This window comes from Cinclus cinclus, chromosome 3, assembly GCF_963662255.1.
Source record: "Cinclus cinclus chromosome 3, bCinCin1.1, whole genome shotgun sequence".
NCBI classification, from domain to species: Eukaryota; Metazoa; Chordata; class Aves; order Passeriformes; family Cinclidae; genus Cinclus; species Cinclus cinclus.
Window position 1 is genome coordinate 48654739 of NC_085048.1, and position 105725 is coordinate 48760463.

Genomic DNA, 105725 nt, shown 5'->3' on the forward strand with positions numbered 1-105725 from the left:
TACAACAGGTCAAATTTTAAGAAATCAAAGCAAAGTACTTTATCGCTGTAAATAATCAATTGGTAGTCTGCATCTTTGGCTCACACATCCATCATTTATCTCCCTACTTTAATTTGACTGAGGCAGATAAACTCAGGGGGTTTTAAAATCAAGTGCTTTCAAGTCTACATAAATATTACAGGTTCTGTAACAAAAAACATTAAACCACAAGACTACAGCACTGCAAACAAAAGTATTATGAATAAAATGGGATCTCCTCCCAGAGAGACTTTCAACTAATTCTTGAAGAGCATAAATGGTCTGAAGTGCTTGGCAAATATAAACTACTGATCTCAACTTTGCAGTACAGTATCACCATTTAACAGGAGGGACGGTGGAGAAATACCAGCCAAGTGACAAGCTTAATAGTTCAAAGGGACTAAAAATATCTCCTGCTTCCCTCTATTTGCTCCATTAAACTCCTTGTTATTTCTATCAAATGTACATAAATGTAGGTTTTGGTGATTTTTTTATAAGTACAACATTGCCATCTAAGGAAGCAACAATGTGCAAGTCGTGTGTTTCCTCTCTCCCTAATATTTCTAATTTATTATCTGAAATGCTGTAGTTGAATTCTGAAAGGAGACAGATGCCCTAAACTAAAGACCACTGCAGGGGCGAACCCAACCAACCACACCAGAGGAAAGAGCTGAAGCTTTAGTCACAAAAGCCAGCACTGTCAGAGGCACAGCAAACTGTGCAAGCCCATTGGTACAAAGATCCTTGTTTTCAGTTTTGCACTAGTATAAAGTATACCTTTGATGTAGCAAGTGTGTATTAATGTGGAATTAATATGGTTAATGAGCTACCAGAATAAATCATTCCTTTAGATAACAACCATGGATCCATTTGCAGTCTAAGAATGCAGATTAGTTCAGAACATCTTTCCCCCACTCATAGCAGAACTTGTCATATCAATGAGAAGAGCACAGTTATACTTCCAGCTCCACCTGCATCACACCACTGAGAAGGGCAAGGAAGACTGGAGCAAATTATTCCCTGATGGAGAGACTGAAGTGTGCCTACAGAAAGAGCACAGAAATTTAAAATAAAACAGCCTCTTTTTTTTACTTGAAGTAGACACTAGTTAACTTCACTTGAGATTATATCTAGACACTGTTTTAGTGCTCACAGGAGCCAAACCAGTCAGATTAATCTATCTGATAACACGACGTAGCAGTAATATAAATAGCAACAGTACTATTTTTTCACAAATTAGTCCAAGTCTAGTTTCAGGATAGAGAAAACTGTCAAATAAATAAATTCATACAGCTAAAAACAATTAAACCACTAAATTATAGAAACAACATTAACTGTTAAACAATTAACAGACAGCAAAACATCACCAAATCAGAAAAGTGAAGATATTCACTTTTGCCATAAAAATGTTACCTTAGAATTAACTTGGTTCAAATTGCTAAGCTTTCCAAGAGATTTCTGCTGTTATCCCCACTCCAGATCAGTTGAGTGACTTGCACCTTCAGGCATCTGAAGCCTTCTTGCAATACCATACAAGTAAGTGATGCACATATTTTTCTTTATAGTCTGATTTAAAAGTGGTTTTGCTCTTTGCAAGTTTTTGTTTCCTTCAGTTAAATACTATTTTCCATCATGTATAACTGTGCAGCTAACTTGCAGTGATGTTCCTGGAAATGTCATCTGTCCCACAGGAGATAAACAGCACTGCCAAGAGACACTCATTGAATCAGCTATGGAACATGAGCTTACTATTTTATGTAACTGCTTCCTACAGCTACATAAAATGGAGAAATCAAGATTTCACAAAAAATGTGGAAAGTTTTTCAGTCCTCAGATAACCAAGTACTTTATACTGCTAACTGGAAACATTCTGTTTCAAGCCTTAATTTTGCCAAGGGTCAAACACCCTTTTTGTAGCTGTAGTAAAAATGGCTGAGGTGGTGCACCACCTTACCAGAGGCCTTCAGGAACAAAATACAGCAACATTTTGAAATGGAAAGGACAAAAGGGAAAGAATAAGTAAAATACAGTTGTTGATTCTTTGGGGGGCTTTTTCTTATAGCCATGGAGTATGCTGCAGTTTTATGTCTTACAGCTTCTCTGGTTGTCACAGACTTTGTACTATTGAAACATCTTACAGCAACGTGAGAGTGCTTTACACAATCTGATACAGCTATATTTTATGGACTTGTTTGCATAAAGGAGTTAAACCTGGGGTTTTTCTGCTACTGGACAAACAAGGTAGACATCCATTACTAAAAACATCTTTCTTATATCCTAATTTTTGACAGCTTGGAGAGCAATTACTTTTTGACTGCTCCAAGATTGTTCTAGTTGCAATTCTTAGAGTGAAGTGCAGTGGCAGAAGCCTCTGGCTTCACCATGTACAGCCAGACATACACATGCATAGGTTCTTTGACCCTCTCCCCTAAGATCTGAACTCAGACAATGCCACACAAACCCTTGATGAAGGAAAGGACTGAGAGTTGTAGCAGCATGGCTGTTCTGAAGCTCTGGTTCCAAAAAATAGGCAAAGTAATAAAAATGAGCCCAAATGAAGGAAACAGAGCGTCCAACTGAATCATTCTTCACAGCTTGTTCCTACATTCAGTAGTTTGGAGAAAAAATTTCTTGCAGTTTGTACCACTGTTCACACGACGACTGTCCCCCGCACACCAGACTCCCGAGATCAATTACAGGCAGCCCTCAGAGATGCGTGTCCAGTGCTATTTGCAGCCGTCCCATATGGCTCCTTAATGGAAATGCAAAGACCTGTGACACAGCAGGACCCACTAAGTAATTTGCTACAGGATGGAGTGTTGTCACTGAGTGATGCAGTTGTCCCCCATGTCCTGAGCGTAACGGTCCGACATCATAGTCCTTAACTCATCAATATCCTTCCGCAGCTGACAAACGTCCAAGAGCTTCTTTGAAAGGGTCTCTGTGCTGTGGTAATTTTCACTCTCTTCAGATGAACAGCTCAGTGCTGTGAAAAACAACACCCAAGGTTAAAGCTTCAGCAACTGTACCCTGTGAATACTGCAACAACTCATCTCCTTGGAAATAAGAGATGGGTCGCTTTAATTGCATCAAGACAAATCACGCTTCAGTGTGATGAAAAGTCTACAAAATGTGGCACCATGTGAACCTAAACTCAATTCAGAGCCCATTGGTGCTTCTCTGAAAGACATGCCTTTCTGTTTGCACCAACATCTAGACTTCCTGAATTCTGATGAATCAGAACAGCAGTGGAAAAAAATGGAGCAGCCATTTTCTAGAGACTTTGGGGGTTTTCTATAGCCACTCAGAAAAGAGAGCTAGCAGGTGTGTAGCAGCTCTTACTTTACCTTTCTACCTTGCTGATGGTTCAGTTCAGCAACCTGTCTACTTGATGAATTCTAATTAACATTCAGAAAACATCAGAACATGATACCTTCAGGTCAACAAAATCAGCTTCTTATAAGGAAAGACCTAACATAAACTTTGTCTGACTGATTTTAGGGTATGCTTCTCATTTCCTGGTTAAATTTAACAGCTTAGTAAATGCTGAAGACTAGATGAACAGCACAGGAGATGAAGTTACCAGGCACAAGGCTTATCCAAAACACCTGGACACCCTCACGCCCAAACCAGACCTATACACATTGAAAGAGTAGATGGATATTCCTATCACTTGACCCCAAGGGCTTTAAAACAAAAGCACAAGATGTGTTTAGCATCTGTTAACCCTCATAGTGACTACAGTGTGTCTCAGGAGAGACAGACACTTGGCTACACACCTTTCTTTTCTAGAGGAGTGATCATATCCATGACTGGGTCCACAGAAGAGCCAGCTACCTGCTCTCCTGACTTGGCAAGGACCTGTGTAGTCACATGCACTTAGTGGCCCAGAGGCATTAAGAGCCCAGCTTCTCTAGAGAGCTCCATGAGTTCATGCACCACTGCTCCATCTGCATAGCAAGGAGACATAAACTTGTCCAGCTGGCAAGTTCAAGCACCACATTAGCTAAACTGTTATTCCTTTGTGTCAAAACATTTATTAAACATTGGAAAGTCAACAGCACTTACATCTGATTCCCAGCAGTAAGGAAAGGTTAGGCTCCTTGCCCTGAGCTCTCTGGGTGAGAATACTGCACAGTGCTTTCAAGTCAAATAAGCAGTGGGACATTTCCTTGAACAACTGGTCTGCTACAGGCATCTTCTCAGATACTGGCTGCCTGGACTGCTCCACCAGCCGCATCTGCTCCTTCAGGCAGGCATTCTCTTCCACCAGTCTTTGGTTCTTTGTGAAAAGCAAATGGAAAAAGGGGGAAAGTTAGTCTGCAGCATTCACCGTAGCAGAAAATTTCAAGCCACAAAAAGTGCAATTCAAAACAATTAATTTCCAAACATATAATCAATATTTCTGTACCACTCCAAAGAATAACATACAGACAGCTTTTACATGGCTATTTCACATTATCATTACTTAGCCATCTTCAGCCTCTAAGTTCTCACTTCTTGAGGTAGGGTTGGTATGCATTACATACCTGCGTGGGAGCCAGGACATTTAAGTATGTAATTAAGTTCATATAGCCCTAGCAAGGGATGTTATAATCATTCCATAAGGTTCTTCCTGGCTCTGGTGTGGTCAAAGGGTTGGGTTACTGGTGCTATTTTACTTACTTCAGAAAGAGTCTTATTCAACTGCTCTATATGTCTTTCTTTTTCCTCAAGCTCATTTGTCATCTTCTGAATTATCAGCTTTTCTTGTGAAAGTTTCTCTTGCATAGACTGAAATGAATGAAAATACAGGTTATTGATCTTAAACAACAATAAATAAAAAACCCGCTGCATTATGTAATCACCTGCTGTCAATTCCCCAGTTTTCAACCACAAAGCTCAAACTGAGAAAACAGGAGATACTGCCAAAATGGAATTTTCAGGGTGAATTCAGCATAAGCACAGGTGCCTTTACTCTTGAAAGTACTCATATTTATTCCACTACTTGGCTTTTAAATCTGTAGGTATGTCTTTCCAGGTCATCTGGCAAAGTTCAGAAAGAGGAATATTCAAGCTGTCTTATCTGAATACTAACAATGGATTGAGACTATATAAACTCCTGGTGCTTTCAAACAGAGAGATCTCTTCAGATGTGACTTGCCACCCATAAGATTTAGCAGACTGATGAGAAGGCAGGAAGTAATGAGATGCAAGGCAGGCCCAACACTAAATGAAGTTTTTAAAGGCCTGGCTGGTCACAGAAGGTGTTGCAGCATTGATAAAATTTCCCTGCACATTCAGCTTGACACCACACAAGCAGTGGGGAGTCAGTACTCTGTCATACTCTTTTCAAAACTGGAAAAGGATGTTGCTAACATTTACAGACTTAATGTGGATTAAAAACCCCCCAACACTTTATTTTCATGTCAGCAGTAAGAACGAGCAGGCAGAACCCAGATATGATTACTTGTTTTTAAAACCATTTTCATATACTTGATCTGCTGCTCTTTTTACCCACAGCATGCCCCTCAAAAGGAAGTGCTGAAGTAACGTGTATCCTAAAGATAAGCTCTTTGAGAAAGCACAGTTACACACTCCAGTGGGAGGAAGGAGGCAAAGGAAACACCCTGGGCCAGGAGAGGGCAGGAAATAACAGCTTCAGGCATTTCCTTTGCGTGCTTACAGATGAGCAGAACCTGAAGTGACGTTGAATCATTGGCTTTAGTTCTTTAGAAACATTATCTACTGAGAAAAATAGCCATTACTAGGTTGGACTGAAGGTTCTTCTACCTCCATTTGTGGCATACAGATGCCATACTTTAGAAACATGAAATGAAGAGGGCAATGCAGTGCCAAAAACACCCTCCCAGCTTCCAAATATCTTCCAATTTTAACAGTTGGAAGATATTTGGAATTATCTTCCACTTTGATGAAGATCAAGTTCAGGGACACCCAGTGCCCCAACCATGATAGATGCATTAGGACTACCACTTACATGGTTCATGTCAAAAACAGACAAAAAAGGTTTGACTGTGCAGCCTTCTGGAAGGGCTGAGGTGGAAGGGAAGACAGCATAACCTTCCCCAGTGTATTTTCAGAATGACATCTGCCACTAAATTTTACATGACACTGCAAACTAAGCAAAAAAACCCCTTTTAGAATATTCCAAGCAATGCACATGTTCAGCTCAAGAATTGCTCCATGTAATGGGAACTACTAGAAGTAGAAATCAGTGTTTATTTTTAAAAAATGCAGCTAAGAGCTATCATTCTCTGTTACCCTCATCTTAAAACACAGAAAAAGCACATGCGCTTAACTGCTTGGCTGACATATAGTGCTAAGATTTCCATGTTTCTCATGGTACTATGAATTCTCCATACTTCACCCCTAAATTCTTCCATATGCTTCCTGAAGTTATAATTTGGTGGCAATATTCCCAGCCTGGCACAGTTGGGGTTTATTGTGACTGACAAGATTGTTGACAGATGTACAGATGTACTTTGGGTAACATAGGCACTGTACAATCTGACTTGCTTCTACTCTCTTTTTGTACCAAAACTGTAAGTTTTGTGATATTTAAATTAATCATACAAATATTAACTTATTTTTTAAAACACCACTGCCATCTACAATCTTTCTCTTTCTAAAGATGCACAATATATGCAGCACAGCATCTTGCCAAGACCAACCAAAATTTTAATCCCTCTCATTCCAAACAACAAATCAACGAAGTAAAACCTTACAAGAAAGATCAAAATAATTTCACCATGATTATGAGCAAATAGAAACTAACACTGCTTTATACAGCTGCTGTTCGAAACAGAATTTGTTTTCAGCTTGCAAGGTAAAAACAATGAACTGAAATACATTTTCAAGCATAAGTATACAATGTGGCAGAAGACAGGGAATAAAATTATATAATCTTAGCAGAAGATAAATTGCATCTCTGTGCTGATAAGGGATTTCAATTTCTAATGAACTAATTTTCAGTGCTTCGCAGGTCACAAGTATGAAGGCCAAGGAGATAAAGGATACAAAGAAGCTGCTATAGTCTACTAGTAATTTGAGGGCTGACACCATTTTCAAATCTTATTTTCTGTCCTTACATAAAATACCTCAGGAAGAAAAGTAAGAGAAATCCTGGAGAACAGAACAGTATCCTGTTCACAGACAGTTACAACTATTCAGCATTTCCCAGTCTAGCTCCCTATAGTCACGTCAGGCTAAGCACACAGAACACTGAAGATCACTGGTCTCAAGATAAAGGTGATGGTGAGAAAAAGACCAGAAAGTTCAGGAAACATGGAATGATTTAGGCTGATGACAATACACTTAGTGAGTTGTGCATGTCTCTGATAAGCACAACATATATATGGTGTATATATTTAAATAATCTTAACTACAAGAAGGGACAGAGAACTTAAAAAAGGTTATGAAGTTCAAGCTGAACTTCTTTTTAATTATATAACACCTGAAACAATGTTTGCCTGTATCAAGTTTTGCACATATCAGTCTGCTCCATGCAAACATCTCAGTTTGATAAAATAAATTTTCTTCAAACCTTGAGAAGCTAAGTAAGTCAATTTCCTTTTCAGTTAACATATGTACCTCATGTTGCAATTTAAATTCTCCTGCTGCTGCTCTACAGATACATTTCATACACTGCATCTAATCAAATACATGGTTGTTGACAGGAATCAGGCCTCCTATTTACCATGGCAGAAAAAGGAAGCAATGTAATGGTGGGAGACAATTTAATAGACAAATGACTTTCTAGGAGATGAATGTGGAAACTAGAGTTTGGCTTCAATATTTGCTGAAAACAGACGTTTGGGGGTTTTAAAATGCTTTTTCTATGGCAAGTAATATCTTCCTCTCTAAAAGCTGCATAACATTTATTTTTCTCCACAACAAACAGGTGTACACTGAGTAACTTTCAACACTCTGTTAATCAGATTTATAGAGCCACAGCTGACAACCTCTGCTGTCTAGAAAAATCTTTGGCTGCAAGCTGGGTGCCCAAGATCCACCAAGACAGCTAAGGTATCTAAGTGTCAGAAACCAGTTGAACAGGGTGAAGTCGAATGATTTAGAAAGGCACCTGTCTCTTCTAGCAGAACAATGAAGCCCCTAAACAACATTGCTTTTGTACTTTGGATGATGCACTAGACCAGCAGAATAAGGATGCGACATAGAAACAGTTTCTCACTTTTTGATGAACCAATGAAGTGCTAAACCACAGAGACATAGTGACTACACTATGAGCCTGCAAGAGAACATGGGTTGACTACAGTCCATCTGTAAGATTAAGATTTTCTCTTTTGAAAAACCTTAGTAAGGTTTTTCCCCCTTTGATTGCTATTCAGAAAGATAAAACATTAAAATTCAACTTCAGCAATGTTACTCTTAGGAACTAAAAATATACTCAGTAAACAACAGAATATACACTCTTCCTTACCTGCATGTCCAGAAACAGTCCAGTTATCTGATTTTGTTGATTGTCTATGACCTAAAATATAAAATTGAACAATTTAGAAGGCTTGAATCTCTTCAGATCGTTGTCTAAAAACCAGCCTACAGGTGTGCAGACATAGATTCTAAAGAGCAGCTTCAGAAACACAAATGACAAGACAGCTCAACTCTCACAGAACACAAAATTCATGCAAAATCAATGTTGTGAACAGAGACAGGCAGGTCTTGAAAAGTCATCTGAATTAGCAACAAATATGTAATTCTTTAGTGAGATATTAATTTCTAAATTTAAAAAAAAAAAGCAGGATTTAAAGTTAAAGATGCCACCACCAGATTATTTGCAGACTAACCTTACTGGCTTTCTCATTCTTCTCTTTGAGACATTCATTCTCACTCTGAAGCTGTTTTGTGTCCAACATAGGAAGCCGGATACCATCCTCCAGGCATTTTTCTACCTTCTGTTGTAAACTGCCATTCAGCATGAAAGAAAAGATTAAGTGGGCTAATAGAAACAAGAAGTTTGTGTGTTCTAGGAAGAAATTAGAAACTTGCAGCATCTGGCCAACCAGAACTGTAAAACTGTACCTAATAGAATCCAGCCTTATGAAAGAGCATACAATTCATGCAACAACAGTGCATGAATGATGCAAAAACTCTGAACTACTCAAGTTGCCATAGCATTGATGAGGCCAGATTCATGCAGATGAATGCAGGTTTTATCTGCCATACTCTGTGCTGAGTGGCCCAACAGGCACAGCTCCAGCAGTACCATGTAGGAAGAGAGGGCAGGGAGGAGCAAAGCAAAGCTTTGCAGTGCTCATAGTTGCTCTGTGCTACTGGGTGAGGCAAAACATAGATCAGAGGCATCTGTGAGTCTTCACAGCTTTGGGAGCTTTTAAATTAGATTGTCTAACTGGGGCACATACAACTTGAAGTAGAGTCCAGAATCAGACGCTGTGCCCTGTGCTGGTGGCCCATCTGTCACACCCTCTGTGACTTGTAATGGGGAGCCCAAGGCCATTTCAGCCAGGAATGCTCCTACACAAGGACATGGCCTTCAGACCCTCCATTGCTCAACTCAACCCATACGTGTAGCTACAGCCTCTGTCTGCTCACCTTCTCTCAGAAAGGAAATACACTGTGTTAATCTTGCTGTCTAATTTAGAAACCACAGGTCACTCCAACTATTTGCAGGCTTTCAGAAAAGGCAGAATGATCCTCCTCTAGATTATGAGAGCACCAAGGCCTTCCATTGGTAAGATGGAAACAATGTGTCAACAATTTGGCTGGCAAGGTGTCCCAGTCAGCTCTCCTTTCATCATGGAAAGCTTTCAGACTCCTGTGGCATGCACCTTCACCCAATGCAGGGACAACAAACGGCAGGAACATCCACAAATATTTAAAAGTGATTCTCCCCTTTTTCCCTCTTCCCTTTAACTAAAAGAAAAATTGCTTAAGTAAGTCCCCTGATCTAAAATGGAACATAGTAACAAATTCTCCATGTCTTACCTGGATATTCTTGGATACCTATCCCATATGTTTTCTCATACTTAGGCGAGTTCAATGACAACATATTAGCTAGAGCTAAATTTCCTTGTAAATATCTGCACCTTTGATGAAAAGGTAAGAAATAGCTGGAATTTCTTGAAATCTTTGACCCTTCCCTGATATACCCATCAGCCAATATCCAATTTTTCCACAGCTCATGACAAGATCAGTTATTAAATAGCCCTACTGACTGCTTCTATACAATGTTCCTTTCTCACACAAGTTTGTTCCCTCCTCTATCTGCCAACAGATTATGCTATTGCTGGAGTATCCCATATCCTTAAAGATAGATAGCAAAGAACACCCTATGCTCACTCTTCTCTGTGGTCTTAATTACAACTTGCAACAAAGCAATTTTTAAAACCCTTACCATAAAAAATTATTAGCATTTTAATAGATTAAGGCATTAAATAGCATTGGATCTTGACATCAGGTGGGGAAGCACACCCATTGCAAGGCACAGCCTGAGTAGCTGTTCATACCTCTGCACTGTTGTGACCAGCTCTTTTTCTTTTTTCTTCTGAGATGCCAGCTGTAATTCTCTCTCTCTGCACTGCGACCGGGCCTCTCCAAGCTTCTTTTCCAACTCAGCCACATTTTCTTGAAGTTGCTTGTTCTTCTCTTCTAGAATTTGCAGCTAACACAAGATTACATTAGTTAGACAGTGTCACACCAGCAGAAAGCCTTGTGTCAGACCACAGCAGTGACCTGCTGTATAGTTTCACACCTGTCTGACTGTGAGAAATCCTAATACCTACAGTGCCTTCTAAAAGACTAAAATACATCTCTTTCTAAACGTAAGGGCAAAAAAAAAAAAAAAGAGATTTTGAAACAGCAAAATATTTGAGAACATATATTAGGGAGCTTACTTATATTTTAAAATGTAAAACAAACCCCCTTTACCTTACCTGTTTAGTCTGCCCTTCTATATCATCGAGCGTTGGAAGGTCAGCCAGGTATTTTTCTAAGGTTTCAATTCGTCTTTGTTTTTCTTTGTTTTGCTCAGACTCTTTCTGGCATTTCTTTTTCAGGCTAGTAATATATCGGTCTCTAGTTTTAAGCTATAAGGAAGAAAGAGTACATGTTTTATGATAATAGTAAAAAATAAGCCTTCTTTGGAAGCAGAGGCTGTTAACTCTCCAAGAATTGTACTATCAGCTGCATGAAAGACTTGGCTAAGAGCAGGAAATAAAAATTAATAATCCCAACAGCTTCAAGTTATAGGCCCACCTGTGTCCTCAAGCCACATTTGCTTCACCTCTGCCCAGAGCAATCCATGTGCCTTATGAAGTGAAAACACAAACGGTTCAACACTTAAAATACTGTTAACTGTTTCACCCACTGCGATGTTCATATGCAACAAATAATCAGAATATATTTTAGCTCGTCTGGACTAGGAAAACAATTTAAAACGTGAAGACCAAGAACTTAATCTACCAACAATGGAAGCCAAAACCCTGACTTGATGCAGTCTGACAATCACATCAGAGGACATCATATCAGAATAGTTGCTTTCTTAAACACCTTTTCTACAGGCACCTTAATTTTCCATAAGCCTGGATAAGACTTTTTGTATTATGTTAAATTTGTTCGTATTTCTGGTACTTCTTTAGCTTTATTACCTAGATCAAAAAAGTGGAAAGAAAGGCAGGAAAAAACAGTATTTTCCACTGCCTCCCCCTGCCCTCTGTCTCCTTGAGAGCTTTTTGTTCAGTGCATAGAATGGACGGGTGTTAAGGGGCAAATCGGGACTGTGCAGTGAACCAGCGTCCAACCTATAGACCATGCTGCTAACACAAGCACTGCTGCACAGGTCCCCACCACTGCCACTGCCTGCCATCTCCTACACAGTGAGGAATCCAGACAGGAAAAGCTTACAAAGGAGGAAGCAGCAGGATCCAATTCCTGCCCTTCCTGCCTCAGTAAAAAGCGTACTGAGGGTTCACAGGAAATGGTAAGGCAGAATTTTGAGATGAATTATGCATTCTTCTTTGTCTTCCCACCCGATACTTCACTGTACCACATTGCTTGTATCTCTTGAACCTGATATAATATAAATTAAGCCCAGTAATTACAGAAGATGAGGTAACAGTGACAATGTATCCCTAAAACATTAATTAGGGACCCTTTGGTCAATGGCACATTCCTGCTTGCAGTAAAGAAAGGCTGTGAGTACATTCAAAACTACTCCCAGGAATTCCTTAAGCCAGCAAAGAAATCCTTTGTCAAAACTGTTCCGAGAGCACAGCTGTCTTTGTCTCAGACTCAAGACCACTCTGCATATCCTAAGAAAACTACAAGGGAATCACTCCTGCTAAATAGGCATAAACAGGCTGGCAAGTGCATCTCAAAACTTGAGGACCACATTTACAATCCATGCTAAAAATAAGGATTTAATTTTCACAATCTATGTTTTTAAATAATACTTTATTTAAACACTACAAGCTACAAGAATGAGCAGGTTTCCCCCCCCCCCAAAGCTTAACAGATACCTAATTAAAACTGCTACCATGACTACCATTTTACCTAGTATCACTTTCTAGGATGTATACCCTGCAAGTCCAGATTTATCCATTACCAACACCTGAAATCATTAATTTCCTTTTTCTATCATGGATGGTTTAGTAACCTTTTGAAAATAACTCAGACATCCATATACCGAGTTGCTTTCTAGCAAACATATGCTGCTGCAATAGTGACAAAAAGAAATGTGGAACAGGAAAGACACTTACTTTCTCCTCCATCTTCTTTTTCTCCTCACTAGATTTGTTTGAAAGTTGTTTCACAATTTCACTGAGTTGCAATTCCTTGTTCTCAGCTGCTGCAATCTTTCGCTCAAGCTCCTGGAGGTGGGATGCTGATATTTCTGAAATGTGGGGTTGCAGTGGTGTGCTCTCATACTGTGGTTGCTTATGAAAAGAAATAAAATAATCATGCAAATGAACACACACACCACTGTGTACTTGAACTGCAGAGCAGAAAACAGTCCTGCATTTTTTTAGCTGTCAGGAAGGGTGGGGTTTAATTTTTCAAATGTTGAAATACATGGCAACAACATGTGTTTCAGGAATCTGAAACAAAAAGACAAAGAAGCTGGACACCTTTACACTCATTAGAAATGCACAAGAACATTTGTTCTTGAACATTTGTGGCTACTTTCCTCCTCAGATTTATGGAAGATGTGCAATCCCAAAATAAATCCCTATAAATGCAGATAAAAAGCGTTTCCAAACAAATCACTGCCACTGCCTTATCATACCATCTCCTGGGAAGAAAAACACTTTAAAATTGCTATGAATATACTGAAGTAAGGGACACTTCAGTCTCAAGACCCTCCTAAAGCAGAACATCAGTACTAGTCAAAGCTTAGAGCTATCTCTCCTGGGTACAGGAACAAGCCTGAGACTAGACCAACAGACAGAAGGCAGGTCTCCTATCTTTTGTTCTGTTTACCAAAACTTCCATCTCCACTGCCCAGAGACAGACAAACACAAAATGGAAGTTGGCTGAATGTGGCATGAAAAAGGAGATACATCCCATTAGGCTTTCAATTTCAAGATCCTTTCAATAACATTAATTGGTTATCTTTAAAAATACAGTATGTATAATTTCTTTAAGTAGTGACATTCCTTCAGCAAAGTATTAAGAGATTAAAACCTTCATTAAACTACATTTGTTTTTATAAATTTGTCTTATAGAAGGCAAGCAGAAATCCATATACATTATAAACTTCCAAGTTTCATTAAATTATGAAAGAGGAATGCACCTGCTGCTTTATTTGAAGCATAACACACTAAGATATATGCACTAAAATTTCAGTTTCTGTGATATTGTTTTCTTTGTTTGCCAGAGTTTTTTGTTTGAATCTTCTCTCCTACCCGCCCCCCCTCAAAATTCTTAACCTAGACAGATTTTAAAATATTTTGTAAAATAACATCAGTAAGCAACAAAAGCTTAGACATTCCTAGATGTCTCAAAAAGTCTCTGTATACCTAAATTTGCACTGAGGCTCCACTTGAATTTCTCTGCTGTCACACAAACCACAGTCTCACCTGATGTACAGCTGTGTTATTCCAAGAACACAAATAATGCCATGCTGAAGTATCCTAGCTGAGAGCCTAGTGCAGTGTTTGTGAAAGAAAAAGATAAACATAATAAAAGAGGGACAGAAAAGCTATTTCTCTGCATATCTGCCTTTAACAATCCCTTGCTGCATTTCCTTTTAGATATGCCAAGGCCTGGAGATGGAATTTGCGTGCTATAAACAGTCACAGTCCTCACACTGATCTGCCTTTCTCAGTGAACCTTTGCAACCTCATCCTTATGCTACTTGACACCTGTGCAAGGTAGATGAAAACTACGACAAGTATATTCAAAATAGCACCAGACATTCCCTTTCAGACTAAATGCTCCTCCCTAGGAGTACTAGCCCATGTCCTTTTCAAGTGTCTTGTCAAAAGGTATTCCACCAGTCTGTTTGCCTTCTCATATCTCCTCCATCTACTCTATCCATAAAGTCTAACCATATAGCCAGAAGGGCAGTAGCTCCTCCTCTTCAGAAAATCTCTTGTTAGTTATTTTCTGATACTCTCCTATTGAACCATTTTTTTTCTCCGACTATCTCCCTGTAGGACTACCATACATATATGCTGTTAAACTCTTATAGTGTCACAACCCCTCACTGCTATCTCATTTTTTATCAGACTTCAACAAGTATATACAAGATTTTAAAAAAACTTAGATTTCTGCAAATATAAGGTGAACGACAACACTTAGAAGGTCTTCTCTACACAATTCGCAGCTACGCAATTACACAGCCATCAATAATCACAAAAGCTCTACACTCTGGCCTGCAGAAAATTGTGAAAATGCTTTTAGGTGCCAGTTACTGGGCTATAGAAAGGTTTGCTGAAAGAAAAGTATTCATCCTACCTGTAAGTTAGTCAGGTATGGATCTTCACAGTTCACAAGATGGCTCAGTCTTGCATGTTGAGCTCGTATTTCATTCTCCCTTATCTTCTGATGTAAATTGTTAATTTGCTGATTTTGCCTGTAATACACAAATTTAATTTGGAAAAAAAAAAAGGAATGGAACCGAGATTAAAAAACAGAGATCTTAGGACTTATATTGATGAACAATTAACATTAACAATTAACACTGAATATCATTTACAATCGTATTCAACTATCCAGTATCTACGCTAGCTGTGGGCTTTTTCCCACTGCAGCCAGACTGAAACTGTAGAAATATGATTTGAAAACTCTATTCACTGTGTGTGGGTTTAGGGAGGCTTCTGTTGCCTCTGCTGCTAGGGTTGGAAGTATAAGCAGGGAAAAGCATACAGAAAGCAAAACAAAACCAAACAAAAATGGCACCTTCATTTCATTTGGACTTTTCCTGCTTGGCCCCTCTCTTTACCAGAGCTGACTTCGGACAAAAGTTGAAGAGATTTACAAATCAAGGCAAACAGAAAAAACTTAAAAAAGAAAAGGCCATTATATAAGATAGTCAGCACAGTTTCCCTGCAAGGTCTTGTTTTTTGCTTTGCTTAAGACTTTCTCAATCAACTGCTTTACATAAGATGTACCTTCCTCTAGGGTAAAATACTGCTCTAAAATAAGTATCAGGCACCAACTGCTTGGCCAGTGTACAGCAGAAACAGTATCAGCATTGTGTCATTATTTAATTATAACACAAATTGTATCACTGTGTAAATCATGACTGCATTTGAACTAGGCAGGACTGCAGGGCTAACACCTGCCAGGTCTCTGCCCCAGCCCAAGTCACAGCCCCACGAGGTGTGCAGTAACTCTCCATGGAGCAACAGGCACCTCAAAACCTGACCCCAGAGTGGAGCTGTCAGCACCCACCAGAAACACCCAGAGACCTTCTCAATAAACTTAAAACCAATTTTGTACACTCTGGTAAATCTCACTTTTCCTTCTTTTTTTATCCTAGGATATATTTGCATGCAAGCATGATTTTTTTTTCTTTTTTTTTTTTTCCTCAGAGTTTCACCTGTAAGCATGGAGCATGACAGTATTTTCTGGAAACAATGATGCTGAACCCAGGTGACTAAACCCAATCTTAAGAGGAGTTAAACAGCAAATACTTGTTAACTTCAAGGGAAAAGACCTGCCTGTGCAAACACTGGAAAAGCAAATCCTGCAAAGTGTACAGAAAAACATTAAAATCTGTTGCTTTTTTTAAATTTGGAGGGTTATGTTTAGGAAGAGCATCTTGGAAACATTAGCACATGTACACAAAATATGCATTGTATAATCTATAAACTAACATGAAATATGTATTAGCTGAAAAGATGCCAACTGCAAATTTTAATAGCATGCCAAAATCCAGTGAGCTACTCACATTCTTCCAGCTAGTCATCAGCCAACTGTACCCCTATCATTTGGTTTACAAGAGGAATACCACATTTTAGCAATGTTGAATATGGTAAAGTTACACATTTCTCAGCTAGATGTGTTAAAGAAGACATGACAAGAACATGTTTTTTTTCCTGTTTCCCTATTTTTTATCTATAAAGAACAGCAATATTCTAAAACCAGTATATAAGTTGCCATTTGTTGGTACCTTAGAACAATTTATTAAACATGAATGAATAAGGAGCAAGCAAGTGAATGTATTTATGTGACTCCATAGCAAGTCTTAAAATATTTTGTATCAGCACAGGTGATTTTGATGCTTTGCTGCTCCCTCTAGAGACTGAACAAGTTTGTATGGTCAGTGGAATAAGGAGTATGTGACACCAGAAGACTGTGTACAACCATCTTTAAGATGGCACTACAAACAAAAATCTTACAACTTATTTTGGAAGATTAGGTAAAGGAATATGCTCTTAACTTGTAGGAGACCTTATAAAAGTCCAAGATTTATATAATCATATGAGAAAATATGAAGTCTTGATGACTTCATCAGGAAGTGTGTGCATGCCTGGTCACCAAGAATAAAATTATTTAGTATGAGTTATCCAAACTTATAGCTTGAACTGACGCAAATTTTCATTTTTTATCACCTTATTACTTTCTAGACAGAATTACTGAAATGTCACAGTTTTAAAATTATTTATGTGTTCTAAAATTTTTGTATCTACACACCCCTTGAATGCACTGCATGATTTTCTGCTTATGGCTGATTGTAATTTAGCAGTGTCTTCCTTCCCAGGCAGGATTTCAAGAGTCTGAACACTACAGCCTGGAGAATATGTTTTAAAATATTTTTGAACTACCAGTGTAGTTTGAACTACATTACCATATTTCCTTTCATAATCCTTTCCCTACCCAACCAAATCCCTATTGGAAAAAAGGTGAGGCAAGTTAATCCGAGGTGAGACAGAACACACGAGTTTAGCTAGCTTTCCTCTTTTCACTCTGCATGGAACTCAATCATTATATAACCTTGCCAACAAAACACACTAGAAATATTTTAAGGCTGTGTAGACCTCACAACTTCTTCACATAACTGCCTCTATGAAAACAACATTAACCTCATGGCACCCAGAAACAAGCATTTTGCTGCATAATCAGAGACTCCGAGCTTTATTTAAAGGGAATTTAGAAAGTTCAGTTGCTCTCAAAAACACAGGTTGCCTATTACAGTGGGAGCACTGTCCCCAGAAGCCTCCCTATTACTAACCTATCAACCCAGCACTTAAGGAAAGAAAAAACCAAATACAGTCAGCCTTTAGCATTTAGGTGGCTCCAAGTTTCTGTCAAGCTCCTCAACCTTTAGTGCTTTCAGAAGCCATCTGAGTACAAGTGGGCACAGGCTGTGTGGCCTGAGCTCAGGGCATTGGGGAACTTGACAGGAATCCAGCCTTCGGACTTCAGGGCACAGAAACCAGATCCCAGCTCACACATCTGGGTTTAGTGAAACTACTGTACCCAGGTACCATGGAAACTGCTTTCCTTCAGGACTTCCTTATTTTTACCCCATAAGTGAGTGCTAGAATTTTATGTTGACAGCAAAGGAAGAGTTGCTGGTGTACTGTGTGAGTCATGGCACTTTTCACATGGTTTCCTTCAGCCCCCCTGTCCAATTGCAAAAACCAGTATGTTACTTAAAGTGTCTGTCTTGACACATTGTTTCGCTTTACACTAAAGTAGCAGAGAATAGGAGGCAATACCCTAATCCAAAGTCATCAACCCACCAAAGGGACTCAGAGCTGACAATTTTGCTTAAAAAGAAAATAAATAAAAGTTAAAAAATTAAAAGAAATCAGAAAAGGCAGGAATAAAATCCATCCTTTTGGAAGGGACATTTTAGTGTTCCTTATTTAAATTGATCTTCCAGAACTGAATGGCATTCAAAGATGCATAAACTGTAAATATTCTATCCAATCAATTAATACAAACAAGAGACTAGTAACACTGTTTTCACAAAGACTTTTGACACATATCTTTCCAGTTGTCCCTCAAGGTGTAATATTATTTCCAGAAACTGGGGGCGGCAGAGCAGAAACAAACAGACAAAAATAGAATGCAAACTCCTCTCAAGGAAGGCAAAGACCATGTGGGTACACAGAAGACTGTTGCAGTTACCCACAGAAGAGTGCTGCACTGAAGACATCTTATCTTTTTCTTCAGGTGTAATGATTTTTTTTTTCTTCCTTTACAAGCTACTTGCTTGCTATATTTTAATTTTTTTTTTTTTAATTTCACTGATACACTGGACTATGCCTTTTCACCCCCTTTTTTGAACCTCCAGCCATAATTTATAAATAACCTGAGATCAAAACCTCCCTGTGCTTCTCAGAAGTACATTCTTTCTGAGGGGGCTCAGCAGAAGTAACAGGTTACCCAACACACAAGACTGAAGTGGTGACTACATGCTTGCTCTATGGCCTCCCCAACCAGCTTATACATCCCAGCTCCCACATGTTAGCTATTTACATTCTAGTTAGATTATTTATGGAAAGCCCTATTATTTTCACAAAGTAATGACTTTGGCTTACTTCCAGGTCTTATAAACATGCATTTTACTCCCTTTTCTTCCATTACCTTGAACAGTCTTTATTTTTGTAAATAAAATTTCAAGGCTTCAGCCATGTTTCACTTCTTCAGATCAATGATATTTTGTTAGGCACGAAAAGTTAAAATTCTGTCATGGCAGATTGTACCATTCCATTCTGCCTTTCCCAGAACTACCAACTATGACCCCTACATGAAATCCCAACACTAGAGAGTAGGCTACCAAAGATACTGATTCTGTGTAAGTATTTCCTTGGCATTTAAAGACAGTAGTATTCTTTATCTGTCTTTCTGCCTGCCACAGGTACTTCCATTCGTAATCCCCTCATCCTGTGACTCTACTTTCAAAGCTGTCTAGAATTCATAGGAACACTTCTGATACCACTTGACCCTAACTAAATCTATTGAAATGAGCAAAAAGAAGGCTAGAGCCATAACAATGAAGTATCAATGGGAAGAGGGGGAAGGTCTCTATTTTGATTCAATTGCAGTTCTGACCTTTAGCTCAAACAATCCCCTTTGAAAACTCAAGTCAGCACAGAGGATGTGGGACAGCACAGAACGGCAATTAACTCAATGTCGACAAGCCTGGACTGTCTTCAGAGACCAGCACTAACAAACTGCTTAATACACAAACTGCTTCTCCTTAAGTCTCAAAAATATTTGCATGACATAACTGACATTCACATAATTTTCTCACATTCACGCAGGACAAGTGTGGACACATGCTTACACAGACACTCACGTGTCCATTTGTCTGGAAATAAACCGTATTTCTTGGATCTTGGACCAGCTCACCCATTCTCCACAAGCCCATCTTACTCCTTACTTACTCTAACATGAAAGAGCCTTTAGAAACCCACATCTGCCAGAGAAGCACTTTGCTCCCTTCCCAACTTCTAAGTTATTCTTCTTAACTTTAATTTTTAAATTAGCACAAGCTGAAGTCCTATACTCCAAGTCAAGAAGTATCAGTATCTTCAAACAACACTACCTTTTTAAGAAAACAAATTACAATTGATGCTTACCTTCAAAAGTCACAAGTTAGCAAGAATTTGCTGCTTTAGGTGAAAATGTCTGAGCAGATTTCTTCAGAATCAGGACATAAAGTAAAATACAACATGGATCCCTCTGTATGACAGATATAATTAATTCCATACTGCAGCTGGAAGTACCCTGCTTTATTTTGTAGCTTAAGAAGTTGGACACAACTGTTTATATCCCTTTGTTTTAGAGGTACAATCCCTTGGGACCAGAAGTCCAAATGTGCAGAGTACTGATAGGGAAAGAGATCCTTAGTACACACAGTCCTAAAAACAATGTGAATACGTTTTCCGGAATTCAGAAGATAATGCCAAAGAACACTAACATCAGCAAAACTCATGAGAAAAGATTTCAAATTTCCTATGCAATAAAGTCTCCTTTTTTTGCGAAAATGTTCTAACATCAGCAAAACTCATGAGAAAAGATTTCAAATTTCCTATGCAATAAAGTCTCCTTTTTTTGCGAAAATGTTCTAAGTGAACCTTTCTTCCAGTCAGAGCAGAGTTTACCATGAAGGGAAGATGGAAACTCTCTTTGGGAGTCAAGACATGATTTCTGATCTGGATGGATTGCTTTTTCATGGTATTTTTGAATGACTTTTCTGAATCACATAAAGTTTGAAATGCTTGCCTGACCCACAGGACTTGAGCTAGTGCTGAAGCAAGGCAGGCAAGAGCACCGGCATCACTTTTGAGTGCTTTCTCAACAGCCTTGGGCTACTTAATCAAGAGAGCGAGGAATGAGGGGGACACAGACACAAACGTCACTTCGGAGAGAAGACTGCACTCTCCTTCCCACGTTGGAAGCTCTTCAACTTCTTCAGTCTCCTGACAGGACAAATACAGAACAACTCTTGCACCTCCTCCTGCAGCTCTCTGCCAAATACTAGAATTTCCTAAAAATATTTAAATCTATGGAATACAAAATGGTTTAGCACCAGTTCCGTAGAGAAGTGCCTGGGATTGCAGCTGACTAAACTCCCCAATGCTGTACCACAAAAAGCAAACACTATACAACCATGGCCAGTGAAAGAAGTGTTCAGCCTGAGGGAGGCCTCAAGGGCCAGTTTGGACACTCCAGGGAAGATCTGCTCACCAGCTGGAGAGATCTCAAAGAATAACGAAAACTACTTGATTACTAGAAAACATTACCTAGGAGGGAAGACTAAGTCATATTAAGAAAAATTTTCTAATGTATGAGGTAATCAATCACCAAACTGCCCAATCCAGAAAGGCTGTAGAATACCTGGCATTGCAGATACCAATAGTGTAAGCATCTAGTGACAGCACCACTTCTTGCTTTCCCTAGGGCCTGGCAGTCAGGTTAAATAGGTCCCTTCTAGCCCTACATCCTTTCATCATTGCCAAGATTTAAGTTATTAGATGAAAACTAATTTCATCAATGTTACTAGCATTCACGACTGACAAAGTGACCTTTTAAAACAGCTAAAATAATTACTCTTTAACAAAACCTTCTGCAGCAGCTCAAGAAATACAAAGTCACATCCACAAGTTACCTGGGTGGCTGTTGATATTGGAAAAAGATAAATGCATCTTTTTCACACTTTTATTGGAAGCAAAGCACACTTTTATTACACAGGAAAGCATTCTGAGGAGGTTCCTTGCAGCCCCACTCCCTGCACAGGACTCCCTGTTATACACACATGCACTCACCACATGGGCGGTATAAAGTTTCAGGTTCCTCAAAAATGGCATCAAATCATCACTCAAGTGGATATGCTGATGCTGCAGATTTTAACAAGCCAATCAAAATTAAAATAACTACGGTTTTATACTAGCATTAAAATGAGCACTATCAGAGCACATAGATTTTGATGTCATCTGCTGAAGTCAAGACAATTTGATACAAGGCAAAGTCTTGTCTCAGTGAAAACATCTAATCCTAATTCAGATATGGATTTAAAGATTAATGATTTAGCAACTGTTTTAAGAATGTACATGTTGTTATGTGCTGAGGGATAACAGCTCTTCACTAAAAATGTACATCCAAATCTACCCTTCCTTAAAAAGCTGTTCAAATGCTCTTATGCTGTCTGCAATAGAACACTGCATGCACAGTGTTATTCTCAGCAGCTTGTGTCATATGTCCAGATATTTGGCATTTATTCACATACCTGCTAGATGCAGCCCCTGCCACACAAACTCTGCCAGGACCACACTAGAGACATCTACAGTGGCAGGTCAGCTTCAGGAGACACTCAGCATTGCACCAATCAATAATTTCAGTGGTGTTACAGTACTGAACAGAGGAGCAACATGAAGAATTAAAATGTGATGCTGTAATTTTCTAAACCAATATGAACACTGTTGGCTCCCTCTGGTGCTAAATATAATGCAGTGTTACATACTAAGCTGCCAAGGCAATGATATAATCCAATTACTTCGTATAGCAGGTGACAGTAATAAGTGCTACAGCAGCAGATTTCCTCTTACAGACTAAATCCTTAAGTCCTCATTCACGGCCTGTACTAACAGTTTTTATGAGGAGAAAACATGAGATGCCTTTAAGAAGTGCCACACACAGAGCAGGCTTGCTTCCTTACATCACGTTTTCACTTTCTGAAAGCACAGTCTTCCCCTCATTTTCTTAACAGTAGACTTAAAAAACATTTCAGGTTTCTATTTATTAAATTAGCAGTAACTCCTAGAATAGTTTTAAAAAGTAAACCAAAACCTCTTTTAAATCCACTCATTTATGCTGTGTACTACTTAAGCAAATGCTGAACAGACGACACAAAATACATCAATTTAATTTATCTATTATTAAATCTCCTGTTCAACTCAGCATACAGATCAAAATCAAGGTACTTGTTCTATTCTCAGGCTCAAGTGGCTGTTTGGGATTTTAAAAACTTAAAAATGTTTGCATTTCTAGTGACAAACCAAAGTATCCAAACATCATGAGTCACACTGTTAAGCCTTACTCCTTGAATTGTTTTTGCAACTGTTGGAAACTTACTTGCAACTATTCCTATCTGGTAGATTTCCAATGCAAAACAAGGATATTTAATAATCAAATCTGGAAGGCCTGAATTTTTTTTTCCTTTTTATCTTTGTGTGGAAAGAAGGGAAGCAGGCAGCATGTTTCACTTTTCTTCTTCTGCCCTTCCTCCCTTTTTTAACAAGATAAAGTTACAACAGCCTAAAGATACTACCTGTACAGAGCATCCATTTCCTACTTATCAACAGATTTAATCACCACTATGCAGAACGAGGCGTGTGATGTTAATCACCTCCACCTCCTTGATAAGTGGGACACCAGTACAATTCCCAACAAAAGACTGTTTAACCTTAAAAAAACAAGGTTGACTCTGTGGGTGAAAGGGAGGCTCGAAAAAGGCAAGAGGGAGGTGTTCCTGGTGTGCCTCTTTTCATCCAGCTGTTCCTTGTACTTGCCAGCAGCAAACAGCTGGGTCTGGAGCACTGTGCCAGCTGTTGTCCTGCTCCTCTGGCTACCAGGCAGCAGGAGGTTAACCCATCTCTCCTGAGCTTCTGTACCCTCAACCACTGGTCTGTAAATTCAGCATGCAACTTAAGGAGACTACATCTTGTAAAACTCCATGAAAACCACATGAACAAAGAGCCCTCTCAGCAAATACCTACTACCTAACCTCTGTCAACAAATTACTTTCTTCTCCATTTCCCCAAAGCATAAATTCTGTAATTTAACTATCACCATGTTGAATTAACTACACATTAGCAAACTTACATGTTTTTAAAATTTTAGGTCATTATTCCCAAAGAAATTAAAACTCTGAAAAGAAGTTTAAATTAAGCTCAGGAAGAACAAGAGCTGGAATACTTAGGTTTACTCTCAAACACCATTCTGAAGCTCAGTGCAAGAAGGCCTTGTGTTCCCATGTGGTAAATATAGGTAATACCACATTTTCACTTAATGCTGCTTTGTGCCTTGAAGAAAGGTAGTTTTCACATTTAAGCCTTAGTTCTATTTCAAGGTTTTTGCACAGCAGATATGTACCATTTTCTTCATGAGTGAAACCAAAAGTATTTTTATTTATCACAGAAAGCACTACCTCTTCTTAAAAAAATACAAATTAAACAATCTATTGTAAAAACTTTGTAAATATGCAACATCAATTTGCACTAATCTTACAAATACAAATCCATTGATGTTTCTATTTCATTTTAAAATACCTTTTCAGGCAAATATTTTGCTCAAATGGAAATTCAATATTCCAAGAAGAGTGTGTTCTGTGATTTACTGTTACACTGCATTATTACAAATTACAACACCAAGTATCTACTTGTATATATAACATCACTAAGTGGTCTGTTCCATTTCAATAGCTTCCAAAATGTATTTTTTCCTTTTCAGCTGAATGAAATTAGCTAAACTGACTTGTGGTGAGAAATCCTGAAAGAACTGTATACATTATCATTAAGTCACAAAAAAGAAATTACTTGTGCAAAAAAAGAAGCAGCATACCATCACTGGGTATGAAGAAATAGCTTTTCTTCCTCCACATGGACACTATCAGGTAACATTAGCAGGCAGCCAGGTTACAAACAGTCATTTCAGAAACTTCTCCCTTGACTGTAAACACACTTTGAGCATCAGAAGAGCAACACCAACTACATTTTTAGCTGCCAGTGTTTAACAAGCCTTCATGCAGAGTGCACAGGATGGTAAACCCAGCAGAGGCACTGAAGACCACCCCAGCCATCATGAGCAATGTACTCACAAAAACCCTTGACAGCTTGGGCCCCAGGAGGTGGGCTGCAGGTTTGCTACTGCAGCATTACTACTGATATAGCAAGCCTGGAAAAAACACTAATTTAGATGGCCTTTGAGCAGCTGATCAAAAGGCTCTGACAGAGGAGATGTAAACAACAGCTAAAGATGTTTCCCTTTTAACTTCTGACCCCCTTGGGAGATCACCACCTCCGCAGGAGAGCTAGCAGAGTGGGATGGTGAGCCCATGCCTCAGATCCCAACTGAGTGCCATCTTTGCTGCAGCAGCACATTAACATCCTACATCAAATTGGGGAACCTGATGCCAACTTCCATGGCTGAAATGCCACCACAGGTACTGGACAGAGTGCTAAGGGACAGAAACACCTTCAACCACTGCAATAGCATAATTGCCCAAGCATAATCCTCCTGGTACAAGAAACTTAACAGCAGTGAGCTGCTATTTAAGGCCCATTCAGATTAATAGCAATTTTAATAAGAACTTATGTATTTATTGACATAAAGATTCTGGATTTAGTATTTTTTTATCTGAACAGTCTGTATGAGGATTTCAATAGGATTTTATTGCTGAATAATACTACAAAGGCCAATTTCTCAAAGCTTTATCAACTGGCTTCAAATATATTGCATTTCTGTACATGTGATGGAAAAGAAAAGCAGCACAATGCAGCTGACCAATTTTCATCTTTCAAGTCACTTCAAAGAACTTACAGGCAGAAAAACATCCTATACAAACCTGTAGCCTGGTAAGAAGCTAAGAGAGGAACCTGACAGTAGAAGCGGCTGTTAGGCTTACTGGTCCTTTTCCACTCCAGAGGTATTAAACCTCCTAAATACACTTCCAACTTTGTGTAAGACTTCAGGAAATCTGCCAGTTTTCTCTCCTAGCAGGATTAGCTCCAATGTATTTGTGCATATATGCTGGCTGGACTGAAACCTAAGAACTTTACTGAGTAAATAGCTTTTCTGAAAGCCAGCTTTTACACTGTAGCTTTTACTTAGTGGAATCTCATTAATGCAGCTGAGTACTTACCTATCAATCACAAACTCCTTCTGTCTTAGCAGCCCTTCTTTGATTTTCATTAGAGATTCCCAGTTGCTGGAGTCCTGATAGCTGGTAGCTGGATAATTTGAACGAGATGTTCCAGGTGAAACCTGCAAAAAATAATTATAGGATTAGCCCCTAACAGTGAAAGTAAATAATGTCCTACATATTATGGCATTCACAAAGTGGTTTGCTCTTACAGGAATCTAAGCACAGTTCTGCAGTTTTAATTCAGATTTGCTTTTTATAAAACAACTGCACTTATAAACAAGTTTTTGGAAACAAACTTCAGCCCAGTGTCACTGATTCTATCTTTTCTCTACTAAACAATTCACAGCTCTGAAAGCAGTTTGGAATGAAAAGCTCATTTAGAATTAACTACATCATCAAGAGGAAGACCACAAAATGTTCATATCCTGCTGCAATCCTTGTGGTGCTTCAAACAACAGGGCTTGGTAACTTCAGACCCTCTGGTAACAGCAGGTAACAGTTGCCACCACACCGTTCAACTCCCTCCTGTAATGTAGGTGTACAGAGAGAAACTTCCCTTGACTTGATGTGTGCACTTTAAAACATGGAACATAGGAATATAATTCTGGCTAAATTGTAAGAGAATAAAACTTTCACAAGCTACAGGTTTCAGGCTTTCTAATAATTCTCACAAAAGCCAAGCTTCATGTCTTGCAACAAACTGAGGGCAACAACTGAATTGAATATGAGCTAAAAACATCATGGTTTGGAAGAAAAGTAAAAAACTAACTGGGTGTTTAATCAAGAAAGCATTTATTACAAATTTATTACAAATATCTGCATCAGGAATTCACATAAGGGAAGGTTTAAACTAGAGCTTCTGAGATGAAACAGAGGGACCCCAGCATCAGCTGCCACGAAGTATCATTTAATCTTTCACTAGTTTTTTTAATCACTAAATCAAGTAGTCTTTTTATTATCTGAGAGGCATCTTGGACAATGCTGTCTTTCCATGTTTTCAAAAAAGAGCAGAAGGAAAAAAAGTGGAAACATGGTTATTTAAAAAAAAGAATAAAAAGGACTTCAGGCTATTTTTTCTTTATAGCTCCCACAGTGTTTTAAATTTCATCTGAAATTACAACAAACTGCATTAAGACCAAGATATATGATCAACAATTAAAGTAGGTTAAACAATTGCCAAGCACTCAAGAAACAACACATGTTTCTTGTCAAAGTTTTACTGTGAATTATAACACTAAATGAAAGAACTCATTGCTTAAACCCCAATACCATGAGGTAGTAGAATTTGGAGCCAATTCCTCACAACTATAAACTCCTCTGTAACTTAAAAAAATATTTATTCCCATTCAGTCTAGTTCAGATCAATCCCTAGCTTGCCCACTGATGTTTCTGCACATTTATTCTCCTTTAATTTATAACCTAAAACCAGATAAGATGACAAGACTTACCATTTCTAAAAATCTTTCAAGACTGCTACACACCCACCTCACCCCCCATTCCCCCAGGTCCAATTTATCTCCTTCAGTGAATTTTTCCTTTACTCAACAAACTGGATAGCTTCAATAGTAAGAAGAGTTATGGATGATTAAAAAAACAAACTAACAAAAACCAACCACAAAAACCATCAACAGTTCTACACATTAAATACTGCAGCCAATTAATGCAAATTAAAAACAAAATCTAAACTGGTAATACAATATTTTTGGTTTTTGTTTGGGCAGTGATCTAATAAAACTCAGGAAAGATACCTAGTCATGATTCTTCCTGTGAGTAACACATATGTAGAGTCTTTATGGCTTAAGGAATCTAAAGTTTATTTTGCCTAGGTTGCTCCATCCAGACTACACCACGTCAAAGTCATCTTTGGTGCTCACACATAGGATACCTTGGGATTGTCACATACTGTTCTGTATTAGTTATACATATGACTGGCTGAATTGAGAGGCACCAGCACAAATGTATTCCAGTGAAAGCCTCTCAGTCACCCATGCCATGTCATGCAGTATAAAGTGACAACATCAGGAACTATCACTGGACTCTGTGTTATGAGTTTTTTTTCCTTTGCTTTTCCCACTACAGTGCTGATGAATGCTTTCCTACATCCACCTGAACACCATTATACTACAGTCAAAAAAAAAAGAGAGAAACAGTCCTTATTGAAGCTGGGATTAGAGCTTGACTCTTCAGAGCCAGAATTTCTTTCTTTACTCAAAAGAAAACTCACAAGCATTTGACATGATGAATAGGAAATATATTATAAAGCCAAATAAATTTATTGAACGTGATGAATTTTCACTTTAAGAACGAACTATAAAAACGAAGAGATTAAACACAACACTTTAAATACAAACCTATCTTAAGTGAAGACATTCTGGAAACCACTGGTGGTTTCTCTAGGAGAATTCTTCAATGCAAACCCCTTATTTCAATCTAGCAACTCTGCAAACAATAATTCGCACTGAAGTCGGAAAAAAACCCTTCAAATTTGGTACAGTAAGTAATTACACAAGTAAATTAAATATTATAGATGCTGAAAAGCAATGCAATGAGTTTTGCAAAGTTAGGAACAGAGTAATATTTTGTGAATTATATGTAAACAATAGTGTGTTAGTTTGGGGTTTTTATTAAATCTAAAACATAAAGGACTCTGTAGATGATTAACTGAGATGCTTTAACTTTGGAATATACCAAATCCCATGGAGTATATATGTGCTGTATAAACATATGTAGCAACAACAAAAAATATATACTATTTTGTATTATAATTGTTTGCTTCAATTTTTCACTCTGAACAAATGAAAACAGAAACAAAAATGTTTGATTCTGATACCATGTTTCATCTTATTAAGAAAAAAAAAAGAATATACTAAAAATACTTCTTAGCACTTCCCCAAAATAACAAGACACTTCACTCATTTATGAGCACATGGTGTTGACTACTACAACAGCTTTCTAGCTGCTTTGAATTGTGTGGTAACACACAGGCACTCTGCTTACGTTTGAATATCTTGTCTCCTTAAGGATATCAAACCAAATAGTGAGACCAGATACACTTCCAGGAGTCATATTTAGAAAGCCATCCACAACTCCAAGCCCTTAACTTGAATCATCCACAACTACAAAACAAAATACCATCTGGAAAGACACAGCATTCTTTTCTATCTGTCCCACAAAATACGACTATTTTTGTCAGCTGGCACCTCTTCTGAGGGTATCAGCCTTGTCCTGAGAACATGTGTGCAGTTAGAATGGTATCCTTTGCACAGTGACATCCAAAGGTCCTCACTAGCTTGTTTTGTGACAAAGGCTTGGCAAACCCTCAAGGCACTGCTGAGGCAAAGTCAGCTGCTGGGGAAAAAAATAAAATAAGAAATCTTTGCTGTAGCTACTCTAGATGCAAATACTTAGTGCTGGAACAGACATTGCTGATTGATAGTTTCATGCTTATTATCTATGGAAAAATAATTTTTCTGAGGACAGAGTGTAACAATATTTAGGCAACTCAGATCAAATATGGCTGGGTTCTTAATTGTGCTAATTAAAATTATCTTCTCAAACATGCCCATAGTTTCTGCCTGAAGCAGATCAGTGTCTCAGCATGCAGAGTATCCCAGCATTCCATGTGTAACACAATGTACCATGTCAAATGGTGTCATTTACTACACCACAAAGTAAAGGTGAAGTCCAAAAATGTCAATATTTAATCTCAAAAAAAACCCCACAAAAACCCGCCAATGGATTTGAAAGAGTTTTTTCATGAAAGCTGCACCTTAAATAATTTAGTGCTGTTCATACTCAACTGTAAATTTTCACAGTCCATTACTAACAACTAGCAGAGAACCAGGAATTATGCCAGGTGAGTGATCCCTTCTGGACAGCTGCTTACACTGCCCTACACTATCATAAACTCCTGTCCATAGGGATCATTCTTCTCTTGCTGCATTTTACAGGTGTTGCTCAACAGAAAGAGAATTCCTTGCATCCACAGCTAATCCAAGGCAGAGAATCAATACAAACAATGTTAGCAGAAGCTAAGGATTCCTTTTTTGACTGACACTTGTGGAAACAAATACGGGTGACCCCTCAGGCTGTTCCTCAGGGACATAACAAGATAGATAACTTGGAGAAAGAGGTGGATGTGGCAGCAGCAAGCCCAAATGCACTCTCGTCACAGAGATGCCTCCTGCCTCTGGGTCACCTCTGATGGGGAAAGGTTTAAATCTGCACAGACAGAGCAGCAGCCACTGAGGAGTTCTGTAACTGCTCCCCATCCTGGGTAAAGAAAAAGGATTTACCCATCCCTTCTACCCCATACAGACTTCTTCCTAACATCAGGCTGAACCTTTCAGCTCAGAACAGCTCCCATAATTTAAACAATCCCAAAAGACCATTCATCCTTTAGCAGGTGAAACATGACAGGGATGGTGCCAGTTATGCAGGAAAAGCAATAGAAGGCTGCAACCATGGAATAAGGCCTGAATTTTAAGGAATGATTTATACAGAAAGGCTGTGCCCTGCAGAAATGCACTAGAAAAACAGCTACAAAGCTGAATCCTCCACAGGATTCTGTAACAGATTCTGAGCTGGGTAGAAAAAAGACTACAGACAAGAATTCCTAAACTGCAGTATCTGTATCTCACCACCACCTACCTACTGCTCTACTCTGTTCCATCTTTGCCTTTTAGGGAAGATAGTGATTCTGCTCAGCAGGATATAATCACTACAATTCTTGGCAAGCAACACCTAGACTGTATCACATTTTGCCTATGCTTTCACAAATTTCCAGTGGTCATGGGGGAAAGAACATCTAATCATGCCCTTGCACTTTTATTCCAGGCATGGTTCACGTAGTGATCTTTGGGGAATTTCTTTAATGTGGAAAACATCATTAAAATCAAAATTGAAACACCATCAAATGGTGAGGTACTCAGAAATACAGGTGTATTGTAGAGAGGTTAGCACTGCCAAAAGCAAAATAAAAATCAATAAGGCTTGGAAAAAAAAACCCAAACACATACTTTATACAGACACGCAGCCTGCAAAGTAGCTAATATAAAAGAGACCAAAACTAACAGGGAAAATACACTTGTCAGGAGTTGACGATTTAACCTGCCTGAAAATCAGCTTAATGCAAGTCAAGATTGCCTGTATATGGGATGCTGGGTTACAGAAAAAGGGGATGAGGGAAAGGATAAAGCAGTGACTGGAAACAGCTCTGGCGTAAACCCAGTTGCAAGAATATGCCTGGTAGAACAGTGCAAGGAACCAGAAAGTCACTGAAACAGTAAAACATGACCAAAGAAGAGAAACTTTCATGGCTAAAAAGCTTAAAAAGAGTGTTTTATGAAAAGAGACCTAAATATCACAAAGGCTGAAGAGACATGAAATTAGACAGCAAATACCTTGTTTCCTACATTGAGAGTAAACTAAGGTTGAGGGAATTAAAATTGAGACATGGAAATCTGGGATAAGAGTATCAGCAGAAAACAAATAAACAAAAACCAGCAAAGAATAACAAAAAACCCTTCAACCAGCTAAAGAGATGGAGAAAAGTAGCAGAAGTATATCACAAACAACTGAGAGAAGATACAAATTTTAAGATTTTAGAATCTGCACTGGATGAAGTTTAGCAATTAAAGGGCAAGCCAGTATTTACTTCATGACACATTAGGATTTCCTTTGAGTTAGGGTTAAATTATGCATTAATGTGACTAACAACACACTGACTACACTACACCAAGAGTAGAATAATCACAGTTAGGCACCAACCTCGTAGACAAAAATTCAAGAATAAAAATTAATTTTAAAAGGGATCACCTCAAAGATAGTCAGAGCTGAACTGCATGGATGCTACATCTGTTGTATGACTCTTTAAAGCTTTTCCAATAAAAAAATTTAAATTCTAATTCTATTTACAGACACCACCACTATCATCATAAACTTGGAGAAAGTAGAACGATTTCAAAATGGCAAAGAATAACCAGTAATAGCATTCACATGCCTCCTAAAGGCAGCACCCCCTCTAGTTATTACACTTTTACTAGCATATTTGTTCAAACTTCCTTCACAAATGAAATCCTCATTGCACACAGGGCAACATGTTTAATTCAGACCTCACAGGTTTGACTCTCATAAACCTGGGGGGAATCTGACAGTCCTGCAAGTTTCTGTTATTTGTATATTTACTGCTACCCCAACATTGTTTATACTGCAGCTGAGGCTTCAAAACTTCATCAAGGTCAGGTCTGATAATCACAACAAGGGAGGAAGACATGGTCCCTTTGCACAACAGTTTACAAATGAGTTAAGAGCAAAGCATAGCAAGTACATGGTTGCTGGGATACGACAAGAGATGGGAGAAAACAAAGGCTAAGGTCAGGTAGCTATTCACCATGGAAGAAAAAAAATTTAAATAAATAAAAAGCTGAGATTTTTTTTTTTTTACTAATGGCATAGTTACAGGGTTTTGATAGCAACCGCATGATCACTTAAATGTGGCATAAAGGTAGACTGCTATCAAAGGGAGGGGGGCCTGTTCTCCTGCCTCTTCTCACCACTTCAAACATTCATACCTTTCAGCTCCCCGCTGACAGCCCCAGTCCTACCCTCTTCCCTCCATCCCTCACACGTGAAGGTTATTTGCATCTCAGTCAGAGTCTTATCAGATTTATTGCACAAGGCCATGTGAGATCTAGCACTGACATACACTCTTAAGTGGGAAAGCAGTGTACAAGACAACACATTTTGCAGTGGCACAGCTTTGTGCTGGATTAGTATGAACATGGCCACAAGCTGAATTATCTCAACTCCAGGCACTGCCAAACCCTTCAAAAGTGTATAGACTGAGTATTTTCTAAGCTTCTGAAAAAAGCTCTATTATACAGTTGCTATGACATTGTTAAGTTACTGGCCAAGACCTGGTGTTTAGATAAGCAATCAGTTCAAGAAAAGGAACTTGCACAGGAAGATGGCATAACAGAATAAAACCAAAAGCCTCCTGAACTTTATTATTTTTCAAGATAGCCCTACCTGTGTTGGCTCTATGAATTACAATAGCACCCGCAGGACCAGCAGCACAGTCCTAGCCTACAGTCAGAGACTGCACGTGTAAGATCCTTATGCGTTCAGAATCTGCATTCAGCAGGGGATCCTGAATAAAGCAGAAATATAGCAGGGGATTTGTAAGGGTAGGGAACTGGAATTCTTGTCACTGCTTAACTGGCAAGATTTTATTCCCTCTAGCATCCCTGATAGTTCAGCGCAAAAGCCTCCAACAACAAAGGAGTTGTCCTCCTAGAAGGGGCTGCAGCCACTCAGCAGTCCTCCTCCCTGACTTTCGTGACCCTCTCATCTCTGTCCCTTAAGCTACTATGCTCCTGAAGGGTGAAAGCCGCACTCCCGGAGCTGCACACGGGATAATGATACACCCTCTTCTGCTTATCTTTCCCTGAACAACCACACTTCGCTTGCTTTTATGTCTTGTTATAATGTTCCTTCATACTCCATGCAACACCAATATTATTTTTGTCATAAATCCTTTCCATTTATATTCTGGCAAATGTTATGAACACAAAACACTTCTAGGTGCCACTTAATATGACGTTAAAAGCAACAGTGCCTGGAATTTTCCACTGATAACAACTGGGTCTTTCCTAAGTATAGAAGCACTTGTTTTATTAAGTGTTCATTTTATCTTCCCACTGCATTGAAATTCAAATGTTCTTTACTATAAAAAAATTTTAAACATCTGGAGATGAAGGGCAGCTTCCACAAGAACAGGGTTTTTTTTTTTGTTTGTTTTTTTTTTTAAAGCTTTTAGTTGACGTTACACTGTTGAAAAATTCATTATTTCTTTTTGTTTCTTATTCTGTCATGGAAAGCGAAGTAACTATAGTTATTAAAAAAGACCACTGTTTTATGTGCTGCATAAATACAGGACGTTATTCACTACAAAAAAAATATGAACTGCACAAGTGAGAAGTAGCTTAGAAAACAGGAATAGCTGGCAAAAATCAATCAGTGATTAGAAGGACGATATGTAAAATATCTCAGACATCCTCAACCAAGTTCTGATCATTTATAAAAACCTTGAAGTTAAATACACATTGCTAATACCTACAATTACCAGTTTAATGAATACCAGTCTTGATTGCTCATTGATTACTTACAATGCCTGCTCATGGCTGAAGTAGATGCAAGAAGTGACCTAGAAAGCAACCAAAAAAGGATCTATTTTTTGCCAGCCTGCACAAACTTTGCAAGGATGAGCAGAGCTGGCCATCAATCTTGCACAGAAACTAACAGGAGTCCTCTTGTTAGAAGAAGGTAACAAAAAGAGAGTGCAACTTGGGTGAATATTAGAAAAAAAACAAATAACCCATATTTATGCAGTAATTGGAGAAGAAAACTTAAAAAAACCTTATAAGCACAGAGCATCAAATTCTCTTAAGGAAACATGCAAACATATTGAAAGAGATGAAAGCCACTATGAATTTAATGTGAAGCAGGAGCATACATTTGGGGAAAAGTGATGCTCTGCAATTTCTTTATCAAGGGTCTCAATTTTTCAAATGGAAGTTGTCGGGATTCTGTGAAGGGTGTTGGCCCCTAAACTAGAAAACTGAGCCTCTTCTTTCCGGAGTTCCAATTGCTTTGGTTTTCCATGACTTCACAAGAAACATGAGCCATGCATGTAATACTCAGCACAATTAACTGAAATTTAAAAGAAACAAAAAAATCCCACAAAAATATAGCAGAAACACTCTCATAATATTTATATTAGAACAAATCAAAGTATTCCCACAAACTCAAGAAAGTACATTTTATTTAAAAACAAGAATCCAGAAGTGGTCTCTGTGAGCACTTGCAGAAAGAATGGAGTGAAATTATTGGAACACGTGCACTTCAAGTTTTGCAGAAGCAACTTCTGCACGTTGTAGCTGATGGGGAAGGAATGATTAAATAATACACTCTTTTCCACTTCCTTTTAGGCTGATAAACCAAAATTGTTAGCTGTAATAAAGACATGCCCTCACACACACCTTTGTTTTTCTCCAGCTCATATTACCACGAACACAGATTTAAAAAATAAGGAAAAAAAGACAAGAATACTCTGTAAACTATGGCAAGTGGGGTATTTAGTAAAGCTGCCTTAGTGAGGATTGGAAGACCAAACTGAGTTCTCTACTAAAACAATCTTGAGCAGAGTTAGTAAGATCTGTGGCTATCAGAGCACTGCACAACGTGAGTACAGTATTCGTTTACATATACTGGTGACTACTTTGAAAAATTGCCATTGATGGGAAAATTAGAGGCATACTCATGTCTCAGCTCCAGGAATTCTTCCCAGAAGGAACTGTTTCAGCCAGCAAACAAAGCAGAACAGCACATGGACCGACTGTGAAGATTAAACTGCTTCAAGCAGGGATTCTGTCACCATCCCTTTACAGCATCACATATATGATATATCATCATGTAGACATTTCAGTCACTTGCCCCAGAATTTGGAAAAATTTTAAAAAAGGATTTTTATTTTTTTTTTTAACTCATAAGGAGACACCATGTACTTGGCATGACTCCGAATTTCAGACGCATTTACAGAAGCTCTGCACATCTGCCAAATCAGATTCTGGAATCTCGAAAGTCATACATTTGAAAATCCTAGCCTGAAACTTCTTCATCACTGAGAAAGAGAAGAAATGTCATTAATTTAACAGTGGACTGTGTGTGAAAGCAGCAACCCATGGAAAGTAGTCACGTAATTTGTGTGTGGAATAAGTGATGGATATTTGAACTGTTTGGCTTCATTCCAGATTGAACCTTTTCCACTTGAGTTTATGAGGGGTACTTGAAACACACTTGTCTCTAGCAAAAGCAGCAGTATGATGTAAGGGTGCATCCAAACATCCGTGTCAGTGTGTGAAGGTGTTTTCCTTCCTTACAAGATAAACTCTGGGGGAGCCCTAGCACCTTCTTTATATAGGCAGAAAGGGTAGAAGTTCACACTAAAAAAATAAATATCTCTTTCATCACCAGCAATTAGTACTTGCCACTTGTAGGTCTCCAAGTTTCTTACAAAGAAATGAGACTTATTCTACAGTGAGGAAACTGAGACAAGAAAAAAGACAATTTGTCTCTTTAAAGAACACCAAAACACAGCAGATTCTCCAGTGTAGAAACAATTTCGTAAGCAAAATACTGGTTTTAACAGACACAAATGAGATTATCTCTGCCTAAAGAAAAATAAATATGTGTTCATTGAAGGAGGCTCATTTAGAAGGCGGGAAAATTCATGTTTCAGAAAGAACTAGCTTTGTTTCCATTTTCTAATTCACAGAGACATCAATAATATTGTTATACCAAGCACTCACATAACCAACTGATGCAGAGGACTGTATTTCAAAATCATAGAACTAATTCATTTTCAATAAAGGCCACAAAAAGAGGAAAGCAAATAGTTTCTTATGGAAGTGTCATAAAAGCAGGAATAAAGCTCTCCACGTCACCTCAGTGGCCAGAAAGCTACAGACAAAACAATCTTTGAGACTACACTTGACAAAGCTTCCATGCTCCAGTGACTAACAGAACTTCCATGAAAAAGCAGCTGCCTGAAACAGAACACATAGTCAGAAAGTATCTGCAAGACCAGGAAATCTCTTCTTGCTACTCAGAGCTGGTCTGAACCAAGGAGTAATGTTTTTGTTTGGCACATTCTGGAACAGAATGAAGAAAAACATGAGTTTTGTACCTCAATTTCTCAGGTAATAAAATTCAGGATCCTAATTTTCTGGGGTGCTTTTTTGCTGAATGCTTTTTTCTTGCCAAAGTAATTCTGAATCAGCACTCCACTTCCAAAGAGGGAAAAGACATTATGCTACTTAAAAGAAACGTCAGTGATTTCTGATGAAGTAAAAAAAAAATCCCTTAGTGTTTTAGCTATGAATTGCATGAAACAAAGATATGAAGCAATTAATAGCTGACACTCACCATTTTATTTATAGTCACTCGATAGAGGGGAGGAGGAAAAAAAAAAACAAACTTCAGAGAAGGGACAGAAGAAGTGAAGGAAAGACACACACCATTCTGCTGCACCAAGCAAGAGAGAGAAAGGTGTTTCTGGCTCCCACTTCTCAAAGTAGGGCCATGTGAAAATTAGCCTGAAAACTCTTTAAAAGCCTGATTTATGCCATCTCCATGTTGATCTGAATGAAGATCCCTGTGAGGCAAGATGTTGAGGCCACTGGTCTACTTGCTGCCATGCCACACTACCTGAGAATGATCACTGCAATAATCTACACAAAAGAATCTTTCAGCTTCTAAATGATGCCAAAACATTCATCATTTGGGTAATATTTATGAGTTTCTGTTAGGACAACTTTCAACAGAAGATAGGTAACAACAAAAGCTAAAGCCCAATCATTTCTCCTCAATTCTACAGTTACGCTTTCAAGTGGAGATAATCCAGTACCACCACTTGTCAACTAAAACATGGTCTTCCAACTTTATCTCTCCTTCATGTGCCTTTGTCCCTCTGTTCATCTATCACTCACAACATGTCAAATAACACAACTAATCTCTGTGCTTCCCAGAACAGTTTATCTGAAAGACACTCAACACAGTTTCTTAGGTATAAGGATCTCGGCACACCACCTAAAGCACATTGTTCAGCTTAACCAATTGAGGACACCAGTAAGCAGTAAAACACACTGTTCCCAGGCATTTCATAGAAATAAAGAACCTTCACTGTAATGAAGATCACTGAATTTCCTATCACGGTCTCATGTTGCTATTTTGAAGACACTTGGCATCACTGAGGAAAACTGCTACTAGTAAATTATTTGACCTTCATTAACCTACTAAAAAGGTAAACTTCATTGCTGTGAAAGCCCCCAGGTATTTACAAGAACACAGCTTTTTGTGTTGTCAATATTTTGCTGCAAAATAAACTACCTACACGGGTCAAGTCTGTGCTAATTGTATTGTCTCCGCATGAAATAAGTGCTTCCTAATGGGGTTTGGGAAGAGGAAGGACACAGTCGATTTTCAGAGCAAATGCCAGGCAAAGCTTCTTGTTTCCCTTCTCTTCTAACACTGGGTCAAAGCACCAAAGACAATAAACAGGCGTGACACACTTCTGCACCCTGAGATCAACATTAATGGTTTAAGGTTTGTGCCAGCAACAGCAACTGAAACAAAACATTCAAGATGACCTTTCAAAAAATGTCTTTGGTCAGTAACAAATCAGATGACTAGTACAACCAGAGCATTCACCACTCCCAGAAAGAGAAATATTTCAGACCAAGTTCTCTATTAATTTATTTTGTACTTTTTTTAAATCACTTTGCAATGGCATGCTTTACAAGCTGCTGCCTGAAAACGTAATTTCATCTTGTTTGTAAAGAAGAAAAAAATGTGAAATTCAAACTAATTTAATGTCTGTTCAATAATTAGGAAAAGTAAATACACCTTGTCTCAGAGGAGAATACCACGATGCAAAGCCTAGATTTCTCAGCAGAGTTGTTTCCTATAACACTAATGAGGACTGTAAGTGTCACTATAGAAAAGCAGGAACATCTGCAGCATCTGAAAGGCAATTTCCTCCACATAAATCCAGAAGGTATTGAGATTACAAATGTGAGCGAGATTCACTGAAGTCAGATAATGATTAAAGGAGGCATCAGGTAAAACATACAATAAAATTTGATAAATCTATCAAATTCAACTAAAAAACCTTAAATGCATTTAAAAAGTTATCTCTCAACTGATTAGGCTGTCACCTTATCTGGTGTGATTCTGGAATCCTGTTCACATCAACATTGAAAATACTGATTTTTCTGTACTTTTGTTGGAAGGAAAAGCTCACATTACCCTTCAGGGTGTATTAGGCTCACAGCACAAATGTAACTGAAGGATACATTAGCTGTGTCCTTTCTTTTAGAGAACATTAAGAAGGGTCCTGTAAACCACATCTGCTAATACCTGGAGGGCTACAAGCAATTACCTATTGTAGAATTAGGCCAGAAAAATACTGGTTACAAAAATGAAAGATCTCATTTTAGAGTTCAGCTTCAATACCAAACTCTGCTACTCTGTCCCACATACACAAAAATTAATGCACATTTGTGGGAGCATTGACTTCTACCTTCTGAGTGTTTTTCGTTACTGTTAAACCAAATGTGCCAACACAAGGACTTCTGCTGTGTGAGATCACAGAGGCACTTTTGCAGTGTGACAGAAAACTGCAGCAGCATCATGAAACAGCTCACTAACTGGAGTTTTCAGACTCACTGCTGGATTCTTTTACCTGTATATTACAACTTGGGTCGCAGTCCATTTCTATACAGACTCATGATTATCAGTGGACCAGATAGTGACACCTCAAACTCTTTACAGATTATACAGGTGGCCAGTGTCTACAGCTGGAATTTTGAAAACTAGCACAAGAAAGGCAAAAATAATCCAGGAAATTATTACCAATGTGAATAAAAGTCTTATGATTATTATTTAAGTAAAGGAGTCGGTATGCTGACGTACAAAATGTCTCTTTTTTAGACATTATCCCAAACATCAACCAGATCTCTAAATAATTTCTGAGAAGAAACATGTTCTAGTGGTAGATTCCTAATCCCCATGGAGAAAGACCAGATAATCTCCATTTAAGGTCAAGCAGGCAACAGCTGCACTTTTTTGCTCCCCAGAACAAAATGCAGCAGACCAAAACCTCCAACACAGATTCCTTTTTTTTCAGAAAGCTTTTCCTTTCTGATATGCACGGGTGTCTGGACCTGTTCACCCAGGAGTGAATGGAAACAGTGCAACGATGTGCTCATATATTATGTCTGTACTTGTCAGACTTGACATGTCCCATAAGCAGCACTTTGGCATCTGCCTCAGAACCCCAAAAAAACCTCCACGAGTTACACAAGCGAATGATAGCTAACCTGAAGTAGAAAAATGTTCACCAGAGAGTGTTCCTAAACAAGCTTGTTTTTAGTGAAACAACATCAATACAATATCCACAACACACATGGGGTCTGAACTTGTACATGTTATTGGAAAGTACATTTTCCATCTTAAAATTCTTATCAGAATTGACATTTAGAGAATGTATTATGTTTCTGATGAAATCCTAGTATTTTTTCAGTGCCTTAATTTGTACATTTAAGTATCACTCTTTAGAATGGAGATCAGGCTATGACTGTACTGGCAGCTCACAAACAAAACCAAATTCTCTTAAGGTATCTCATTTCTAAAAAGCTCCAATTCATTAACAAAAAGAGCCAAGAGTTTGGGGTAGTGTAACTAAATAATGACAATTTTACATTGGTTTGGTAAAAGAGAGGAATGGCACTGTAGCTGTTGCAGTGCTGGGTGTTGGAGTTCATAACAAAATATGGAGAGTGAATTTCAAAAGTACAAGTTTCATAAAAAGCCAAACAGTCCAAAGCGAGCACTTTTCTTGGATAACAGCATACAATAAAAACATGAAACTTCCCTCATAAAAAAGCCAAATACAGTTTGCTTGACTGTAAGAGATTTATAATGTTAATAATGCCATTATAAGTAAATTATGAAACATTCTGCACCAGTAAAAAACCATCACGTCTCACTGTGAAGATATTAAATTAACTTTCAACTGAAATATGAGACCCCAGACTTCCTGGGTTTGATACTAAAGGACAACTGAAAACAGGAAGATTTATTATACTAAAACCAAGTTGCTTACTTCAACTGTGATATAACCAATTTGCAGAAGAGCTAAACCATGTTTACAAATATAAAAACAGAGCTCAATTTACAACAGGATTATACATCGCCCCCAAAGTCATTCTGTCTCTGGTTTGAATGATATACCACAGCAGGGCTTCCAAGGAACAGAAAACCCAAACTAAACCAAAAAAACCCCACCCTGTATGGGTTTCTGCTTAAAGCCAAGCATTCATCTATGCTAAACAATTACTGTCAAAATTGAATCTGTAAGTGTTCAGAGTTAGGCTAAGCTTCTGCATTTTTGCATGCATTCCAGAATCAGGAAAATGCACATTCTGTCAGTTGCATCCACACAGAAAGCCTGATACTGGATGCTCTCATTTGACAGCTTAATCCTTTTGCATCCAGTAAATCCTTCACTTCCCCAATGCATAACGCCTACTCTGTATATGCACTAGGTTGTTACTTCTCAACACAGGAAAGTATACATAAGATAACCTGTAAAGTAGCATTAAGCTGTTACTCCTATCCAAACAAAGAGAAAGGATTCTCAAAAATTCACTTAAATAGTTTCCAGCCACAGAAAGTGGGAGGGGAAGAAAAAATGTGGAAGTGTGTTTTAAAAGGAAGATAAATACTTTAAAATACATCGTAATGATAAATTTCAAAGATGAACTTACATATGCCAGACATGGGGAAAAAAATCCTCTAACTCACCCACTAAAGGTTGTCAGAGACTTGAAATACAGAAAAGTTATTTCAGTTTAAGCACCATGAGAAGAAAGATGATATTGGAAAGCATTCATCATACAATACAAACAGAATACCAGCAATGTAACAGAATAATCAAAACTATATATATTGAAAGTGTAGTTTAAAAAATACACCTTGGACAAAAGAAAATCATTCCAAGTCAAACACCCACAAGAAATGCGTCAGCCCTCCCTATTTAGGTGTTTTTTCTGAAGAAGAAACATTGCTGTAGCAAAAGTAACACATCCAAAGCAGCTCCCTGAGTAAGCTCCTGTTTAAAAAAAGGCAGGCTGTCAGGGAGCAGCTCCCTTTGCTACCCCACTGAAGCATGCAGCTTCCCAGATTCCTTCATCCTGTGATTGAGCAGGTGGTCTCCCTGCCACACAATTCCTTTCACAAAAGGAAAGGCACTGCCCAAGTTTGATGCATTACTGCTGGGAAAAAGTTTGGAGGAGTCACTGCCTGTGTCAGAAGGCAAATGGGACCAATCAACTTGTGAGCTGCTGAGTGACACTGTGAGTCCTGCCTCTGAAACTTTTGTTATTTTTTCCCCTCAGCCTACTTCAATTGTTTCCACAACTTGGTCACAGACTCGGACAAGTTGCCAGAGATCTACAGGGACATCCCACAGCCCCGGGCAAGCTCCACTGTGCTTCACTAAGTCACACCAAGGGTAAGGAACCTCTCTTCTGTGTAATAATTTAATTCTTGCAGGAAGGCATGCTGTAGCTGCACTTTTTTTACAAAGAACTCCACTGCTCAAATTAACAGCTGGTTTTAACTGTTTATCAAAAATATGGAAATATAGGCATTATAGCTCTGAATCAAAGGTAGACTGCTGTGTGGGGAGTCTATCAGCAACAGCAAAGGCAACATAATTTCCTATATATTCATGGAACACTGGCTGTCCTTGGGTAGACGATTTATACAGGTGGTATTGCACAGGAAGGTGAGGAAGTTTCACGTTTCTCACACCTTTGTCTTTCCTTTTAAATTTAATACCTTTTGCTTGTTTTTTTTCTTTTGTCTGTTTAGTTTTGGTTTTTAATCCAAAATCTAAAAAGAGAATAATTCTCTTGAAGTTTTGTAGAGGCATTCTTTTTCCCAAAGCTGCCTATTCACAGACCAGCAAGGGTAAAGAAGCTCTTTCACCATTAACTCTACAACATTTTTCTGATCTAACACATTGAGAGAGCAAATCATTTTGTTGGCTGTATGATGAAAAGTTACCCTTAATTTAAAAGTTTAAGTGATTTATAGCAGTACTAGAACTGAAATTATACCATGTTACTCTGAGTGCAGTTCAAACTACAGAATCCATGTAGTGTTTTCACTGTGACATCCATTAAAAGTTTATTTTCTCCTGTTGTTCAATGTAACTAACACACTTGTCCTAGATTGCTTCTAATAACAGAGAAATAATTCAGCAAGGTTTTATAACATCATGAACTGAATTTCAAATGCAGAAAATAATCCATTTGTTTCTAAGGAAAGCACAGACATGTTGCACAATGAAATACAATCCCAGCTTTAAAATCACCGAAAAAAGGTGCATCTCAGAGAAACATGTCACCATAGAGAACATTCAATATTTACATATACAAATATTTTAAGAAGAAATGTGATTCATGAATATGTATGTCTCTAGGGTACCTATGCTCCTCACAATCATGTTCTCCCCCTTCATCAATTCACACCTTACTACTTATGTCTACATATGGACCAGGTTATGGAAGAGACAAACCTAATATAGACTTTTAATTCTGAGAGGTGTGTTTTCCCTGTGAGTGAACAGATACACCTAAATCCTTTTGCTATTAGTGACTGATAGGCAAAGACAAATTCATGTGCTTGGTTTTGTGCTCAGCAGCCTTGCATCGGTTTTGAATATTCAAGTGAGAGAAATGTCTGGACATGCTGTTACTCCTAAGGCAAACAATCTGTTAGAGAGTTCTCTAGCAGCTGTTTTCAGTAGGCAGAAGCAGCACTTCAGACCTCCCAGTGACTACCAAGAGCAAGAAAATTCCAAGACAGATTTTTGTTTTCAAGGCTGAAGTTATACATAGGATGTTTTTTCAAATGAAGAGAGGAGTTAAGGTTTATTCTACCACTCAGAGAATCTTTATCTTCTACCACAAATATTGCATATGCAGACCTTTAAAAATACAGACTTTATTCATACACACATAGATTGAACATACACACAGACACTGCTGTAGTCAGCTCTTCCCTGGAAGCTGGAATGCATTCTGTAGCTACAGCAGGTTAGCTGACCCATTATCTCAATTTTATCCTGTTAGAGTTGAGTCATTTAATGTAGATGAGACAGTAGTTCAGCTGTTAAATTAAATTTTAAAAATTTCACACTTATAACATCCCATATCACAGACATCCAAACCCCGAGAAACAACCTACAGTCATGACAGAAGCATGTGCTAAAGGGCAGGTGATAAGTGTTACAAATCAATGTGAAATTAGGTATTTCATTTACAGAATGCAATCTTCTGTCTTTTTTTTTTTTTGCTACTCATTTGTCAAGATGATGATGTGATTGTTATTTAAGAGAGATTCACACTGATGTATTACCACATCTTTATTTTTAAAAGCTGCATTTATTTGTCATCCTCTGAGGAAGCTAAGAATATAGCGCCTCCATTGTACAACAGGAAACTCAACTCAAATCAGTTTGTAACTGGTAGCGTGAAGGTGATTTTCACTGCTTATTCAGACCCTCAGTAAATAAAAATGTATGGATACATGTACAGAACTACAACAGCAACTTTTTGCTTGCTTCAAGAATAATTTGACTTAGAAAAGTGCCCCACCTGGCAAAATAAAAAAATCCTATTGGGAAGTAAAGTTCTGTTCCCTAAAACAAGACACTTTAGAACTGGAGATTGCTTTTCATGAGAAGGGAGACTAAAGAACCTGCAGAAGGTCCCACTGCATGATCCTGCAGCAGCTACAGGGAATTTAACCAACTTAAAAATTAGCCCAAAGCATTGCCTCCCAGGCTACTCTAATGGACCAGCACACACGTAAGTCCCAGTTATCCACAACATACGTGGATGAATTTCAAAAGCCAAAATGACTAGTGTGTTCAATTATTCATCAGTGCAATTTCTTGTCACGAACACCATTTGCATTCTCATGGACTTGAAATGCAAGTAGAGGCTCTTAGTGTTGATCTTGTGTCTTAGAACACTAAGAACATCAAAGCTACTCAGAAGGAAGATTGTAGAAACAACAAATTTGTAAGGGGGGGGAAAAGAAGAATCTGAAGTGTGAGTCTTCCCCTATGCTGTCTAAAACACCCATGACACTTCAGTACAAAACAGACAAAAAGTAAAGAGAAAGATAAAATGAGTTGTTTTTCCTGTTGCCAACACTTCTCAAACTATGAGCTGAATTGTTGCTTCTTTCCCCATCCCAAGGAAATGTTTCCTCCATATGATTGAAAACTGACATTGTACGCCACAAGTCAGTACCTAAATCTTCAAACACATAACTTTATAGTACCTTTTCCATCACTATGTTTGTGGTTAGTAAGACTTTTAATCTTCAATGGATAGAAGTGAATTACTGGGGTTTTGGGACATCTCAATGTAAAAATCTGTGCAATAGACTTATGCAGCCCCTCAGGGCTCCACTTGGTCATGTGGAAGTGCAAGAATTCAAGTAAGTCAAACCTCTTCTATTCCACTGATATCACTGCTGCATTTAGTGAACATATGACAGGAAACAGGCTGTGGCATTTCCAAGGGAGCCAAATTTATCCTGCGTGACTTCAAAGGAGTCAATGCAGTTGCACCAGGAATGAGCATGGCCCACAGTTTTCACTGCGGTCACATACTCCCTCTCATTGTGAAGGGCACCCAGGAACAAAGATAAAAATAACCTAATACAAATCAGGGAAACAGTCACATGCCAGTGAAGTGGGAAGCAATAATTGTGATCAGTGACTCATTCTAAAGCATGGGGTACAGGGGATTCCCTACATAGTAAGGTGCAGGATCAGTCAACTGCTCTTCCTGCAGATTCATTCTGTGCCTAAGACAAGCCTTGCACATCCATTAACAGGACTGATAAACCAAAACTGCACAGCAATGCAGCCAACTGTTCTTCTTTTGTGATGCTCAATATTGTCACAGGAGTCATACTTCATGACTTCTAAAAATATCAAATATAATTTGCCCTTTTGCTGCACTTTTGTTTCAAGATGTAGTGCGTGCATGCACAATTCTTCTTTATATTGGCCTAAAACACCGGGGACTGAACAGCAGAGCAGCTACTATTTGTGACAATGATCAGTCTTTGTTTCTGTGTAATTATTTTCCAAGCTGTCCATTTTGACCTTGATAGCCACCCATATGCAGCTGTGTTACTGAATCTGTTTCTCCTTCTGCACACTTCAGGTGGGTGACAGCACCATGGAGGATTAACAAGCAAGGTATGTGTTTATTAGTTGAACTTGAGCACTTGTAAAGACAAACATGTTGAAATACAGACACAGAATTGGCTTCCTTTGCTCACACGAAAACTTATCCCACAGATAGACATGGGAGGTTAAACAACACACAGATGTTTCAAAAAACTTCCAAAACCACATAAACTATTAAATCAAGAAAAATCAATCAATTTTGTCCTCTCATCCCTTCTCTGCAATGTTTTCTAGCTGTATGAGGTATAGAGATTTTCACTTACGCTGCCTTCCATTTTTTAAGATCCTTTTGTATGCTCTTCCGGTCACATATGTCCGAATATCTATTTTGGCCATGCATCTGTGATGCCCAACCAGATAATATTGCTTTTTATGGATGAACTTCAGAGCCCTGAGGCCTTGGCCCTTGAGTCATGCAAGTGAAATAGATGAAGCAACACAGCAGTGCAGGTGCCAGCACAAGTGCAGTTACACCTAATGCAGTGCACATGAAATGGAATGTACATTTATTCTGCAGGTACACAGGTATACATTGATGCTGTTCCAATCCTTCTGTGGCCCCCAAGAAAAAAAACCAAAACCAAAGAACAGTGGGCCCCAAGGAAAAAAAACAAAAACAAAAAACAATCAGGAGAGATAAATGTTGCTGCAGCAGGTCACACACAGCCCAAAGACCAAGAGTTGCACACACCTGACGCTGAAAAAATGACAAAGTGCAAGTGCTATGATGAAGTCACCTGCAGGAAATGCTGTTCTCTGGGCAGTGTCTGTCGCAGAAGCTGGTTATACAAACTTTTCTCTGTCCATATAAATCCATTTGTGGTTCATCTACTGGGACTTGTCTGTAAGAAGATAAACAGTCTAATGCACTCCAGCCTGTACTGGTCTGGGAGAATGAATGTGCATTCAGCCAAGAGACTTTAGAATTCCTGTGTATGTCTTGCTTTTCCTGCACTTGGGACAGACTGTGACTAGCAAAGAGCTAAGCAGAATATACTTGGCAAGCATTTGAACTGCTTAAATAGATGAAAACAGGTACAGCAAAAAGTCAAACAAAGATGAAAAATTGTAGTCACTACAAGAGTATGTTCTGGTGTATTTTTTTTCACAATAAAGATCAACTATAGCTCAAAAAATCATAACAAAATCTGAAGTTCAGTTTGAGGAAGACATGTCATCACATGGAATCCTCTAAAGGTATTAAAATAACCATGTGCAATCTGATTGCTTATGAAAGTCTCTCAAATACCAACACTGCCACTGAATATGTACATTCTGTTCATACAGTACCATTTTACTCTCCAGCCCAACATGGAGGGATTAAAAAAAGAGGAGCCTGAAAGACACTTCCATTTCCTTTTAAGGTTTTTCCATTTCAGCTACATATAAAGACAAATTCACAGGCAACAAAATATCTCTGATTCAGTCAGGATCATCATGTAATTTGGGCAACAGACATCTAAGTAATTGTTTTCCTTTATGAGGCATATATAATGGCACTTATTTCCAAAAAAAAAAGAAAAAAATGAAGTGGTGACAAAGAGAGATCTTCTGTGAAATATATGAACACAATATAAATTCATAAAATGCTTAGGGGTAATTGCAGCTTTAGGAACAAAGTCCTACAGATGCATACATCATCGCCATTTTAAAAACCAAGTTTTCACATTGTGACAGCACCTACATTTGGAATCCAACTCACCACAAGCTAAACAAGTTTATATCAAAGCCAGCTGCTTGCCATGGAAGGTTTGTACAGGAGGATTTACCTTTTTAGTAGTTTTTTTGCATCTACTTAATTGGAGGTGATTCCCTGTCCTTCCATCTGCCACTGAAAAGGAGGAAAATGCACTTTAAATGTAACACTCACTTAAAAGACAAAGTTGTGTAAATGCTGTTTTGTTCCTCACAGCAGTCCTCTGCCTTTGCATCCACGTTTGTAACACATTGTCCTACATGCATAAAAAAAGATTTAGTCCTTACTCTGCTTGTCTGTTGAGAACTATGCTACAAAAATTCCCTACAGCAGCGATGCATTACATTTTGATTGTCCACCATAAAGAACTTTTTCTTGGAATGGAAATATTTCAACAACGTTTCTTTTCCTCCTTTCCAGAAAAAGGTACTGGTAAATCAGATTATCTGCCCTGTCAGTACCAACCAGCAGGACTATCCAGATCTCCTGGCTGAAAGGTCTGTGACCCTACTCTTATCATCAAGCCTTCACATGTGCTTGAACAAATAAAGCAGAAGGGTGTGTGTGGAAAGGCAATCAGCTACAGCCTTTTCAGAGACTCTGACACAGAGAGCTTAGAGTCTAAAGCAATAATCTGGGCAAAACCCATATATCCACAATTTCCATAGTACAGTTCCTGCTAAGAAGCAGGTGCTCAGTAGCCTTCAGGAGGAGAAGCATAATGCAGCACAAATCTACACTTAAAACCCCAAAATTTTAAAATCCTGTTGTAACCTAAAAACACTGTAAGAGCAATCTGCTATTTTATCTATTTCTTTTCTTTTTAGAACTTGAAAACAATCTACATTTGCACTCATAAAAACACTTCTGCACTTCTAATTCTCTGCTTTCCTGCTCTCCAGCTCTGCAAAGGCTGTCTAAACCAAAGAGAAGACACTAGGCACTTTGCATTGCTCCTGCTCCTCTCTCCTGCACTCCTAAAACCTCTGATTTGTGCCCTCCACTTTCCTGTTGCCATGGAGAAGGTCCAACACATGACCCGCTCTGCTCTGAGGAGAGCCTCAACTATTGAGGTCAACCCACAAGCTCGCCAAAGGCTCCAAGAGCTCTTTGTGAATTTCTGCCTGATTTTAATTTGCCTCTTGCTGATCTGTATCATTGTGATGCTTCTCTGAAGTTCCAGCACTTCTCTGTCCTGTCCTCCAGGAAAGTCACCCCAGGGGGAAGAGAGACCTACGCATGCAACTCCCAGTGCAAGGATCCTCGTGTGACAGGGGCTAGCACTTGGACTAGAGTGTGCCAACCAGTGCTCTGTTATCTTACTGCCCACTACATGTATTAAAAACACCTTTTCTGTGCAGAACAGTGTTTAGAGCCTATAGTTATGAAGTTGTGCATGACTTGATTTGTCAGTCTCAATAAAGAGATGTCTTTACTACATGGGGTAAAGTATCAGTAAATCAGATTATCTGCTCCAATCAGTAACAGCCAGCAGCTGGTAAATTCAGTGTTTTAGTCAGATAAACACCACCACCATCACTTTTTGGGGGCCTAAGTGTTTTTAGGTTTCTCTGAAAATCTTTAAGACCTTGGAAGGGTTCCAAATTTGGACCACACCTGCCCAAAGAAGAGCTTACAGGTACACAGCCTTCAAGACATCCTGGGAAGTTTTATTTTCTGCTTAGTTCAGGGTGCAGCATCTCTTCATTATCAAATGAAGGCATTCAAATTGCTTTAGTGTTTTTCAAAGAAATATGAGAATGAACCAAAAATCTCTTCTAACTCAGAACGGAAAAACTATTTAATATATTTTCTCCCTTTTGAAGGAATCTTATATATGTGACATCTGGAAAGATTTTTCATTATGTATTACAGAAAAAAATATTGACATTACCATAACTGATATAAAAAATTTTGTTTTCCATAGCCATTTGACTGACATGACAACTGGCACAACCTGGATTCTCTGATTTGCTTTTAGGCAACTTAATTAAGGCCTGTTCTAGTTTATGCAATAATTTCCTTAGTTTAAAAGTACAAAAAACTAGGAACTTGACAATGTCACATGAGGTGGCTTATACCTGATGTGGCAAAGAGAAAAGTCTAGGTCACCATTACTGTTGTGACTAAAGTACATCCATACAAATATATGTAACATCCCCATCTTCAGCTGCAAATTGCTGCTAGAGAACATGCAAGTACTTTCCTAAAATAAATGACAGATTAAAAAGTGCATTGTAAACAATTATGCACAGGAGGGGAAAACACTGCAGAAATATCTTTTCAACATGTAAACCATAGGCTATACACATAAAAGATTATACTTCTACTCCAGAAATTGTGAGAAACAAGACTGAGTAGAAGACTTCCAACCCTACTAACACTATTACATATTGCTGGTATTAAGCAGAATTCCTAGAAATTTGATACACTTTTCAAATTTAGAGAAAGCACAAGAATCAACAGACAGAGGTCAGACAGATACCCATTTTTTAAAGAGATATTCTTCTATTGCATTCTATGTAAACATTCTTACTGATTAATACAGAAAATCAAAACAAGTTCATTTTGTATTCTGCCTTTAAGACTTAATATTTCATGAGTAGAAGTTGACAATGAACAGCTGAGTGGGAAGGGAAGAAATCTTTGAAAAAAGCTCTGTATTCAATGGAATGCAAGAAAATCCAGCAGTGAATTTCCTGTCTGGTGAGTAGGTATGCTGAGACCAGACTCTGAAATAATTTCCTCTAGTGGGTAACCTTAAGATAGCTACTTGTATGAGCAAGGGCAAGCACTGGTGAGACTGGCAACACACCCCCACACTTGAAGTTAGTATATGAGCATTACTGATTTGACCTGTCAGTGTAAATCTCAACTTCCATTTCATTCTGACCACTCTCACAAACGCGTGAGACTTTAGCAGTCATATTCCCCCCTTTTAAACCTTCTTACTTCTTTTTTCAAATCTTTATTTTTGTGATGGATAGATTTTCTAGCTTTAGTTTGCTTTGGATGTGCTTCAAGAGACTTCAACTGGAAACAGACAACAGTTTTATAGTACTGAACACTTGCTTAAGAAAAAAGTGTTAGGAGTAAAGCATCAGCACTACATACTGAGGACATGTTTGGGTTATAGGTTTCATAAGCCAATAATATAAAGAAGTCAGAATAAAGCATTGCTAAAAAATGTAGCCCAATAAAAACAAATCCTCCAACTTCCTCTTATGTACCTGAAAACCTGTAACTTATTTTAAAACAATAACCAACCAAGAACAAAACCAAGTTATCAATAAACTGGAAGCCCTACTGCTATCTTACAGTAATGCAGATATATTGCATATGCTATATGGTTTATTTGTGCCTCAGGCTTCTGTTGATCAGAAAATCTGTTACTATCCTCTATATCACCAATTTGTCAATTAAACACAAACATTTTTAAAAACCTCTTCTGCACACAATACAGTCTTATTTTTAGACTTACATAAGCTTAAAAAAGAATATATACAGTATTTTTATTTAATAAAAGGACTGTTTGAAAAATATTAATGGATAAAATACATCCAATTCTGTTTAGAAAGAAGCATCAATTACTTACTTATTAAAGTTATGTGAAAAGAAGCTAGTCATCACACAGGTTTCTAATTCTCTAAATCTCTCTTTATTCTGTTATAGTTTTCAAGAATAATCTTGAGTATGGTGTGATGTCCACATCACTATATGTACCTGACACCCACTCAGTAGCTAGTGCTTGTAACTATTCCTAATGAATTTTCTGCAAGTATAAGCAAAAAGTTCATCGCTTTTATGAGCCATAATAAAAACTGCAAACATGTACAGCATGTAGCTTGGATTAAGTTTTCATTTCTCTGCTCCACTCCACCCAAGCCTAAATCTTTTTCATAAGGTCACATTACACGCTAATAGTGAACAAAGAGAGCTAAACAGGAAACAATCTGGTATTAACTTTCTCAAAAAAAAAAACAAAAAACAATTACCAACTTCCGTAACAATTTTGTACTGGGAAGGAGCTGAATCAGGAACCAAAATATGTTGGTTTTAAATATGTGTTTCCTCAGCCAGCTCCTCAGCAAAAACAATATAATAATTGATTAAATAATTGAAAAATTTATATTATTCTCTATGTGAAAACATGACCCATCTAAAAATTGAAATTTTGCTCTGATTAGGACTAGTCAGTAAGGTGTTTTATAAGGCAGCATATACTTGCACTTCTTGAATAACTGTTCTATATCAATTTAGCAACAACTTCCCTTCCTGGAAGAGCTGAACCGCTCAGTGGGCAGACAAGAACAAAACAGCCTTAAACAAAATTATTCACACAACATGCACAAAATGTTTGTCACCTCCACGCAGAAAGAATTTTTATGTAAGTTTTGCTTCAACTACGCCAGTGGCCAATGGTACAGTTAAGTCAGTGGTATCCTGGCATGCATTAGGATTCAAGCAGGTCAAGGGAGATGATCATGCCCCTCTACTCCATGTTAGAGAGGCTGTGATGCTGTGTCCAGTTCTGGACTCTTCAGCACAAGAGAGACATGGAGCTCCTGGGCTGGTCCAGCAGAGAATGACAAAAATCATTAAGGCACTGGAGTATTTCTGCTAAGAGGAAAGTCCAAGGGGACTCAAGAAGAAGTGACTGAGAGAGGAGACCTTATCAATGTCTGTCAGTGTCTGAAGGGGATGTCAAAGAAGATGGAGCCAGGTTCTGCTGGGTGGTGCCAAGCAACATGACAAGAGGCAATGGGCAGAAACTGATGCACAGGAAGTTCCACCTGAATATGAGGAAGAACTTCTTTACTCTGCAGGTGACTGTGCACTGGAACAGGTTGTCCAGAGAGGCCATGGAGTCTCCTGCATGGGAGATGTTCAGACACCACACCTGGATGCAATCCTGTGCTGTGTGCTCCAGGATGACCCTGCTTGAGCAGGAAGATGGCAGTCCCCTACAACCTTATCCATTCTGGGATACACACAGAACAATAATCATAAAAAATTATTTTAATGTATGCTGAAATGTATTGCTTGATCTATATTCTGCCTGCTAAAATTAGAGCAGAGTAATTGAAGACCTTCATTTAGAGAGTGTTCCCATTTATATTTGGAATTATATTAATACACTATAGATTACAGATCAGATACCTGTATTCGTCTGGCTATTAATGAATAGTGCCTAGCAGAATACATTTGGAAATCTTCTTGTGAAATGCTGCAAGATCCAGAGATGTCTTATTTAACAACAAATGTAATCCTTTTAGGTTCGACCTCCATGATAAAAAGTGGGGGAAAAAACAGAAACAAAGAAACAAAAATCCTGAACTTACTTATGTAAAGGATTCCTTTAAAAACTGATGCTCACCTCAATAAGAACCCTGGTAATTTCAATTAATTACCAAAGGTCCTATATTTACTGTAGTAATATCTTATTGATTGTTTTATAAGCTTTGTATTTTTTAAGGTAAAATAATGCCAGAAGTTACACCTTTGTATAAAATTTAAAGCTATAAAACACTGCCCTCTTGTGATCTTCCCTAAAGCTAAAAATGTGACTGATTATTAAAAGGAAGTTTTGGCAACTGTTAGCAGAGTAAGGGCTGAGTGGGTTTATATGTTCCTTTCATTTATATACATACATATATTTCTATAAATAAAACCCGATTGTTAAGTTATTAATGCTATCTTAAAATAACTAATTGCATATTTGCTGTTAAAAGCACAAAGAACACATCCTCTGCCAGCTCAACCTAGATTCTTTCTAAAGCACTTGCAAGGCTGCAATGGACCTTACACAGCACACTGCCAGCTAAATATGACTGCACTGCATGATGCCAAGCCCTAGAAGAGTAGGAAATACTTTTACTAACAGACAGATATTTTGCCCAGATAAATAAGCAGAGGGCGGAGGGGTGTTTCACCTATAGAGGTATTTTAGAAGTAAATTTTCAAGAGTCTGTTGCTGAAAGAGACCAAGTCTTGAAAACATTCATTCTTTTCAAAATTCAGTGGGGGCCTGGAAATTACCATACACATTAAAAACATCAATGAAGTGCCGAACTGTATGAGAAAATTCAAGTCCTTCCTCCAATTATTAGTTCTTCAGAAATTCTTCAGTACTGGAGTGAAAATTATCACTAACCTTAATTTTATTCCATTTTATTTTAAAGGTATTTGAGAAAGAAGGCTTGTAGGAGCATCCAGAATATTTTTCCAGGAAAAAAAACCCCAAACAACTAGCTATTGTAAACATACATTTTTTTTTCTTACTTAAGTGGCAGAAACTAAAAACCAGGGAAAGAGCTGTGGACACAACGAAGTTCATGTGAAACTACATGGCTTAGTACTGAAGGAGCAACCCCCTAAGCTACAATTAAGAGTCTGCTGCAGGCACAAGAGGGCAGACTGATGCACATTATGGATCTTGCCAACAACAGAGGTCTCAACCTGCTACTCAACTTTCTGCTCATTGTCTTGGTTCTAGTGCTTGCATTTATCCTTGTCAAACTGATGTGAACCTCTACGAGGCTCTGCTTCCTTCTCAGATTTCACCCTGTGGATTTTGCAATGATAATGTAGACACTGCAGGCTACTTGAATATAAGTATGCAAAGACTGCAGAGGCTAAAATATCTGACAGTTAGAGAATGTGTTCACACCCAAATGTATCAGTAAGCAATCCTAAGAGCTGTGCACAAGTATCTACCTGCCACTGAGTGAAGAAAGCACCTTCAGCCTCGCTGAGTACCTGAAGAAACCCAAGAATGCATCAACAGCAACTGTAGTTCTCACTGCTACAGCTGATTGTTATTCAAAGATCTACAAATTATTTGCAGCATTCAAGGAACATAATTTCTGCAAAAAGGGGACAGCAGAAATCCCATTTTTTAAATGGGATTTCTGTATAACATATGCTTCATGGGAAATGACAGCAGGAAGGCAAACCAAAATGCCAGTTTTGAGTTGACAGCACACAACAAATTACCTGTGGAGAGAAAAGCACAGATGCTGTAAATGGAAACAAAGAGATCCCTGAAAAGCAGCTTGCAGTAGCAGAGATGGGGATAAGTGAAGGTCGAATATAAAAACATAATTATTATTTAGACCTTTTTAGACCACCTGTGGCTCACTGCAACACCTTAAAAGCCAGAAGCCTTCTGCTATCCAGCATGTCAAAAGCAGCACCTGTCAAAACAACTGAAAAACAAAGGGCCTTTACCCAGGGTTACAATAACTCTGTCCAGAAAACCCTTAGCACCAGCACATACACCAGCAGTAGGCGCAGCTGCACAAACCCAAGATGCATTACAGCCTCAGTAAGAGGATTTACCACTTATGCACAGGATAAGTGAGCAGTGTGGGAACCCTCCAGCCGTATTTGCAAGACCACTTGTCCAACTTGCCAGTGCAATTGTCAGTCCATAGCCTGTCCTCACCTCCAGGCATACAGCAAAAACTTCCTACAGGACCTTCTTTTGTGGCTCTTTACAGGATGCTGTACTTTTCCCACAGAGTCCTGGGAAGGAGAGTGAGCAACAAGAGCACAATTCTGTTGGAATGATTTTCCAGAAGTCAGCGCTAAAAACATGAGACATGCTGGGAAGGGAGGGGACCAGGAGCAGATTTTCATACATCACACTGGAGCCAAACAACTTCCTCTTAGTATCTCACTTTCCCAAGTGAAACACGGGAACACCATGCACCGACAAATATATATTGTACAGTGAATTCAGACACGCATATTAACACACGTACAAAAGAGGCATTTGTTATTTCATGGGTGAGGGAAGCTCCAGATCCAGCTTCCTGTTGCATACAGCACATCCCCAATTCAGCACATATACTGCTGAGTATATTATAGAGCTGATCTATTCATGTTCACACCCAGAACTTCCATACGATCACAACTGTTATTCAGTTATCTGCAGGAGACTCATTTAAACTGGATCTATGAATAGACTTTTCACAGGAAAAGGCAGTATGCCCAGCAAACATGAAAGCTTAAGGAAGTCCTACCATTAAATAGGTATCCACATTCCACTCCATGCTACCTGCTCCAAAGTTTACAGAGCATTAGTGTGCTGGTTTTGTCTGGAATAAATTAATTTTCTTCATGGTATAGTAGTTAGCAAAGGACTACAGTTTGGTACAAGTCCAGTGTAGTTCCCTACCAACTGCTATGAAGGAAAATGCCTCTGCCCCAGCCAAACCAGCACAATGGCCTAGAGTAGCACAGATAGTTAAAATGAAAGTGCTTTTATCACCTGCTCTGAAATACACACAATAAACATTAAAAATAGCTTCTGCAGACTACATACCCATAGTTTTTAATGTTGATTGCTACAGTAGTATGAATTCCAATTTGTTTGCATTTAAAGCAGAAAACTTTGCATAGCTACATCACCATAAGCACTTCATAATTTATTGTGAGAATCTCAAAATATTCTGCTTTAAAAAAAAAAAACCCTGTAAATTTATATACCAGAGATATATGTGGTAATGGCTACATAGTTGTGTATTGCTTAGAAGAATTCCTGCTGATGCTTGACATAGATGGCTGAAAGCACACCAAAACCACAGAAACAAACAGGAAATGCACTCTAGCCCAAAGCAGAATAAGAACAGTTTTCCCAACAAAATGGCTATTCACTGACATACTGCTTGGGACTACCCAAAGATTATTGTCTATATGTATACTCAGAAGTTTCCCTATCTTAGGGAAACTACTGTGATACCAGTTGGCTCTGACAAACAATAAAATCACACATTCCTTTTTAATAAATTGAGGAAGATGAGCCTACTGCCACCAACAAGCATGTATTTTCAGATCAAAAATTACATACCAAGGAAGACTGTGAGAAACTTTGCCGTTAGAGCATGGAGAAACAATCCCCATATACAATCCCAGAAACCTCTTCTCAGCCAGCAATGAACATGACAGAATCCTCAACAAATGCAGAAATATGCTGCAGAAACTGAAACATGTATTTTCCTGAGATGACATATAAAGCTGGCAAAGTTATCAGCTAACCAATGCCAAGGTTCTTTTTGCAATCAAGCACAGTCCAAGTTTGGTTTCTGATCATCTGCTAGAACTTACACCAGACTGAACCTACAAGCACCTTGTAAAGAATGGAATCCCATTTGCTGGGCTACCTACTTCACAGCAAAAAGAACAGACCATAAAAGCTTAGTTACAGCTCACAGTAAAGGAGCTCACTCTGCTAGCTAAAAGTGTCATGTCAAAAAGTTTTATATATTCCAGAAAACTATGGTTTCATGAAAACAAGATCTAGGAAAAATGTTGACATTAATAATTTTAATTTTCTGATCTGACAGGATTGTAAAAAAACCCTAGCTTTGAGTTGATATTTAAGAATAAAGTTTTATGTGGCAACAATGTTATCTGACTAATGTTATGACTTTTCTTTCAATTGAAGTTTTACAGCTTTGTTTACCAACGTTTAGATATGCATGCAATTTACTTTCTTCCTTTTCTGCTTTGCAACAAAAATTGTTCTAATAACTCTAAACTTTTCATTGCATTAAAACTTAATTTCTAGCAACTTTTATATACATGGTATGATCAATCCAGTGTTTTCCTCATTAAAAAAAACACACTAAACCTGGTACATTAAAGGGAAAAGATGCACTTAAGTAATTTCCTCCTATTATCTCTGCAATATTCTGACACAATTTAGCACACCATTAAGAAATCATACAGATGCTCTGTACACTGGAATAAAGAGATTCATACTGTGATACTTACAACACTGTACAAAGTTAATAAGTAGATATGCAGTCTTCTGAAGCTTTCCTTGTGATTACATCATCTCCAACAATTTTAAAGGCATGCTTTTCATTTTGAATCTAATTTTGGACCAGCACACAGCATGTGATGGACCAGCACACATGCATTCAGATAATAAGATATATAATAGGATCAGACTTTAAGAAATGACACTGCTTGAAAACATAGAACCTTTTAATTTAGATTCTATGGCCTCCAAGTTCAGTAAATGGGAAATGCTGTTGTGTGTTATAAGCAGGTTTTTTTCCTTAATACAGTCCTTACCACACATTTTCTTATTCAAAGATCAGCTGTATATTGAAAACAATTAAGTCTATGGTGAAATACAAATTCTGCGCAGAAACTGTTTTCATTAAAGCAATATTTCTTCGTTTCAGTGCATAAACTGAACTCCATAAGCTGAAGAACTGTTAAAATCTGTTCCTAGGAAATGTGTAGGAGAATGTTTATTTTCAAAATGCATACATTAAATAATGTACATCAGCTAAGGAAATTAATTTTCAGAAGCAATTCCATGATGCTACACAATAACCAAAGACCAGATTCTCCTTGGAGATTTATTTCTGAAATGCAAAAACATCACACCCACAGCTGAAAGATGCACCTTCTCTAAGAGGCATTCTGTTGTTCCACAGCACATTTTTTGCAGTTGCAAACCTGACCACATCCTGAAGGACAATCAGAACGTAGCTGTAGGTCTTCTACTCAACACTCTGTGCTTCCCTTACAATGCACAAGAACTTTATTTTACAACCCATGGTTTACAATTGGAATGGAAAAGCTACATGATAGGCGCTATAATTTGGGGAGCAAAGTATAAGAAAAACCACTGAGTTCAGTCAACTTCAGACTACTAAGGAAGCAGAGTCTTAAGTTCGAAAGTAATTAAACTCAGAACAACTTTTGAGGGTGTTACATTATACTTTCCATTAGTCTTTAGAGTAAACAAATAGAAAGCTTGACTGGTTTTACAAAAATTAACTCTGAATTATAGAGTTTTCTATGGTCAACTGTCTCTATTTGTGAGGACATAAAAACTTATTTGTAGTTTGTATTATCAAGTCCAACAGCTGTTCCTGAACCATCAGTCCTCAAAATCAACTAAAAAAATTTTGCTGTCTATTCTTACTTTATTTCTAATAGCCTGGTAGAAGGGGAGGCTACAGAGTGCAGCTATCTTAAAGATACATAAAGCTGGTTAACAGCTGAAAGCAAAGTTGGTGTATACTCTGTTCATAGCAATAGTAGTTTTAAAGAAAAATAATGATGATAAACTATTTTTTTTCAGTTCTAGGAAAAACACTACATTTCCATTACCATACATACATATTAAAAGCAAAAAAAGAAAAAGTAATCCTCACTAAAAGGAAAAGAAAAATAGAAAAAAAGTATATAGAGATGTGGCTCTTTCCCCTTTTATAATCATCAGCTTCTTCTTATGCCTCCTACTCTATCTCTTAGATATATATTCCACTTAGGATTGCAATTTTCTTGGTTTCTCAGAAATAATAAAATACCAGTTCCCAGGCACATGTGATCTCTGAAAAAAGGCCACAGCAGAATGATGCTCAGGTTTCTTTAAAAAACAGGTGTCAAAACAGGAAGAACCATTCTTGTTTCTTCATTGCTTCTGGTATCTTTCCTCCTTACAGGTGTAACCTCTGTCAGAAAGAGAGGGAAGGGGGGATAGCAATGGATGCCTCTAAGAGGTCAAAGGCTCTTGCACATGCTTTAACCTTCTCTGGGTCCTAGTCCACAACCACATCTCACTTGAGGACATAAAACTGATCCATTTCTAGGCCCAGCAATAGGACTCCAGATTGTGCCAATGGAAGTGCTTGCTGAGGCCATCAGGAATTTCCTCCACAGAGATGCAAAGACTACAGGTGAAACAAAAACAAACAAACAAACAAAAAGCAAGCCAGTTTTAGGCAAAATATCAAATCTCAAAAACCCAGAAAGGTGCAGCACTGTTTTTGAAACCAAAGATAAATAATGCTTGTGTTCCCCCTGCTGGCTCTGTCCTCCAAACACAGCTCGGTAGCAATGCCTGCATGGATGAAAGTTTTTAAAAAAACTGTAATAACACATACAGGGCTTAATCTTTTTCAAATATTTAACTTTGCCTTCATACTCTACTAAAACATGATCAGAGGGAGAAAGCACTTCTGAGACATGAAGGACAAAAGCTGGGAATTGTTTTGATCTAAAAAATAAATTTCTAAAACACCCATCCTAAACAGTGTTGTAAAGGTAAATATAAGATGATGAAGAGAAACATATCTAAATGAAGTAAATAAGTAAATAAAGCTCACTCTACTCCTGTGAGACCCCATCTAGAGTACTGCATACAGTTCTGGTGTCCCCAACATGAAGAATGTGGAACTGTTAGAGCAAGTCCAAATGAGGCCACAAAGTTGGTAAGAGGACTGGAGCACTTCCCCTATGAAAACAGGCTGAGAAGGTGGGACTGTTCACCCTGGAGAAGAGAAGGTTGCATGGAAACCTCATAGCACCCTTCCAGTATCTGAAGGGGGCCTACTGGAGTTCCTTCATAGGAACTGGAATGACAGGATACAGACTAATGTGTACAAACTGAAAAAGGTGAAATTTAAGACTGAATATTAGGAAGAAATTCTTTTCTACGAGGGTAGTAAGTCACAGAAACAGGCTGCTCAGCGAAATTGTGGATGCCCCAACCCTGGCAGTGTCCAAGGCTAGGATGGATAAGGCTTTGAGGCACCTGGTCAAGTGGGAGGTGTACCTGCCCATGGCAGAGGGGGTTGGGACTAGATGATCTTTAAGGTACCTTCCAACCCTTAATATTCTGTCATTCTGTTTATTTAAATCCAAGACGAGAACCACCAGGCACAGTAATCTGATCAAAAATCTCAGAGACAGCACCTCTGGTGGCTGCAGCCAGCTACACATCTCAGGTGTTTGGGAAGACCTGAATGAATGGATAGACCAAGCTCCCTCATGGTACCCCACTGTCGCTTCCCAAACCCCTTGTGTGCTCCTCAATGCCACCAGCAGCTGACAAGTGCCCGGAGTCCAGCTGGACCCAGCCTCAGCACTGAGCCAGTCTCTGTCACTTCAGTTCTGGGAGGACTCCATCAGCCTCTGCCCCCTACCTGGGGAATTTACCAACATCAGAATCATCAAAATGGTTACAGAAAGATGAGTGTTTCTGCAGCAATAAAGGTAAAGGGTGCCTACCTGTAACAATGTCAAGTGTTTAGAAAAACCCTGAGATAATTATTAGTATGGCCATATTAATCAGCTTCAACTTTCTCAGGTTGAAAAACAAAAACAAAAAACATAAACCAACCCCATAAAAACCCAACACAACAAAAAAACACCCCCAAAAACCAAAACCAGACCACCATTAAGAGAAAAACTGGATTTTAAGAATCTCTAAATTTGTCATTCTTTCTATCTATATACAATAGAAGGAGCAAGAAAACTTGAGCACAACTCTCTGTAAACCACTTAATGTACTTTAGGCTGAAGAAACAGGAAATCTGAACATACTGCTAGATTATCTCTGCTGAGATAATATCCTAGTCTAACTGTAAAATGCCTTTCAGGGAAATTTATATATTGTAAACTGGGATTTTTTTGTCAAGCCAAACTTACTACACAGGTAAACATGTAGATTTTAAATACTGTCTTCCTTCATAAACTGTACTTCCCCATTAGGGGAAGAGCTGGAAACAGACTGTGAATTGCCATGTTAGAAAGCGTTAGCTATCTCTTGAAACTATGTGATAAATAGTCTCAATATGAAAATATTTCAAGTATGATGCATCAACCACATCTGCTATCTTATTTAAATAAGATATTATTTAAATAAACCGGTTTTGTTGACTACTATTAGTTGCTTTTTATTAGTTAAAAAATAAGCAGTAATAGCAAACTGAATTCCATTTTTAAGTGCCAGGTATATGGAGGGTGAATATTCATTCACCCTTGCACTACACAAGTCATTCTAATTTTGCTGAGTGCATAAATGCAGCCTCTTTGTAAGGCCATTCTGAACAACATACCTTTACATTTCCCCCACTATGCAGTTACTCTAAAACTACTAAAAAGTCTACTTGATGAACCTCTTCCTGTGCCCAGCTTCACATGAAGATGTTAGTCTCATGTGGCCAGGCACAATGAATCAGAGTAAACTGTAGACAGACAGCAGAAATAAAAGAAAATCTAAGAATCAGCTAATATTGAGAAACAAGCTGCAACAGCCCAAATCAAAGTTTAAAAATACCATCACCTGGTTAGGAGGACCTGTCCCCTTTCCTGTCTCATTATAAAAATGCCTGTTATTCCTCAGGTATAACACAGGATGCCACATGATGGCAGCAAACACCAAGCTTTATCCTTACCTGCACAGGCTGGTCACCTGCTACTCTAAAATCCTCGAGCTGCTGCATGTGCCATGTAGCCATGCCATAGGGCTCCCCAGCAGGCCTGCAGTCCAGGGGATTTGCCCGTAGCTGCTCCTTGAGCCACATCTGAGTCCTCACCGCCGGCTGTATGGGAGCTCCGCTCACAGCCTGCTGTCCCAGTGTTGCGTATCTCTGGCCGAAAGCTTCGCAGCCGCCTGCCGTAGGTTTGCTTTCAGGTAAGGCACTGTAGGTCGAGTCTAAGGCATGAATCCTACTTGGGGAGTCTGAAACAAAGTCGTCTTTGCTGCATGTTTCAAATTTGTATTTGCAGTCCAGCAGAGAAGATCGTTTTTTCCCCATTTCTTTGTCCTCAATTTTTAACAGCTCCATGCTGTCATGCAAACAAGTTGGCCCGTTTGTCCTTAACTGAGGTGGGACAGCTTTGTCTGTACCAGCCCTGTACTCCACTGAATGACTACTTCCATCTTGGCTGAAATTATTTGGTGAGCTGAGTTTAGACAAGGAGGACCATTTTCTTACAGGTCTTGCATCTTTCATGTCAAGAGAATTGTCCAGGGCTCCCTGATTTCTGCCTCCTCCTGACCGTACAAAGCTTGTACTCCATTTTGAGCCATCAGACTTGAAAGCTTCCCTGTGTTTGGAAAGTGAAGAGCTGGCATTAGACAGCATCACATGGGCAGTGGGAATAGAAACCAGTGATCGGCTGGGCTTAAATGATGATGTACCACTTGAAGTTGAATGATCTGTGAAAAGAAATTTATCATGTAAAGAAGTGCAACACAGAGCTCATTAACATTAATTCAGATAGGACAAAATATCAAATTCAAGGTGAAATGCAAAAATAGAAGGAAAGCGGTTTCTTGACAAAATAGGGCTTTCTAGATCATTGTAAACCATGAGAATGGAAACTAATTAAAGTGGGAGATTTTCAAGTTTATTTTGCTCAGGCGTCATGATTACAAAAAAGAAAAGTGCACTAAGCATTGGCAACAGCCGCTTCAGATAGAATTCTTAGTCTGTGAGCCAAAGAAACCATTCCCAGCTTTAAGGTGTCACACACCTACCCCACACCACATAATACTAAGGAGCTTCTATATCACAAACAGTGGAGGTGTCCAGGCGCCCCAAGACTAGTTCCTCTTCTATCACCCCTCTTCCCATTTTTTGAAAGCAAAGCAATTCAATAAATGCACTTGTAAAATTGCATTGTAATGAAGTGTTGTAGACAAGCCAGTTTAATAATGGTCACTTGGACAGAGTTATTCATCCATTCTGGATTTCACTAATTTCCAAGTATGCTTCCTGTGCTGTGTTTGGCTAGAAAGGTGTTCATTTCCTCCACAGTACCTTGTATGGGGCTAGGTTTTAGATTTGTTCTGGAGACTGTATTGGTGATCCAGGGATACTTTAGTGTCTGCTATGCAGTCCTTACACATAGTCAAGGTCTTTTCTGCTTCTCATCCCACCAGTGAGGGTGCTGGTGGTGCACAAGGAGCTGGGAGGGGACACAGCTGGAAGAGCTGACCCCAATTCTGTGTCCTATGGCACCACATTCAGCAATAATACTAGGGGGAAGGCTGGTTTGGGGGCCTGCTGCTCAGGCAGCAGTCAGCTTGTCACGACCAACTGTTTTCATTTGCAGCCTTTCTTAGTTCTTATTTCTGTTACTTTTCTTACAATATTTTTCTTCTTTTCAATTATTAAACTGTTTTTATCTCAACCTATGAGTTTTTTCACTTTTACATTTCCAGTTTTCTCCCCTGTCCCACCAGGATGGGAGCAGGAGGAATGAGCAAGTGGCTGTGTATTAACAGACCCAAATACAACACCACAGAGAAACTGTCTATCCATTTATAAAATCTTTCCCAAGTCAAAATATCAAGAACAGAGAAATCAGAAAGGTGATACTCAGGAGGGAACAGCAGAGCAAAGATGAGAGGTAAAGAAGTTCCTGGGAACTGGCTGAGAGCTCTCACACACCCAGCAACACGTGCTCAGCATGTCACAGGCTGTGGGCTACCAGAAATAAACATTTAACATTTAATTCCCTCATTAGAGGATCAGCTCCCATCAAGCCAGGTTCATGGCAGATAGACAGAATGAAATTGCTCTATTTAAAATATTATTTTAGTGTCCCCTTTTGCCAAAAAAGAAAGACAGATACATTCTTCTTGTTTCTTTTATCCAAACCTAGAGAACCTCTTTCACTGAGATTTGTCAGCTACTACATGAATTCATACTGAGATAATTTAAAAGTAAAAAAAAAAAAATTGCTCTACAACCAGCATAACCAGTTTGATGGCTACACTATGTTACCATGATTTGGTGAAAGCCAGAACACATTATTTATTAATTAAGCACACTTGGAAAGCATGCACTTGACTCAAAATACCACACCACAGACAGGAAAACAAAGAGAGCTTCCAACAGTTCAAAAACTTTCAAAAAACCTTTTCCACATACCCAAGTAAAAATATCCCTACCTGCAACTTGACTATTCCTCCCTGTTTGGGATCAGACTTCCTCACTTCTTTCATTTGCAGCCCATCACAAAATAATATAGTCCTACAGTCACACTCTTCATGAGAAAAATGCATTATGGCCCACCAAAGAATAAACAGTTCCCTATTCATTACATATTATTAATGCCAGGACTCCTAGAAAGGCAGGAAATCTTGCTGAAACCTTCCTCTCTCCCAGTGAGTCCCTGCCCTATCATATATCCTCCCATTTCAGTGCATAAGCTCATTCCACAGAGTTTCCTGTCTGTATACAGCTGCCTACTTTCATAGCAGTTGCAGAATGTAGGACTTGGCAAAACAGTCAGAGGTGATTGAAGGGGACCAACAGTTTAAGGGCAATTCATAGGGTGATGATGGTGGCCAGAGAACACACACAGGGACTGTCCTGTGCAGGGCCAGGAGTGGGAATTTGATGATGCTTGTAGGTCCTTCCAACTCAGGATATTCTCTTATTCTATGATAAAGTTAAATGGAGAGTAGAATACTACCAGCTTGTTACCTGACTAATCATGCTGCTAATCTATGCGGGGTAACATTTTTTACATGCAAGATGAAAGATCCTCCTTCCTCCCTGCACTTCTTCCTTAAAAATCCAGTACTGCAAAGAGAAACATTTTTATGGACTGTTCTGTCTTGATATTGCTCAAGAGGTGGTACATGTTAAAGAGGAAGAAGGCCACACAACTCCTTTCAAGCAGAAGGAATCAGAGTCTTCTTACCAAACACATCAGTGTTCACAGATATTGCAACACTGGAGATGGTGACATTGCAACACTACTCATTTCCAAATTGTGATATGCCCACAACATGTAACCTTTTTGCCTGTGCCAGGCACAGCATCAGCTTCTTTCAGCTCTGCCTCCTGTCTTCTCTCATGGCACATCAGACACTTGCATCAAAAGCCACTGCAAACTGGGTATATCTGGCTATGCTGCATAGCAGGGGCTGCTCCAGTCCTGCCCTGCAAGGGAAACAAAGATACACAGCCAACTGTCTGAGGATGTCACAGCAGTGACAAGAAAGCAAGAGAGGTACATGACCTGATGGAGCTGGAGTCTCAAGCCATATATATCATGAGGAGGAAAGAAGTCTGGAAAGACTCCAGACTGGAGTCCTGCTTTAGAAGAACATGCAGCAGAAGAGCAGGAAGAGACTCTCAGGGAAAGTAGGGATGGGAATGCACAGAAGAAGAAAGAAATGCATCTCCTCCTGTACAGGTAATTCCTTAGCTTGAGGCTGCTGGCTTTGTAACATTAAAGAAAACTAACCTTTGTACTGAGCCTTACCTACAAGCTGAATCTGACACAGCACAAAGTCAGTCCAGCAAAAGCAGCAGTCCCAGGCCTTTTTGCATCCAAAGGAAATAAGAGTATATTAGGATTCAAAAAGAACTGACCTATGTTTTAGGCTATGCAGATTTCTAGGAGTAGAAATGTTGCATCTGCAAGAAAAAGGGACAAGAAATCCTATATATATGTATCCGTAAAACTTAATATAGTAAAAAATATATAATAGTATTTAATATAGCATTTTCTGTCTAGAATATTGACTTAATGTTACCCATACATGATCTTCAAACTAAAATTAAAACCAGTAATAATTAGAAATACATTAACTCCTTCATTTGTTAGATTACAGACTTATGTGGTAGATTTTTATTTTTCCTTCTTCTAAATTAATTAAATTAAAAATTAATTAATGTTAAGATTTATACTTATTTTCCTCACTTCCAATTCTAAACTCTTCAAGCAGATTTAAATTAGGAATGCCACTTATATCCAAATACAGTTGATGGATGTCTCCAATAATTTGTCTCAAAGAGAAACATAGTAATTTTGCCTTCAAGTTGTCCTAATTAGTCTTCCCATTAACGCTCACTGAAACATATGAGAAAATTCACACTTTTTCTTACAGCATATTGCTCAAGTCTGCCTTGCCTGCAGGCTCAGCAGGAAAGAGAACCAGTCTGCCTTCGGAAACATCTCCAACACAAAAAGCAGGAAATTTGTAGATTTCATTGAAAATAGGAGAGAATACACAAGGCATCATGAAACTTAAAAAGACTTTACTTCTGTAGACACAGGAATAAGCTTCATCTGGCCAAATCCTGCCAAAGACTACTTTATCCAAGCAGCAGGTTTTCCCCTTCCATGCAGGAGGGGTTAAGCAAATGCCAGTTCAAAACTGAAAGCGCTCTCTTTGGGGATTACTTGGGGTTTACTTCACTGATCTGGTATTTATTTGAAGATTACAAACACTCTTAAATATGGCTTGTGTGTCTCCAGAGTCTTTCAAAGTTTAAAAGTTCTCTCTTCAATGGAAGCCAAAAGAGATAGGAGGATAAAAAAGTAGCTAGATGCTACTGGTTTTCCTTTCAGCAGAAATTTGATTATACGACAATTTTTTCTTTTCAATTATCCTAATAATTATTTTGGGGCCCACCACAAAACTTCCCGAAGCACTTTTCTAATAGGCATGACATTTTAATACCTGATTCAGTACTAGCAAAGCTACATAAATAAGAGAATTGAAAGCACTCTATTTTATGAACACATTACAAGATTTCTACCATGTAATAGCAACAGATGGGATTAAAAAATCCAAAGAACATTTCATATGGCTTTCTTACCATCTTGTGTTACACTTCTGAAATATTTAATTACTGCTTATCTAGCATAGAAAATAATACAACAAAATCAATTTTGGTCTTAATAAAAAACTAATAACAAAGAGCACAACAGGCACTTTCTTCTGAAAGAGGTGTAGAAGTATACTTCAATATAAAGTTAATTAACAACTCCTACCCATTTACATTTTCCTGTGATACGCTTTTTAAATTACTGGAAGAAAAAACCTCTGAAGTAATTTCTCAGGCTAGACACACCACCTTCATGCAGCTACTTAAAATCCTTATCTGTCACCCAACACTCAGTCAAAACAGATGATTCAGAAAAGGTTCACTGCAATCCTAAACATCTTCTTAAGCTGCAAATGAAACCAGTGTCTATGAGAACTCCCATATAAGATACACCTCTACATGGGACAAATTTTTCACTGTTGAAGATAAGATATTATCAAACAGTAGCAGCTAATATAGTTACCCAACATTAATGAAAATCAAAATGAATTTGATACATGTGTTTATGGGATGCATGTGTATCTAATGCCACCAAAAAGCGGTGAACCTTGCTTGTGTGAAGGACTTTGAAATCTGATATTTTTTTCCAGGGTATAATTAGAATGCTCTGATCACAAAGAAAAACACCAGTATTAAAAACAGCTGACCTTCTCTTCCGGTCCTCCCTTCCCACACACCTCTGCAAAACCCTGACACAGTTTACCCAAATCCAGGAAAATAAACGGAACTATTCTTATTAACTGAGCAAAAGATAAACAGGGGAAATCAAGCCTCCATTATACAAATTGAAGGTCTTGATTCTGGCTGTGGTTTAGTGAACAAAAGCTCTGCCATTCATTATAGGACATCAGTTCCTCCAAATTGTTCTGTTCCAAATTGTTCTTAACTGCATGGACCCCAGCAACAAGCCACAAACAATTCCAGCATAGGACTGAAGGAGCCATGAGTCTCTGAAGGAGCATGCATCTACCATGCAAGCACGTGGGTGCTTCCCATAAATCTCCAAAACAGCTGTTTTCAACAACAGAAGGGTCTAACTCTCCTGTGAGTTGGTTGAAAGACAAAGGGATGATGTGCCACAACAGCAGTATTGATGGTACATGTGTGTTCCTCCCTGCCTACCTACTCACAAACTGCACAGGCCTTAATGCAGCAGAGATAATCAGATGAGCCAAATGAGACATTTCAAAGTTGTCAGGCAGGAGGCCAGTTCTAGTTGAAAATCCTAAGCAAGCTGATTCCTTATCCTCTAGAAGCAAAAAATGCCTTTCCAGGGTGCAGCAGCACTCATAGTAATGGTTTGGGCTTGGTTGGTTTGTTGGGATTTTTCTTCGTACTGTCAAGAATTTTTCGTAATTCTTTTTACAAGCCTTTTTCATATTACTTCAAGTTTATTATGTCAAAATATGAGGTGAATGAAGGAAGGAATCTCTGCAAATAACTCTTTTCCAAAGAATAAATAAGAACATGCATCACAGAAAGCTGAGGCAGAAAAGGAAGCACTGCAGACAAAGCAGGGAACTGTTCAAATATTTAGCAAGTTTTGTATGAGAAAGAATTCCTAAACATTATTTCTTTATAAAGCTCTGTGTTTGAACAGCAAGGAACTAATACAAAAGAATAACTGACAAAAAACTTACTAGAGGCAAAATATAATACTCACTAAAGCTAATTTAAAATAATATTAAATGCTAAAATACTTACTGCCAGTAAATTGAGATGGCTGTATCACATCTATGCCTTCAAAGCAGAGACAGTCATGTGGTGTTTAGATGCAAGTTCAATTAATGTCAATTGGAAAAAAGAAGGAAGTTCACTGCCTTCTACCATTACCATCACTGTACTGCCAGTATCCATCAGAATTCTTTTATGTAAAATGTGGGTTGCAAACTCCAAGTCAGCTCTACTTTGTTTCGCATTAATTGTATGGGATTTTCTGTAATCTACTCTGTTGCATACCAAAGGAATGCAAATTGTACCTAAAAACTTGCCCATTTTAAAAGGTGAAGGAATTTAAAAGCTATATAATTCACAAAGACAAAAGAATTCACCAAAGAATTTGACCAGTACAACACAGAATAATATGTAGGAATGTGAATTTAGAAGGTTACAGTTGAGATGGGATTTTCAAAAATGGAAGCAATTTTGTTGCTTTTAGGACTTTGTTTCAGGTGAAATACTGGTAAAGCTACTACCCCTGAGCAGTCTTATTGCAGAGAGATGGAAGAAGTAATAAATGGTGGGACAGTCTCACAGACCTCCTGCAATAAACAGATATAAAAAATACTACAAGGCAAGTTTAAAGGATTTTTTTAGTAAGTAGAGCAGAGAGCCATGGTGGAAAGAATAAAAGCTGTACTCATTGAGTACCAGGACAGCATCCACACTTATGCAAGGAAAGAAATGCAGAGGTAACACTGAGTTCCAGCAAATGGCAAACAGCTTCTTAGACATCCTTACAAGCAAAGGGAATGCTATGTACACATGAACATACTTGAACAGAAACTTGCCTAACATATCCCATCTAATTTACAAAGACCTGGCCATTTGGTATTCATCTTCCTAATCCCCTTCTTCTACAGTTAATGAATTTACTTTTTACCCATTTGTGACTTCTCATTCTTTTCCATGCCCTTCAGGCAAACACACCTTCTTCCTTGTTTGACAGAGAGGTGAGAGGGTAGCAACAATCATGCTCCAAGTGAGTAATGAGGACAACACTCTCAATTTGCAAATAATACAAAAAAAAAAATAAAAGGAGGAGGGAGAAACAAGCATGTTCTAAAATTTATTAAAGCTTAACACAGAAACTGTCACTGAACAAGAGAAAGTTATACCTCCTCACTGAGGTATGAAAATGAAAAATGTTTACTCAAAGAAAATAACCTGTATTTCCCTATCTTCGCATTATTCACATCCTGTTTTCACCTTACCATGTAAAAGGTTGCCTTGCCTCACTTATAATTACCTGAAAACACCATATTTTCCCTAGAACACAGTACTGACAAGGAGTTGCCTGATAGGAGCTACTATTTTGTATTAAGTTGTAATATTTCTGGTACTGAAATACTCTCACAAATCTGCTCTTTGATCAAGTCTCATTAGGGCACAGCCAACACTCACCAGATTTGATTTATTTAAAGAGTGTTTTTCCATGCTTGAGACATCATCCCTGTACCTTCACATCGGGTTCCCATCACACATTCTGAGACAGCGGGCCCGGCAAAAAACTCATTAAGTTCTTAAGATTCTAGCAGCAAGAAAACAAAACTAAGTAACAAAGTGGGCCACACCTTCATATGATCTCACCTTAGCACTGCAAACGAATCTCTGCATTCCACATTCCATTTCAAGAGCCAAAGTTCTTAATTCCATCACTTAATTTAGATGAGAAGAGGCAATTTGAGCATCTTTCCAAAGAATTGCACAGGCGTGATCAAATCAAAATCAGTACAAAAACGAAGCACACAAAGATCATACATTTACTTTTTTGATCCTACATGATCAGTTAAAAAAAACACTACACAGGAGACAAGCTCGGTAGAAAGTGTTGGTTTTCTCCCATGTGCCATTGCAGTCAGATTTGAAGTCAAAATTCTCAGTACTAACTGATGTTAAAATACATTTGGGAGACTGTCCTATCAACCAAAACACTCCTCGTTAAAAGTTAATACACATCCCCCTGACTTATATAGCTCGTTTGGGCTTGGATTTTTTTTGAAAATACTGGGTAAAATGATCCACATTCTGCTTTAAAATAAACTTCTTTAAAGCAGCTGTTTGGCAGTACCTATTGTAAGACTCAAATGATAAAATTTTACATTACTTTTATTCAACAAAGAAAGCTTAACAAAAACTTCTAACAGCAGTTTGTGAAAATTACTTCAGGAAGACTGAGCCAAGGCAGTGCAACAGTTTTTTGATAGGGCAAAACAAATACAGACTCCACAAACAAACAGAAAAAGGAAAGTGCATGTGAGTGCTACAGTAATCCTGAGGTCTTAACACTCATTAGGTATATATATGCAGAAAGTAAAAGGAAAACCCCTAAGCCCCCAATATACCAGATATACTTAGTGTGTATCTGTTCTGCCCAAGGGATCTAGCATAACTGATATTTCAGGACACACACACACAAAACAAAACAAAACAAAAAAAAAACCAACAACAACAAAAAAATGAGCTGCCTATTAATATTTCTGTGAAGTGTCAATTTACCCAGCAATATCTAGGTTAATAACACAGATGGGGAATCCACAATTCCAAAAGAGAAGCGTCTTCAAAAAAATTTAGTAACTTCTACTCTTGAGCCAGATCTGGGTCAACTTAGCTCACTCATATGAAACCCAGTTTCTGAAGATGATGTAACAGGGGACTGTAAAGGAAAGTAGCAGTGTACAGAGGTGAGATACTGCCACTTCAAAATGAAATCAGGCATCGGCCCTGTGCAACAAGGGCAGCTCTGATGAACAGGCACACATTTCAAAAAGCAGCAGGCAAAATTTGCTTTACAGGAAAAGATTATTCAGCAGAGAAAAATAAATTACAGCAAAGTCAACTGCTTGAAGATTCTATTCTTGTTTTCTCTACTCTACTGAATTATTACAGATGCCAATGTTAGAGAAACTTGAAAGTACAGATTCATTAAAAGAACAAGTGACAAACACAATACCATGGGATATTTAACTGAAACAGAAAATATTTTGCAGATTTTATCTGAGCAAATAGTCTAAAGCAAACAGCAGGTAAGCCCAAGAGCAAATTTTTAGTCCATCTCAGTCACTGAAAACAAGTTATTTATGACTGCTGTTGGTCCAAGCTCGCAACGGCATTCTGCTGAATTAATCTGTAAAGAGACAGGCTAACCTAACTTGTATAAAAATCTCTTTAGATGAGAAAACTGAGCATGTTAACATAGAAATGTGTCTTAAAGAATGAACTTGTTTTACCAGAGTGCAATAAACCTTTTGATTTATGCACTTTGCCTCTTCAACCAACATCATAAACCCACAGCCAAACATAATAGCAATTTCTAAAGTACAACAGAATAAAGGATGCTCTGAACAACCATTTTCAAAAAGCTAAACTTTCCCAGCAGTAGGTGACACACACACAAAGAAAAATCCCATCCTCAGTGTGTTCTCTTGATGTGCCTCTCTACACTCAGCTTCAGCTTTGGTGCTATTTTGCTGCCATACATGTACAGCACCTGAGAGAGAGAGCTGTGCTACAGAATGTTCACAGGCCACAGTGTGAATACATGTGAATTACATGCAGCTGGCCACCACAAAATAGTAAAAAATATTAGGCATGCAGTGTGGATGCTCTATGCAAAAGAGCACAAACCAAGTCAAAGAGAAATTTGTATCCCACAGCATCTATCTTCTCCAGCCATCTAAGAGCTATTTTTAAGAAACAGTTATATAACTAAGTAGAACAATTTTTAGATTAACAGGTTTTATTTTTAACCCACCCAGATAAGAGGATAAAGTAATATTCCAGAACAGCAGTCACGTAAACATGCAACTTGATTTCATTGAAACAGAAGCTTGAGTGAAAACCTATACTGCCACAGGGAGTTTCTTTTGTGATTAGTTGTCTCATTTTTTAGAAGTCTAAATTTTAACTTGCATTTGCCCTTTTATGAAGGCCATCTACAGCTTCCAATTCCATTTTCCAACAACAAGCACTTAACAGTGAGGACATGAAGAAATCAAATATTCCCCTAGGACCTTCTTTAAAAGTAATGGCTAAAGGGAAAAAATACTGTGGAAGCCACAATATATCTGTTCTCCTTCCTTTCTGAATCTGCATGATACCATGCCACAAGTACCTTCTACTTTAACAGCCATCAGATACCCCTCTTGCTGGCATTACTTTTTCATCCCCAGCTAGGGATGACTTAAAAGAACTAGAGTAACTCAGCCCATCAGAACAGAAATCCACCTCTGCCCTCCAGAGGGGGATAATTCTAGGTATTTTTGTTTTCTGTAAGAGAACACCCAGTACCAGCTACATACCTACCCTTTCCTGTACCAAGACAGATGCAAGTTGTGCTCTCTCAGTATTATCCCAACTCTCTAACTTACCTCTGATGCCATCTCCTACAACATTCCCAGATTAGCTAGGGTGATACCTTTCAGCAGCAAAACTACCTCACCTAAGACACAAAGGACAAAGGATGTGCACATGAAGACAAACTCATACAAGGAGAGTTAAGAGATGCCCTCTAACACAAGGGACCAGAGGAAAACCTGAGGGCTCCCAGAGAGCACTATCATTCCAGAGAGTTAGAACTCTGTGGTTTACCAAAGTATGCATCAATACCTCACATTTTCTTCATAACTACAGGTAGAAACAGAGCCCTCAATTCATTGTCAAGTAAGTTTAGAAGGTTAAATCCCACTTTCAAGGAGACTGAAGTTTCTGTGTATGTTTTTGAGATAATTAGCCACTAATGAAAGTTTAATCCTTGTTTCTAGTAAGACTGTATTGAAATTTAAAATAATAATTTAATATTAAAATATTTAGATTCAACTGGTACCTGTTCTGCTCACCACAGAGCAGTGAACCTCTTGGTTCATAGCCCACCAGGAATAGCTCTAACAGGACCAGCACCCTTCAGTTTTACGCCAAGACACACAAGTGGGGAAGAGAGAACACACCTTCATTTCTTCTCCCAGTCTCACACTTCAGCTCCATTTCCTCCACTGATCTCCCTCAGCTGAGCCTTACAGAGTAGTCATCCTCATAGCTTACCTCTGTAGTCTAACTTTGGGAGCCCCAGCCCAAACTCATAATCATAGAACAGAATCCTTTAGGTTGGAAAGACCTTCAAGATCACTGAGTCCTACCATTAACCCTGCACTACCACATCCTGCACTAAAACCATGGCCCCAAGTGCCATATCTACATGTCATCCTTTGAAAGCCTCCAGGGAAGGTGACTCAACCACTTCCCTGGGCAGCCTGTTCCCATATCTGTCAGCCCTTTAATTGGTAACTCTTCCAAGTATCACACAGACTTCAATTGGAACACATGTATATTACTCAGCTGGAAAAAGAAAGAAATGCTTTTACAGGCAGAAGCAGGTGTGAGCAACCACAGCAGCGAGGCTGCCATGGGCCCAGTGAGGCAGGAGGATACTGTTTGCTGGCTTTCACTCCTTCATAGCAGGGCTGTCCCTGTCTGACTCCTTCCTCCTGCTGCAGACCAAGGTCAGCCCAGGTCACCAAGCGCAGGCAGCCCGCCTTGCTGCAGCACTGCCACTGCTGCACACCTCTTGGAAGCACTTCATGGGCCACAAGCCATTTACTTAATACACTTTGGGAATGCCTATATCAAGCAGTAATCCCTTCTAAGGGCCAGAAATCATCTGCAGCTACCCCAAAAATTCAATGGTTGCCTTAAGAACAACTTAACTCACTGGGGAAGTCTCTCTCGTTCAGATGCTGATCCCCAAATGATAAAAGAGATGGCAATATGTTAACAGAGGCTAATATTCAACTGGAGCAGGTCTTTTGCAGACCTAATAGTCTATTTAATTACTTCCTAAGATTTGGGGAAAGCCACAATATTTAAAAAATAAATTGGAGGGAAAAAAAGGAAACAAATGTCAGTAAAACCCTGTAAATTAAAAACAGAAAGAAGTAAAATACAATGTTGCAGAAGTAGCTTTAGCACTTTATTTTCTAACATTTCTTTTCATAGCTTTGTTACTCTACCCTCCATTCACAGCAGACTAATCCCACCTTCCCTTAAAGTTTCTTAGGCATATCAGGGCTTTGATAATAAAGTAACAGCCTACTCCACATGTAGGTCACCATCTGGAAGCCAGCTCAGATCACAGAGGATTAACTTTAAATTGGATTTTAGCACAGCTCTATATCCTACATAAGAAGTCACTTTTTATACTTCAAAAATTAAGCATCATTACCTGTATTTTCCAAATGAAGAACAGGAGACAAATTCTTACAAGAGCTAGACTAATGTCACTTAGTCAACTTTACCTGCTTTCTCCCACTGCTCTTTACCCTGGTTACCTTTTCAAATTCCACAGATGCAATCAAAACAAAGTAGCAATAAACTCTGGGGAAAGGAGTGCAAGACCCACCTGAAATTCTCAGTGTTTTCCTACAGCAAGATTCCTAACAGAAACATTTCTGAAAGCAACAATGGCAATAAGAAGATATGGAAGAGTTTCTGGATTCCATCCCACTAAACTGATTACAATATAATAAAGAGATGTGGGAAACCCTTTGCTTTTGTGCACCATCTGGCTTTCACTGTTTTTACTCCAGCTTTTAACATTCTGTTTTTCAGGCACACTTGTGGAGCTATGGTACTAAGACTGCTAGTAACAGAGAGTTGTTCCAATTCTAATACAGAATTTACCTACATCAGAAAACAAAGGAGAGGGATTCACAGTTCTGTACTTCCTATAAACAACACGTCTTCCAGGACCCCCAACCTTCCCACATCCCCAGGACTTAATTTTAGGTGTTTTTTAGAGGACTGTTGATAGCTCGAGCAAATGTGAATGTTACACACGAGAAATTAGGAGTGTTAATTCTGAACATGTATTTAGAACCAAATCTCACACTCTTTGGAGCATTTCCGTACTGTAAAAAAAACAAGCCTCCACTCCAGAAGGGAACTATAACTTCCTAATATGTCCATTGACAAAAAAGCCATGAAGGATAATTTTAAAGGCTGGAAGAAAACTCCAAACTTCATGCATCCATTAATTCTTAAGAGTGTTTTCACTGCTAGTAGTCCGCCTGTAACATAAAGACAGTTCTATAGTATTAAAATGAACCTGTATGCAACATTTTTCTAGAAATATCCTGAAAATTAAAGGTTATTTGTGCCCTTTAATGCCCAAGACTAGCCGAAAGCTCTGATTTTAACTATAACCAAAGCTTAAATAAACTGATACTGAATCAGGAGAGAAACACGTAATGACCAGAAGAGTCTTTTATCACAGCTTCTCCTAATGAAGATATTTAGTTTTGCAAATAATTTCTAAAATAAATGTTTTAAAAATTAACAGCGGGTTAGAGCTTCCCCGTTCTTTCACTGGCAATCCATTTCTAATGTTGTTTTACCCCCACACTTCCTATGCCAAAGGAGTTTAGTGTCCTGACATTACAATGACTTAGAAAATTTTATGATTAGCCTATTAATTCAAGGAAAGCAAAAAATCCAAATAGATCATAAAAACAAGAAAATTTAAGTAATTAATTATGAAAAATGCTTTAACAGAACAGCATCCTGAAAGACCAGAAGTTCATTTGCCAAACTGTATATATGTCAGGCACCATTTGGTCCACTGAATCCATCCCCCCTGGAACAAAACACACTCGCTACAAATTATATCAGCAGTCCCAGATTAAAAGACTTGATCAACTGTAGACAGCAAAACTCTAACCCAACTACAGCTTGCAAATTTGAGATTATTTCTGTAGTCATTTCAGATAAAACATGCTATAGCATTCAAAACAAAAAGAAGACACTACAAACACACACACACACACACACTCACACACACTCACACAAAGAAGCCCTTGGTGTAGTTTGGGATTTGATTGCCATAATTTTAGAAATCAATCAGGCATCTAAATTCCCACCAGCAAGGTTCACCTAGCACCTGAATGGGATGCTGGTGCACTGCCAGTACACCTTCCTGAGTACCCATGGAATGTCCAGCACTACTGAACAAAGCCCGTCATGATAACACACAGCATATCACATGACATAAAAACTGCAGTTATTTTAAGTACTACTACATGCACTGCTACCCAGTTTTAGACTTTATTTAAACAGAAGAGTGGTTCACTGTTTACATACAACCAATAAGCTTGAACACAAACAATCTGAATTATATTTTCATTCAAAGGGTTTAGTGAACAGTTCTCTTTGCTCCCCAGGAATGCTAGAAAACACAGTTTTTATGTAGTTTTTGTTTTCTGTGATGTGCACAATTAAAAGTACAGAGCAAGAGGTGGGAGAGCAGAAAATGTTTCAATTGCTGCCTTTGATAATGGAAAGAATTTAGTGTTTACAAATTTATTTCCAGTTGTTGGCTCACACATTTGGATATTTATAGTACTTATCACTATGGCATCCAAGCACATTAGCAGTGCTCTGATCCCCACAAAGAAAACAAAACAAAACTTTCTTCTCCACTCTCCAGCCTATTAAGAAGCACCTCAGTTAAAGTATTACCTCAGTTAAGGTATTACTAGCAGAGCACATTCCAAAAATTAGAAATAGAACTATTTTCAAAAGGTAGACTCAATTTCAGATCTTATTTTTTGATCAGAACAAGCAGGGACCAAAGTCTATCATAAAAGTTGGTGTGGTAGACTTGAGACCTGATCTCTGGCTCTGAAATCAAGTCAGTTCAATAACCACCAGCTAAGAAAGTCTAAATTGCAAACTTACAAAAAGCATTTCAATTTTTTTTAAAAAGTAAAATTAAATCTGTCTAATTATGTTAATAACTGAAGTCCTCTTCCACCCCAGAGAAATGCAAGACGGCAATTTTGCGCAATGCGGTATCCATAGTGCTCTTTGGGGTTACCCAATAGCACCACCAAATCCCTAACATAGAACAGTGTAATGGCATTCAGCCCACATCCCAGCTCTCAGGATGAAATCTGAAACTCTGCAAAGGGTAGCAGTTTTAGAAGCTACACACAGATCTTCACATCCCCGCTCAAGTGGTGTAAGGTTATTGATGCACTTCAGCTTCAGAAGAGAGGTCAACACAAATGATTTTTGATAATCAAAACTACCATGCTTCACCTTGAACAGAGTATTTTTATAATCACACACTGCTTAATTCCCTTTCATATCTTGAGCTAACACTTATAGGCAAATTAGACACAATTACAGTACTGAAATAATGAAGCAGCAGAAATAACTGTATCAGAAATTATTGAATGTAAGAACGGCTTCTTAACAGCTTCCAAATATCTCTATTAACCTTTTATAATGCACTTTAATTTTAGATATGAATTTATATCTTTAATTATTACAGGCCAAAAATATTATTATGCTTGAAAAACAAGCATAGTAACTGTTGTGTATATATATATATATATAAATATATGCAAACAGATAATCTCGTATAAAGCATTTTAATACATCTGTTTATATAAGCACATGTAAAAAAATAAACTGATTTAACCAGCCTTATAAATCAGTAAGCTTCAGAAGAAAACAAAACAAAACAAAACAAAACAAAAAAAAAAAAAGAATCCATGCTTCTTCAAAGTCTGGTATCAGGCTTCTGAAACACAGAACCCTACCGAGCATATCCTGCTCCATCAAGTCCCATACTTCTCAACAGCTGGAATAACACCCACCCCTGTAAGCATCAGTCTAATTAATATTCTTTAACTTTTACAGTAAATTAAGGGTACACTACTTTTATGGCAGTACAGTGCTCCCAGAACCACATGAACATGAACTTTTGGCCGTAAGTCATATGTTTTATTAATTCTACTAGACTATGCTACCTGCCAGAACTAACTAAAGTAAATACTCATATATAGTCATAATATCCCCACTTTCTTTTTAATTCTCATTTCATTCCAAAATCTCAGAAGTATATAATTAGGCGATTCTGAACTTTTCACATTCCTCACCTCCTTTCAAAATAATCCATTACAATTTCCATTAAGGATTAACAAAGTGTTATTTTCCATTAAAATTAAATTCCACTCATGGATAAACACAAAACCTTCAATTTCTGTTATCCACTCATCATGTCTACATATAGGCCATATCTTCATATCCCAAGAGTTTGGCTACATCACTTACTGATATCATTCTGAACATGCAGAAAGATAATGAAACTATCCCAGACCTCATTTCACAAAGGAAAACAAGGAAAAATCAGCAGGAACAGAAGAAAGTACCATTGCATCATCTCATAAAGATATTCTAAAAGCTGAAATACTACCAGTATAAATCATGGATTGTTTCTTTTAAGTCCATACTGTTCTTTTTAAGTGAAGACCCAAGTGTTACAAGAATTGAGCCATTTGGAACAGCAGAAATTATAGATTTTAAAACAAGAATTTGGCCAGAACAACCTTTTAGTACTTTCTTTTTACCACTTTTCCCCTTTTTTTGGGACTGACACTGAAAAAACAGAAAAGCAACAAACTGAAGCAGTTGTGTACATAAAACTAACCCATATGGGCCTCCTGTACTGAAGTCCTCTGTCATAGTCTCCTCAGTGTCAACTAGTAAGATCACCTGAACACCTGATCAAGGTGAGAAAGATTTCATGTAAAGGCCTGAATGTGTAAAGCATAGCTATCCTGTGGGCTGCTTGAAGTCAGATTTGTTTTCCCCCTCTTCTTCCTGAACTCCACCAGGAAAGAAGAGATGGGGGAGGAACGAAACCTGAAAAGGAATACCAAACTGAGGGACACTGATATGAATTGAGGAGAGAGAAAGCAACCCAAGATCCACTTCAGACAGGTCCCAGGGAGAGCACGCTTCCAGTTTTACAGAAGCCATGAATCACTTCACTCAGAAGCTGCATTAGATAAAAGAGATCCAAACAACCACCACAAAAAATTGTGCTTTTTTACAGAATCAAAGAATGTCTTGAGTCAAAGATGATCTTGTTCCAACCTCTCTGAAGTGTGTTTTCTTCACATGGGATTTTTTTTTTAAATCATGAACATTTTTTCTCCTCGTCTAAATAGGGCATAAGAGTAAAAACCAAAAACTGCATATCTTACTTGAATTCTCATTAGTCTCCAAAATTTTTTCAACTAGACTTCTTTTATCTATGAAGATTTCTCTAACACATGGGGAGAACCACAACCCCATTCTGGATGCCCTAGTGAATCCAATTCCCTTTCTATGCACTCTGAACATATTTTTAGTTCCATTTTCTAGCTGAGCTAATTAGAATTAAAACCTTGCCATCACTCTCAACAGCAAAGTATGACTGCATGCAGATGGCTGATGCAACGAGAAAGAAAGTACTTTTAACACTATCACCTCTCTAAAGAAAAGCTTACTGCAAAAACACCTCTCATCCAGTAAAAAAGTGTCTGTTTTTTTAGAATTTTTATGTAAGATAGAACAATAAACTATAATCCTGTCCTGAATCTCTAGGTACTCCAACAGAATAAAACTTACAAGCAGGAAAACTCAAAACCCCCTGCCCCTTCATACTATAAATGCCATTGTTTAAACCAACCAAGAAAGACAATTCTACTTGAGAAAGTACAAAATATTTTTAGTCTTTGATAGGAATAGACTAATCCCTAATGAAAAAGAATGTGCCACTGAGAGTTTATGATAGTTATACAGCTTAAGAAAAATGCACATAATATAGTCTTCTGATTCACCAACATCAAGACTAAAATCATCCTGTATGCTTAAGAATAGCAGCCCAACCACAAGGACACATTCAGTGCAAGATGTTATCAAATATATGTATATATATTAAAATTCTGGTCTATAGTCTTTAGACTTACTAAAAACAACAGTGGATAATATGAACTGGTACAGTTTTGGTCAGAAAAAAAAAAAGAAAACAATAAAAATCCATTCTCAAACCCCACACTGTCCCCTCCCCTCAAAAATATATAAATGTCTGATAGTAAAATTAGTTAAATTTATTTGACACACTATTCCTGGTAGTAGCAGACAAAATAAAAGCTAACAACAGAAAAACTATGGCTTGATAGATTCAGGCTGGACATCAGGGAAAAATTCTTCACAAAGACATCTTACAGCACCGGGATAAGGTTACTCAAAGATGCTGAGGTACCTTGGAAGGTTTTCAAGAATCAGAAAAACAAAGTCAGGGCTGACCTGGTCTGTTTTGGTGATGATCCTGCTCTGAGCATAGGGCTGGAATCAGAAACTCCCACAGTCTTTTCCAAATCACATTTCTATGATTCAAAAAGCATGAAAATATCCAGAGCAAATTCTTTCTCAAGTAGGCTAAAATCCTTATTAATTTTGCATTAAAAATATCTTAACTAAACTATTTGCTTCTATTTTCACAGGAGGTAGACAGTGGCATTTAAATCATCAAATACCAATTGAGTTGCAAGGAGCCAGCCTACAACCAGGTAGAATTTGACACTGGCATTCACGTCCAGGTGTGTCATTTATTTAAGAGATGACTGCCATGTCACACCTGTGTTATTATCTGGCAAGACAAAAGCAAATTTTTTTCCACTTCCATCCTTTTTTCGTATTATCCAAGGCAGTATGTTGTGATCTCAAAATGGGAATGCCATTTCTGCTGGGACTAAGCTCATGGGGAAAAAAAAAAAAAAACAAACAAAACCGAAAAAACTCAGGAACCTTTGCAATCCACTCAATTTGTTAGCAACATCCTTGTAAACTTTCTATCCAATGACATAAGAGTTCAAAAAAATTCCAGTCATACTGAGGAACAAGGCATAAATTGTACTGTAAGAACAGTTAACAAGGAGGGAGATGTTAATTTATGTTTGTGTAATTCATAAATGTAACTAATTCCTTCCAAACATATCTCATTGTTACCACTTTTTCTATTACAAGGATTAAGGATCAAGGAGCCAGGAAGAACAGCAGCACTGAGAACAGGGAACAGAAGAGGGTGCAATTCCTGAACATCACAGGAATTCTGGAAACTAACCAAGAAGAACTTGACATAAAATTAGAAAGGTTACTTCAGTATGTTTTCCGGTTTTCATTGTTATTACAAAAAACAGAAAGAGCTGCAAAGAGGACTGTTGTCAGAGACATTTTTTGCATTAGAGGTAATAGAACACTGCCTTTTTTCCTGACAATCATCCTTTTGCCTTTATGGACAGAATTAATTTTATTCTTACACAGACATCTTAGTTGCCTTCTGTTTTTTTTGGTTTTTTTTCCCTGATCTTGCTACTTAACAGACATCTTAAAAACAACATATACATACCCAGAAAATACTGTTTAGATGTACACAACCATCATTCCCTACTCGGGATACCTCAGAAGTGTTTTTCTGCAGATAAAGCTTGAGTATTCACTACAAAGCTATTTGTTGCATAAGTTGTATTTACTTATATAAGCCAAATAGGGCATAATCTTTTTAACCTATTGTACAGGATAACTATACCAGAACATGCTCCAGGGGCAAAGAAGTGACCTCTGTGTAGCTGACAACACTTCTACAATGCTGATGTTCATGACTGCTGCTGACATAAACACAGTCATTGTCATAGCATCATCTTATCTGTCAGCCCTCTAAGAGGAAGAAATATATCCCAAGAGATTTCTTTTACCCTGTCTTGCACTGGGGAAAAAAAACCACACCATTTTTCTTTCTAAATCTGATGGGGCAAGAAGCATTTAAGATGGAAAAAAAAAAAAAGGACCGTTAAAATAATAATAAAAAATTGCTTTTAAAACAAATTAATCACAGTTCTCCAGGGAATTTAACATATCAAAAGAAAAAAACTTGCACATATTCTGACTGAAAAAAACAGGGCAGCTGTTAACAACTACCACTCAAGTGAGGTTACTCCAAGCAAATGCCCCATGAGCAAACATTCCTGGGGCTTTACCCCCAGCCCCCTCCACTGCCAGTCCCCACTATTCAAACTGTTTCATTCCACCCCAAACCTGGGCTAACTGATCAAATCTGTCATTTGTTGTGTATTTCTCACTTCCTCTTACAGACCCTAATTCCCCTAACGTCAAGACAGTCAGAGATCAAGGAAGTGACACGAAGTAACCATGCTTCATCCACAAGTGGTCTCTGCACACTGTTCTCCCTCACTGCTGCTTTTATACTGCCAAAACTGATGTAAAAACTCCATCTGACTTATCACAGAAACACAAGCAAGGCCCTGAAAAAGGTTTTCTGTGACAGCAAGCTTTTATGTTCTACTTCAAAGGAAACTTTTACAGAAATTACTTATTATCAGTGCACTGAAATAATGGCTAGAATAAAGGATGACTTTAAACACATTAACTGGATTTTTCACTAAGAAAAAAGTTTAATCCGTGCATACATTACGGTAGAAACAGGTCTGCTGAATAAAAACTAAGAGTAAAGTACAAGCCTTCCAGAAATGGGTAGTCTTATAAAACTGCTAAAAAACAGAGATTTAGAAACTTTACTATGGGGATACAAACAATCTGCTCTGTCAAGCCCCAGGCTAGAAATCCAGGCAGTGGCAACAGGTCTTTTCTGACTACAAGGAATTTGTGGCCTACAAATTAAAAATTAGTCCTGTGGTTTCCTCAGATAAGGCTGCAAAGGCTACTTGAATATGTACATTAAATACTGACTAGCAACAGAATGTTTCCAGGGTTCCCAGAAAAATAGCTAAGGCTACAAATGCTCCTCTTCGTGGCTTTTCTGAAACTGATCTCCTGCTCCCCTGCGTGACATCCTGAGTTACAGAACTGCTGAACACAGGCTAGAGAGTCTTCTTTGACATTACAGTAGCAAGGAAAAGTGAAAAGTCCTCCATGAAATCCCTCAGCAAAGATGCATAATGATTGGCATGCCCAGGTCTCATTATACTAACCTAAGTACAGGTGATATTATTGTATCATTGTTTTTCTTTGCTCCTTGTTTTTCTGATCAGAATGCCAGAGACCCAACACACTCCAAAAACACAGATTACAGGACATTAAAAACATCTACCTGATATTTCACCTGAGCATGATGCAAATGACACAGAATAAGAGGCAGAAACTGTACAGAGTTTGGCTGGGAGCGAGGTCATTTCCTTCACAGCAGCCCCTGTGGTGCTTGTTTTGGTAACATAGCACTGTCTCTGCTTTTGCTGAGAAGCACTTACACAGCACCACAGCCTCTGCCACCCCAGTGAGGGGTGCACAAGAGGTTGGGGGAGGACACAGCTGGGACAGCTGACCTGAAATACCAAAGAGATTCCACACTATATAATGTCATGCTCAGCAATGAAACTGAGGGGCAGGTTTTTTCCAAAGTATTTGTTGCTCAGAGACTGGCTGGGCATCATTCTCCTGGTGGTGCTTTTACATCACAATGTTCACTCACTTTTCTTTCATTATTAAACTGCCTTTATCCCAACCCTGAAGTCTGGGAGTTTTTTTTCTTGTTTTTGCCCTTCTGATCCCCTCCCCCATCCCACCATTTAAACATTCTGGTACAACTCAGTGACATAGCTCTAAAATACATCATATGACAGAAATAACTTTTTGCACAGTAACCAAGAGAATGACACTAAATTCTAAGTAAGGAGAACTTATTTTCACTGATTTATTTTCAATTAGAACAGCAGAAGTAATTTCTCTGAAAAACAACTACTGATGTTAGCTGAAGGCAAAATGCACCAAGTTCACTGCGTGGAACACTCCCAATAGCCAGAGAAAAATCTTGCTGGTACTTTTTTATGTGAGGGAAACTGAGTGTACTGTGAGAGTTTGTTCCTATGGAGAAACTATCACAAAAGAAGGCAAAGTATGAAGTTAAAACAGCAGCTATTTATCTCTGCAGAACACACATGTATGAAACTAGCAAGTGCCTTTAGTTTAGTTCAAACCAGTTTCAAATTCAGAGTACATAAGCTCACATGGAGTATGTCAATGTTGCTTGAAGCAATTTCTCCACCTTATTTTAGAGGAAAATTATTAGTATAATTTTTCCTATTTGTTAAATCCCGGCAATAGGCTACTAGAATCTGAAATAACCCTTAATTTTTATGTATTTTTTTTAAATCTTAAAACCTCCCAAAATAAACAGCCAAACTCTAAGCATTAATCTTTATATTCCCATCAGCTATACAGACACATCATTCTAGCAAGCCATGGCAATACCACTTACAAAGACTAGAGACTAATACAGGCATAAGCACAGTGCACATTTCTGATTGTCAGGGTAGATAATATCCAAGTAACACAATAACTCTGACTCACAGAGGGCTGGACACTGCTTCATAATGTGAGATTTGGCAAGCAGAGAGGAAGGAAACACGGCAAAAGACCTCAAACATGATTATTTTCTCCCCTCCAAATAATCAAGCTACTTCACCAAACATATGCCAATACTTGCCAGGAACCAAGGGCATAGAGATTAACCTCAACTCAGTTAAAATCAGGAACTGCTCTGAAGATCCATCATCTTCCAAAATCACAGAACACAGTAGATGGTGAGCACTGCCAGCAATCAAGATCCTTGTGTTATTGCACTTTTGTGACACCCAAACTATAGCATAATCTACATGTTCATCCTACACTTGTCAATCCTGTTATCTTTAGCAGCAGAAAAAAATTCCTCACAAGATACTTCATAATTAAATTTTGCCTCCTGAAATTCAGTCCTGCATTTCACTACATTGAATAATTATATTTATTAATTCTTATTTTTCTCCTTAATAAATAAAAATAACCCAAAAAACAGGCATTAGAATATCATGCTTGGGACCTGCTGGAAGAAAGAGTACATGAAAGAGCAACACCAAGTAACTTTGATTCTGGCTCTTCCATGTTCCTTGGCATATAAAGAAATGCTACAATTCAATTGAAGTAATTAGGGTTTTAAAATTCCTTTAAAAACAATATATTCCCTTAAAAATGATAGCCAAGAGACTGCTCTGGGTCTCATAACATTAAAACAAGTTCCTATTCTATCAGCTAAGCATTCCAGAGAAGTTGCTGGAGGGTTGCTCGAAAAGGGGGTTTATTAAACTGGCAGAACATCAACTCCTAAAAACGTAGTAACTCTGATTCTCTGCATCCAATTGCTCTCTTTCAGGAAAGCAACATTATATGAATTTTCACTCTAAGTCTGCAACCAGAAATGTTAAATCATTAATTGCATGTAACAGTAAGAGAGAAAAATCTGGGGACTTTCTGCTGCACAACAAGCTTATCTGATGAAGTAAAATGTTTTGGTCCGCAGAAATCACAGGCCCTGTACCCAATCACATCAATATCTAGTTCTCATCCTTCCTGTCCAAAAGGCAAAACTCAGAATGTGCACAAGGGAAAGAGCTCTGCTGGGGTTTAGAGACCATTTAATTTCTGCCAAGTCCTTGATTCTCTAATTAGGTAACCCAAATAAAAACAGTCTCAAAAACACTTAAAATATACACTTCATTTTTCTTCTCTAAGTGCTACTGAAAGAATGGTTATACACAGGTATCACAACGGTTGTTAAAAATGAGCAAAAGCTCATGTGAATCCAGAACAGGAAACAAACTGAAGGAAACAAATAAAACCCCCGAACACATTAACTGTAGTTTAAACAGATATATAACGCCTTTTAATTTTTACATTAAGAGCACTCTGAATCAAAAGTGTCAGATCTACCCAAACAAACATCCCCACATTTAAAGTTTATAAATTTCTGTCCTCAGCTCCCACAGTGCACATCAACATCATTCAATTTCAACAGTGAAACTCCACTGGCTATTTAACTTCCTAATTTTCCTAGTTTCACACAACATAATATACAATCAACTGAATACATTTTAACATTAAAGGTTTCCTTTCTCCTATCTTTGTCAAAACCCATCTCCCCTCCAAACCACACAGGTTTGAGCCAAACACGAGGTATTTGTCTTTTTTTTAAACCCTGCATTTTCAAAGAGAATGAATGCTCCTGAAATTAGTATGAGTAGGAAGATGAATTTGAAAGAACATTTAAGATGTTATGAAAAAAATCCAAGTAAAAATATATTTTAATGCACCTGAGGTCCATTCCCTGCATGAGCATATTTATTAGCAATTCTCTATCTGTATAAACAAACTCAGGTGCAACCTTCAGAATTTCAAATTAAGTATTTTATTTTTAGTGGGCATAATAGAAAGGAAATACCAAGGCCACAGTTCATTATCTGAGCACTGTTAAAAAGCGTAATAATCTGCCAACTTGTGAAAAAAACTCCCCTCTGAAAAATCCCCGGGAGCTTCTTCCCAAGCACCACTGATAGCAGATGGCCAACATCAAGTCTGCAATTACCAGTCTGGCCTGACAGTCCCACAGATGACAATGATATTCTTTTCTTTTTTTGGATGTGTGCAGGGGGCAGCTTGAGAGATGCAGACAACTAGGTATCATAGGCAACAACCCTTTCCACTAAAAATATACACATACAACCAATTTCCAGGCCTGTCATATGATTCCTCCATTAATCTTCATTCCACCATTAGGCTTCCCCACTTTTTTCTTTAACGTTGTCTTTTCTCCTACTTAAAAATATTCCACACAAGGTGGTAGGAAATGCGTAACTTCAAGCATTGCCAAAGACAAACCTCATGAACATCTGCTGTTGCAACCTTTCCCCTCTTTATATTACCCTCCCCCCCAGCACAGTCTCCCCCCACCCAGCCCTGAACAGATTATTCTCTTGCCTACAGAGGAGGACAGAATATCTGATGAGGAGCCGCTGTTTCATTTCCTCTCCTTCATCCCACCCCTCAAATGGGGAAGCCCTCAAAAGGGGGGAGGGGAAGGCATGGTTTTAATTCAAATGCTGTGTCTTAAAATACTATTGTGTAGCATTTGGCTGGGAGTGATTAAATCTATATATAAATATACACCATGAGAGGGCTTTATCCCCCCTATATCTCTTGGGGAAAAAAACCCACCAAGCTTCTGCATTAATAACCATTTACTATTTCAGTTTTACACCCAAGAATTTGAATATCTGATCAAAAAAACTTTTTTTTGCCAAAGCCAACAACTGTTTACAAATGAAAGGAAGCAGAAAGCAAGTTATGAGCTGACAGATGCAACAGAAAGAGGGTGGAAAGGATTTTCTCATATGCAGAAGAGGCCATGCAGACTTAACTGTGGCATGTGGACCTCTCCTCAGGAATGCTCAGCCCTCCACAGAGACTTCTGTCTTACACCGATTCAGCATTCCTCACTTCGTTTCTACTAATTCTTCCTGTTCTTCCTCATTCTAACTATCCCTTTAACAAAACTTATCAGGCATAGAAAGATGCTGGAGAAAAGTGTATCACAGTCCTGCTGTCATTCATTATCTGTCTCTAAAATCTTACTGGGAAATAAGACAATGCAAGAAGGAAATCTCAAGCCTTACTACAGCCGAGTTCTCTCTCATTCCAACTTAATTCCAGTGACAGGTTGCATAGGGAGGGTGACAATATCATGGAAATACTGCCACTGTAGAGGCTGTACCCCTCCCTGATAAGATCACCTTTGATTAATCATGATTTAATCCAAACTAACTTCTGAAAATTTTTAGATACTGCTGATTCTTCTCAAAGATCGTTGGCTATGTGTCAAATGCCATGCAATAAAATGCAAATTCCTTCTCATCAGAAGTGGAGATGAGAAGAGACAACATGCTTTCCTCACAGCAAACTTTTCTGCCAACACACAATTGTGACACTCACAATGAATACCAGAAAGCATTGTCCTTTTATCAACTCCCTCAAAAGTTTCTGCTTTTTCCCACTTGTTTATCAAGTGCTGTAGTACAGGACATTACTCCCCTGTACAAATCTGTCACTTCTTGCAACTGCAATTATCAAAACGTGTAACACAAGCACCCCCTTTGTGGCAGAGATGCAAGTTAATGAACACAATTCATGTAGAACTAAATTAATCAACCCTCATTAAAACAATTACTTGGCTCCAGCAAGGAAAAAAAAAACAAAACTATGTGCGTTTAACAGCTTTTCAACAGTAGGGTTAGCTTGTGAAAAACATCTTTAAACCATTTTGGGCTGTTTCTCTCTGAGGAACATACAAAACTCAGCAGTGTCAACTCACCTTCCACACTGTCAGAACAGGAGGTACCAATCCCAGTGTCCCCGCTGTCAGAAGCTATGCTATGTCTTCTCACAGGATTGTTTTGACTGCTTGATGAAATCGTTGAGGACTGCCACAGGGATTCAGTACCAGGTAACCATCCCACTGAGGAATAATCTGAGCCTATAAAAAAGAAAGCCAGAAGTCTGTCATTAGAGGTACAACACAGAAGTCAGCAACAAAATACCTGTCAAGATGAAAACTGAATCCTATGTTTCATAGATAAAACTTGAGCTAGACTGTGTGTCTTGGAGGTTGTTTCTTTTTGTTGATTAAAATCCTTTTGCTAGATGAAAGCTTCCCCAAAATGTACTTCCCCCAAAAGCACATGTACTTTCACTATTTAGAAACATGATCCTTAAACTTTTCTTGCACTCTTTAACAAGACATTTATCATACGATTCCTATCCTAGAACTGATGCTCAATTCACAGCAGAATTTTGCATTACAAGCCTCCAAATACAAAGCAATTAATTAATTTATTTTAGGACAAAAACCAGATGAAGATTTGGCCACTGAGATACAGTCCTTTTCTATTGTGCATGACCTAGGTGATAAAGCCAGCAATTAACACTGATATCTAAAGTAATTCCTTATGTAGCTGCACATAAGCTGCCTTTGTGAGACATGTATCCATCTAGTGGTTTGTTTCATTTCGGTTATTTTTAAATTCAAACAAATTGTTAAAATATTACAGTTTAAAACACAATTCAGAGCAGCAGCTAGTTACTCTGTTCAAGGAGTTTACAAAGTAGGCCACATATTCTCAGTCAGGAAAATTTATCACAGAGTACAGTCCTAGAAGACCATTACAATATCCAATAGCCAGTATCTAAATCTGAGCATTGTTTAAAGACAGAATACTGATCATCACATTTGTACTCTGAACCAGCACATAAAGAACCTTGGAAAAAAGCATGGCTGCTCTCCATTTATATACAATCACATCCATACATCCCCTCTAGCACTAAGCTTTGTATAGCACTTTCAGCAGGAAATGACTCATGAAGGAGTATAAGCTCACATATAATGTCTCTTATGCTCCATGACATTATTTTTAAGTCATTTAAACACTTTCAGCAGTGTCCATCTGAAGTTCTGAAGTTGTAACAGCAACTTGCCTCTGCAACGACATCCGCTATTTCCATCTGTACTTGTTTTCCAGTAAATTAAATAGTTCAGAAAACGATGCAAAAATTAAATATGTGGGTATATATATAACCCCACCCCACACACATGAATGCATACATGGTTCATAGAGCAGCCAAATCACTAGACCTAACAGCCAGAGTGGTAACAGCTGCTTGCCAAGCCACTTGAAAATTGAGGAACACAGTATTCCTTATGGCATGTGCAATTGAATTGTAACATGATATCTAAAACAGCCTTTTTTGTAGGTAGGTTCTTGAAGGCCTTAAATATGCCTCTTCATCTCATTTGCCTCAACTTCATTCTCCATTGAGATTATTGCCTCTTCTTCCCTTTAGCACACTTGCCTACCTTTTCTCCCCCTAATTCAAAATCACCCAATTCTCCTTCCTGTTTCATTCTACTTCAGCCATACCCTGTGCAATGTATGTCCTTCTCTTCCTTAAACTTAGTTTTTCCTCTCCAGAGGCCTCTCTAACTATTTCAGTGAGTATCTTCCAAATCCGAGGGATAGGACCAGAGGAGCCAAACATGATACACATGTACCCATAGCTCACCAGTCACACCCTAAAGAGGGGTCCCAGCCAGTATTCTAATGGAATACCACTCCAGGTATCATCCTTCGTATCACCCTCTCCATGTCATCATCTAATGTACTCAAGTGTGACAGTTTGCAAACAGCTAGTGGGATTTTTTCTTCTCCTACCATCCAGCACATTTTTCACTAATACTCTGGCTGCTTTGGGAATAATTCCTCACTTTCACCACCCATTCCTCTGAACGGAGCCACTTTCCACAAGAACTCCACTTCATCCCACTCAAGCTGCATCTAGCTATTCCAGCAAGAGTAAAACTGACTTATGGAAGGCCAAGCTAATTAAATCAGAGACAGTTCTGATTTAGGAGACATTTAAAATACATTTATAGAAGAGAAATTTAGATTGACTCACACTTTATTATGCCATTTTCCACTATACAACTCTTTGATGATATTTCAGCTTTTATGGTGTTACACAGGTGTTAAAAGATATGCAGCAGATAATTTAATATGGAGTAGTGGTAGCATTAAGACAGCATTAAGTGTCAAACCCTTTAGATCTCTTGGTTAGACAAATGCTCAGCATGTGAACCTACAACCATCCATACACATACCTACAAAAGGGAGAGCTACTTTTCACTCTGGTGGAACTTTGAGGAATAAAAGCTAAAAATACCACAGAACGAGAGTAACTTAAGAAAGGACTTTCAGAAGTCACCTACTCTAACCTTTAACTGAAAGCAAGATAATGAGATCAGACTACTCAGGGCCCCATCCAGCTGAGTCTTGAACACCTCCAAGGACATGGATTCTACAACCTCTCTGATTCTTCCAGCATTTTACCACCCTCCATTCTAAGAAAATTTTCCAAACATCTCAAGAGTCTCTCACATCCCAAACATGTTGTTGCAATATACCCCAAAAAGATGCAACAGCCCAGTGCAACCACTCAGTTAACAAACAGGGTTAACATACTAGATGGGGCAGACAGTCATTCCCATTGGGATCTCCGCAGGTACCATAAGCAGAGAAAATAACAGGCACCACAAAACACCCTGCTATAATCTACTCTCAGTTTTGCACCTACACACAGCCTGGGGACACACCAAGCTCCATGTAGAGTGCTGAAGCACAGGTCCAGGAGGACATGCTGACACACCACAGAATTGAAGCTTTCTGGAGCACCTTTGCACCCAAGGGCAGTACAGCATCATGAAGTTAACTCATGAAGCCTGATCTTGAGCTGGTAGGCCAGAAGAGGCACGTGCTGGTATACATCCATAGCTACACACAGACCAACATGAGGTCAGCAAGACTGTCCAAGCTTTGATTTAACACAGGCCAGCCAGATCCCACCTGGCTTCCCAGGGAAATACTCAAGTCTACCTGCACAGTGCTCTAGGCCTCAGAAGGGTCTCTTCACTCAGGCACTCCACTCTCACATCCCCTGGCATGCACAGCTGGCTGTGCACAGCAGCAAGAGTGCACCCATAGTTCCATCACCAGGATCCTGCCTTTTCTTTACAGCCATCCTGTACACAGAGGTGTGCACATGGGCTGGGGTGCAATAGTCATTTTTTCACTGGATTTCTACTGTTGAGGAAAAGCCTCTACATTTAAAAAGGGTTTGTCCCAAGAAAGTAGTGTGGTTTAGATTTTTAGTAGGTAAACACTATGTGGGTTTTAACCTATTTTGGACATGTCAACCGAACATGATTGCACATGATTGCTTCAAGAAATGCTTTTTCTTTGCCCCCCTGACATTAAACATATTCCTTTTTTTTTTTCTAAAAAGGATAGCTAATGACATAATCCAGGAGTCTATAGTTTTTAATGTTCCATAGCACATCCACACAATTGTGTTACCTTGCAGACCTAATGGAGAGTCTATTTCATAGAAGGCCATTAGAAATATACAAGTGTCTGCATGAGAAAGTGAGTTCAATCAGCTTTGAAAAGCTGTATCATAAACAGTAAATACAAGCACCAAGATAGTAGAAACAACCCAAATATTAAGCCTGAACAGTAAGTAACCCATAAAATAGGACCTTATAGACCTTACTAGTCCAAGACATTATTTAATAATTAATACATTACTTTCTTTATTTGAAACTCACCTTCTGAGACAAGTCCTGAGGAATCCCCAATTGCTGTATACTCCACTCTATGCTTCCCATTTGCCTTTGGACAGCTCTCTGCAAATGCACGATCTTTCATATAGCAAACAGCCTCCACTAAAAGAATCAAGTACAAAAGGGGAAGATACACAGGAGTCTCCACACTGCTCAGCCAGCACACCTGCCTCACCCTGCTGCTCTGATCTCAAACCTGCCTCACCCTGCTGCTCTGATCTCAAACCTGCCAATCAACAGCCAGAGTCCATCTGCCCAAAACACAGAATGGGGTAAGAAAAGCAAGAAAAAATTTCTAATCAATACTTGTGCTGCTGAATTGTATATTAGCATCTGTCTATGATCATTCTATACTGCATTAGAAAAATCTACCTTTCATAGGATTCACTAGAAGAAAAAAAAAGTAGTGTCATCCTTCCGGACTACAATTTCCAACAAACATGACAAAATACATGCAAGATCACAAAAGAATCTTAAACGAAGTCTTGTTTGTACAAACAGTTGAATATCTCCCTAAATTTGGTTGGTTGAATATACCAACATAGTCCTCTGTTTCCAGCCTAAGCATTTAAAACAGATCCCTTTACAATTAAGTATATAAAGGACAGGAAGTAGATTATTTATTAAAAGGGAACAGTTGTTGACATTTCTCTCCAAAAAATTATATGTCTTTTTCTGTGTGTTACAGAATGCTGTCATCTATTGCTGTCAGAAAGACTCACAGTTAATTCTGGATCATTACCATGCCTAATTTCAGTGGCATGCACAGATCCCCTACATACACAAAATAATAACATTACCATCTTTACATTTGGTTCCTAAAATACCTCTAACACACTTGAATATAAAGATTATTATTTTAAGTGGCAGCTATGGTACTGTTGCTTTACCTAGACACTGAATGAAAAGCAACAGTAAAAGGCTTAACTGGGTTTCACAGCAGATGCATCCACAACTAAGAGTACTAATTTTTCTATCCCACACTGTGACTGACATGGAATGTGACCAGAAGTGAATCACCCATGACAGCCAGTGCAAATGTATCCAAGTCAAAGGATTCTGAAGATCTCTCTACAGTACTATGAAAACTAACTATGCGAAGCTCATTCACATCATGGATATGACCAGGCTGTACAATCGTATTTCACGCCAGGATGGCACTGAAGTCTCCCTGAAGCCCTTTCAAGGAAAGAGAGTCAGCATTCAGCCCAAAGACACTGCCACAGTTAATTAGTTTACCCTCACCATCTGTACCTTTACCCAAAACACTGCTAGTTATGCAAAAAAATCACATGACAGTATTTTGAAATAAGTCAACCCACCTTCAACCCAGTTCTCCAATACCCACTCATAATCCCCTGACACTACTAGACTTACTCTGGTTGCATCTTCTACACACACCTCCCTCCCCAATAAGTTCTTTAAGCAGTCATAGCCTCTCTTTTGCTCTCGCTCTCTCTCTTGTCCCATAGGGCTGGATAACTACACATCTTTTCAAAAGAAAAAGTCTACAAACAAACACACAAAAGGTCTCTCAATGATAAAGTTGCTATATTGTAGGAAAAATCTTACTTTGGGTAGAAAATGTTTGTTTACTCATCATACCTGCAAGATCATTACTGCCACAAGATTAAAGAAAATATTACTCTGGGGTGTGCTTCATGCACAAGTCTTCAAGGATAATATTCTGTTATTTTTAACTGATGAAAAGACAACACAGTGAGAAAAGGCAATGGAGGCAGGGGAACCCAAAATGCTAAAAAGCCTTTCCAAAAGTAGACACAAGAGCAGATGTCATACTTTAACACATTTATATAGGGCTTTAAAAAAAGCTGAAAGTTAGCAGTAGAATGGTGCAACAGCAGCCGCCTTCAGTCTAAGATGAAGGGAATGCTAAGATGCAGTCATTCAATCTGATATCTGGACACAATAAAAAGATCCTGGTATGTCAGTGTTCCTTCCCAATACAGGCAAAAAAAAATTACTTTGATAAATAACTTCTTCATAAATCCTTTGGAAATAATGTTTAAAAAATGGCATCCCAACCCTAACCTCGTAGACACATACTTCCCAGGTGTACTTCATCTCCATGGTCCTTCTGCAAAACAAACTGCAACTTTTATTAATACAAATGTCCCAAACAAGTTCCAGGTCTACAATGCAGGCTTTTCTCTTCCAGGGTGAGCAGAACATTGAAAGAGAGGTTTCTAACTCTTTCAGGGAAGGTGGCCAGATGACAGTTTCAGGATCCTTTTTTTTCTACAAATGCTCTGGAGGTGGAGGAAACTCACAGCTCTACCAGCTGGCTATGAACTAAGATACCAGAAGTTCCTAGTCCCTCCTCTCACATGAATGCAGCTGAGAGTAGGTGGATGATGCAGTTTAATCAAAGTACAATAAGAAGCAGGGTAAAGTGGGATGAAATGACAGACTGAACAACTGAATTTTTACATTTCAATTTCTCAAAAGTACTTTATCGTATCAGATAGCTAAAGTATGATTCATCCTAAGGACTCATATCCTTTCTTGACAAAGCCTGCAAGCTATTTAACTATGTTCTCATAGTTTTTCAGTTACAAATGGATTAGAACAATTCTAAGCATGAAGAAAGATAAAAATGTACAGATATAGAGGGAAGGGGGGGAAAGAAAAATAGCAATGTGAGAGTTTAAACAGAAGAATATCGAGAGAGACCTTTTTATCGACATTTTTACTTGTAGAAGGTGATAACACTGCCTGGTATACAAAGGCTTAAGCCAGTCCTCTGTATTACTAATGTGCAAAAGAATTCACCTACTAGGGAGTGAGAAAAACATAAAATAGTACCGGAAAAAAATTAAAGCAGAAGAAAGAAACATTGAGAAGAAAATACTCAAAATACAATCCTCAAAGTACACATGACTGGCAGTATCAAAACTGCCTTTACAAACAAAAAACGGCTATGGTCATATTATAAGGAACATAAACTTGTCCTTCAGTTCCCTGAAAGCTAAATTTTGAGTAGATTGTGTCACCATATCTCCAGTTTCTTTTGCTTCTCAAATTCCTTAATAAAGGTTAAACAGTTTTGGTTTTTTCCCCCCAGAGAGGTGGCTAAATGTACAATCTCTCATCATAGATAATTACAACTATAAAACATTTGTCTTCTATACAAAACAGTATTTCAAAGTGAACCTTCACAAGTCTGATTTTTATGACTTTACAAATGTGCACAGAACTGTACAACAACAAGCTACAAGGTATCCCATGCAGGAAAGTATGCAATTTAAAGGAACAATGGTGATTAAAAATAATAAGTCAATTGGAAGGATGAGCTGCTGAGAATCTTGCCACAGCAGTTTAAAGACACAATCAGGTAGCTCACTCTCTATAACCCCCCCCGCCCCCCACCAGAATCTATAGAAAGTAAGAGGTGAACAGCTCTGTCTTTCCATCAAAGAGTCCAGCTGGCCAGCTTATGCTGCTGGCTAAAATGGGTCTGAGCTGGGAACGCTGTTTGACATCAGAGCTAATTGGATCTACTGGTCAGCTGCTATGCAAAGGCTGCTCACACTGCCCAGACACACACTTGTCCTGCTTCCCCAGCATAAGCCCTTCCACTCCAGAGCCTACAGAAAGTGGTTCAGGAACAAACTGTCCTTGCTTATGGAAAAGGTTATCTGCTAATTTGACTGTCTAAGCTTGCTCAGCAAGGGGTCAGACAAGAAACAGTGCCAAGGAGGGAGTGGGAACATATATGTCTGATGCCCAGCAGCAACCAGGCTTATCCTACTGCCAAACTGCATATTGAGGCAGATCCTAAACTGGAGAGAGGTAGGCATAAATCTCTGGCTGCCTTCATTGAGGAGGACAAAACCCATTCAGGTGGCAGAGAGTTGTGTTCAACTGTTAACTAAAAAGGTGGCAAAATCCTTAAACTGACACAACTATGTAATACTGGGTTTTGCCTGCACTAACTTCTACTCTAGAAAGTATGCAAACCAAATGCAGATTCAGAACACATTTTATAATTCATACACAAACAGCATTTAGCTGTAGTTATTTAGCATCAAACCAATGATTAAATTCCAACCTTGACAGGAAAGAAAGAGGTTTGCTTTCATTTCATCACTGACAGGAGCAAGACCAAAAACTCAGCCCAACTGTTGATGGCACTCCTGTGAGTTTTCTGCTTCCACATAGAACATTTGCATAAAACAGAACTTCAAAATATAAACTGCAGATGTTTCTTATTTCATGTTTGGCACACAGACTACAACTATTACCTCATGCCTGCTATGCTGGCTTGCCTCTTTGTTTTCGGACTCAATGCACTATTCACCCCATGGAAGCACAAAATTATATTCCTAGTTTCCATTGACTTCCATATAGCAACTACAGAGGAGAAGGCTAGCTTTTAAAATTGGAAAGTTTATCAACTGAAGTATGAAGAGGGGAACACGTAGGAAAATAAACACATTAACTTATGCTTAAAGTTAATATAAACTTTGAACAGCAAGCCCTCAGGACACGCAGTCAGTTCTTAGGGTCTGTTAAAAAAGCTGTGTGCTTACAGTTGATCAGCTGAATCCTCCTGTCAAAGAAATGCAACGATCACAGGTTATCATCTGTTTCACCCCTTCTTACAGCTTAGCTTTATTAGTATTCAAAACCAGGTAAATTGTTCTCCAAGCTGTTTGTCATGCTAACATTTTTCTTACAGAATTACCTTTGTCCTCTCTCTCTCTGTTTAAAGGCTTAATTCAATCTCCTCTGTGCGTGGGCAAAATTGAAGTAAGCCTAATTGCTAAAATGAGTCAAAAAATACTAAATGGTTTTAAGTAGCTCCCACACTTTGCAAAGTGGAACAAACAAGAGTCTAACAGTAGTACTTTAAAAAATAAAAGTGCACCATTTCTCTCCTCTTTGTAGTCAAATATCAGTTCTAAAGATATTCTTGACACAAAAATAAATGGAGAAGACAGAGACTCCCCCAAAATAAAATTTCACTGAAATATTTTGCTGAAGTATGAAAAATGAAGGAACTTAGTATTGTTAAAGAGGTCTAATGTGCATTATAAACACACCAAGACCTACTTTAACAAGCAAGAACCAGAAAACTGAGCCTCCAGGCTATAGGTTTAGTGCATGCTAACGGAAGTATGCATGGAGTAATAGAACTATGCCAGGGAGTTCCCACGTGGTTACAGTTCAGTGAAAAGGATGAAATTCTGTCTTCATGTAAGACATGAGGAGTTTTTCCTTACATATTTCCAGTGCCCAGGACACAGAGCACAGCTCTGCCCCACACCTAGCTTTACAGCTTCCTCTGAGACCTATTTAATATAAGGAAGGACAATGCCCCAGAAATTGAGAATTAGTAGTTGAAAAAAAAAAAAAATCCTTCACACAATAAGCCATCAACTCTATTCAGGATACTTTCAGCCAAAACCAGCACTTCTTGTGTTTCAGTCTTCATGACTACAATCACTTTCGATGTAAAGCTTTACATTACAGTAATTCTACCAACCAAACAAAAGCCTTTGCTCAATCAGTTTGGTAATTTCAGATAATGAAGAGAACAGAAAGGATTTAAGACTGCAACTGTTTGCTTTGTTATTTCTACGTAGCAAAACTGATAAAGCTTTGAGCAACGGTATTTCCAAGGTCTTTTTCTGCTTTTAATTAGGTCACTACACTGCATACTTTTTTTTTATTACCCACAGAACCACCAGGTCTTTGATCAGTGTTAGCCACTGAACTTTTATACAAAGCAGTAATTCTCAAGAACGCCTCCAGAGGCATTGAGAATTGCCAAAAGGTCTAAATGCTGAAGGTAGGTAGTCGGAGAGAAGACACCATCTTATAAGAAAGACAGGCTTGAGGAAAAAAAAAAAAAAGGTTAATTTGTTTTGAAACATTAAAAAAAGTTGCAGCTTTCCCACACCATCTGGAAACTATGTTACAAAAGGAGTAAAACAAACATTAAAAGCATAAGGATACCTTATAAGGAATCTCAGCTCTGACTCCAGGATCATTCAAGAATGTTTCTCCTCTGAATAGCATACCACAGGTCTCCTATGTATCAGAAATTTGAAAGCATCTTTTTCTTTTTCAGTTGCATTTGCTAAGTCTACTTCAGGTAGAAATTAAGAAGTAGTTAAGACCTTTACTTGATACCACTTGCACTGTCCTTCCACAGCAAGACTGAGAGAATCTCCTACCACCTCTTCAGTCGTTACCCATTATTCTGGACTTGCTTAAACCTTAAACCTGTCCACTAACTGGTGGAAGTTACATTGTCCAATGGAATTAATGTCACTTTTTCCTGATCCTCACTTAACTTTCCTTGACCTTCCTGGTAAATCTAGGGATTAACTATATACTTCTTGATGGCACCAGCAGCAGTACACCAAGATTGTGCTGGGAGATTTTTCAACTGTCCACCAGCTGATTGAAGAGCTAGAGCATTTGACTCTGAATATCCCACACTTGTCAGACATCAGGATAAATGCTTCTTGCAGTGAAACGGACAGATTCCTGTCAGATGCCTGACAACAGGGTCAGGCAACTGTAAATCCCTCATTCAGTATTTAACTTCAGTATTTTCCTGGACCAGCTTCCCAACTAGTTTGCTGTAAGGTTGAGCAAGTGCTAGAGTGGGCACATGGGAGGCATACAGTGGAGGTACAGAGAAAGGTGGGAGCCACTACCCACTAGATTGTTTTAACTGCAAAATGAAATCATGTATACACCCCTTCAGGCAAAAATATGAGTTTACCTGCAATATTTTCCTACTTTTCAGAGACTGTCATACCTTTAAAGAAAAAAAGAATTAAAAAATTCTCAAAACTCCATCTCTTTTCTTTGTGTTACTGACTGCTTTTGTAGACGGGCCTTTTGAATCTCAAAAACCAGCAGAGATCCCTGAGGAATGAGGAACAGAAAGATGCAGTGTCATTTACAGTACAGCTGGCTGCAGAGAAATAGGTCACTTGAGCATGGCTGTGCAATCAATAGGATGTTTGCACTCCAGCAACTGAGCCAGATGCTGTGGAGTACAGTGCCCAGGGAAATAGCATCTTCAGGGGCAATTCCACAGGGGTCAGCAGTTTCTGGGAATATGAGGGATTATGTATCAGGACTAACATGCTTGGAAGCATATTTACATGAGTTATTCCCTGTTGCAAGTTCTCCTCCTCTTCTCCAGCCATTCACCTCTAGCTGATCTGCAGTGTCCCACAGGTCACATTTACTGGCTCCTCAACTTGCCCAAGACAGCAAGAAACGTAATGTAGGAGCCTAAGGCAGGAGCCACAACTTACTATACTTGAGTACACCTTCCCCAGTGTTGGCAGGAATAAACTTCAGGATACTATATTTAGTATTATTTCAGAAAAGAATTATCAAAATACAATGGCTTCCTCCTGAAGTTTTATAGAGTGTCGCTGCCCAGACGCTGGCAGGGAGGCCTGCATGAGGAGTGTCTGGGGCTGCCAGGCAATGGACACAGCCACTTCCAGACAGCTCCAAGGCAGCCAAAGCAGGGTTCAGCTGAGCCCCGCTGCTGTGACGGCAGTGCCTCAGGGAAAGCATTTGTTCAGAAAAAGCAAAACACTTCCCATGAGCAATGACTGAGGGAGAACAAGAGTGTGAGAAAGAGCCCTGCAAACACAGAGGCAAGAGCAGGAGCACAGGAGGATGAGCAGGAGCTCTGAGCAGAGGTGCCCTGTAAGGTCCTAGAGAGACCAGGCTGGAACAGGACAACAGCACAAGGAAGGAGTATGAAGAGGAGTCAACACGGACTGACACCACGGCCAAGTCTGTTCTGCCTGCGTCAGCGGCCGGCAAGCAATCTCTGTCCTCATCTCAACATGAGCTTTTCCATCCTATTTTCTCTCTTGTCTCTCTGAGGTTTGGGAGCAGCAAGCAGCTGAGTAGTGAGCCAAGGCTAACCTGTGGCAAAAGCCAGTAAAAAAGCCACTTTCTTGAATCAGTGAATATGCCTGAATGTGTTTTAAAGCTAATCACAAGCACAAAGAGACTGTTTCATTATCAGTGTACAATTCTAAGACGCATTTGGCCACCCAAGAGATTACTGACAACTACAACCAAGTCAGCACTTTTTCAGCCAAAGAACCACCAGCACAGAAAATGACAATTAGTTTAACTCTCTAACTATTAAACCACAGGCAATTTGTATGTTAAAAACAAGCATCCAAAGAGTACAGAAGACAGAGCAGTTGACATTGAACAAGAATTGTACTATCTCTCTTCTCCTTAACTAACCTGTCTACAACAAACAAGCTTTGCTTTCAACAATGGTAGATGATTGCCTATGGCTACAACCTCAAGTCATGCAACTTAGGAGGCTTTCAGCTATTCTTACCACCATCCACCACGTTTTGAAACACATGGGTTCTTTAACAGGTATTAAGTGCCTGGCTAAAATCTTAGCATAAATAATTTTGCACTGTAAGAATCAATATTTCATTGACATAAATTTTAGACATTATTTGGAGAATCTACAGGTGCTATTTCCTTACCAGCACTTCCTTCACCACCTCCCCTAGGGCAGACAGAATGGCTCAGGCTGCTTTTTACTACACTTTTTTTCTGTAAGACTCCTTAAAACAAATTAATTCTTCTCAAAATTATTAAAGTAATAACTCCTTCCTTGAATTAAAATTTTAAAAGTGCAGAATCACTGGACCACAAGTCTATATTCAGTCAAAGTGCAACATACAGGAGATCAGAATAAAGGCTAACCTCCAAACCCAAGCCTGTAATACAGCCTTACACCCATCATTCCTCTATTGCAGTTACAACATAGGTGTTCTGCACACATTAAAAGAGTGGATGCTATATCCATAAACGTGAGTTGCCTGGAGGGAGGAACAAAAAAAGGCGCTGTTTTTGAAGGGAAGTAAATAGCTCCTGTTCACCATCACTCAAACACAGAGTGTCATTTGACCCCCTAGTGATCTGTGAAAGAGAGCAGAGGCCACTCTAGCAGCCAGTCTTGCAGCTGGAACATTACATTTTTAAGTTTGGGTGAACAGTCTTTATAATGCACCACATACAAACACATGTATAAACTTATAACTGGTAACCAATTTGAAACCTACACTTGGACTAACTCACCATTTATTGCCTTGCCTAGCCTGTAAAGATAAACCTGCCTTCTCAAGACGCTTCCAAAGTTGTACTATCCCTGGCTGCACACATCCAATAGCAGAGCAAGAAAACTTGTTACAGAAACAAAACCACCGGATTTCTGCCTCTTCCTCCACCTCTAAGGATGAAAATCAGTGTCATCATCCCCATCCTCCCCACTGTGCCTGAGTTAGGAAGTTGCCTGTGAAGCCCACATGTACCCCAAGAAGGCAGTGCCCCACAGGCCTTACAATGTGTTGGGACCTTATTGCTGTTGACACTTTGCTTTTGACATCATTAAATAATCTTCCAGACCCACGTGTGTCACGCTGCCAGTGAGGCTCAAGTGCAATGAACACTGGGCAAATCACACTGCCAGGGCTCCAGGAGCAGAAGGATGCAGGCTACTATTTTTAAAGAGTGTCAATAAAATCCTTTTGATGTGCAATACTACCAACAGACAATAATGGACAGTGGAAAGAAGTGTGACCAGGGGTGGCACAGTTTACTAAAAGTAATAAATATGCATTACTTAATTTTAAAGAGTGCTTCTTTCACTTTCCACAGGCATCTGTTGGACACACATGGCCTAACCACATCTAGATGAGCACTTTCATAGTCTTAAAAGAGTAATTAACCAAGTGTACATTTCAAAGGCTGGTCTAGATAAATAAGCAAAGGGATTAAAATGCTGTATGCCCTTCAGCGCAGTTAAATTCCTACAGCACATGAGTAACTGCTGTCTTTATAGAGGTACAAACTGTGCTACAAGAGTTTCATAGACAGTCACGTGTACAAGACGACTAAAGTCAATCATATACATTTCAAAAACAGCAATTTAATTTTTCAGGACAGGCACTGAGACTGTAAGGAGCTGAAATTATTTTGCAAGAGCAGCAAACTGTCATTAAATTCACTGATTATACAAGAAGCACCTATCTAAAAAAAAAAAATTCTCAGTGGGATGCAAACAAGATAGCAAATTTATTTTTTCAGAGAAGGCACGCCTATTGAACCAAAAAGCAAGTACCATTTGGAGATGAGAAGAAAGAATGAAACTGAAGGTCACAAATTAAATATGCTCCAGAAGTGTCCTTGCCTGTTACATTTTAAGATAACCAGAACTAATTTGCATCTACTACCAAAAAACTGGTAATTCCCCTGTGTAAATAGAATAGCTCAGTGAGCAGCTAGCTTTGTAAGGGAATTGTATGATTTTCAGCTGTATGATTTTCAATGATTTTTGAAAGTAAGACTTTTAAATGCCCATATCCATAGCTAACTAAAGTACAACTAGAACAACAGAAGGTTTTTCCCTATAAAAATATGGTTTACCAAGAATTATCGAGTCATTACATGTTATATGCCCACACTAATTAGAATCTACATCAAGTAGCTGCCATTTAAGTATTAAATGTATCTTGACAGAAGAAAGGTTCCTTAAGCTGAAAGTGCCTAAACTCCTGCTTCCTAGTAGGACACTACTGTTCTGCTACAAAATACTTTCCCCATGAACAGCTTCCCTGTTAGGAAAAAAAACCCAAAAAAACCACAACAAACCAAAACATCTAACATGGCAGTAACAATAGCACAGGATCTTAGTAGCTGTCATTCCTTCAATAAAAATACCTGCATGGAGCTAATTACCTTCCATATCTTCAGACAGATTACAAACCACACAAAACAGCTTCTCAACTGTTTCCCAGTAGGGCAAATGAAGAAGGGCACTCCTCTGTTGGAAATTATAGACACACACCATCCCTCAAGGTTAAACCTCTACCTACTTGCCTTCTAATTAACCACCACTTTGTTAGTTTATCCTATCTCAAATTAGATTTTTTTCCTACCAGTTTTGCTACCTTACACTTCTACTGCTTACAGAGAAACATACATTTAAACATTCAGTGTTAATAGAAGTTAAAAAGAAAAGAAGGGATGGCGCAGGAACTAGAAGCAATACACAAAATTTGTTCTTGAGTCTTACAGACAATTCTGACAAACAAGCAAGCAAAACATTAATCCAATATTCACTGGAATTGCTGATAAATTCAACAAAGTACTAAAACACTTAATTTGACCCCAAACAAAAGGGAGAACCATGTATCAAATGTCACAATCTAAAGTCTTCTGAAACAAGTGAAAAATGAGCACCAACAACCTTTGTAATTGTCTGAAGTTAGTGTCAGAGTACATGGTGATATAAGCTTTTACTATTCCTATCCCAAAGACAAATTATCAAGAACTGAAACACCCTAAATTCCTGCAGTTTCCAAAGTAACTGAAATTCTCCACACCTATTGTTCAGGATACCCACTATCTTTACAGACTGTAGGACAAAGATAATGTAATTCCATTCTTTTGCAGGAAGCACTAAATAATTTTTAAAAATGCTTCAACCAGGCAAACGTGTTACACACAGAAATTCAAAATTTAATCACAGTACAGAAAAAAAAGAACAATGCCTTCTTTCACCTTATAGGGATGAACATTAGCCTACTTGTGGAGATCCGGGCAGCTGCTGAGAATGTCTTAGCAGCCCTTGTATTTGCAAGAAAATCCCTGTCAGTCGTAAGCAAAACAATCTCGCCATACAGTCAGCTAACTGTATACACATTACACATCTTTTGTGAACCGAAAATTAAAACATAAATCTGAATTTCTAAAGGAGAAAAATTATTCCAACAGCACTACTTTGCACTTGCAACGGCAGAGCCAAACCACAGACCTCCACTTGTGATCAATTGCTTCAATAAATCAAAACATGACAAAATATTTGCAGAAGCCCTGCCAGAGTAAAGACAGGTGATACAGTCAGTAGTATTTTCAAATCCTGGAAAAGGCATCCTAAAGAGCCGGTACCTTGCCTTACCTGCCCAAAAGCAATGCTCACACGGCTCTGCAGCCAATTCACCGGTTTTGCTCTGCCACTTTTGACAGCCGTGACGGGGCAAGTCAGCCCATCGCCTGCACAGAGGTGTTTCCCCTGGAACAGCCTAACTCCAAGCGTTAACATCTCAACGCATCCCCGCCAGCCTGCAGGACCTAGGCTCTAACTAATCCAGAGACAGAAAAGTGGTGGAGAAAATAAGAGAGGGGGAAAAAGCCGAACAAACCCAGGACTCGACCCATTTGTTCCTGTCTAAATTTAAAACGAAAAAGCACCAAGAGCAGACTGTGCTTAATGGTATACTAACATAAACCCAGGATGGAAGAGAAAGCCCAAAACATGGAAACGGATTATGTAGGTTAAGCTCAGCTTTTGTCATCCGCCGCGAGGTCCAGCTAAGGAAACGCGGAGCCCCCGGCTGGGGCCGATTCGGCGCCAGCAGCAGCGGGCGGGCCCCGCGCCCCCTCGGGCGCCACGTCCCCCTCCGGGCGCCGGCCGTGGGCAAGGGGCCGCGCCGCGGGGACACAGCCGCTTCCTCCGGCGTCCCCGCGGGGACCCGGGAAGGAGCCGGCCCGGCCCGGCCCCGGGGAGGAGAAGCGGCGCGGGCCCGCGTGCCTCCCCCCCGCCCCAGCCCCTTCGCGCCGTGGCGCTCCTTACCCGCCTTGTAGCCGCGCAAGCCGGGCTGGGGGTGCAGCCCGCCCCACATGGTGCCGCGCCGGGCCGGGCCGGGGGACCGCCGCTCTCCGGCGGGCGGGCTGGCGGCCCGGAGGGCGGCGGAGGCGGCCGCTCCCGCTGCCGCTGTCGGGAGCTCAGCGGGGCGCTGCCGCCGCGGCGGGGGCTGCTGCCCGCCCCAGGGGCGCCGCGGCCATGCTGCCGAGCGCGATGGGACCCGGCCTCCCACCCCTTCGCCGGAGACAAAACTTGCTCTATTGCGCTGCCGCCGCCGCCTCCTCCTGCCTCTCCGGCGCTGGCAGCGGGGCGGGGACAGGGGCGGGAGCGCCGCAGATGCGGCGGCTGCTGCTCGGGGACGAGCCGCTTACATAACCCGGCCCATGGGGTGAGCTGCAGCGAGGGGCTGTGGTGGGGGCTGAGTCCGCACGGCCCGGCCCGGCCCGCTCAGGCCCCGCCGGTGTTTTTGGGCTCGGGTTTGGTCACCTACGTGCTCACCCTGGGCTCGGGGAAGGGGCTGGTGGGCAGCGGCGTGTGCCCGTCCCCGGGGAAAGCGCTGAGCTGACAGCACTTAGCGTGGTGTAAAGGTAATCGGAAAAGGAAG

General features: G+C 38.8%; 2 protein-coding genes across 2 annotated transcripts; one reads left to right on the forward strand and one right to left on the reverse strand.

Annotated features, from left to right (window-relative positions):
- Positions 1 to 2840: 2840 nt before the first annotated feature.
- CEP85L (centrosomal protein 85 like) lies at positions 2841 to 105158 on the reverse strand. Its single transcript, XM_062488757.1, has 13 exons — positions 105110 to 105158; positions 88573 to 88734; positions 61632 to 62398; positions 25820 to 25941; positions 14953 to 15070; positions 12753 to 12929; positions 10929 to 11081; positions 10503 to 10657; positions 8823 to 8940; positions 8459 to 8509; positions 4684 to 4791; positions 4087 to 4300; positions 2841 to 3004 (listed from the first exon to the last, which is right to left on the reverse strand). Exons 1-13 carry the CDS (start codon positions 105156 to 105158, stop codon positions 2841 to 2843), a joined length of 2358 nt encoding a protein of 785 aa, XP_062344741.1.
- On the forward strand, positions 48438 to 48596 carry PLN (phospholamban). Its single transcript, XM_062488756.1, has one exon. It carries the CDS (start codon positions 48438 to 48440, stop codon positions 48594 to 48596), a length of 159 nt encoding a protein of 52 aa, XP_062344740.1.
- Positions 105159 to 105725: the final 567 nt, after the last annotated feature.

What these genes read in the sequence shown, in the direction of transcription:
- PLN (XM_062488756.1), top strand. Translation starts at nt 48,438, where the DNA reads ATGGAGAAGGTCCAACACATGACCCGCTCTGCTCTGAGGAGAGCCTCA.
- CEP85L (XM_062488757.1), bottom strand. Translation starts at nt 105,158, where the DNA reads ATGTGGGGCGGGCTGCACCCCCAGCCCGGCTTGCGCGGCTACAAGGCG. An exon ending in CTGTTCTGACAGTGTGGAAG is followed by an intron (nt 62,399 to 88,572) that starts GTGAGTTGACAC and finishes TTCTTTTCACAG; the next exon opens with ATCATTCAACTTCAAGTGGT. An exon ending in CATACCTGACTAACTTACAG is followed by an intron (nt 12,930 to 14,952) that starts GTAGGATGAATA and finishes TCTTTTCATAAG; the next exon opens with CAACCACAGTATGAGAGCAC.